Genomic DNA, 124,810 nt, shown 5'->3' on the forward strand with positions numbered 1-124,810 from the left:
AGGTTATATTTTCCAAAGATGGCTACATTGATATATATCTCATTCCCACTTTCTTCTGGAAGTAATGATGACATTAAGATGTGGGGTCTTTGTTCCTTCCCCTTGAATCTACCAGAACATGTAATTGCCAGTACCAAAGAATGTGGTAAAAATTAATGTTGTATGACTTTGAGGTTGGCTGTTAAGAAGGGGATTTTGCTTCATTCTGGTGTTCTCTATCTATCTATCTATCTATCTATCTATCTATCTATCTATCTATCTCTCCCACTATGTAAGAAGTCCAACTACCTTGAAGCTGCTATATAAGAGAAAGACAAAACCCCCCCACACACACACACAGTGGAAAGCAAAAAAAAAAAAAAAAAAAGGATAAAGGAGAGAGTTGCTCATGAAAGTAGGTTGTTTCATCCTTAAGTATTGAAGGATCCCCAATAAATATGTTCTAATCCACCCTACCCCAGCCATCTCATAACAAAACAAAACCAACAGCAGAACCCACCAGCAGAGGCATTCTTTAATACTTAATCTAGGGTATTAAGCCACTACTTTGTTAGATGGCTTGCTATTCTACAATAGACAACTCTTACACCAAGCACTAGAGTGTGCTTCCACACAAAAAAGTAATCTTACATGAGAGTTGGGCGTTAGCACATCAGGTTAAGTGCATGTGGTACAAAGCTCAAGGACCTGCATAAGGATCCCGGTTCGAGGCCCGGCTTTCCACCTGCAGGGAGTCACTTCACAGGTGGTGAAGCAGGTCTGCAGGTGTCTATCTTTCTCTCCCCCTCTCTTTCTTCCCCTCCTCTCTCCATTTCTCCCTGACCTATCCAAAAACGACAACATCAACAACAATAATAACTACAACAACAATAAAAACAAGGGCAACGAAAAGGAAATAATAAATAAATATTTTTAAAAATTAATCTTATTGGGGGAGTCGGGCTGTAGCGCAGCGGATTAAGCGCAGGTGGCGCAAAGCACAAGGACTGGCATAAGGATCCCAGTTCGAACCCCGGCTCCCCACCTGCAGGGTAGTCGCTTCACAGGCGGTGAAGCAGGTCTGCAGGTGTCTATCTTTCTCTCCTCCTCTCTGTCTTCCCCTCCTCTCTCCATTTCTCTCTGTCCTATCCAACAATGACAACAACAATAATAACTACAACAATAAAACAACAAGGGCAACAAAAGGGAGTAAATAAATAAAATAAATATTTAAAAAAAAATTAATCTTATTTGCAAGAGACCTTTGTGTTCTTTTTTTAAAAAAAATATTTTATTTATTAATGAGAAACCTAGGGGGAGAGAGAAAGAACCAGACATCACTATGGTACATGTGCTGCTGGGGATTGAACTCAGGACCTCATGCTTGAGAGTCCAAAGCTTTATCCACTGCGCCACCTCCCGGACCACAAGACCTTTGTGTTATTATCCCATGTGCAATATAAAACCAGAAACCTTGAAGATTTTACTTCTTCTTTTTTAAAGATTTGTTGTATGTATACCTCAAATGAAAAATCCACAGGCAAAAGGATGAAATAACTGCTGCTGGCAGACTCGGCTTCCCCATTCTATTACCCCGAGTGGACGGGCTCTGATTACAGCCAACCTGCTGTCCCCTTGATGGACTCTGTTTGTAACCAATCAGCTTGTGCTGTGACTAGCTTGAAATATATAAAAGCTGGGTGCTGAGGTACAATTTGGTTCAGGTCTAGTAGGAATCAGCCTGTAACCCATTAATATAAAATAAAATGTAATTCCCTGCCCTCCATGCAGCCTCAATCTCGTTCTTTGGAAGTCCTTTACATATATTACTCCACCCACCTCAGGCAATTCTCATCATCTCTCTTTCATCTTCCTCCTTTATTACTTTGGACAAATTTCAAATTTTTGCTCACTGTGGCAGAGCAATTAAATATCAAAGAGAGAAGAGAGAACTAGAGCATCACTCTGGCACTGGTGATACCCCAGATCAAACTCTGGGGCTCAGTGCCTGTAGCACAAATCCACTGCTTCTGGAGGCTATTTTTTCCCTTTTGTTGCCCTTGTTTTTTTTATCGTTGTTGTAGTTATTATTATCTTTGTTATTGATGTCATTGTTGTTGGATAGGACAGAGAGAAATGGAGAGAGGAGGGAAGACAGAGGGGGGGAAAGAAAGATAGACACCTGCAGACCTGCTTCACCAATTGTGAATCGACTCCCCTGCAGGTGGGGAACCAGGGGCTGAAACTGGGATCCTTATGCCCGTCCTTGTGCTTCACACCACATGCACTTAACCCACTGTGCCACCACCTGACTCCCAAGGGACACAGTATTTCATAATGATTCTGTCTCCCAGTTTTACAGACCAGTAGACTCCAGTAATTAATTACTCATGACAGGATCCCTTCCAGCCAGACAAGCAAGAGGGACAAGACCTCTTCTAGTCAGATGGACAGCCTCCTGACAAAGCCCTGTATGTCAACCAGATGGCTATATGAAGGGGTCCTTTCTTCTCAGCTGGCCCACTACACTTCATAAGTCCAGAATCCCAGCCTCAGAGTAAGATGGTTCACTGCCATCTTTTCAAGTTTAGTTAGCACCTAATTAAACTGCTTGCTTTATCTTAATTATTTATTTATTTATTTATTTTCACCAACTCTTGGCGCTTAGTTGACTGGTCTTCTGGTCAGAGAACAAGAGCTTTTGACTGAGTAGTAAGTGGGAAGTGAGGAACAAACCAAAAAGTGAGCAGTGAAGCAAAAGGGAAAAGGCAGAGGAGGCATTCTATTCGCACGACGGCTGATGTCTATTTCTGGACATTTTCACATGCAAGTAGAGAAGAGCCCGGTGGATAGAGGCTGAGCAGGACCTGCCCCCAGGTCTGCAAAGCATAAGAACCACTTGGCTTGATCTCCTGGAGGAGAAAAGCCTGAGCCAGGCCGGGGCTGAAGAGCAAAAGTGTCTGAGGACGTGAGGCAAGTGACAGGGCTCATGCTAAAGGTCAGAAGAAAGATGCTAGGCCCTGGCGGTCAAGCGGGAGGAGCACTAGGAAGGCCCTCTGCCTCCTTCCAGAAAAAAATAGCGGTACCGATAGTTAATATTATCATCACTTTATTTGTTAATTGGGTTAACTTTGAAAAGTCCCTTTGTTATGGTTTGCTGTACAGTACCCAGTATCTTGTACATAGCTGTGCTATTGGATGCTTCTAATCTACTTGGTCTAGGCTTTTGAGAGAGTCCGCATATCAAATATACAACCTATATATTAAAAAGATTCGGTTTGTCTTTTGAGAAACTTTGAGACATACAATTGATTTCCCCCTCTCATATTAATTAACTACTGATTTATATGTCTACATTTTGCTAGGAGTGTACATAGACACCATTCCCACCACCAAAGGGCTGTGACCCATCCCTCCCGCCCACTCCCACCCCCCACTGGCCCAGGAAGCTACATGTCTACCCCTCACCACTGGGTTTTTACTTTGGTGCCCTACTTACAATTTGATCAGGTTCTGCTTTTTAGTTTCCCTTTCAGATCTTCTTAGTCAGCTTCTGTTGATGAGTGGGATCATCCCATACTCATCTTTATCTTTCTGACTTAGTTCACTTAACATAATTCCTTCTAGCTCTGTCCAAGATGGGTCAGAGAAGGTGGGTTCATTGTTCTTGATAGCTGCATAGTATTCCATTGTGTATATATACCACAGCTTTCTCAGCCACTCATCTGTTGTTGGGCACCTGGGTTGCTTCCAGGTTTTAGCTATTATGAATTATGCTGCTATGAACATAGGAGTACACACCTCTTTTTGGTTGGGTGTTATGGAGTCCTTGGGGTATAACCTCAGGAGAGGAATTACTGGGTCATATGGAAGGTCCATGTCTAGTCTTCTGAGAGCTTTCCAGACTACTCTCCACAGAGGCTGTACCAATTTACATTCCCACCAGCAATGTAAAAGGGTTCCTCTGTCCCCACATCCTCTCCAGCATTTGTTGCTGCTGTCCTTTTTGATGTATGCCATTCTTACAGGAGTGAGGTGGTATCTTAGTGTTGTCTTAATTTGCATTTCTCTGACGATCAGTGACCTAGAGCAGTTTTTCATATGTTTGTTAGCCTTTTGGATCTCCTCTGTGGTGAATGTTTTGTTCATTTCCTATGCACATTTTTGGATGGGGTCATTTGTTTTTTTTGCGGCTAAGTTTGCTGAGCTCTTTATATATTTTGGTGATTAGTTTCTTGTCTGATGTCTGGCATGTGAAGATCTTCTCCCATTCTGTGAGGGGTCTCTCTGTTTGTTTAATAGTTTCTTTGGATGTGCAGAAGCTTTTCAATTTGATGTAGTCCCATTGGTTTGTTTCTGCTTTAGTCTTCCTTGCAATTGGATTTGATTCATCAAAGATGTCCTTGAGGTGTATGTGGGAAAGTGTTTTACCAATGTTTTCCTCTAAGTATTTGATTGTTTCTGGTCTGACATCTAGGTCTTTGATCCATTTGGAGTTGATTTTTGTTTCTGGTGAGATAAAGTGGTTCAATTTCATTCTTCTGCATGTTTCAACCCAGTTTTCCCAGCACCATTTATTGAAGAGAGCCTCCTTTTTCCGTTTAATCCTTTGTGACCCCTTTTCAAAGATTAGATGCCCATAGGTGTTGGGGTTTACTTCTGGGCTTTCAATTCTGTTCCACTGGTCTGTATGCCTATTTTTGTTCCAGTACCATGCTGTTTTGATGATGATGGCTTTATAATATTGTTTAAGGTCTGGAAGTGTGATGCCTCCATTTCTGTTTCTTTTCCTTAAGATGGTTTTGGCAATTCTAGGTGTTTTCAGGTTCCAGATAAATGATTGTAGTGTTTGTTCTATTCTCTTAAAGAAGCTTGGTGGAACTTTGATGGGTATTGCATTAAATTTGTATATGGCTCTGGGGAGAATATTCATTTTGATGATATTTATTCTTCCAATCCATGAGCATGGGATATCTTTCCATTTCTTGGTATCAGTTTCTATTTCCTTGAGTAGCGACTCATAGTTTTCAGTATACAAGTCTTTCACTTCTTTGGTCAACTTTATTCCTAGGTATTTGATTGATTTTGCTGAAACAGTAAATGGGAGTGATTTCTGGATGTCTTCTTCTTCAGATTTAGTGTTTGCATAAAGAAATGCCACTGATTTTTGTACATTGATTTTGTAGCCTGATACCTTGCTATATTGCCTAATAACTTCCAGTAATGTTCTACTGGATTCTTTAGGTCTTTCTATGTATACTATCATATCATCTGCAAATAGTGAGAGCTTGACTTCTTCCCTTAACTATCGATTGTCTTTTTGAACCCTAAGACAGCAGGAACCTCACATCTTTACTATAGAGCCCCTACTTCCCCCAGTCCTGGAACCCTTGGATAGGGCCCACTTTCCTGTATGCATCTCCCATTCCGAACCAAATAATATTGCATCCGCCGATCACAACCTAACCAAAGCAACGATTGCCACCTCAATATGCTTCACCTCAGACTGTGTCCAGAGACTTCATGTGTGGAATGACAACCCTTCAACTTCATTACTCGGGTGAGACCTTTCCTTTTATAGTACACTCTAATTTCATCTCAGGTAGTTCACTTTCTAACAAAGTCCCATAATCTAGATATACACCAGTTTCTGTGAGAGAGAGTTTATGTGCACACGTATCCATAAACTACTGCAAAATATATACCTGAAAGCAGGATTACACTAGAGTTTGCAGTGAGTACCTCCCTAACACTTCCTCTCCACTATTCCAAGCTTGGGATCCATGATTGCTCAACAAATTGTTTGGCCTCATATGTTAACTCTCTTTTCAATCACCAGGTTCCAGATGCCACCTGGATGCTGGCTAGGCTTCCCTGGATTGAAGACCCCACCAATGTGTCCTGGAGCTCAGCTTCCCCAGAGACACACCTTACTAGGGAAAGAGAGAGGCAGACTGGGAGTATGGACCGACCAGTCAACGCCCATGTTCAGCGGGGAAGCAATTACAGAAGCCAGACCTTCTACCTTCAGCAACCCTCAACGACCCTGGGTCCATGCTCCCAGAGGGCTAGAGAATGGGAAAGCTACCATGGGGGGGGGGGGGATTATGGGGATTGGGTGGTGGGAATTGTGTGGAGTTGTACCCTTTCTACCTTATGTTTTTGTTCACTAATCCTTTCTTAAATAAAAAATTAAAAAAAAAAAATAGCGGTACCATACATAGTCTTCCCCTCCTTGGTCTACCGGGAAGGCCGGGCAAGGACGCTGAATGGACGGAGGGGGCGGAGCTGGACAGGGGCGGCAGGCCTCCCTCCCCGGGTCTTCTCAGGTGACAGACCCTCCGGGTTCCCGCCCCTCCTGCTGCCTATCCAGGAGCCCTGGCCCAGAGCAGCCCGCGGCTTGGCTTTGAGAGCTCTACCGTCGGTGCGCGCACCGGCCTCGCGTCCGCAGCACCAGCCGCCCCCATGGCCGCGGCGGCCGGCCCCCGCAGCCTCCTCGCGCTCCTCCAGGTGCTCGCACTAGCGCTGGCGCAGATCGTAAGTCCCAGGTCCTGGGGTGCGGGATCTGGGGTCCGGGTCTCAGCATCCAGGAACTCACCCTCTATGGGCACTGCCCAGCCTGGGCGGGGGGGAGGGGATGTGTGGGGGGGTCTCGTGGCGTAAGTCCCCTGTGTGGGTGCACTTTGGGAGCACATCCCGGCACCGGGAGAGGAGATGGAGGAGCCGGGGAGCCAGAGGGCCCTGTACCGAGATGCTCAGCCCAGGATGGGCAGCAGGCAGGAGCTGGCGCCGGGCGCTGGCAGCCCTGTGAGCCCAGGTGGCACGGAGACAATGTGCCCATTCACGGGACGCCCCAGCTTCCCCCGCCCCTCCCCGTCTTCGGGGGCGCCGGATCCAGACTGCAGCCACGCTGACCCTCTGATGCCTCCCCTCTCACGTCCCCCGCCCCACGTCACTTTTTCGAGGGTCTCCTGGAGATTGGGGACCGAAGAGGACGCGGGAGCGGTGCGGGCAGGGCCCGGGCCCTTAGGTCTGCGGGGCACCATCCTGGCATAGGTCTGCTTGGGGAGGGTGTTTGTGGGACCCCCTGCCTGAATCGAGGATGCCTACACCCTTTACCTCTGTGAGAAGAACACACAAGGGAGAACTGAAGAGTGTTGCTCGAAAAGGGCTGCTTCAGGCAAGTTTTCACAAAAAGATTCTCATGCCTGAGGCTCTCACGCTCCAGGTTCAATCCCCAGCACCGCCACAAGCCAGAGCTGAGCAGTGCTCTGGTTAAAAATTAAATAATGAAGGGGTTTTGCTCTGAGAGAAAGGAGGAGACAGGTTTCCTCTTTCTACATCCACACACAAACTTTCCCTTTGGGTTATACCTGTACCTATCCAATGAGCCTTGAATAATGCCCTCATCTCACTCCTGAGTCCCAGAAAGCTTTGTATGGGTGGAGGTACCCTGCCTATTCACCACCTACAACCAGCCGATGGTCATATGAATGACCGTTCCTTCGTGGCCAAAGGTCTGCCAGGCTCTAGGTCACCTGTGACTTCCTTGAGCCCTCAGCATCTTCATGTATTCCCCACAAGGGCAGACCTAGGACAGACGCCACCGCTCAAACTATGTGACCATTTTTCATCTTCCTTAGCCTGTTTCCTTAGCTGTAGTTTGGGATTCAGAATAGTGTCTGCCTCATAGATACGAGCATTCAGTAAGGACATATATGCAATGGGCCACAGCATCTGACACACAATGGGTACTCAGTAAACGGGAGCTCTCCTGGAAGAGGGGGTGCACCTCTGGGATGTCCAGCTCTTGCACTGCCTGAGGACTGCACCCCTGTGTGTGTGTTTTCAGAGAGGTCCACCGGGAGAGCCTGGGCCCCCGGGGCCCCCGGGGCCGCCAGGAGTGCCTGGATCCGACGGCATCGACGTGAGTCTTTAATCAGGGAACCAGAGGGGCGGAAGGCCCGGGACAAAGGGAAACTTTGTGAGCATTGGGGGTGGGGAGTGCTGGTGATGGTGGGGTTGGGGTGTGAGCATGCAGTACCCCCTGTTGTCAGTAGGTGGCAACTGCCGCCATCTCAAGGAGCGAGATTGTTGTGCAAAAAACCTCAAACCCACCCCTTTGAGCAGAGCCCGTTATAGCTTCCCTTGGACAAGGAGCTGCTGTTGCATCCGCCCGCCACAGCTCACAGTGATTCCTTATCCCCTTCCTCTCCCCGCATTTGGGGTAGGAGGTGCCCTAACCCCTCGCCCGGCCTCCTGGCAAGTCTAGATGCCTTTTGGGAGGGAAGGGGAAGGATAATCTTAGCCACACCACTGACCAATAGGAGCCAGACTACAGTCTCTTCCCTTTGCATTTTTTCACCCCAATTAAAATGAGTTGGGTTTGCCCCCCTGCTCTCGCTAGCACGGTGTGGGTTAATACCTTCCCCTCCCCCAGGAGGCCAGCTCAGTGTTTATCCATCTGGACAGACTTCTATTCAACCTGGTGCCCCCACCCTCCAGACTTGGTGCTGGGTGTCTGCCAAGCTCTCTGCCTGTTGCAGACTCTGGAATGCCTGGAGGCCTCTCTGGGACTGACTGTGACTCCACAGACCTTGTCTGTCCTCTATCAAGGATCCTTTGTCACAGGAACAGAGTCCTTTCTCACCTTAAGAACAGATCAAACCTGCACATTTCAGAAACCCCCTCAATTCTTGCCCCAAGCCCAATCTTCCCTTGTCCTAAGCCTGGGCCAAAAAAGGAAGTCACCCTCCACCTGGCTTTCTTCCCCTTCACGTTTTTACTTATTTTTTTAAGATTTATTTTATTATTTATTAACAGGGGCAAGGGGCAGAGCACCACTCAGGCATATGTGATGCTGGGGATCTAACTCAGGACCTCATACTTGAGAATTCACTACACCACCTCCTGGGCTACACACTTTATAATTTTTCTAAAAACCTCAGTTTCCTTCCCAACCTTTGCCAAATCCAAGAGGCACCAGCTTTCCAAACTAACTTGTAGTGTATAGCCCTATTTTCAGGTCATATAACCGGCACCTTGCTAACATCAGCATGTCTCAAACCATTTCCATGTTGCTATCAGGTTCTCCAGCCTGACTGGGGTTGGTCTCAATCTGCCTGTGATTTTTTTTTTTTTCTTTTTTTGAGGAAGAGGGAACCGTTTTCTAAAACAAAAAGTGCAGCGTTGACAGGACCCAGGACAGAGGAACAGAGAGCATGGAGATGAACATGTGGGACTGACTGGCCAGTCATGTGTCCACTCAGGGCAGCAGGAGTCATAGGGTACTATCTCACCAACTTGTATCTTGCAGGGTGACAAGGGACCCCCTGGGAAGGCTGGGCCTCCAGTAAGTATTATTTCCTCTTCCATCTTTTGCCCACTCAGTTCTTGCTATCCTCTGGTTAATATTTGATCCACTTCCATTTTAAGGGACTTAAGGGAGAACCTGGCAAAGCGGGGCCAGATGGGCCAGATGGAAAGCCGGGGATAGATGTGAGTATCTGAGTGTTGGATTGAGCAGGTGTGGACTCCACTCAGTGACTTTTCCAGACTCCGCTTCTGGCATTTTCCTTGCTCTTCTATTTCAGAGCAGGGCAGCAGGATGGCCCCTTTCACCTCCATATGGCTTGTGACCTCATTGGGCCCTCAGATATCCTCAGGAGCATTGGCTTATGGAGCAATGGAGGGTACATCAGCCTGGAGTTAGTTTCACATTTCTAGCCTCAGAGCATCAAATACTCTGAGCAGAGCTGTCCCTGTGTACACCTTCCTTTCAAAGCTCCCCACCCCATCCCGGGCACAACTCACTGGAAGAGCATTATTTGGCTGAACTGGAGTCCCCATGGACCTCAAGGTTGCATGCTCCTCGACACAGCTAGGATCACTGGGACAGCCATGTACTTCGGGGATACAATTGGATCAGTCATTGAAAGATGGAAGGTGGGGCTGGGAAGTGGCAACCTGGCAGAGCAAAAGCTTACCATGCACAAGAACTTGATTTAAGCCCCAGGTCCTCCTCACCTGCAAGGGGGAAGTTTTATGAATGGTGAAGCAATGCTGTAGGTGTCTCTTTTCTTTCTCCCTATCTCCTCCCTCAATTTATCTGTCTCTATCTAAAATAAATAACAAAATAGCATTAAAAAACATTAGTTAGAAAAAGAAAGGAAGGGGGAGTCGGGCAGTAGCGCATCGGGTTAAGTGCACGTGGTGCAAAGCACAGGACCGGCATAAGAATCCCAGTTCGAGCCCTGGCTCCCCACCTGCAGGAGAGTCACTTCACAGGCGGTGAAGCAGGTCTGCAGCTGTCTATCTTGCTCTCCCCCTCTCTCTTCCCCTCCTCTCTCCATTTCTCTCTGTCCTATCCAACAACGACAACAACAATAATAACTACAACAATAAAACAACAAGGGCAAGAAAAAAGAATAAATAAATAAATATTTTTTAAAAAAAGAAAGGAAGGGAGGAAGGAAAGAAGGAAGAAAAAAGTGTGAGGAAGAAACTCCCATGAATTGTCTGTTTCCAGCTGACTTGAGTTGTCTTTAGAGTTGTGATCAGCCACTACATTCCCTGCAAACTTGTCTAGCCCCTGCAAACATTACATGGCCTTCCACTTGCATGTCAGTTCTCATAGTATCCCAGAGATGTGAGTATTTTCAAGATGAGAACATTTAGATCCAGAAAATGTTGCAGCCACGAAGAAAATGGCCCGTCTATACCTATGATTGGCTCTTCTAGACTGCTACACTGCAGGGCCATGCAGCCTCGGCTGACAAATCTCTCGGCTTTGGTTTCTCATTTTCCAAAAGAGGATACCTGAGCTATGGAGGTAGAATAATTCTTCTTCAAAAAGACTTTAGTATCTGAGGATACAACATCCCAGGTTCAATCCCTAGCACCACCATAAGCCAGAGCCTAGCAGTGCTCTAGTAAAATAAATAAATAACTTATTTTGCATGCCAACACTGCTCTTCTAATGCCCACTTCCCTGACTGCTTATTGAGGGCTATTGGGGGGTTGGAGAGATGGGCATCTGGAAAGACACTGTTGAGACCCCTGGGTTTTATGGGGTAAGGGAACAGATAGTCAGGGACCACCTGGGAGAGACCTCTGGAACTGCCCTGCTGGGGTGGAGTGGGGGAGTCAGGGAGCAGCTTTGCCTCTCACTGGTCTACCTTCTCCTTCTTCAGGGTCTAACTGGAGCCAAAGGAGAGCCTGGCCCCATGGGAACCCCTGGAGTAAAGGTAAGCGGCTTACTGGGCCTCAAATTGGGGAATTTAGAGCCAGAGTCTAAGTGGGGCTGCCATAGAGAGGAACAGGGACCAGGTGACCCGTCTCTAAGACTCCCATTACTCTTGCAGGGCCAGCCTGGGATCCCAGGTCCCCCTGGTCTGCCGGTGAGTATAACCTGGGGAGACACGACAGACCTGCAGAAGATACCTTGAACTCAAACTTTCCTTTTCTTCCAGGGCCCTGGCTTTGCTGGACCTCCTGTAAGTTTTTTGGCATGGGAAAGGTCCTTGGAACTCCCAGGGGAAGGGAGACAAGAGGGTTTATAGGAGGTGAACCATGAGGGGAGGGTCAGCATGGAAATGAACAGATATGCTGGAGAAGTCTGGTCCCAGCCAATGACTCCAGGATTCTTTAGTCCTTAAAGTCCTTGTCTGTGGAAAAATGCCCTTATTCCTGCCTGTGTGCCTGGGGTGGGCTGACTTTCTGAGGCACCCTGGCCAGTGATGGCTCTGCTCCTAGGGACCACCTGGACCCATTGGCCTCCCTGGGGAGATTGGAATCACAGGTCCCAAGGTGAGCCCAACCACCCCTCTGTGCACTCTGCCTGCTGCCCTCTACCTCTACATTGGCAACTCTGGTATCACCAGAGTTCCTGGGCCAGCTTCTGGCCACTGAAGAGCTCTTACAGGCCTTGGTAAGAACATTTCCTGCCAAGCCTCCCCTGTGGTAGATGGATCTTGTAGAAAGGCCAAGGACTGGGTGGGGCAGATGGTAGCACACCTGGTTAAGCATACAAGGTATGAAGGGCAAGAACCCAAGCAAAGATCCCAGTTCGAGCCCCCCAGCTCCCTACCTGCAGGGAGGTCGCTTCACAAGGGTGAAGCAGGTCTGCAGGTGTGTACCTTTCTCTCTTCCTCTCTACCTCCCCCTCCTCTCTCAATTTCTCTCTGTCCTATCCAATAATATATATAAAATGGTCTCAAGGAGCAGTGGATTTGTAGTGTCGGCACCGAGCCGACAATAACCTTGGAGGCAAAGAAAAAAATAAGGGTTAAGGACTGGAGATATCTCCTGCTGATCAGGCCTTGATCTCAAGATCCCAGATCTCAGGAGGTAATCTGGGAGTTGGGTGGTAGTGCTGGGGGGGTGGTTGAAGGGGTACAGGATAGTAGCAGAAACTGGAGAGGCGGGCAGGGTAACCAAGCAAGTCTGGGTAAGGGTATGATTTATACCATTTTTGTTTTCAGGGGGATCCTGGACCAGAAGGACTATCAGGGCCCCCAGGGCCCCCTGGGAAACCAGTAAGTGATGTCCTACATGACTGGGCTCAGCTGGGAAAGGAGAAGAGTCCTTGGCACAAGCATAGGGTGATGTTGGGTTCCATCTTCATACATCTCTTCTCAGGGCCGCCCCGGAACCATCCAGGGTCTAGAAGGCAGCGCAGATTTTCTGGTGAGAGGCCTGAGACAGGGTAAATAGGGTGGGGGTGGAGGAACCAGAAAAAAGAGGATGATACAGAGTCAGTCATGGAGACCAGTGGGAGATGGGAAAGGGTTGTGAGAGAGAGAGGGCCCAGTCAGGGTGGTGGGGTGGGAGCAGGGCATGGAAGCTGGCCCCAAAGGAAAACACTGCCCTTGGGTGGGCCAGTGATCACAAAACACAGTGGGATTTTCTTTCCAGTGTCCAACCAACTGTCCAGCAGGTGTGAAAGGCCCCCAGGGGCTGCAGGGAGTGAAGGTGAGTGCACTTGGGAGCCTTGGGAAGAGAAGCAGGTGATGGGGCAGAGAACTCTCACTGAATTCTCACCCTCTCTTCAGGGACATCCTGGCAAACGAGGGGTTCTTGGAGATTCCGGCCGCCAGGGGAAGCCAGTGAGTGAGGGCTAGGCACTTTGGAAAGGGGTATATACAGACTCTACAGGGGTTCTCCCTTCACCAACCCTGCTCCTTCCCTGTGGGTCTCTAGAGCCAAGATCTTGGCTGGGAGGCAGGATGCCCATGTTCTAGGTCAAGAACTTTCTTTTCTGACTAAGCCTTCATATCCCCAATCCAAATGTGGTCTCTAGGGAAACTTTCCTCCTGCTTTGACTAAGAGGGGGTTTTGTCTTTGGTTGTCAGTATATTTGTCTTTCAATCTACCAACTATCTGATCATTGACTCCTACACCCTTAGGGTCTCAAGGGAGATGTGGGTGCCTCTGGAGAGCAAGGCATCCCTGGACCACCGGTAAGAGCTCTTCCCAGGGGCCCTCCTATCTTCATCCTGAGGGACCTTAATGGATTCAGTCTCCTGCTTGAGGCACCTATAGCTGGCTGGTGCATCTTCTGGTGGGAAGGAGCCTGAGTCTACCTGTCAGAGATTGGGTGACAGAATTCAAGGCTGTCAGTGAACTTGGAGAGACTGGGGCTTTGTTGCCTGCTTCTGAGAGGGCCTCATGGTTGGGGTAAAGGTAAGTGTCAAGGAAGGCATCATGAGTGAGCCTTGTCCTTTTCCTCCCTTGACAGGGTCCCCAGGGTGTCAGGGGCTACCCAGGCACAGCAGGTCCCAAAGGAGAAATGGTATGTGGATCTGAGGGTGTCCTGCAAAAGCTGCCATGACCTGCCTTCTGGTCTCAAGTCCAGCCAGGACTGACCTGAAACCATTTCCTCTCCCCAGGGGCCTCGTGGGTACAAAGGCATGGTGGGCTCTGTTGGTGCTGCTGGTTCACCAGTAAGTCTACTCCTGCCCTCCCCAACATACACACACACACACACACACACACACACACACACACACGTCATCTAGACTAAAACTCCCACAGATGCAAAGGGGTACAACTCCCCCTGTGTAGCTCCCAGATTCCTATTTGTCTTTTTTCCCAGGGTGAAGAAGGTCCAAGGGGTCCACCAGGTCGTGCAGGGGAGAAAGGTGATGTGGTAAGTCCCTAGGCACCCCTTGTTCAGTCAGGGTACCTGGGAGACTACTAGGCTGGGCTCCATGCCACTCCATGGTCCTGTGTGCATATGCTTGTATGTTTCTGTGCATGGCTGGTACTAGGGAGAAGCAGCTGTGTCTAGAGCTCAGTCCAAGCCCCCCTGGAAGTAAAGCCTGTTGCTTCCTGTAATCAGGCTTGGGAGAGACAGGGAGGGGCTAGGGGTGTATTTGTGTAGGGGGGTGGTGGTGGTGTCAGGCTCTTGGCCACCATACCAGACAATGAAATTCCAGCAAATCAGCCATGGGGCTAATGGGATTTCATCTAGCTCCCAGTTCTCTGAACTCATTTTTCTTTTCTGCAATTATTAATTTTTTCTTTTGAGCAGTTTTGAGTTTATAGAAAAGTCGAGCAGAAAGCTAATTCTTGTTTTTAAAAACATTTTTTATTATGCACGTTTTTAAACTTATACTAAAGTAGGGAGGATGTGTTAGCACTATTCTAAGTTTACTTCATGGTTTCACTTGCCTCTTCCTTCCTTCCTTCCTTCATGTAGTAACTGCTTTGCTCTGATAGTTCCAGGACAATTCTTAACACCATATAGTTTCACTCCTGAGTACTTCTGTATGTGCCTCTTTAGAAAAGGAACTTTTCAGAGTTAGGCAGTGGCATGGCCAGTTGAGCATTCACATGACCATGTACAAGGACCCAGATTCAAGATCCCACTCTCCATCTGCAGGCGGGAGCAGTGAAGTAGTGCTGGAGGTGTTTCTCTTTCCTTCTCTATCTCCTCCACCCTCTCTCTCAATTTCTCTCTGTCCTATCAAAAAAAAAAAAAAAAAAAAAGACAGCTAGGAGTGGTGGACTTTGACTTGTCATGCAGGGTGACAAAAACACTTTTCCTCCCATTATCAGTATTACACTGAAAAAAGGATCAATTATTCCTATCACCATCAAATAACCAGTCTATATTTAGTTTTTTTAGTTATCTAAAAAAGAAAAAGTCTTTTTGCAATTCTTGTTAACTAAGTCTGTCCACATGCTGCCTTTGGTTGCATGTTTCTTCCTGTAAGTGGAGCTCAGGGCCTCAGTGGGGGTCTTAGCAAGTGCTGTTCTGTCCTCTGTGCTGCCCCTGCCCATTCCATGTCTACTTGGCATTGAACTCTTCTCCATCCAGGGCAAACATGCCACTCCCAGGCTCCTTACCTCCAGTCCCTACACAACGTGACCCAGAAGGGCCGTAGGACCCAGCAGCCATGGTCTCCACTAGTCCCCTCTCTGAACAGCCAGCAGGGCATTCAGCACCCTAAAGATGAACTCTTCTCTGTCTACTCTGCAGGGCAGCCAAGGTGTCCGAGGACCTCAGGGAATAACAGGCCCTAAGGGAGCAACCGTGAGTGGCCCAGGGCAACCTGGACAAAGGGTGGGGTCCAGTCAGCTCTCCAAGCCCCCAGAGGATAAGGCTCCTGGGGGTCTAAACTGCACTCTGTGGCAGGGGGGCTCCTGTAATCCCAGGAAATGTTCTCTTTTCTGGACCATTTTTTTTCCCAACTGTAAATAGGGTGGTGATATAAGAGAGGTCCTGGGAAGCTTGTGGCAACCTAAGACACTTGTCATCCACACAAGACCCACTCCCTAAAACCCCTCCCCAGTCCATTTCCTCTCCCCCAGTTGGCTGGGGGCATCTGTACCACCTTGCCTGCACCCTGCAACTGTCACAGAGGACAGGGCTGATGGCTTGACTGGGCATCTCCCAGTGCTAAGTCTCCCTTCCACTCTCCTCCTGAGCAGGGTCCCCCAGGCATCGATGGCAAGGACGGTACCCCTGGAACACCTGGCATGAAGGTAGGAGTGGAGGTTGCAGTGGAATTAGGGGAAAGGTCAATGCATGTCCCACTCAGGACTAGAGTCTTCTAGTCTAGAGTCTAGGAGCCTGAGTTCTTACACATATCAGGCCTCACTTTCCTGTCTGCACTCAGGTGGAAACCAGGGTCCTTCTGGCTGGAGTTCTAATTTGCACCTTTGCCTTTTTTCCCTCCCAGGGCAGTGCAGGACAGGCAGGGCGGCCAGGAGGCCCAGGTCACCAGGGTCTGGCGGTGAGTACAGAGTACAATGGGCTGTCCCACAGCTGGTTGGTTCTCCTGTTTGGTCTCAGAGTAGCCAGGCTCTCTCTCTTACCCATCTCCCCGTAGCAGAGGTTGAAATCTACACACCTAATCTTGTTCAGGCTCTGTCCCCATCCAATCCAGGCTTCCTTATTACCTCTGTAGCCTCTGGTCTGGCTTCGATATCATTTAGATGATAGCCTTCTTTCAGCCATTCTCACCCTCCACGTTAGTTAAGTGGAATCTAAAATTTTCCCCTGCTGAGGTACCTGCCATTTCCTCCCCTCCACCCATGGTCTCTGGGAAAGTCATTCTGTCCAGTCATTCAAGAGTTACTGAGTACTCAAAATGATAGGTCAACAGTTCTGCAGTATAGCTAGAGGTCTTGTCTTCACAGCTCAACTTGTTATTCAAGATGAGGTCACCATACTCTGACCCTAGACTCCCTCCCCTGTCTGTTCAGCCACTGTTTCAGCATCTTCCCTTCACTACACACTCAAAGCTTTTTTACTCCCATGACTTCAGGCTTTTGTCAGTCCCTCTGTGAGGAACGTCCATCCTTCTCTCTGTGTGTCTACTCACCATTCAGATCCACCTCCATCCCACATCTTCTGGGATACCAGTCCATGGGAGCCTTTCCCTCCCTCCCTGTAGGAGCCCTAAAGCCAGAACCTGATAAAATGTTCATGTGGTCCTGTATGTACTCACTTGTGCTCCTCCGCCCCCATGGACCACAGGTCCTCTGCATACTGCTCCTCTCCAATTAGGGCTTGGGGACCAAGCAGGTCAGCCAGTGAGGCCATGGCTAAACCTTGCGATGTTTAACTTCCTGAGGAAGGAACGGATCCAAACGGGGTGTGGGAAGTTAGACAGGAAGTAAATGGAGTCTCCAAGCCAGGGAAGAAATTGTGATCAACTTCTTTCTACAGGGTGTTCCAGGTCAACCTGGGACAAAAGGAGGCCCTGGAGATAAGGTGAGATGACTCCCAATCTGGGAGCAAAACTAGCTTCATCTGAGCAAAGAAGCCTGGGGGCAAGGGACCCGGAACCTGACTGAAAGATTGCAAGGTGCAGGTCTCACTCCAGAATCAGTGGCTAATCTTGGATGCAAGTGCCAGGCCTAAGCAACTCCCCTCCTGGCATTTACTGTGCCCCATCCTGGCTCACTGGTGGCAGGGCAGCAAGGTTCCAAATCCAAAGGAGCAAATAAATGCAGAAAGACCCATACACTGGCATTCAGACAACCTGACCAAGAGGACTCTTTCACTCTCCCCTCTCCTCGACTCACTTGGTTCTAGAGCCTCTTTAGGATTTGCTGGGCTTCCCTGATGGCTAAGGACCTGACGGGGGCCCCCAGACTGAACTGACACCTGTGTTTTCCTGCAGGGTGAGCCAGGACAGCGGGGCCTCCCCGGATTCTCTGGTCCCCCTGGAAAGGAGGTAAGGACTCTCATTTTGCTCCTCCCAGGCTTGGGGACTTTGTGCTCAGCATGCAGGGCCTAGGGGAGACCATAAGTGTTAGTTCTACCCTGGGGGTATCCCAGGGGCCAGCCAAGGCTCTGCCATTGGCCCACTGACTCAAGGAAACTTCCTTCTTTTCTTGGGGCCCATTTTCCTATGCACAACACAGTGAAGGTTGTGCCCAAGATGACAGGCAGAGAACCTAGCAAATAGTCATTCACTCATGAATTCATTCACTCATTCCCTATACACTCACCAGACACCTGTACCTGCACCTCTTCTTGATGCTGAAGTGGTCTACTACTCACATGGAACTTGCAGCTCAGTGGGAGAGACAGACATAAAATAAATGCTCACACAGAGACTAATTGAAGTTGTGTTTGTTCCTGTGAATGAAAAGTACAGAGGCCCAAGAACAGAACAGGGTGTGAGGAATGCTTCCCTCATGAAGCAAATCAGCTGAGATCCAAGGGTGGGTAGGGTTTAGCCAGGTGTGGAAGGAAGGGATCTGCCAGGTCGACTGCTTACTCCCAGTTTCTCTGTTTCCCAGGGAGAACCAGGACCTAGAGGAGAAATCGGTCCCCGAGGCATCATAGGGCAGAAGGTAAGTGCCTGGAACAGTGGTCCTGACTTGGGGGCCTTGGCATCAGCTGGTACTGCTGAACCCTGGATGTGGGTGACTCAGTGGCTGCAGCACCTACCCAGTTCTGCCCTGCTAGGGCCTCAGTTTGTGGTCTATGGAGCAAAGGGCCTCCATGCTGGTGACAGCAGGAAAGGAGAGCACCCTGCCCGCATGTGGGGCCTGGCAGGGGGAGGCCACCCTGCTAATCTGGGTGCAATCTTTTCTTTCCACTTCAGGGTGACCAGGGTGAGAGGGGGCCAGTAGGGCAGCCAGGCCCTCAAGGACGACAGGTGAGTGAAGGGCAGCTGAGACTGGAGGTGGGGGATATGTCTAGGTTCTTCATGGAATTTACTTCTCTTTCTTGCAAGGGACCCAAAGGGGAACAGGGACCTCCTGGAATTCCTGGACCCCAAGGCTTGCCAGGCATCAAGGGAGACAAGGTACCAAACTGGTCTCACAAATTGAACCTAAGAGACCTTAAGACCTTGGGGGAGGGGAGGAATAGAGCATTGATCCTCTGAAGTTGCCCAGATCTTCCTGGGAAAGTCAACCCCCCACCCCCCTACCCCAGGGCGGGGGGGGGGGGGGGCTGGGGGGTTGGGGAGGAGGAGGGGCACAGAAATGGTCCAGTGGGAGTTGCAGAGGGAGGAGTAACCAGTAACTGGAGCTGAGGACTCCGTGGGCCACACCTCCCAGTGTTTCACCCTGCCCCCCCACCTCACCCCCGATTTTTCCAGGGCTCCCCAGGAAAGACCGGCCCCCGCGGCGGAGTGGTGAGTCCTAGCACCTCCTCTTACTCTGGCGTCTTGGGTTTTGGGGTTACGACTTCAACGCAGTGCCCCACTCTCTTTTCTGTGCCCCTGCTAAACTCATTCATGGTTCTCAATTTGCAGGGCGACCCTGGAGTAGCGGGCCTCCCAGGAGAGAAAGGCGAGAAGGTGAGTAAACTCAGTAGGTGCCTGGGGGGGTGGGTTCTGGGTGTGTCCTGGTTGGGTCCCAACGACTCAAGACCAAGATTTCTTGTGCTCACAGGGCGAGTCTGGGGAACCTGGGCCCAAGGGACAGGTGAGACTTGCCCTTTTTTAGTCCCCTCATTTATTTCGGCACTTTTGTTTACCCTACCCCAGCCCCACCCCTAGCCTGCTGCCCACCACTTCGTGTTTGTGTCATTTCACTGGATTCCGCACTTTGTCCCTGCCTTTCTGTAGCCAGGAATCCGAGGAGAGCCTGGCTACCCCGGCCCCAGTGGGGATGCGGGCGCCCCAGGAGTGCAGGGCTACCCTGGGCCCCCGGGCGCTCGAGGCCTGGCTGGAGACAGAGGTGTGCCTGGACAGCCCGGGAGGCAAGGCGTGCCGGTGAGTTGGCCCCCAGGGTGTATGTGTAGTGTATTTGTGTGTGGAGGGTCTCCTAGGTGGGACATCTCAGCAGGGTGTTACTTATCCTCCCAAACTGGGGATTTCCTAGAGCCCCTCAGACTTCTCTGAAGCAGATTCCGAGGCCTCCTCAGAGTGGACCTCCTAGATGCAGCCGAAGGATTTCGGTCTGAGGCAGAGAGAGAGAGAGAGAGAGAGAGAGTGTGTGTGTGTGTGTACATACTCTGGCAGGGGGGCTTCTTTCTGAAAGGCATTCTCTGTCTGCAGGGCCGGGATCCCAGTGATCAGCACATCGAGGATGTGGTGCTGAAAATGATGCAAGGTGGGATCAGTGACAGCAATCCCTCACTGTTGGTGTCTGGACTTGGCTCCCTTTCAGGATCCTTTTCCAGACTGGCTTGTCGGACAGTCTGGAATCCTGGGTGCTCACTTCAGCTCTGCCTCCAAGAGGCTGGGGATCTTAAATCAATCCCTGCTTGTCTCTGACCTTTGAATTTGGCAAAATGCTAAAGAGCCTTGAGGAAGAGGGAGGCTAAACATTCTTAGCTACACACCCAAGGCCTGCATGGCACTTTCAGCTAGCCTGGTTTTACCGAGCTGACTCATCTTACACATACCTTCCTGTCTTCCCTCCAGAGCAACTGGCAGAGGTGGCTGTGAGTGCCAAGCGAGAGGCCCTAGGTGCAACAGGGATGATTGGCCTCCCAGGCCCTCCTGGGCCTCCTGGGTATCCAGGCAAGCAAGGACCCCATGGTCACCCTGGACCTCGGGGCATTCCTGGCATCGTGGGAGCTGTGGGTCAGATTGGTAACACGGGTCCCAAAGGTGAGTGTTGTTTTGGGTGGGTTGGGGGCATGGTGATAGAGATTTGGCCAAGGCTATCTTTAGGTCTCAGCTACACAGGATGATCATTCAGTCTCTGGTTTTATCTTTCATTTCCCCGTTCCAGAGAAATGATAAAATACAAAGACTCCCCCCCAACCCAATCCCAGCCCCATTTCTTCAGTTAAAATTCCTTTTTTTTTTTTTTCCATTTCTTTCTTTCTTTCTTTTGCCACTAGCATCATCACTGGGATTCAGTGCCTGCATGACTCCACTGCTTCTGGTGGCTTTTTTTTTTCTTTCCTCTATATAAGGAGGGTGAGAGGAGGGAACAGGGGGAGACACAGAAAGACACCACAGCACCGTTCCACCACTTGTAAAACTTCCCCTTTCTACCTTGATGCTCCCAGATACCCAAGTATGTGTACTTTTCTGGGTAAGCCATCTGCTGGCTGCCCTCAAGTCAGAATTTCTAGAAGATACTTCTAGGTTTTCTGTCTCATGATCAAATCGATCGAAATGGGTGTTCTGTTTTTCTAAAGGTAGTTAGCTTTCTTTTAAAAATATTTTATTTTTTAACTTTATTTAATGTGATAGGACAGAGAGAGAAACAGAGAGGGAAGGGAAATAGAGAGGGAGAGACACCTACAGCAATGCTTTACCACTTGTGAAGCTTTACCCCTGCAGGTGGGGGTTGGGGGCTTGAACCAAGGTCCTTGCACATGGTAATATATGCACTTAACCAGGTATGTTACCACCCAGGCCCTCCTCCCTCCCTTTTTTTTTTAAAAAAAAAAATTCTACCAGGACTATCACTGGGGCTCAATGCCTCCATGGCAAATCCACTGTTCCTGGGAATCATTTCCCCCTTTATTTTATTAAGAGAGATAGGGTGAGAGGGGAGAAGAGAGGGAGACACCTGCAGCCTGCTCCACTATTCATGAAGTTTCCTCCTTGCAGGTGAGGACTGGGGGCTCTTGCACATGTAAATTGTATGCTTTACTGGTTAAACCACTGCCCAGCCCTGGGTATACTGTTTGATAGCTTGGATTCTATTTTTTTTTAATTTGATAGGAATTGGCTGTATATACTTAGGGATGCCCCCCCCAAAAATCATCTTTCCATGTAGTGTGGAGGCAGGCAGGCTATAGGGTCTAAGGTAGGTATGGGTTCAGACTGTCACTTTCTCATTGGACAAGTTACCTGTTAATCTCTCCATGCCTTAGATGTATTATCTGTAAAATGGGAATATTAATAAAAAACAGTTTCATAGCAGTGTCTTTAGCATTAAATTTAGAGGTAATTTACATAGTTTCATTTTTGCTACTTGGCATACAATTGTTGTTAGACTTCTTTCTGTAGTGAATTTCATCAGTTCTTTTTTTAATATATTTTTTATTTTTTTACTTATTCCCTTTTGTTGCCCTTATTGTTGTAGTTATTGTTGTCATTGTTGTTGGATAGGACAGAGAGAAATGGAGAGAGGAGAGGAAGTCAGAGAGGGGGAGACAAAGATAGACACCTGCAAACCTGCTTCACGGCTTGTGAAGCAACTCCCTTGCAGGTGGGGAGCCGGGGGCTTGAACCGGGAACCTTACGCCGGCCCTTGCGCTTCATCAGTTCTTATAGTTCTGTTCTTTGTGTGAACCTTTCTCTAAGCAATTCTGCCATCTTTGCCAACTCTCCCCTATTATAAACTGGCACAAAACAGGAATAATTGTGGTGTCTGCAATAAAATTTAAGTAGCAAGCAAAATTTAAGAATTCCACTTCTTTGCAGGAAAACGTGGTGAGAAGGGTGATCAGGGAGATGTGGGACGTGGGCATCCCGGGATGCCTGGACCTCCTGGGATCCCAGGTAAGGACTGAGCTCTGCTCCTCAGCAGCTAGTGACCCACAGGCCACTGAGTCCCTTCCATGGAGGCTTCATACTCAGCCAACTCATCCACCTACACATCCACCTTCTGCACCCATTCAGAATACCCAAGGGTATCTGGAGGGGATCTTGATGGATGGATCCTGGGACCTCAAGTAGCATTTTGAGGTCTTCTGGGTGGCACCAAAATCTGCTTCATGGAGGGAAAAGGATGAGTATATACTCTCAAAACTTATCAGTAGGGAGTTGGAGTAATGGAGTGATCATCACATGAGACTCTCAGAAATTCCATGTCTCTTCTTCCTGTGGTGGTCTTGGCTTCACTTCCCCCACCTGAAAAATTGGATGTATGAAATCTAGGACTAATATGGGAGGCCTTAATGTCTTAATGTTCTTTCTTTTAACAGGACTCCCTGGCCGACCTGGCCAGGCAATCAATGGCAAAGATGGAGATCGAGGGTCCCCAGGAGCCCCAGGAGAGGCAGGACGACCAGGGGTTGCAGGTCCTGTGGGACTACCAGGCTTCTGTGAGCCTGCAGCCTGTCTTGGAGCCTCAGCCTATGCCTCAGCCCGCCTCACAGAGCCTGGATCCATCAAGGGGCCGTGAACATCAGACCAGGACTGAGTCTGGCATGCATTTGTGTATGTGTGTATTGGGGGGAGGGGGAGATAAGGTCTCTATTTGAGTAGGCGCAGATCTATACCCTGCCCCTCAGTCCAGGAAGCTAGTTTTCCTAGGACTGTAAATCTGGGACACAAGAGTACTATTAAAAAAATTCTAAAGTGGGAGAATGGGAGGAAGTGTATCAGATTGAAAAGGTGATCAACCATCAGGGCAGTATCACTGAAAAGTTCATTCTCCTGAGAGAACAGGGTGGCCCTTCCTTCCCAGAGTGCCACCTGGATGTTACCAAAAGAAATGTCTTCTTAATCTCTGGTCACCTTGTTCTTATAGCAGTAGACTGAGGTCTCTGCCAGCTCCTGATCCCATTTTCACCCCCTGGACTTCCTGAGTGTTTGGGGGGGTTCTACCATGAGGTGACCAGACTTATGCCAATCCTTCTACTTCCTCTCTGCCTCCTTCTTGGCCACGTATTTAAGCATCTGCCTCCTCTTTCTGATATTACCCTCTTATATCAGCCATAGCTCCATTGAGGCCTTTCTGTAAATAAAACTCTTTAACTTGGGTACAAACCTGGATGTGAGTTGTTGGGCAAACTTAATTGGGGGTGGGAGGTTACTGGGTCTCCATTTCCTGGGAAGGATGGCCAGGGGTTACCAGAGACAGAACCCCAACCCCCACTAGCTCACCTGTACTCCCTCTTCCCTTGCCCCAACACACACACACACACACACACACACACACACAAACACACACACCCTACCTAGTGGCATCTTAGCTCCCTTACTCCAACCCAGGGGTCTACAGAAAAGACAAAGTGGGTAGCCCTCAGCTACAGCATCTCAAGCCATCCTACAGAAGACCTCATTGCTGCTGTGGCTGTAGGAACACCCTGGAAATATAGAAAGAATGTAGGACTCAGTGAAAGAAAGAAAATGAGAATTGTGGAGGTAGCTCAAGCCTGGATCTGAGTAGTCTTAAGCACTCACACCTGGTAGGGAGACAGCCCTCCCCCCCGCTCTGTAGGCCAAGACAATATACTTGCTTTTGTGCCTAAAACTTTGGGCTTAGAGTAGTAGGTCCCAGGCTCTTTGTCCTGTTCTGAGTTTCCCTGAGACAGCCACTCCCCTGTGTGTGTGCTTCTTTTCAGTATGTACCTCATATACCCTCTGCTTCAAATGCTTTCTTCCTAATATCACTGCTACCCCAATTCACTCCATGTCTTTTTAAAAAATATTTTATGTATTTACTTATTTTAAGATTTATTTATTTACTTATGAGAAAGATAGTAGGAGAGAGAGAGAGAGAGAGAGAGAACCAGACATCACTCTGGTACATGTGCTGCTGGGGATTGAACTCAGAACCTCATGCTTGAGAGTCCCATGCTCTATCCACTGCGCCACCTCCTGGACCACCCTCATTCCATGTCTTTAGCTCAATTCCATATACCTCTAAATTATGTTTTATTATTTCTCCTTAGCACATATCACTACTCAATATATGAAATATAACATACAACATATAAGCTTCATGAAGTCAGAAACTGGCCTCATTTGCTGCTGCATTCCCTAGCACATGAAGCAGTGCTGATACACAAGAATATAGCAACTAAAGCTTACAACACACTATTGCATAACTGAAATTAGCTAAGAGGATAGAATTAAAATGTTCTCACAATAATGGTTATGGAAAAGTTTGACAAACACAATTAAAACAATGTCTGACAGGTGGGGGGAGGCTAGCATAATGGTTGTGCAAACAGACTCTCATGCCTGAGGCTCCCAGGTTCCAGGTTCAATCCTCCAATACCACCAGAAGCCAGAACTGAGCAGTGCACTGGTTAAAAAAAAAAAAATCACCAAAAATGATAAATGTCTGGCACACAACATATGATTAATAATTACCAGTTGAGTAAAGCACATGTATAGGGTACACAAAGACAATCCCACCAATCTTATTAAACCAGGAAAGATCTGGCTATGGTCTAGTATAACTGAGGTGTGATGCAAGGCTATCCAGAGCATCCATGTTATTCCCTCCACCATCAAGAGAGACTTGTCCCATGACAACTCAACTTCTATTTGCAGTTAGGGGAGAAAAAAAAAAAAGGGTATACAGGAAACCTAACCTAACGGAGTAATCCAAACAGTCCAACCTTTTTTGAAGATTCAAGATTTTCTCTAGAATAAGCCTATGAGGTTTCAGAATTCCAAACCTGGCTTTGGCAGAACTCCTAGAGTATAGATGATGGGAGTTTATTTTAAGTAATTTGCAAACCACTAATCATATACTATAAATGGTCAGTATCTGGCATATGCAACTTAACAGCAAAAGGGGCTCTTTGTTAGAGCTCTAATATTTTACTCATGGGCAGGCTGGTTGCTTGTCATTTTGTTAATTTGGGAAGAGGTAGTGACAGATGGCCCTGGTTGGGCTTAGAAAGCTGATAAAGCTCTTTGGTAAATGTTGCAAGAACTAGAGTAGTAATCAAGAGGCTGCTCTAAAAAGGGATCCTGGTAGGGGCAGAAATAGTCCCAGGATAACTGGCAGGCTTGTTTCTAATCTACATAGTAAAGTTCCCATCAGTGATAGGACATGTTGGTTACTGGGTTCCTGTAATGTTATCTGTGAGATCATTATTACCCAATTCAAGTGGGATCTAATCTAGGTCAGAGGATTTATATCCTCAACTTTTTTTTTGCATACCCCATCTGATAAATGATTCAGAAACTGGCTGTTCTCCCTAAAACCTCAGTAACTAGTTCTATCATCTAGCAGGCACTTAGGCCTAAAACCATTAAATCATTAAATCCTGCCTCCACCCCCCTCTTGCTAATTTATCTCCAACCCTGTTGAACGCTCATTTGTTAAGCAAATATTCATTCACTCCGTGAATACTGCTTTCTTTTCCTTCATTGCTGGACTCTCACAATCTGTAAGTGTGATATTTAGCAGGAACATAGTAGCTAGATGATTATATTGTTCAGGATAAAGCCACTCATCTTTCTCTCTTAGCCTCTTTTCTGACTCCTAAAATGCCCATGTTCTCATGGTTTTATCTGCCATTCTCTGTCTAGCTGATTCTTACTCCTCTTTCAGTACTTGATAGCATTGTGTTCTCATTCCATACGCCAGCCAGGCTAGGGAGTTTTTGTGTGGGGTGGAGGCACTTTGGGGTTTGTGTTTATTTATATCCTATCAATTATTGTTAATGTCACTACTTACAGTTGAGCCTTACTATTACTAGGCACTATACAGAACATTTCATTCTATTTTTACAGTAGCCCTGTGATGCATTCATTATCTGCTTTCGTCACTTTAAGAAATAAGCTTTCTCAGACTCACCTGTCTGCAGCTATACCTCATGTTTCTGTTCCCATGTATGGGACTAACAGTCTAAACTCAGCTCACTTAAATTGTAAATTGTATCTTCCAATAGATACGGAGTAAAACTCTCAAATTTAATGTCTAAAATGTAATTTCTGATCTGTGCCTGCAAAGTTCTCCTATTTCCTCCCCTTTCCCATCTTAGTTACTGGCAACTCCATCTTCTCAGTTACTTAAGCTAAATATGCTGATGTCTTTCTCTGGTATATTTTTTCTCATATCCACAGCTGACCCATCAGCAGATCCTGTTGGTTCAGCATTCACAGCATATCCAGAATCCAACCATTTCTTACCACTTCCCTACTCCTCCTCCAGTTTAGTGTCATTATTTCTTACTTCAGTGTTGAAAGCCTCCTAACTAGTATCCTATTTGTTCCTTATCACAACTGCCAGAACAATCCTGTTGGAATCTAAATCAGATCACTCCCTGGCTGGAACACTCTCATTGCTTCCAGTATACTCCAGGGAGTCCCTAGTGGCCTACAGGTTCCTGTAGAAACGTTTACATCTCTATCACAGACTTTTTCTCCCACTTCTTCCTAGGACCCCCCTCCCCATTCCAGTTACTCTGGCCCTCTGGTATTTTTCCAGCAGTCCAGCCTTACCCCCACATCAAAGCTCTTACACTTGCTATTCACTTCCAGGAATATACTTCTGCTAGACCCCTGCTTATACCACCCATGGACTTCCCTCAGGTCTTTGTTCAGTCTGTTCATAAGTGTTTTCTTATAATCATCCTTCCAAACAGCAATCCCCACTCTCTCCAACCTCCAAATACCTTAGGCTCTCTTTTTCTCCAAGACATGTATCTCCATGTAATATCTATTTTACATATTTTGTTTACTCTTGCCACATTAGAATGTAATCCAGAAGTGAGGTGAGAGATTTCCCCTATCATGTATTTCCTCATATATTCTTCTGCACCTAGAGCAGAGCTTGGGTACGGGAGTTGATGGCTGCTCACTAACAGATGGAGAAGTGAAGACTTGGTCAATTTTCTTACCCAAGGTCTACCTAGTGAGTGGGGTGTTGAGTTCTACAGTACTGGATATTACCTTTTAAATTATACCTCCCCATTTACTACCATCTTCTACAGAGCCAGAGGGGAGTCCTAACCTGAGGGCAGAAGATTTTAGCAGAGATTCAGCTTCATCCTACTTGCTGGATATATGCTGTCCTGGTTTCCCAGGTTTTTAGCCAAATTTCTTAGGAAATCCTCCTCCCTTGAAACCATCCTGGATAGTCAACCAGCGGTTTCCCTAGCCACAGCAGGGCTTTGTCAGTCTAAACAGGGTTAAACCACTTCACTATGGGTTACTTCTGCCTCCCCACAAAATTGTACTTAGCCTGATACACAAATTGCTTGATCACACCACTGTGATCTTAAATCACAAGTTTTGGGGAGTCAGGCAGTAGCAACAGCACAGCACCCATGGTGGAAAGTGCAAGAATCAGCTTAAGGATCCCGGTTTGAGGCCCAGGCTCCCCACCTGCAGGGGGTTGCTTCACAAACAGTGAAGCATGTCTGCAGGTTTCTGTCTTTCTCTTTCCCTTTCTGTCTTCCCCTCCTCTCTCCCTTTCTCTCTGTCCTATCCTACAATTACGACATCAGTAACAACAACAATAACTACAACAATGGCAACAAAAGGGGATAAATAAATATTAAAAAACAAGTTTTGGGGGAGTCGGGCTGTAGCGCAGCGGGTTAAGCGCAGGTGGCGCAAAGCACAAGGACCGGCATAAGGATCCCGGTTCGAACCCCGGCTCCCCACCTGCAGGGGAGTCGCTTCACAGGCGGTGAAGCAGGTCTGCAGGTGTCTATCTTTCTCTCCTCCTCTCTGTCTTCCCCTCCTCTCTCCATTTCTCTCTGTTCTATCCAACAATGGCAACAACAATAATAACTACAACAATAAAACAACAAGGGCAACAAAAAGGGAATAAATAAAAATAAATATTAAAAAAAAAGTTTTGGGATAAAAGTTCTCTATAGTTTTATTTGTGTAACACTAAGGACAGAACTTAAGATTCGTAAGTGGTAAATATAGGAAGCTTTCTGCTAATGATTATAAAACCACCAAAACTACATAAAGTATACACGTGTAAACATATCCAAAGGATTGATGACCAAGTGACAGAAGCTTTCTTCAGGAAAAGGAAGAACTAGAGGTGAAAGAAGTTTATAAAGGTAGAAAGCAAGCTAGAGTTATCATTGGTACTAAAGTGACTAAATTCATACCAGGAATTCTGCTGGTGTGCTAAACAGAGGCAGAATTTATTAGTAGCTCCCAGGTTTCAACGAGAAGTCAAGTTAGACAAGGGCAGTATTACATATAATAGATTCAGAAATCAACCTTGCTGAGGTTGTTAGTTTACCTGAGGTCTTGCTCTACTTGATACTACCCCCTGCATACCTGCTAATAACAGAAACAAATTACTGGTGCCACATGTACGGAAGATCAAAGAGGTAGTGGACCAGATAAGCCCAATTCAAGGCTATGAAAATAACTAAGTTCTGAATGAAACTTCTGAGGGCACATCAGCAAGAATTAGTGATGCCCTGGAGTGGAGCACGAGGGAAGCTCTGAAGAGGGCTCTGAGTGACGCATGATGGTGGTCACCTAGCATGCTGGCATCACTCAGCACCATGAACTTTACTTCCTGTTACTTGCCATATACCAGCACTCAGTTTCTCTAGGAGAATGAACATACATACTCAGGCAACAAATGACACACAAATTTTACCAAATTAAGACAAAGTACATCAATCTGCATTGGCATTTTTTTAATCTTTCACTTGTGCAGAACTGAAATTTGTATTTAAAGGCACAGAAGGAAGAAAAGGCAGTTATCACAGCCTGGATTCATAGATAAAGAATGCTGGATAAAAATCATAGAACTGTTTTCTTTAGCCTTGGGGAAATAAATAATTCAATGCTAGACTATTTTTCTTATATTTCCATTTAAAGACATCACTCAATTATCAGATGATCAAAAGACTGTCTCTATCTAGCCAGGTCCCAGGGTGCACAGTTGATCCCACTTTGAAATAAATAGCCAGGAGGTAAACATGGCCAGTGCTGGGAGCCATAGGCACAGGGTAAGTTCTCATTCAGAAAAACTGCCAGAGATCTGAAGCAGTTAAGCACACAGTTTCAATACTGGAAAAGAATCTGTCATGGCATTTGCTTTAAAAATAAAAATTATCTTCACTTATCAGATCTGTAATTTTCAAAAACAAAATCAGGCCTGATTAAATAGTATTTAAGACTATCAATGAAAATTACAAAAATAAAAAGTTCTGTCCTTTAAGTGATAGAAAACTATGTATTTTTTCCTGTAATAGCATGAGAATCATTAGCACTTAACCCATATATCTCTTAAAATGAAATTTCCTCTTTCCACATTCTGACACTTTAAAATAGCAAAACCCATTCAAGATGGAAATTTCCTCTATGTGAAAGGATGCAGTGTTTACAGGAGAGTATGACTGAGAAAAAACTGAATGTTTTGAAAGACACTATTATAATCTGCCTCTAATGGGATCATACCTATCAGGTAGATAACAGAATGCGCTTTCCTTAACAAGCAAAACTGAAACCAAAAGATACATAATTCCTAATGTCAGAGCACTATTTGAAACTCCTGATCAGTGTGTAGCCAGAGCACAGAGAAATTTGTTGGAACACAGAACATATTTCTAATGGTTTTCACTGAACTAATATCAGTCTTACAAATTACTACCTTACTTCCGTAATTAAAACACTGATTGGCCAGTTTAAACCACAGCAGTATGAAAGTAAAAACAAGTTTCAGCTGAGGAATGAGCACAATTCTTAAGGACCACTGTTTCTGCCTTACAAAGAGGACTAAGAGTTGGTGTTCCCTGTTTCTAACCATATGCCCAAAACACTTTGTATGCATATTCTATATATGTGTGTAAACAAAACAAATTCTGTATTTTTCTCAAATAATTTTACAAGTTGATGTGAATTAGTTGTTAAAGCTAGAAGTATGCCCTTTAAAAACAGTAAACCTTAAATCCCACCTATTTTCTTTAAGAAATGGATTGTTAAAATCATTTTTGAAATGAGATATTGAATGTATTTAAATCTAGACTGTTCCGTACTTAATAATTTTTCTTAAAAAAAAAAAAGTTTAAAAAACATCAAGAGCTGGAACATGCTGCCAGGACAGAAATAACCAGAAATGTCTTCAACCACAGGTCCATGAGCAACTCAGTCTTGTTTTGAGGTTTTCAAAGCTTGAAGTCTCTCTAGTAGTGGAGGATGAGAATAATGCCACATTGAAAACAGCCAGTCAGAAACAGGAAATCCCAAGTTGTCTTTGTTTAGTTTGATTAAAGCAGAATATAAGTCTTTAGACTTTCCAAGCTTCTTGGCAAACGCATCAGCTTGAAACTCAAATCTGCGGCTTAGTACTGTTAGGCAAAAAGAAAGAACCTGGAAAAGTAAATAAAAGTTTTAACCGCTGCCCATCTCTTTGTTGTCAATGAAAGTTTCATGAGCTAATAAGACTATAAAGAAAATTCAGGGGCGGGGGTAGATTAGCATAATGATTATGTAAAGAGACTCTCTGAAGTCCCAGGTTCAACCCCCTGCAGCACTACTTCTCCAGAGAGAAGGCATGGGGCAGAGTGGGAGAGAGAAACCACAGCACCTCTCCATCTTTGCATAGTGCTCCCATGTGGTAATCAAGGGCTCAATCAAGACCTCACGTGTGGCCAAGTGTGCATTCTATTAGGTAAGCTACCACCCAGCTCATTTACGTTTGAAAGGCATTTACTTCATGAGAAAGAAAGGGCACAGCACCACTCCGGCATATATGGCACTGGGTACTGGATCCAAGGCATCATATATATAATACCTGTGATTTACTACTCACTGAGTCACCTCTGTGGTTACTCACTTACTTATTTAAACTACACCATTTAAAAATAATTTTTATTTGTAAAAAGGAAACACTGGCAAAAACCATAGGATAAGAGAGGTACAACTTCACACAATTCCCACCACCAGAACTCCGTATCCCATCCCCTCCGAGAGCTTTCCTAGTCTTTATCCCTCTGGGAGTATGGATCCAGGGTCATTATGGAATGCAGAAAGTGGAAGGTCTGGCTTTTGGAATTGCTTCCCTGTAAACTATACCATTTTATTTCCTTTTTTTCACTACCCCAAAAGTTATAGATTTGAAGCAGGCAAGGGCACTAGTGAGAGATTATTCTTATAATATGCTAAAGATTATACTTTACCTCATTGTAAGGTGAAAAAATAAACTGGAAGATGATCAGTAGCCCAATTAGAGTAGGTTGACTGCTATAAAAACCAAATGCAGCAAAAAGTTCCTTTCGACCAATTAACACAGCAAACAAGAAAAAGCACAGGAAAGAATTCATCTAGAAAAATAAATACAAAATTTCTAAGTTCTTACTAAGGTGATTCCATTGTGAGATCAAAAGCACCAAAAAGGTATAAAATGGTAAAATTTTAAGAATGAAGCTAGTGTGATCGTGGAAAAGTTGCTTAGTAGTTTTACAGTGTTGTTTTTTTTTCCTAGAAAGAGCAAAACTTTCCTTCACTATATATTGTGTAGTTTTCTCAAAGGACAGACAGGCTTAAGTGAAACCACCTATGATCAAGAGTTCAACGTGATAAACAGCAGTGGGAAATTTTCTTTCTGTAAAAAGTTAAAAGAATGTTAGCTTTGCTTGCACTAGACCATAATTAGACATGAGGCATTACACCTGACCTTGGTGTAGAGGCTGCAAAGTACAAAAAACTCCCTCTGAATTCTCTCTAGGACTGCTGGAACTGTATAGAAAAGTTAGAAAGTTTCAAGAAAAATATAGACCTTTGAAAAAACATCGAAATTCTGCTCTAAAAAGAACCCCCTGATGTAAAGCTGGAGAAAAAGCAAACAAACTATATTTTTCCCTTATAAGATCAGAATCTTGAAGAGCACACATATATCTAAGTATGTTGATCCAAAATAAACCAGATGACTAAAAGAAGCTGCTGGGTCGGTGGGGTTCAGAGTGAAAGAACACACTAATAGACTCCTCCCTTCACTAAAGAGGCAGTCATTTTCTTCTTTAAACTAAGTACCTACATTGAATTTGAACTTTTATGATTATTTAATGTTTCATTCACTACTATGCAATCCTAAAACAGTTTCAAGCCTAGGAGCTCATTTTTATAGCTAGATTGTGTCTTTTAAAAAAATATATATATATATATATTTATTCCTTTTTGTTGCCCTTGTTGTTTTATTGTTGTAGTTATTATTATTGATGTTGTTGTTGTGGGATAGGACAACATAGATAGAGAGAAATGGAGAGAGGAGGGGAAGACAGAGAGGAAGAGAGAAAGACAAATACCTGCAGATCTGCTTCACCGCTTGTGAAGCAACTCCCCTGCAGGTGGGGAGCCGGGGGCTCGAACTGGGATCCTTATGCCAGTCCTTGCGCTTTGCGCCACATGCACTTAACCCGCTGCACTACCGCCCGAGTCCCTAGATTGTGTCTTAATCTCTCTACTAAGACAATAGAAATGTATATACAGGACTCACAAGTTTTTCCATTTAATTCATTATCTAAAACCAGCTGGTCTTTTAGAAAGGTGCATTTAGGCATTAAAACCCATTTAGGCCACATATACTCAGAACCAGTGAACAGACAGTGTTACTTCCCCCAAAGACTGAAAACTGTGATCATTCTGTTGATTTACAGGTACTATAACTCAGGACCATGGAAATAGGATAGTGGTTACACAAAAGGTTTTCATGCCTGAGGATCTGAGCTTCAGACTAAATCCCAAGCACCACCATAAACCAAAAAGTGGTCTGGTTAAAAAAAAAAAAAAAAAAGGGAGTCAGGCTGTAGAGCAGAGGGTTAAGCGCAGGTGGCGCAAAGCACAAGGACTTGCTTAAGGATCCCGGTTCGAGCCCCGGCTCCCCACCTGCAGGGGAGTCGCTTCACAGGCGGTGAAGCAGGTCTGCAGGTGTCTATCTTTCTCTCCTCCTCTCTGTCTTCCCCTCCTCTCTCTATTTCTCTCTGTCCTATCCAACAACGACAACAACAATAATAACTACAATAATAAAAAAACAACAAGGGCAACAAAGGGAATAAATAAATAAAATAAATATTAAAAAAAATTAATCCCCCAATAAATAAATTTAAAAAATGACTAACTCAAAGGAAGGATTGTCATAGGGATTGTTGTTTTCTTTATTATACTTCCCAACTTCTTTTCAATGGGGAAAAAAGATACACACACACACACACACACACACACACACACACACAGTGAAAGACACAGAATCTGAGAGGAAAGAAAAAGAGACACCTGGAGCACTGCTCCACCCCTTGTGAAGCTCTTTCCCTACAGGTGGGTGACCAGGGGCTCAAACACATGGTGGGTAACATGTATGTTTTAGTGGATGTGAAACCGCCTGGCTCCTATTTTATTTTAAGGAGAGAAAGCAGAAGGGGTAGGGGTACTTTTAAATGAACGGGGGGGGGGGGAGTGTATTATTTAGTGTTAGGGGGTCTCACACATCTGCTCTGCCTCTAAGCCACCTCTCTGGTCTCTTTAGCTTTGTCTTCCAACTTTACTTCAGGGGGTTCATTTTAGAGTAGAACTTTGATGTTTTTTCAAAGATAATTGGTCTATATTGTTCTTGAAACTTTCTAACTTTTCCATACAGTTCCAGCAGTCCTACAGAGAATTCTGGGGGAGCTTTTTGTACTTTGCAGCCTCTGCACCAATATTTTACTATAGTTTTCTGAGGGAGAGAGAGACAGAGAGACAACAAAGTACCACTCCACCATTCCTAGAGTTCCACTTGTCTCTGTTCTCGGTGTTCTCCTGGGCGGCATGCATAGAGATTACAATCTACCTCTCTGACCTGAGGGAGGAAAATGTTAGAAAAGCACTGCAATGTCTAACTTACCTAGGTTTCCTCTTTTTGATCTTCAAGTTTATGATAGCTGAATGGCTTGAGAAGGTGTAATGATAAAGGTGATTAAAAAAAAAAAAACCCAAAAATCTCTATGTAGCACATTCAAAGTACATTCAATAAGGAAATAATATAAGAAAAAAGACAGACACTAGTAGTAAAGAAAGAAACTGTGATGGGAAATTGGGTCGTCTGGCTACAGATTGTGTCTCAACCCCTCTACTAGATGACCTCTCCTTCCTGTCACACTTTTTTAAAAAAAATTTTTTTATATTTATTTACTTTCCCTTTTGTCGTCCTTGGTTTTTTTATTGTTGTTGTAGTTATTATTGTTGTCGCCATTGTTAGATAGGACAGAGAGAAATGGAGAGAGGAGGGGAAGACAGAGAGTGGGAGAGAAAGATAAGACACCTGAAGACCTGCTTCACTGCCTGTGAAGCGACTCCCCTGTAGGTGGGGAGCCGGGGGCTCGAACCGAGATTGTTAATGCTGGTCCTTGTGCTTTGTGCCACGTGCACTTAACCGCCCAATTCCCTGCCATACTTGTAATGGGATTCATACCATAAAAAGAGTCTCATCAAACTTACCTGGCTAATAACAATATTCTTCACTGTGTGTCCCAACTTCCAATGGCCCAATTCATGACCTAGTACAGCAAGGACCTCCTCATTTTTGCATCCTTGTTTCTTATTCTGAATAAAAGAACAAACTGAAAATTAGTAATCAAGAATCTTTTTAAAAAAATATTTTGTAAAGCCATATATATATATATATATTTTTTTTTTTTTTATCATTTACTTATTGGATAGAGACAACGAGAAATTGAGAGGGAAGAACAGAGAAGGCAAGAGACAGACAGACACCTGCAGCCCTGCTTCACCACTCAAAAAGCTTCCCCCATGCAGCTGGGGACCGAGGGCTCAAACCTGGGGCCCAAACCTGCGGACTTGTGCATTGCAACATGTGCGCTCAACCAGGTGCACCACCGCCCCCCCCCCCCTTTTTTTAACTAAAGCACTGCTCAGCTCTGGCTTCTGATGGTGCAGGAGATTGAAATTGGGACACTGGAACCTTAGACACGAGAGTCTATTTGCATAACCATTATGCTATCTATCCCCAACCCCCAGAATCTTCAGAAAGTTATTATTTTTTTTACTGCCACCAGAGTTATTGCTGGGGCTTGGTGCCAGCACCACGAATCCACCACCCCTAGTGACTATGTTTGCTTTTCTTTTCTTTTTTTTTTTTGCTTTTCTTTTTTTTATTGTATTTGACAGGTCAGAGAGAAATTGAGAGGGGAGGGGAGATAGGGAGAAAGATAGACACCAGCTGACCGGCTTCACTGCTCATGAAGCATCCCTCCCCGAAAGTGGGGAGTAAAGGCTTGACCCGTATCCCTGAGTATGGTGATGTGTGCTTAACTGCCCACCACCCATTCACTGCCCACCACTGTTCACCACCGCCCATTCCCTCACCCCCTAAAAATCTCTAGAAAGCTTATACCCTAAGTATCTTTAAGACTTTGTGAGAACTACAGTGGTTATCATTGGATGGTGATGGCAGCATAGAACTTTGGTTCTGTAAATTATTAATAAATAACTAATAAAAAATAAAATTTTAAAAGTTTATACTTTTTATCCTGTGAAAGCCATCTCCTCTCCACACCCCGGTACCAGTATCATTTTACTACAGGAATACTGATTTAGTATGAACTTTTCCTGGTATCTAGATCATGTAAATAATCAGACTTGTATTCGAAGTGGAATGTAGAACTAAATGTATCCCTAACAGACAAATAATTGTAAAATAAGTAAAAGTTCCTGGGAAACAATAAAATGTTAAATCATTTATCTAGTGGCCAGAGCTCTATACTTACAAACATGAGGTCCTGAGTTTAACCCTCTAGAATCATATATGCCAGAGAGGTGCTCTGGTTCTCCCATAAATAAATAAATCTTAAAGTATGAGGAAGAAAAACTAATTCTCAGAATTTCCAAAAAAAAAAAAAAAAAACCTAAGTTCTTAGACTTAGGAACTACATAATGTACTCCAAGCAGACCTGAGATAAGAAGTCTATACCTGCAGGACCTTAAATATAAGTGAAATCTTAAGAACAGTCAGAGAGAACCTACAATAACAATCTTAGACTAGACTTTTTCAACAGGTACAAAGGAAGCCACAACACAATAGGACAGTATCTTTGAAGTACTAAGACAAAATACTATCAGCCTTGAGTTGAAATCCAAGAATGAGTGTGAAATAAAAAATAAAAGCTAGAATTTTCCTAAGGAACTTTTAAAACACACTTCCATGAGAAGAAAAGTGACTCTGGGGCCAGGTGGTGACACACCCAGTTAAGTGTACATATTACCGTGTGCAAGGACCCGGGTGTGCAAGGACCCCACTCCCCACCTGCAGGGAGGATGCTTCGTTAGTGATGAAGAAGTCTGCAGGTGTCTTTCTTGCTCCCTCTGTCTTCCCTTCCCCTCTCAATTTCTCTCTGTTTTACAAAATAAAACAGAAAGAAAAAACAAAAAAAGGAAAAAAATGGCTGCTGGGAGCAGTGGACTCAAGTCAGCAAGACCTAGCAATAATCCTGGTGGTAATAAAATAAATAAAATCTTTAAAAAATAAATAAAATAAACAAAATGGGCAAACTGATTGTACATTTGTGTATTTTAAGTTTCTTAAAAATATTTATTTATTAATTAACAAGGGGGGTAACGCTAGGGAGAAAGAGCTTAGCACCTTATCCAGTACTCCACCTCCTGGCTGCTGCTTAAATTACTGCTTTTTGCTGTGTGGGCTTTTTTTTTTTCTTTTTTCTACCAGGGTTATTGCTGGTACTTAATGTCTGCAGGCTCTACCATTCTAGCCGACTTTTTTTCTTTCTTTTTTAAATTTATTTATTCCCTTTTGTTGCCCTTGTTGTTTTATTGTTGTAGTTATTGTCGCTGGATAGGACAGAGAGAAATGGAGAGAGGAGGGGAAGACAGAGAGGGGGAGAGAAAGAGAAACACCTACAGACCTGCTTCATCGCCTGTGAAGCGACTCCCCTGCAGGTGAGGAGCTGGGGGCTCAAACCTGGATCCTTAAGCAGGTCCTTGTGCTTTATGCCACCTGTGCTTAACCTGCTGCACTACCACCCAAATCCCCTGACTGACTTTCAAGTTTTGTGCCCATGGCTCCAAGGTCCCAGGTTCAATCCCAGTACCACCATAAGCCAGGGCTGAATAATGTTCTACTTATTTAAAAGGGAGGGGGAGAAGGACTTTATAGCCAGTGTTTATTTACTTTGAATAAAGACAGAGAAATTGAGAGGGATGGGGGAGATAGAGAGGGACAGAGATAACAGCACTGACTGACTGCCTGTGAAGGTCTTCCCCTTGCAGGTGGGGACCAGGCGCTTAAACCTGGGTCCTTGTTCACTGTCATGTGTGCTTTACCAGCTGAGCCACTGCTCAGTTCTGGTTTGTGGTAATGCTAAGGACTGACCCTGGGTCTTTTGGTGCCTCAGGCATAGAAGTCTTTTTTTAAAATAACCATTACAATACCCTTCCCCCAACCCCCCCGCCCTATTCCACATACTTGAAAGAACTGGGTGATCTTTCAAAATATTTAAACCAAAGAATGCTGTTTTCATAGCTATTAAAAGGTCAGTAATTTCACTACATTGTTTGAAATTTCTGGAGCACTATCTAACATCTAGAGTTCCTAGAATGTAATCTACTCTGAGAGAGTATACCTCTTAAGTAGGCCGACTTGCTGAACCTGCACAAGTTCCCCAATCTTGTCACCGAGTTGTCCTTTCTGGACCTGCTTTTCTATCTTTAAAATAATCTTTAAATCTCTTCCTAGCTTAAATTTTGCCTTTTTGGTCAGACCAAGACATTTTTCTTCCAGTATCCTAACTGGCAAAATAATCCTAATTATAAAATGCATCAAAGGAGTTAACACCTCTTCTCAATACTATTTAATCCTTTCACAGAATTTTAGTTCAACAACATTTCTATGACAAGCTAAGACTTGTACTGGATCATCTTTTTAAGCATCAAAAAATTGTATAACATTTTCTATATGATTTTACATATATGATTGCATTTAATCTTTCTAACACCAAATGGCTGGCATCTTACGTCCAGCATTTCTTTTTCTTTCTTTCTTTTTTTTTATTCCCTTTTGTTGCTCTAGTTGTTTTATTGTTGTAGTTATTGATGTCATTGTTGTTGGATAGGACAGAGAGAAATCAAGAGAGGAGGGGAAGACAGAGAGTGGGAGAGAAAGACACCTGCAGACCTGCTTCACTGCTTGTGAAGCGACTCCCCTGCAGGTGGGGAGCAGGGGGCTCAAACTGGGATCTTTAAGCCAGTCCTTGCGCTTCGCACCATGTGCACTTAACCCACTGCTCTACCACCCAACTCCCCCAATCCAATGTTTCTTAATTAGAAGTAATCTTGGGCGGGGGAGACTACATAATGGTTATGGAAACAGACTCTCATGCCTGAGGCTCCTAAGTCCCAGGTTCAATCCCCCAAACCACCATAATCCAGAGCTGAGCAGTGGTCTGGTGGTGTTTCTCTGTGTGTGTGTGTCTCTCTGCATCTCTCTCAAAAATAAAAATTAATAATTAATAAATTTTTTTAATAAAAAAAAAAGTAATCTTGTCTACCCCACCTCACATCACCCCCAGCCCTGAGGACATATCGCAATGTCTGGATATAGTGAAATTTCTGGGGGTTAAGGAGGAGGTTAATCCTGGCATCTATTGGGGAGAGTCCAGGGAGGCTGCTAAACTCCTATAAGGCAGAAATTACTCTCAAAGAACATAAAATATTGAACACAAAATTCCAGTAGTGGCACGGTAAGAAATCCAGCTTGCTTTACCTTTTAATAAATCAAATTTTACTCACCTTACTTGCCCAGAATTACATACGTTCAAAATCATCTCTATATGACAGCAAAGTCAACGGCACATTTCTTCACACACATAAATCTGATGAGTATTTCTAATTAAATTAATATTTTTCAATCTTTGTCCCCTCTCCTTTAGTGTTTTGGTACTTTAGATTTTGATAATTAGCATCTGCTGACATCACTTAAGACAGGATTCATGGGAGTTGGGCAGTAGCGCAGTGGGTTAAGCGCAGGTGGTGCAAAGCACAAGGACCAGCATAAGGATCCCGGTTAGAGCCCCTGACTCCCCATCTGCAGGAGCGGCTTCACAAGCAGTGAAGCAGGTCTGCAGGTGTCTATTATTCTCTCCCCCTCTCTGTCTTCCCCTCCTCTCTTGATTTCTCTCTGTCCTAACAACAAAAAATCAATAACAATAATCATAACTACATCAATAAAACAACATGGGCAACAAAAGGGAATAAATAAATTTAAAAAAAAAAAGAGGATTCATAAGCATCCTTACTCTCTCCTCTCATACTGCATCACTACAGCAAGTATATTGTACCTTTATAACGTAATTTTCTTGAAATGAAAGTTAACCTCTTTATTATTTTATTCTTACTACCAAGCAAAGTAACTTAGCACAACAAGAGAAAACAGACCAGATTACATAATGTACCCAAGAGCACATACTGGTTTGTCAGAAAAGTCAGGACACATTTTTGGATAGAAAAACACATGACTTTTCCAACAAGCCAATAGCTATGAATGCAAATCTAATTCTCTTCATGACAAAATCTATAATTACTATGTCTCAAGGAATCTAAAAATTAAATGTTCAGATCCTGTCTGACTGTGTAAATTCTTCTATTGCAAACATGCTATATTTATACATATACATATATATTTATTTTAAAGATAGCCTGTTATAAGATTTTTCCTGGGGCTAGGTGGTGGTACACCTGGTTGAGCGCTCACATTACAATGCACAAAGACCTGGGTTCAAGCCCCTGGTCCCCATCTGTAAGGAGGAAGCGTCACAAGTGGTGAAGCAGGGCTGCAGGTATTGCTCTCCCTCTCTACCTCCTCCTCAATTTCTCTCTACATATCCAATAATAAATAAAAATATTTTTAAAAAGCAAATGATAAAAAAAGATTTTTCCTATCTTATGCTTCTAATTTTAATGTGTACATTCTGTAAAAGTTTCTAAGATAGTTAGCAATAAAGGTGGGGGGGTAGTCTCTCTCAAATAAATACCAGAATCACAAAGAGGTCAGAATGCTTTTAGTCTCTGTGTTCAATCTCCCTGAATTCAATAATTTTTAAAGTAATTTTTAAAAAATATGAGTCTTTATTTATTAGATAAAGACAAAATGAAATTGAGAGGGGAGGGGAACTAGTGGGGAGAGAGACAAAGAGAGACACCTGCAGCCCTGCTTCACCACTGATGAAGCCTTCCCCCTGCTGGTGAGGACCAGGGGCTTGAACCTGAGTCCTTGCACACTGTAATGTGTGCACTGTAATGTGTGCACTTAACCAGGTGTGCCACCACCTGGCCCCTCTGAATTCAATTCTTACTACAAAGAAATCAAAGTTTTAAGAGGTGTCACAGGAACTGCTTATAAAAACTAAGCCAGTCTTTTGGGGATTAAAAAAAAAAAACTCACTTTAATTTTAGCTTTTATTTCTTCACTGTCCCCTTCTCCATCATTGTGGGATTCCATGCCAGACTCTTCCTGGATGTCTTTGTTTAGTACAGAATACTCTTCTAATAAAGTGTCAAACAAAACTATTCGCTTATTCTTGAAGAAGCCATAAAAATAGGCATTGCTGTGGGAAGAGCGTTTAGATCCTAAGGAAAAGAAAGGTAAAAGCACGGAAAACAATTTAAAAGTTTGGGGTCCTCTGGAAAGACACCTAGGAACTGAATTACTGAAAAGGTCACTAACATGCTCCAATTGTTTAATACTTGAAGAAAATGTTATCAACAAAAACTAGCAACAGTGGTGCAGTGAATTGTATACATATGCATAACCTTGAAATCTTTTAATTGTGTAAGCCAATATTAAATGAGTAATAGTCATCAAAAATTTTAAGTCAGCATCAGCCCACTGAGAGTGTTTGTTCCCCAACTGTCTTTCTTACCAGCAAATGCTTATGCTTATTGATGATTTATAGCAATAACCAAGTAAAGCCTAAATATCCAATAGTGGTGGAATGATTAAATTATGATAAAGTCATGAAATGGAATTTTAAGCAGCCAGAAAAAAATGATATTTTCAGGAAAAATTTGTCAACATATTGGGGATATAATATTTCCTATTTATAAGGTTTTACTGTTAGAAAAGCATAAATAACAAGTCTATTAAATGTCTTTAAAATATGGAGTGCTGCTTATTACTAGTTTCTAGAACTGTTTTGGTTCCCTCCTCTACATTTTACTTTTTACCAAGTCCTTTTTTTAAAATCAGTACATCTACTTCTATAATCAGAAACGAAATTAAAAACTATCTTTAAAGAGACTGGAAAAAAATACTTAAATTTTATAACAGTAACTAGCTAACAAAACTATGGTTGACTTTTATTTTGACATTTTCTCAACTTCTTAAATATTCTACAATGAACAATAAATTAAGAGTGGCTCAGTGAATAAGGCTTACTTAGAATAAGTCAATCTTATTAATAAATAAAAATCTTTTCAGGGCTGGAGGTGGTGCACCAGTTGAATGCACAAGAACCCTGGTTCAAGGCTCCAGCCCCCACCTGCAGGGGGAAAGCGTTGCAAGAAGTAAAGCAGAGCTGTCAGTGTCTCTCTCCCTCTCATCTTTCCCTTTCCTCTTGATTTCTCTATCCAGTAAATAGGTAAATATTTTAAAAGAATTAAAAATAATAATATTTATTTATTTATTTTGGTATGGGGCTAGGTGGTGGCACACGTCGTTAAGAGTACATATTGCAGTGCACATAGGTTCAAGTCCCAAGGCCCCATTTACAAGCGAAAACTTCATGAATGGTGAAACAATGTTGCAGGTGTCTAACTCTCCCTCTATTTCCTCCTTTCCTCTTAACTTCTCTAAAATAAATTAAAAAATAGAGAAAGATAGATAAATCTTAAAAAATTACACTGGTGGGAGTCGGGCAGTAGCGTAGCGGTTTAAGTGCAGGTGGCGCAAAGCCCAAGGACCGACGTAAAAGCCCAAGGACCGACGTAAAGAACCCGGTTCGAGCCCCTGGCTCCCCACTTGCACTGGAGTCTCTTTACAGGCGGTGAAGCAGGTCGGCAGGTGTCTATCTTTCTCTCCCCGTCTTTTCCTCCTCTCTCTATTTCTCTCTGTCCTATCTAACAACAACGACATCAATAACATCAATAATAACTACAACAATAAAAAACAAGGGCAACAAAAGGGAATAAATGAAAAAAATTAAAAAGAAAAAAATTACGCTGGCACATGTGACACCAAGAATCAAACTCAGAACCTCAAGCTTGAGAGTCCAATATTTTTTTAAATATTTATTTATTTTCCTTTTTGTTACCCTTGTTTTTATCACTGTTGTGGTTGTTATTATTATTGTTGTTATTGATGTTGTCGGATAGGACAAAAAGAAATGGAGAGAGGTGGGGAAGACAGAGGGGGGAGAGAAAGACACCTACAGACCTGCTTCCCTGCTGGTGAAATGACCCCCTGCAGGTGGGGAGCTGGTCATTGCGCTTTGTGCCATGTTCGCTTAACCCACTGTGCTACCGCTCGACCCCCAAAAGTCAAATATTTTATCCACTGAGCCACCTCCTGGGTTGCTCTAATTTTTAAGTGAGCTTAAAAATATTTCTTTTTGGGCGGGGGGAGACAGCATAATGGTTATGCAAACAGACTCTCAAGCCTGAGGCTCCTAAGTCCCAGGTTCAATCCCCCGCACCACCATAAGCCTGAGCTGAGCAGTGCTCTGGTGTTTCTCTCTCTCTCTCTCTCTGCATCTCTCTCAAAAATAAAATTAATAAAAAAAAAAAAATTTCTTTTTAAATTTTTATTTTATTTTTTACGTCAGGGTTATTGCTGAGGCTTGGTACAATGAGTCTACCACTCCTGTTGACCATTTTTCCTTTTTTTTTTTTTTTTTTGTAAGAGAGAAATTGAGATGGGAGGAGAGAGGAAGAGATACACCTACAGCACTGCTTAACCACTTATGAAGCTTCTCGCCACGTAGGTGGGGTGGTGGGGACTTGAACCAGGCCCTTGTGTTAATGTGTTAACCTAAATATACACCAGTTTCTGTGAGAGAGAGCTTATGTGCACACGTATCCATAAACTACTGCAAAATATATACCTGAAAGCAGAAGTACACTAGAGTTTGCAGTGAGTACCTCCCTAACACTTCCTCTCCACTATTCCAAGCTTGGGATCCATGATTGCTCAACAAATTGTTTGGCTTCGTATGTTAACTCTCTTTTCAATCACCAGGTTCCAGATGCCACCAGGATGCTGGCTAGGCTTCCCTGGATTGAAGACCCCACCAATATGTCCTGGAGCTCAGCTTCCCCAGAGACACACCCTACTAGGGAAAGAGAGAGGCAGACTGGGAGTATGGACCGACCAGTCAACGCCCATGTTCAGCGGGGAAGCAATTACAGAAGCCAGACCTTCTACCTTCTGCAACCCTCAACGACCCTGGGTCCATGCTCCCAGAGGGCTAGAGAATGGGAAAGCTATCATGGGAGGGGGTGGGTTGTGGGGATTGGATGGTGGGAATTGTGTGGAGTTGTACCCCTCCTACCTTATGTTTTTGTTCATTAATCCTTTCTTAAATAAAAAATTAAAAAAGAAAAAGAAATAAAAAGAGAGAAATTGAGATGGGAGGAGAGAGGAAGAGATACACCTACAGCACTGCTTAACCACTTATGAAGCTTCTCGCCACGTAGGTGGGGTGGTGGGGACTTGACCAGGCCCTTGTGTTAATGTGCATGCTTAATTAAATGCACCACCACCCAGCCCCTAAAGATATTTCTTAAAAGAAACCTGCAGGTCACGTGGCATGAAGCGCAACCAACAGCATAAAGATCCTTATTCCAGCCCCCCCTCCCCCACTGGCAGGGGAGTCACTTCACAAGCAGTGAAGCAGGTCGGCAGGTATCTATGTTTCTCTCCCCTTCTGTCTTCCCCTCCTCTCTTCATCTCTCTCTGTTCTAACAATGACGACATCAATAACAACATAATAACTACAACAACAAAAAACAAGGGCAACAAAAGGGAAAATAAATAAATAAAAATAAAATGAAACCTGCAGGTGTGATTTTGCTTATTTATTTTGGTTTTTAATTTTGTTTCCAGGACTTTACTGAGGCTTCACACCTTTCCTCTGCTCCCAGAAGACTTTTTCTTTTTCTTTTTTTTCCTTCTCCCTTTACTTTAGATAGAGAGCAAGAGACAGAGAGGGAGACAGAGGAGAGGTACTATAGCACTGCTCCACCATCTGTGACACTTCCCTTGTGCAAGGTGCTCCCATGTGGTGGCTGGGGCTCAAACCTGGCTCACCTTACAAAGCAAAGTGTGTGTTCTTCTAGATTGGCTATCTCCCAGTACCAGACATGAAAATTAATTAGGCGGCTCCCCACCTGCAGGGGAGTCGCCTGTGCTTCACAGGCGGTGAAGCAGGTCTGCAGGTGTCTATCTTTCTCTCCTCCTCTCTGTCTTCCCCTCCTCTCTCCATTTCTCTCTGTCCTATCCAACAACAACAATAATAACTACAACAATAAAACAACAAGGGCAACAAAAGGGAATAAATAAATAAAATAAATATTTAAAAAAAACTCAAAAAAAAAAGAAAAGAAAATTAATTAGGAAAGTAGGCAGATCATATGCACATAACCAAAATTGGGCTGAGGAGATAGCTCAGTCCGTTAAAGTGTAGAATTTGCATATCTGATACCCTCAAGACTACAAGTTCAATACCCACTACCACCTTAGACCAGAGCTGAAAAGTGCTCTGGTCAATTTGATCCTCTTTCATTCTCTCTCTCTCATAAATAAATAAATAAAAATAAAGTTTTATGTGGGCCGGGAGATGGCACAGTGGATAAAGCATTGGACTCTCAAGCAGAAGGTTATGAGTTCAATCCCTGGCAGCACACGTACTAGAGTGATGTCTGATTCTTTCTCTTCTCCTACATTTCTAATAAATAAATAATCTTTAAATAAACAAAAATCTTTCTTACAAAGTGAAATTACTGTCTCAACATAGTCTAATGATGCAAATATCTCAAAGTAGGGCTAAAAAATACCTAAGCCAAAATCATGAGAGGGTTCTAGCTAAAAGTAAATACTAAAAACGCCTACTAAGTCAGAATCTCGGAGTAGAATCCAGGAGTCTGTCTTCTAGCAAACTCTACAAGAAATTTTCATTTTCTCTTAACTTCAAGAGTTCCTGTCCATGGACAGAATATTCACCACAGGAGAGATCCAAAAGGCCAAGAAACACATGAAAAAAATTCTTCAAGTCTTTGATTGTCAAAGAAATGCAAATACGAGATACCACTTTACTCCTGTGAGAATGTCATTTACCAAGGTAGCAGCAACAAATGCTGGAGAGGTTGTGTGGTCAAAGGAACCCTTCTGCACTGCTGGTGGGAATGTCAATTGGTCCAACCTCTGTGGAGAACAGCTGGAGAACTCTCAGAAGGCTAGAAATGGACCTACCCTATGACCCTCTCCTGGGGATATACCCTAAGGAACCCAACACACCCATCCAAAAAGATCTGTGTACACATGTTCTTGGCAGCACAATTTGTACTAGCCAGATGAGTGGCTGAGCAGATGAGTGGCTGAGCAAGTTGTGGTATATATACACAATGGAATACTACTCAGCTGTAAAAAATGGTGACTTCACTGTTTTCAGCCGATCTTGGATGGACCTTGAAAAATTCATGTTATCATACTCAATGGTGAAAAACTGGAAGCATTTCCACTCAGATCAGGTACTAGACAGGGCTGCCCACTATCACCATTACTATTCAACATAGTGTTGGAAGTTCTTGCCATAGCCATCAGGCAGGAGCAAGGAATTAAAGGCATACAGATTGGAAGAGAAGAAGTCAAACTCTCCTTATTTGCAGATGACATGATAGTATACATGGAAAAACCTAAGGAATCCAGCAAGAAGCTTTTGGAAATCATCAGGCAATACAGTAAGGTGTCAGGCTATAAAATTAACATTCAAAAGTCAGTGGCATTCCTCTATGCAAACACTAACTTAGAAGAAGTTGAAATCCAGAAATCAATTCCTTTTACTATAGCAACAAAAACAATAAAATATCTAGGAGTAAACCTAACCAAGGAAGTGAAAGACTTGTATACTGAAAATTATGAGTCACTACTCAAAGAAATTGAAAAAGACACAAAGAAGTGGAAAGATATTCCATGTTCATGGGTTGGAAGAATTAACATTATCAAAATGAATATATTACCCAGAGCCATCTACAAATTTAATGCTATCCCCATCAAGATCCCAAGAACATTTTTTAGGAGAATAAAAAAAATGCTACAAATGTTTATCTAGAACCAGAAAAGACCTAGAATTGCCAAAACAATCTTAAGAAAAAAGAACAGAACTGGAGGTATCACACTCCCAGATCTCAAACTGTATTATAGTGCCATTGTCATCAAAACTGCTTGGTACTGGAACATGAACAGACACACTGACCAGTGGAATAGAACTGAGAGCCCAGAAATAAGGCCCCACACCTATGGACATCTAATCTTTGGCAAAGGGGCTCAGACTATTACATGGGGAAAGCAGAGTCTCTTCAACAAATGGTGTTGGAAACAATGGGTTGAAACATGCAGAAGAATGAAACTGAATCACTGTATTTCACCAAATACAAAAGTAAATTCCAAGTGGATCAAGGACTTGGATGTTAGACCACAAACTATCAAATACTTAGAAGAAAATATTGGCAGAACTCTTTTCCGCATAAATTTTAAGGACATTTTCAATGAAACGAATCCAATTACAAAGAAGACTAAGGCAAGTATAAACCTATGGGACTACATCAAATTAAAAAGCTTCTTCACAGCAAAAGAAAACACTACCCAAACCAAGAGACCCCTCACAGAATGGGAGAAGATCTTTACATTTCATACATCAGATAAGAGTTTAATAACCTACATATATAAAGAGCTTGCCCGACTCAACAACAAGACAACAAATAACCCCATCCAAAAATGGGGGGAGGACTTGGACAAAATATTCACCACAGAAGAGATCCAAAAGGCTGAGAAACACATGAAAAAATGCTCCAAGTCTCTGACTGTCAGAGAAATGCAAATAAAGACAACAATGAGATATCACTTCACTTCTGTGAGATTGTCATATATCAGAAAAGGTAACAGTAGCAAATACTGGAGAGGGTGTGGGGTCAAAGGAACCCTCCTGCATTACTGGTGGGAATGTCAATTGGTCCAACCTCTGTGGAGAACAGTCTGGAGAACTCTCAGAAGGCTAGAAATGGACCTACCCTATGATCCTGCAATTCCTCTCCTGGGGATATATCCTAAGGAACTCAACACATCCATCCAAAAAGATCTGTGTACACATATATTCTTGGCAGCACAATTTGTAATAGCCAAAACCTGGAAGCAACCCAGGTGTCCAACAACAGATGAGTGGCTGAGCAAGTTGTGGTCTATATACACAATGGAATACTACTCAGCTGAAAAAATGGTGACTTCACCGTTTTCAGCCAATCTTGGATGGACCTTGAAAAAATCATGTTGAGTGAAATAAGTCAGAAACAGAAGGATGAATATGGGATGATCTCACTCTCGGGCAGAAGTTGATAAACAAGATCAGAAAAGAAAACACAAGTAGAACCTGAAATGGAATTGGCATATTGCACCCAAGTAAAAGACTCTGGGGTGGGTGGATGGGGAGAATACAGGTCCATGAAGGATGATAAATGACATAGTGGGGGTTGTATTGTTAAATGGGAAACTGGGGAATGTTATGCATGTACAAACTATTGTACTTATTGTTGAATGTAAAACATTAATTCCCCAATAAAGAAATAAATTTTAAAAAAAGAAAAATTCATGTTAAGTGAAATAAGTCAGAAACAGAAGGATGAGTATGGGATGATCTCACTCTCAGGCAGAAGTTGAAAAACAAGATCAGAAAAGAAAATACAAGTAGAACCTGAACTGGAATTGGCGTATTGCACCAAAGTAAAAGACTCGGGGGGGGGGGGGGGGGGGATACATGCCCAAAAAGGATGACACAGGACCTAGTGGGAAATGTTATGCATGTATAAACTATTGTATTTACTATCAAATGTAAAACATTAATTCCCCAATAAAGAATTTAAAAAAAAAAAAAGAGTCCCTGTCTAGACAGCTGAGGTTTTTGAATCACTGTGCCTGGTGCACAGTGTATTTTTAATAATGCTTATTTATCGAATGGATTAAAGATAGATATTCAGATAGAGTATCTGAATATTCTGAAAACCAAATTGTTCTATGCAAATAAGGCAGTGACCATCTGTGCCTAGATTTCTTTCTTTATGATGCCTTACCTTAATTTACCCTCTTGGTAGCACTGGATAGAGCTGACCCTCCCTCTTTTAAACACTTTTCTTCTCTTGGCTAAAACTTTCTCCTGGTTTTCCTCTTACCACAGTATTCTCTCCTCAGCTTTCACTGTTGGCTTTTCTTCCCCTTGCTGACTTTGACCTTTGTCCTATTCTATTCTCTATGTGCCTTCATCCATGGCATCAAGCCATGCCAGATACTTCTCTATGTGCCAGATACTTCCAAATCAATGTTTCTAGTCCTAACCACTTCCTAGAAATCCAGTTTCATATTTCCACCCACCTATTTGACATTTCTACATCTCTACATGCCTATAGTGTGTAACTGTTGTTTGTTTTCTTATATGTGCTATTTGCCTGCTTGGTTTGGAGATTCCTTTCTAGTCTAGTGCATTTCACACCATGTAAATCTTGTAAGATTTAAAATAAAATCTCAGAGGGGATGGGAGTAGATAGCATAATGGTTATACAAAGAGACTCTCATACCTGAGGCTCTGAAGGTCCAGGTTCAATCCTCTGTACCACTATAAACCAGAGCTGAGCAGCACTCTGGTTAAAAAAAAAAAAAAAAAAAAAAAAAGTTTTTTTTTCTAAAGTCCCAGAGGCCTTGAACTATATTCTTGTAAATGACTATACTAAAAAAATTTTTGAGAGTCTATGGGATATGTACTCTATGGAATACTACTCTCCAATTAAAAAAGATGATACTGGAAGTTGGCCGGTAGCACAGTGGGTTAAGCGCACGTGGTACAAAGCACAAGGACCTGCAGCAGGATCCCGGTTCGAGTCCCCGGCTCCCCACCTGCAGGGGAGTCATTTCACAGGCGGCAAAGCAGGTTTGCAGGTGTCTACCAATATTCTCTCTCTCTCTCTCTGTCTTCCCCTCCTCTCTCCATTTCTCTCTGTCCTATCTAACAACGATGACATCAATAACAACAACAATAACTACTACAACAATAAGAAACAAGGGCAACAAAAGGGGGAAATAAATATATAAAAAAAGAAGCTACTGTATCCTTTGGGACAAAAGGAATAGAACTGTAAGTGATCATGCTTAGGGAAACAAATGAAGAGGTGGAAGACAACTACTGGATGGTTTCATTTATATGCGGAATCTAGAGAACTGAAACACATGAACTTGAAAACAACAACAAACTAAGACTTTCTGAAACTATGGTAGTTATTGTTGGGGGAGGGGATGCACAGAACTTTGGTAGTGGGGACAATATGGAACTGAACTATCTGCTCTTATAATCTTATGAACCACTGTTAAATCAGTGATAATAATTAAATCTTAAAAGTCTGATATTTGCTACCCTAGCATTCCTGGCATCTAGTCCTATGTCCTAGCACAGTCAACTGGATTTACCCAATGGCGATGCTGATTACTTAGCTAATTGTTCAAAGAAGTAGGGTGGGGCAGGTGCTAGTGGCAGAGATGTTATGGGCAGACATTACTGAGTACCATTATGGCAAGCAACAGTAGCATCCTCACAAGACTGGTTCTGCAGTCTGATCCTGAATTCTTACTCTCTTATCAAACAGTCCACTTTCCAAGGATTAGGAGGTGACACAGTGGATAAAGTGTTGGACTCTTAAGCAAGAGGTCCTGAGTTCAATCCCTAACGACATATATGTCAGAGTGAAGATCAAGTTCCTTCCTCTTACCTTTCTCATTAATAAATAAATGAGTCTTAAAAAAACAAAAAAAAGTAGCCCCTAGCCAGAAGGTGACACAGTGGATAAAGCACGGGAACCTCAAGCATAAAGTACGTCCTTTGGCATCATATATGGCAGAATAATACTTTAAATAATTTTTCCCTCTCCCATCAATAAACAATCAATCTTGAGAAAAAGAGTCTGTATGTCCACTTCTAAACTTGATAAATTTAACTTTTCTGGTAGTCCAGTAAATTATTATTTTTCCTACTTAAACCAGTCACATTTGGTATCTACTCTTGCTTGCTAGATTCTGTCTAGTGCATTTAATATATTTCACAAAATGAAACAGACTCAACACAAGCTACTTCCCTGCAAACCTACTCCTTCTCAGTTGTTCCCCCCCCCCCACTTCAGTAAACTATCATTTACTCAACTGCTCAGGCCATAAATCTAAATCATTATCATAGAGTTCTCCCTCTCTCCCTTATTCTCTTTAAAAAATTTTATTTATTCATTATTGGATAGAGACAGAAAGAAATTGACAAGGGAGGAGATATAGACAGGGAAAGAGACAGAGAGATACTTGCAGCCCTCCTTGACCACTTATGAAGCTTCCTCCCTGCAGAGAGGGACTAGGGGCTTGAACTGGAGTCCTTACGCACTAAGTGACCACTTAACCAGATGCACCACCACCTGGCCCCTCTCCTATTCTTCATATATAATCTATTAGGAAATCTTTTTTTAAAACTTTTTATTTATTTATTTTCCCTTTTGTTGCCCTTGTTGTCTTTTTATTGTTGTTGTAGTTATTATTGTTGTTATTGATATCGTCATTGTTAGATAGCACAGAGAGAAATGGAGAGAGGAGGGGAAGACAGAGAGGGAGAGAGAAAGATAGACACCTGCAGACCTGCTTCACCGCTTGTGAAGCGACTCCCGAGCCTGGGGCTCGAATCGGGATCCTTACGCTGGTCCTCGTGCTTTGCGCCACATGCGCTTAACCTGCTGTGCTACCGCCCAACTCCCTCTATTAGGAAATCTTATCAGCTCTACCACTAATTCACAGCCCCAAGACTCCATCAGTTTCTACTGTCCTAGTTTAAGGTACCATTATCTCTCACCAGAATTACTGCAACAACTTCCTAACTGTTCTTCCTACTTTTACTCTTGCCTCTCCCCTGCAACTTAGTGTCCATAAAGTAAGCCAAGAGACCTAAAAACAAAAACAAGCCTGACCATGTCATTGTCCTGCCTAGTACTTCAGCAACTTTTCTCCCTTGAATTTAAAAATGAAACTCAAACTTCTTATCCTAATTTACATAATCTCACTCTTGCCTGTATCTCAGATTTCATGTCCCGAATACTCTCCTGCTATGCTGCAGTCACACATGATGTTTTTTTCTCTCTTGAAGATACAAAGCTCTGAGAAGCATTTCTCTGATCTCAGCATGGATGGCTTCTTCCTCCAGTTCTCAGTTTAAGTTTATTTGCTCAGAGAGGTCTCTCCTAACGATCCCATGTGAATTATCTATTAATTTTCGACACAGTATTTATTCTCTGATATTCTTTCAAGAGGAAGATTAGTTTCTCACTACCATATCAATTTCCAAATTTCCAATGCACGTTGCTCTTACTATAAAAATAAAGGAGCATCATTTATACAAACTATTTTTGAGGACTATTACATTTTTTTTTTTAAGATATAGACAGAGAGTGAAAGAGACTACAGCACCAAGGCTTCCTTTAATGCAATGGGGGCAGGGCTGGAACCTGGGTTACATATAACAAAGCAGTGTACTATCCAAGTGAGCTATTCTGCCAACCTTATTCTTTTTTCAATGATTAATTTATTTCACAAGTGACAAGATACATTGAGAGGAAGAGGGAAAGAAGTCAGGGCAGCACTATAGCATGTGTGGTGCTAAGGATCTACTTAGGACCTCATAGGTACTAAGAGGTACTCTGTGTCACCTCTTGGGCTGCAAGACTATCACTATTCTTAAAAACAAGAAAAGCATATGTTACAGATTAGTAATCTTTTTGGCAAAGGTAAATTGCCCAAAGTCAAAAGGGAATTTGTGATAGAGCTAGAATCTAGCCCCAAAATTTGTTGATGACAGTGTCCAACTTCTGAAATTCATTTCCCAATAGAATGTTTGAAGTGTGCTTCTAGTTTCCCTGAACAGTTTCAGAAGCCACTAAGTAACTAAGATGTTTATAATCCTCTAATTGCTGCTTATTCATTCTTTCTGGTTTCAACTATCTCTGTTCTTGACAACACTGTCCTTTCCAGTTTATACTCCCTATATGATACAGCTCTTTTTTTTTTTTTAGTTAAGAGAAAGTGTGAACAAACTACCTTACAAGTCAAATCTAGCCTGCCAATTATTACTTTTCTGATCCATAGTCTGCTGCTTTATCCACTGCACCACTGGCTCACAATGTCACTTACTACTTTTTTTAAAATATTTATTTATTTTCCCTTTTTGTTGCCCTTGTTTTTCATTGTTGTTGTTAGATTATTGCTATCATCGTTGTTAGAACAAAGAGAAATGGAGAGAGGAGGGGAAGACAGAGAGGGGGAGAGAAAGACAGACACCTGCAGACCTGCTTTACCGCCTGTGAAGGGATCCCCCCCTGCAGGTGGGGAGGAGGGGGGCTGGAACCGGGATCCTTATGCCAGTCCTTGCGCTTTGCGCCACGTGCGCTTAACCTGCTGCGCTACTGCCCAACTCCCTATTACTTTTTTTAAAAGATTTTATTTATTTATTTATTTATGAGAAAAACAGGAGGCGAGAAAGAATCAGACATCACTCTGGCACACATGCTGCCGGGGATTGAATTTGGGACCTCATGCTTGACAGTCCAGTGCTTTATCCACTGCACCACCTCCCAGACCACCATTTATTACTTTTCATAGAACACAGTCATGGCCATTTGCTTCACAAGTGGTGAAATTATAAAAAAAGAAAAGAAAACCTACAATAGCAGAGTTGAACAGAGTAAATGCAACAGAGACCTGCAAAATCTCAAATATTTTGAGCCTCCTGCTCCACACCTGCAGGGGAAGTTGCTTCACAGGCAGTGAAGCAGGTCTGCAGGTATCTATCTTTCTCTCTCCCTCTCTGTCTTCCCCTCTTCTCTCCATTTCTCTCTGTCCTATCCAACAACAACAACATCAATAATAACCACAACAATAAAACAAGGGCAACAAAAGGGAATATTTTTTTAATTAAAAAAAGAAAGAAAGAAACTTTACTAAAGGGGTAAAGTCGATTTGTACAAGACCCCACACTTGGTGTCAAATATGTGCTTGTAGCAGTCTCACTCACTTACAGTGGTTCTTTAATTTATAAATTAAGGTTACACACTACAATCTTTCTCTACAACCTTGTAGGCTTCCTTGAAACTTTAGTAGCCTTATACTGACTAGTAGCTTAATCTTCAAAAGCAGCCATTAAGAAAAGCTAGTTGGGGAGTCCGGCGGTAGCTCAGAGGGTTAAGCGCACTTGGCGCAAAGCGCAAGGACCGGCATAAGGATCTCGGTTTGATCCCCTAGCTCCCCACCTGCAGGGGAGTTGCTTCACAAGCGGTGAAGCAGGTCTGCAGGTGTCTTTCTCTCGCCCTCTCTGTCTTCCTCTCCTCTCTCCATTTCTCTCTGTCCTATCCAACAATGACATCAATAACAACAACAACAATAACTACAACAACAATAAAAAACAAGGGCAACAAAAGGGAATAAATAAGTAAATATAAAAAAAAGTTAAAAAAAAAAAAGCTAGTTGTACTAGTTGTACTAGTACTAGTTGAAGTACCCAGAGGTACTACAGTTTTTGATAATCTGATAATGAAAGCAGAGTCATCAGAACACAGGATGTTGTTGTTGAAGACAAAAACAGTAACTTGTGAGCAGGAGTAGATAGTATAATGGTTATGCAGTGAGACTCTCATGCCTGAAGCTTCAAAGTCCCAGGTTCAATCCCCTGTACGACCATAAGTCAGAGTTGAACAGTGCTCTGGGCTTAAAAAAAAAAAAAAAAAGGGTTTTGGTTTATGAACTAAACTAGAACTAAATGAAATCTGACTATAATAGACTCCAACTCAGTTATGAAAGCCAGGCATGGCAGGGCCAGATGGTGGCACACCTGGTTAAGCACTTGCATTACAGTGTGCAAGGTGCAAGGACCCAGGTTCAAGTCCCTGGTTCCCACCTGCAGGAAAGCTTCACCAGTGAAGAAGCAAGGCTGCAGGTGTCTTTGTTCTCTTGATTTGGTTATCTCTACCCAATAAATAAGTAAAGATAATAAAAATTAAAAAAAAAACAAACAACTTAAGCAGGTAAAAGAAATAAATAAAATAGTCTAACAGACATGATATAACAGGGAGTGATAAAGGCCTTTGCAAAAAGAAAAGACACTGTTCTTCTAGCGTTTGCCAAAAGACACTATAAGATCAACCAAATCAAAGACACTGTTAGAGCAATCAAATCTAGCTGCAAACAAGAGCAGGATTTGATTCCAGATCACCAGCTTCTATCTCTTCTGTATCACTTTTATAAAAAGTCAAAATGTAGGGGAGTTGGGCAGTAGTGCAGTGGGTTAAGCCCACGTGGCGCAAAGCACAAGGACCAGCGTAAGGATCCTGGTTCAAGCCCCTGGCTCCCCACCTGCAGGGGAGTTGCTTCACAAGCAGTGAAGCAGGTCTGCAGGTGTCTATCTTTCTCTCCCCCTGTCTCCCCCTCCCATTTCTCTCTGTCCTATCCAACTACAACGACATCAATAACAACAATAATAACTACAACGATAAAACAACAAAGGCAACAAAAGGGAAAATAAATAAATATTTTAAAAAATTATTTAAAAAAAAAAGTCAAAATGTAACAGGCTGGAATGTAGAGCAGTGAATAAAGGGTTGGACTCTCACACATGCAGAACTGAGTTCAACTCTCAGCATCATATGTGCCACTGTCATGTTGTGATTCTCTCTCCTCCACAAATATCTTTAAAAAAACAAATTAAATAAACAAAACAAAACCCACTGTGTGCTCACTTAGGCAGCACATATACTAAAAGTGGAGTGATACAGAGAACATTATAGCATGGCCCCTGTGCAAGAATGACATGCCAATTCATGAAAAGTTCCTATTTTAAAACATTCTGATGTTTAGGGTAAACGACAAAGGAAGAGTATAACACTAGCGCAAGGACAGGAGGTGCCACGGAGAAAGGAACTCATGAAAGTCAGCTCTCAGGTTTGAGCTTGTCTCCAGCTCTTCGCACATTATTAAGAGGACTGTCAGTACTAAAGCTTCCCAGACCATACTCAGGAGGCAGAAGGCAGACTTGATGCCATTGTAGTTAGTTGAAGCATAGAGTGAAGCATAGAGTTTTCATAAATTTCTGCTCATCCCCAAAGAATAAAAAAATGAAATTCTTCCTGAAAAAAAAAAATTAAAATTAAATAAATAAATAAACAGTGGCCTGGTAGGTGGCACAGTGGGTGAAATGTTAAACTCTCAAACAGGAAAGCCCAAGTTTGATCCCTGGCATAGTGATGCTCTGACTCTCTCATTAATAAATTTAAAAAATATATAATTAACAAACAAACAAACAAAAAAATTCATACTGGAGCTGGGGCTCAATGATATAAAGCACAAGATTTGTATGCTTAAAATCCCAAGTATATGTCAAAGTAATGCACTCATTTTCTTTCTGAAGTTAATAAACAAAGATATTAAAAGATTTTAAAGCCAGAAAGTTAAATAAAAATATATATAGACATATGGTTCATTCCTTCATTAAAATTTGAAGAATAAAGAAAATTTTTTTGAAGAATAAACTGGGGAGATAGCATAATGGTTATGAAAAAGATATGCCAATGGGTTTGAATTCCCAGGTTAAATGCCTAGGACTACCATAAGCTAGAACTAAACAGTGTCCTGGTAAAAAAAAAAAAAAAAAAAATCTGAAGAATAAAAGTATTTAAATAAAACCACTTAACTAAACTTTTTTTAATCCCAAACAGTCTTACCTTCAACAACATATACTTTAGTCAAAGGAAAGTCAATACTCTTTGCCATTATTTCAATTTCTTGTTTAAGCTTGCCCTCAGGTAGAGGAGTGAATTTGTCAAATAAAGGGGCAATATAGTCAGCATAGATTGTGACAAGCACCTGAAAAATAAGTATCAGAACAACATATGACTATGTTCTTAAAGAAAAATTATTCATTATTCAGATTCAATTATACTCAAAAAACTATACAATCCCAGCCTTGATAAGAAAAACCTTATTTCATTTGTTCAGGTATGTTCAGGTTGAACATACCTGAAATTTATAACATACCTGAAAATTTATAACATCAGATAGTAGGAGCTCAATAACTGCTTGGTGAATTAAGTCAAATTGATTACTCTCTAGACGGCAAGAATTGAAAAGTCAAATGGTCCATTCAAAATTATCACGAAGATTCCCAACACTGCACAAGCCCATTGTCTTTCTGGCTAGGGAAGTAACTGGGAGAGGATCAGATCTGCATGCCTGAGATTCCTGGTTTGATCCCAGATGCCTCATGTATCAGAGCAATCCTTTGGCTTATCTCTCATTCTCTTTGTCTCCCTCATGTAATAAATAAAACAAAACTTAAAAAAAAAAAATTGTCTGCCTTCAAGAGTAATCATAACAGATCTGAAGTCTGCTAAAAAAAAAAAAAGAATAAAAAAAAAAAAGAATTAATAGAGTTTATGGTCCTTTGGTTAGCCTGACAAAATTTGTTACCTGCAGTTCTCAAAATGTAAACTTCGGTTCAAACAGTACTTCCTAGAGTATCCTGAAAGCATTTTTCCACTCTTTCCTCTCATTCAATATGCCAGAAAACAGGTATTTATTTGTAAATAAAACTAGCACCAATTTTCCAATCTTGATCCCAGCAATGGAAAGTAAAGCAATGAGCATTAAAATAATAAAACTGAAGGAAAACCTTGCCATCAATGGAGTTGAAAGAGCTGACAGGTATTTTCTGGGTCCGTGAATAGACCATTTTGATTATGTTGTAGTATGTGTGTTTATGCCGTTTAGAACATGAGAAAGAGGGAATGAAAATGTGGTGGGGGGGGAATAAGGAGGAAACGAGAGGAGGAAGTTAGAAAGGGACAAGGAAAAGAAGTGTGGGAAAAACTAGCGAAGGAAAGCAGAAAACTAGATCTTTTTATTCTTTCTTTTTCGTATGCTTCTTATAGCTAATCTCCACAACAGTCATAATTGGTAGACACTAAAGATTAGTCATTAATTGGTAGACACTAAAGATAAGTCATTAACTTATCTAACCACCCACTCCAGTGGCAACTCACAAATATACAGCCCAAAATTGTCTGACAATTAGTAAGCATAGCTAATAGGTAGCATCTAGCATCTGTAAGTCTATGTCTATATAAGAAGAAACAAATATCTAGTCAACTTCCCTTAATTCTATATCCATAAGTAGAAACCAGTGAAGAATTTATATGAGCACTATTTATATTTCACTAGTATATTAACAACTGTTTACATACTGATGAAAATTAAGTTACAGTTATCTCATCAAGGGACTTTTACAAAAAAAATAAAAATAGATACTACTCACCAGAGATACAACTAATGTGAACAGCCAGGCATAAATAAAAAAATAATCACCACCAATTTTAATAATGTAAAGTAGAAGTGAAGACACAGGCAATAAAATACACTGAGTCACAATAAATTTCTTGATTGCATCTTTCATGAAGAACCCCAAAGTCTGAAAAAAGAAGACATCATTATAAAACACCGAAAAAATGCTTTTAAAACAATAAATGAAAATGAAAGACAGATTATTCAAGCAATAATTAAAAAAAAAAAAGTAAAGTAACTGAGGGGCTGCCCGGGTGGTGGTGCACCTGGCTGCATGCACATGTCACAATGTCCAAGGACTTGGGTATGAGCACCCAGTCCCCCACCTGCAGGGGGAAAGCTTTGCAAGTGGTGAAGTAGTGTTAGAGGTGTCTGTCTCTCTCCCTCTCTCTTTATTTAAAATATTTTATTAGTGAGTAAGATAGGCGGAGAGAGAGAAAGAACCAGACATCATTCTGGTACATGTGCTGCCGGGGATTGAACTCAAGACCTTAATGCTTGAGACTCCAATATTCTATCCACTGCACCACCTCCCGGACCACTGTCTCCCTCTCTATCATCCCCTTCCCTCTCAATTTCCGGCTGTCTCTATCCAAAAAACAAAGATAACTTTAAAAAATAAAGTAATTGAGAAGGCTATTTCACTATAAATTACTAAACTTGAATAGTCTAATCTGAAAATCATTGTACTATGTACAGTCTGTTTAATAGGAATTACTATAAAGAATTATTTTATCTTAAGAATTCAAAATTTTCACAAATGTTCAGATGGTTTAAACATTACACACAATCCATGTGTGTCCTGTACCAGTCAAAATTGATAATTTTCACTGAATTGACATTCAAAGGGCAGTTTAAAACTGTTTAAATCAGATTATCTAAGATTAAGCCAATAGCCTTATAAACTAGTGTTATTTGTAACTGACAAACATCTTGGGTTGGTGTACTGAGTTGAAGTGGGAGTGTATGGTGGGAGATAGCATACTGGTTATATAAAAAAACTTTCAACTCTGAAGCTCCAAAGCCCCAGGTTCAACCCCGCTACTAAAGATACAAACTGGTCAACTGAAATGGTAGCATTTATTCTTGTTATGGTCCTTTTACAAAGCCTGCTGAATTTCAGATTCATCAGTAATGGCTTTAAAGTTTTGAACAGTGAGGGGCCAGGCAGTGGTGGCGTACCTGGTTAAGTGCACACATTATAGTGCACAAAGTCCTAGGTTCAAGCCCCTCGTCCCTACCTGCAAGAGGAAAGCTTCATGAGTGGTAAAGCAGGGCCGCAGATGTCTCTCTGTCTCTTTCCCTCTCTATATCCCCTCCCCTCTCAATTTCTCTGTCTCTATCCAGTAATAAATAAGTAATATTAAAAAGTTTTTAAGAATTTAATAATTGTTTAGAAGAGTTCTTTTCAAGTAGCTAGCAGGTTAGGCACACATGGCGCAAAGAGCAAGGACTTAGTATAAGGATCCCAGTTCCATCCCTGGCTCCCCACCTGCAGGGGGGTCGCTTCATAAGTGGTGAATCGGGTCTGCAGGTGTCTTTCTCTCCCCGTCTTCCCCATCTTTCTCTATCATATCCAACAACAACAGCTATAATAATAACAACAACAACGATAAACAACAAGGGCAACAAAAGGGAAAAAATGGCCTCCAGGAGCAGTGGATTCATAGCACAGACACCGAGCCCCAGCAATAACCCTGGAGACAAAAAAAAAAAAAAAAAAAAGAGTTCTTTTTTCTTTTCCTCCCAAGACCCATCCATGTAACACTATAAGCCAGAGTAGAACAGTGCTCTATTATTTTAGTACTGACATTCTCAAGCTATAAGACAAGAAAGAATGCCTTAAGATATTGATGTCTAAATAAAAAATTTTAAATTAACAGGCAGTGAGACTATTTTGTATGACTCTAAATAGTTTAAGACTATGAGTAGGTATCTTACATTTTATAATTTAAAGTAAAATCATTATTAGCCAAAATACTCGTGTTTATGTCAAGACTTTAAACCATGATCTTTACCATTTTTGCATTTTTTACCACTTTTTCCTCTATTAATACTTTAAAATAACACATTATGTTTCAATTATTACCAGCAGAGGACAAAAGCAAAACAGATCTTGTTGTCTGGAAGGTGGCACTGTGGAGAAACTATTGGACTCTCAAGCAGGTCCTGAGTTCAATCCCTGGCAGCACATGTACCAGGAGTGATGTCTGGTTCTTTCTCTCCTATCTTTCTCATTAATAAATAAATAAAATCTTAAAAAAAAAAAAGAAAGAAAGAAAGAAAGAAAAGAAAAAAGCAGATTTTCATATTTCAAAGACAACATTTGCATTCTTTTTTTATACCTGTTGGTTGAAACCATGCTTTTCTTCTATCACAAAAGTGTTATAAAGACTCCATGGCAAACCGGTCAATGCACTAAAAAGCGTAGCCAACAGCAGAAACACCAAAGACTGAGTGATCTAAACACAAAGGAGAAAAAGTCATTTTTACATATTATAACGTAATATATCTTCAAATGAATTCTTAGTGAACAAAGAAACAAGTACTTGTTGAATATATCACAAGCAAAGTGCTGGGTTTAATGGATACTACAAGCTCGGAAAGTTTATCTTTTATTTGCAAGAGAGGGCAATAAACAAATCCTCTTTTATTACAGAGGTGAAGGACAAAAATGACCTGATGTCACATAGACAAAATGGCTGATAGCACTACAAAATGAAAGAAAAGCCTATGTGCTGGCAAATTAAAGCTGGTGACACTGGGAATGCCACCGTGAAGAAAGAAAAATTAGTGAAACAGCACATGAGACGAAAGGAGGATGCGGTCTAAACGCTCTGCAAATGCATGAAGAAAGGTATCAGCACCATATAAATGAAAGATGACAAGCTAACAAGCCTGACTGGGATGGGTAGAAAATTTACAATGGAGCTCCAAAACAGCTGGGTCATGCAATTGGGGTAGGTTGTGCTAATATTTTCACAAAACACAGAAAGAAAACAATTATTTCCCTTAGTAAAATGATTATTTAAAAAAGAAAAGTACTAATTGAGAATTACTAAAAATTTTAAGTGCTTTTATGGATGGCAAATGTTAATACAATCTTGTTGTTGTTGTTATTATTATTATTATTACTTTAGTGGTTCAAGAGATAATGTGGTAGCAGACTGCAAGATGTGCAAGCATGAGCCCTTGAGCTCTATCCCCAACACCACGCACATCAGAGTGAAGCTCTGCTTTTCTCTCTCGTTAATAAATAAAAAATTTAAAAGAAGGAAAATTAATTAGGACACATTGGGTAGAGCATGTGTGTTCACATGTGAGACCATGGGTTTGAGGCCCAGAAGCACAGAGAAGGTCTATGGATAGTAGAGCAATGCTGCAATGTCTCTCCTTTCAAAAATAAAGAATTTAAAAAAGTGAGCAAGGGGCCTGGTGGTGGAGCATTCAGCTGAGTGCACACATTACTAAACACAAAGACCCAACTCAAGCTCCTGGTCCCCAACTACAGGGAGCAAGGCAGAAAGCTTCACAAGGTGAAGTGGTACTGCAGGTATCTCTTTCTCTTTCTCTTTGTCTCATCTTGCCATCACCGTTTCTGTCTCAATCCAATAAATGAATAAGTAAATATAAAAAGGGGTGGGATAGCATGATAGATATGCAAAAATAACTTTAAAAAAAATTCATGCTTAACGCTTTAAAATTTCTAGGTTCAATCCCCTGAATCAATACAAGCCAGAGTTTAACATTACTCAGGGAAGGGGGGGGTGAGACCAGGAAATAGTTGATCAGGTAGGGTACATATTTTGTCAGGTATGAAATTCAGCTTCAAACACATGGGAGTGTCATGGCACCAGGGGAGCTCTGGTGTCCTGTTTCTCTCTGTCTTTGTCTGTCTCTTTCAATGAAAATATTGGTTAAGGAGCAGTGAAATTGTGCATAAGGCTCCATAGACATGCACAGTAATTATCTTATTTGCCTTTAAATAGATATTTAATAACCAAAAATTAAGAATTTCCGGGATGGGGGTAGATAGTATAATTGTTATGCAAGGAGACTCTCATGCCTGAGGCTCTGAAGTCCCAGGTTCAATCCTCTGGACCACCTTAAGTCAGAGTTGATCAGAGCTCTGGTAAAAGAGAAAAAAAAAGGTCCTAGTTTCTCTTTTTCCTAGAACAACAACAACAATAATAACCACAACAAGGCTACAACAACAAGGGCAACAAAAGGGGGGGAAAATGGCCTCCAGGAGCAGTGGATTCATGGTAGAGGCACCAAGCCCCTGGAGGCAAAAAAAAAAAAAAAAAAAGGAAAAGATGATCACCAGCAGTGATGGATTGATTCATCATGCAAGAACCAAGCCCCTGGATAATCCCGGTGGCAATTAAAAAAGAAAAGAAAAGAAAAATACGTTGAGAGAGAGAGACAGAGAGAAAAATAAAGAGAGATAGCACATGAGGTGTCAGGACTGACTGAGATTTCAGACATGCAAGCTTGGAACTCTAACCATTTCCCTACCTCCCGGGATCAAAGTTGTAGTTTTTTTTAATTAAAGATTTACTTATATATAAACGAGAAACAGAGAATCAGAGTATCATCTGTGTTGCCAGAGATCAAACTCAGGACACCTCATGCTTATAGGTCTAACACTTTATCTACTAAGCTATCTCCTGGATCACTGTTTTTTTTTATTTGTATTTTTTTATATATTAGTTTTTAACCTGAAAAAAATCATGAGACTGTTTTTCTAGCCCTCAATAATGTCTTGCTCTTTTTTTAAAAAACTTTTAAAAAATATTTCCTTTTGTTGCTTTTGTTTTATTGTTGTAGTTATTATTGTTGTTGTTATTGATGTCATCGTTATTGGATAGGACAGACAGAAATGGAGAGAGGAGGGGAAGATAAAGAGGAGGAGAGAAACACCTTGAAGACCTGCTTCACCACTTGTGAAGTGACTCTCCTGCAGGTAGGGAGCCAGGGGTTCGAACCGGGATCCTAACACCAGTCCTTGCGCTTTTGCCACCTGCGCTTCAACCTGCTGCACTACCGCCCAACTCCCTATCTTCCTCTTTTAATGTTTCCCCTTTAATCTGCCATGACCAGCCAAAATAGACAAAATCTTCAGAAACTTCATTGTTTTTTGTTTTTTTAAGTTTTCTTTTTTCTTTTTTTAAAATCTTTATTGGCTAGAGACAGCTAGAAATCAAGAGGGAAGGGGATAATAGAGAGGGAGAGACACCTTCAATACTGCTTCACCACTCGCAAAGCTTTCCCCTTACAGGTGGGGACCAGGGGCTCAAACCTGGGTCCTTGCACATTGCAACACATGCACTCGACCAGGTTTATTGGTGTTTTAAAAACACTTTTCTCTCGGTAAAGGTTTGTTATTTTTCAGGCTGAGGAGACAACATAATGGTTATGCAAAGATTCTCATGCCTGAGGCTCTGAAGTCTCCCGGTTCAATCACCAGAACCACTGTAAGCCAGAGCCGAAAAGTGCTCTGGTCTCTTTCTCTGTATCTCTCTCATTAAAATAAAATAAATTTTAAAAAAGATTTCTATTTTTCATGTTATTTATTTATGATAGAGACAGAGAAGCAGAGAGGTTGAGAGAGTGAGAGAGATCACAACACTAAATCTTTCTTTAATGCACTGGGGGTCAGGCTTGAACCTGAGTTAAGCACATGGCAAAGCAGGGCACTATCCCAAGTTTATTTTTATTATCTCCAGGGTTAGCCATTGCTCCTGGTGGCCATTTCCCCCATTTTCTTTCTCTTTCTCTCCTCTTTTCTTTCAATAGAGATAAGAAAAATTGAGAGGGAAGGGGAAGATCAAGACACGTGCAGCACTGCCTCACCTCTTGTGAAGCTTTCCCTGCCTGCAGCGGAGCCTGGGGTTTGAACCCAGGTCTTTGCACATTGTAATGTGTGCACTTTTATCTGGTATGCTACCTTCCTTTGGCCTTACTTTTTATGTATTTAATGAGCTTTGAATTTCTGCCTTTGCCTTTTTCTGTTGTTGTACTTAATTTTTTTAGTGTACTTTTAATATTGAATGTATGTGACTATCCCATCCTGCCAGTTTGTAATTTATCTTTTAAAAATGCTAACACCAGCCTCCCCTACAGAAGAGACTTAAATGTAAATCTACCAAAGTTTATCTTCTTGATTTCAACCTTTGGTATTGTGCTTTAAAAAATGTAGGCTGGGGCCGGGTGGTGGCGCACCTGGTTGAGTGCACATGTTACAATGTGCAAGGCCCCAGGTTCAAGGCCCCAGACCCTACCTGCAGGAGGAAAGCTTCAGAAGTGGTGAAGCAGTGCTGCAGGTGTCTCTCTTTCTCTCTATCCCACCCTTCTCTCTACATTTCCGGCTGTCTCTAACCAATAAATAAAGATAATAAAAAAAACTTTTTTTTTTTTAAAAGTAGGTTATAGGGAAAGATGATTAAAGGGCTCTGAAACCCAATTCCATCAGGCCTCTAAGAGAGAAAAGAAAAAAAGGGAAGACATTTGGACAGGTGTAGGTATGACTTAAGGAAGAGAAGACAGAACCACAGAAAAAATGAGCATAAACATAGAGTTATAGAATTAATAGTCAACCCTGATCTGTGACCTTGGAGAGCCACTGCAGTTTCTAATGGAATGGGAATACAGAACTCTGGTAGTAAGAACAGTGTAGAACTGTAACCCTGTCATTTTGTGATTTTGTAAATCACTAATAAAAAAATGTTGTTGTTGGATAGGACAGAGAGAAATCAAGAGAGGAGGGGAAGACAGAGAGGGGGAGAGAAAGACAGACACCTGCAGAACTGCTTCACCGCCTATGAAGGGATGCCCCTGCAGTTGGGGAGCTGGGGGCTCGAACCGGGATCCTTATGCCAGTCCCTGCTTCATACCACGTGTGCTTAACCTGCTGCACTATTGCCCAACTCCCTCATCTAAGTATCTTTCTCGTAGGATATAAGAACTTAATTTTATTCGTTGTCCTAAAAAAAAAAAAAAAAAGATAAAGAGTTTCTCTAATATACAGTTTTATTTTCTGTCTTTAATAATTACCCACATTCAACCACAATTCAAAAATGTTACACTGAGGAGCAGTGGTGCAGCGGGTTAAGCGCTCATGGGGGAAAGTGCACTGATGGGCATGAGGATCCCAGTTTGAGCCCCACCTGCAGAGGGTTCACTTCACAGGTGGTGAAGCAGGTCTGCAGGTGTCTATCTTTTTCTCCCCTTCTATATCTTCTCCTCCTCCTCTCTCCATTTCTCTCTGTCCTATCTAACAACAACAGCAATAACAATAATAATAATAACAACGATGATAACAAGGGCAACAAAAGGGAAAAAAAATGAATAAAGTAAATACAGTGTAAAAAAAATGTTACACTGAATAAGGTATTTGAGAGTCCACATTTATATACATTCTATTATAATATATTGATATAATTTTTCTACTTATATTATTTATTGTTATTTTTGTTACTCAGTGCTAGAAATTAAAAATCAGGGCTTCATGTGTAAGGAGCCACCTCCCAGCCCATTTATCTCTTATAATACCTAATTTTTAATATAATTTTATTAGTGATTTAATAGTTACAAGATTAGGGAGTCGGGCAGTAACACAGCGAGTTAAGCACAGGTGGCGCAAAGTGCAAGGACCAGCGTAATGATCCCGGTTCGAGCCCCTGCCTCCCCACATGCAGGGGAGTCGCCTGACAAGCAGTGAAGCATGTCTGCAGGTGTCTATCTTTCTCTCCCCCTCTCTGTCTTCCCCTTCCTCTCTCCATTTCTCTCTGTCCTATCCAACAATGACGACATCAATAACAACAATAATAACTACAACAATAAAACAACAAGGGCAACAAAAGGGAATAAATAAATATAAAAAAACAAAAAAACAGTTACAAGATTACAGGGGTAAGGCTCCATCCTGCACCCACCACCAAAGTTCTGTAACCAGCCTGTACCCTATCATAGTAACAGTAGTTCTCAAAGAGTCTGACAGTTTGGCTACTGTTTTTCTTTTCTTTTTTACAAGTTCACGTTTCAATTATCTATAACAAGTGAAACCACTTGTTTTTTACCATCTTAATTTATAATGCCTAATTTATAAAATAAACTGTTACCAATTAAACTATCAGAGGTATGTATGTACGTATGTAAAAGAAAGAAAAAACAAACAAACACAGTGTTCAGTACTATGCCTGACCCATTGGAGGGCAATGTCTTAAAATGTATTCCCCTTGCATAAGGAAGGACTACTATAAAAAATTAATAAAATAAATACAAATAAAATAAATTTAAAAATCTGAGGCAGGCAAGAAAGCATTATGGTTACTTAAAAAGACTTTCTTTAATTTTTTTTAAATCTAGTATTCTTTATCTTGTAATGGGTGGTTTTTAAAAATTATTTATTTATTTCCTTTTGTTGCCCTTGTTGTTTTATTGTTGTAGTTACTATTGTTGTTGTTGGATAGGACAGAGAGAAATGAGAGAGGAGGGGAAGACAGAGAGGAGGAGAGAAAGATAGACACCTACAGACCTGCTTCACCACTTATGAAGCGACTCCCCTGCAGGTGGCGAGCCGGGGGCTCAAACCGGGATCCTTACACCAGTCCTTGGGCTTTGCGCCACATGCGCTTAACCCGCTGCGCTACCGTCCGACTCCCTAATTTTTTTTTTTAAAAAGACTTTCATGTCTGAAGTCTCAGAGCACCAAGTTTAATTCCCCACACTATCATAAGCCAAAGCTGCTCTGGTAAAAAATAATAATAATAATACTGAATGATCTCACTCATAGATAGGCTCTAAGAAACAAAGCAAAGGATAACACAAGATGAATCCTCAAGGGACTACAGTCTATCATAGCAGATCTGGGGACTCAGGGGGTAGAAAGGGGTGGGTTGGAAGGATTACTAAGGGGAGGTTGGGGACCTAAGTCCCTAAGGTGGAATAAGATAATGGTTTGGTTGAGAGTGAAATGTATTGACACTTATCTTGGAAACGTGTAAATTTACCCTAGTGACAACTAAAATCCTATAAATCAGCATTTTCTCAATAGAGCAATAAGTGGAATTGAAAAAAAAAATCTATGTAAACTGATGGGTAGAGATCTTTAAAACACTGTTAAATGCAAGGCAGGGGTAGAGAGCACAATGTTTATGCAAACAGGCTCTCATGACTGAGGCTCCAAAGTTCCAGGTTCAATCCCCTGCACCACCATAAGCCAGAGCTGAATAATGCTCTGGTTAAAAATAATAATAATAATAATAATAATAATGAAAAAAAGAAATAATAATGCCATATATGTGGCATTAACAAACAATTTTAATTTATGTTACATTATTACCTCATAAAATATGTCTTATAAGGTAGGGAACAGTTTATACATACTATGTACATAGACTGTGTACCTGCTCTGTGACTGTATAAGTGAAGACAGTGGTAAAAAACCTTTACAAAGACAACAGAAGCCAGCAAGATTGTTCACCTGGGAAGGTGCCTATTTATCATGGGCATAACCCAGGTATGAGTACCCTGTAGTATGCCAACCATCTTTCTATATAAAAAAGTGAAAAAGCTCAGAGTTGTAAAGCCCCAGCTGTAACAGGTAAGAAAAAAGACAGTAAAATTATAGTGATGTGGGAGTTGGGCAGTAGCACAGTGGGTTAAGCAGGCTGGCACAAAGCCGCGTAAAGATCCTGCAGGGGAGTTGCTTCACAGTGGTGAAGCAGGTCTGCAAGTAGCTATCTTTCTCTTTTGTCTTCTCTCTCCAATTCTCTCTGTCTTATCCAACAATGACAGCATCAATAACAATAATAACTACAACAGTAAAACAATAAGGGCAACAAAAGGGAATAAATATTTTTTTAAAACTCTTCAAAAATTATAGTGATGTACTTTATTATAGATTGATGGAGAAATGCTGTTTTAGATGAACTGGTCAGAAAGGGTCCCTAAGAAAGTGGCATTTAAGATAAGCGGTGAATATGAAGTCAGTCATGATGTTACAAGAAATTAATATATCAATTAATAATTTCTGAAACAATGTAGAAATATAAGTAAGGCAACATCTGACAAACGGCAGGTCAGGATCAGAAGTCTGTGAGGACAGATATCACTGGAAGAAGAGATCTAAAAGAATTTGGTTGGTTCAGAAACGAATCCACAGAAAAACAGTATATATTTATTTTAAGGTGACTTAAAGCCCAAGATACGTATACATGCAAGAAAGACATCATTTCAAATAAGCAATCAGGAAGGTGAAAGCAGACCTGGAAATTTCCAAGGAAAAATCAGAACGATGCAGCATTCAGTATAGTGAGAAGTAACAGGCTTAAGGCTTTTCCTAGCAACTAGAGATCCTAGAGGAGTGGGTGGGTAGTCAACTTATATGGCTCAGTAGAGAGAGATGCAAGAGATACAATCTGTCTTTGTTTGAAACACCTGCTAAGTTTGTGTGGCACATAAGTACCCATGTAGGTTCAACAAAACTCATGCTTCCCCCTACACTGCTTAGAGTTGTTCCTGAGAGGCAGCTACCTAATCAAAGACTACATTTTCCAGTTCCTGTGCATCTGAGATACAAATGAGTGGTTCACTAACAAAACATGAACGCAAAGACGTGTCACTTTAAAGTCAAGAAAAGAAGAGTCTGCTTTCTCAATCTTTCATTCTATTTTCCTGTCAGATATAAAGAACTCAGGGGGCACTTAGGGGATGGAAGAGCCATGAAAAAAAAAAACAAAAAAAAAGAAACGGGTGATCCAGGAGGTGGCACAGTGGCTAAAGCATTGGATTCTCAAGCACGACCAGTGTAAGGATCCCAGTTCGAGCCCCTGGCTCCCCACCTGCAGGGGAGTTGCTTCACAGGCGGTGAAGCAGGTCTGCAGGTGTCTGTCTTTCTCTCCCCCTCTGTCTTCCCCTCCTCTCCCCATTTCTCTCTGTCCTATCCAACAACAACGGCATCAATAACAACAATAAAACAACAAGGGCAATAAAAAGGAATAAATAAATATTAAAAAAAGAATATCACCTACTAATCAAAAACATTCACATTAGGCTATGATGTGTTGAGAAATAAACTTGTGATAAGCTACAGAAAGTTTGAGTTTACTATAGTGATTAGCATTTCCCTAGGACTGTACAGTGACAAGGGTTGTAATGAAAGAAAAACAAGCCTAATGACTGGAGAAGACAAAATGTAAACTTTAGTACAGAGTTGACCATCAAAACAAAAAAATCAGTGACACATATTTATTTACCTCATATTCTGATCCAAAGCCACCATAGCCACAGAACCGTCCAGAAAGTCTCCAGAGATAAGGGATTCCCCCAAAGAGAAGAATAAGCTATAAAACAAAGCATATTTTGGTCACAATTGAGCAGTTCTAGAAACTCTCATAAGAAATCAAGTGTTGGGGAATCGGGTGGTAGCACAGAGAGTTAAGCACACATGGTGCGAAGTGCAAGGACTGGCGTCAGGAACCCGGTTCTAGCCTCTGACTCCCCACCTGCAGGGGAGTCGCTTCACAGGCGGCGAAGCAGGTTGCAGGTGTCTATCTTTCTCTCCCCCCTCTCCCTTTCTCTCTGTCCTATGCAACAACGACGACAATAATAATAACTACAAGGGCAACAAAAGGGTGATAAATAAATGTTAAAAAAAAAAAAAAGAAGGGGAGTCGGGCTGTAGCACAGCGAGTTAAGCGCAGGTGGCGCAAAGCACAAGGACCGGCATAAGGGTCCCGGTTCGAACCCCGGCTCCCCACCTGCAGGGGAGTCGCTTCACAGGCGGTGAAACAGGTCTGCAGGTGTCAATCTTTCTCTCCTCCTCTCTGTCTTCCCCTTCTCTCTCCATTTCTCTCTGTCCTATCCAACAACGACAACAATAAAACAATAAGGGCAACAAAAGGGAATAAATAAATAAAATTAAATTAAAAAAAAAAAGAAATCAAGTGTTAAATTTTCAAGCATGAGGTCCTGAGTTTGATCACAGAGGTATTCTCCCCCCCAAAAAAAATAAGTACTGTTAAAAATTAAAATAATTACTTACAGTGCCTTCAATCTCTGAATAGAGTCCTGACCAGAAGCTGAAAGTACTTTTATCCAGCTGATACAGTCGAGATTTTTCAAATGTTTCTGAATCCATGATCTGTCCTAACTCCATTGGTACATGAGTTGTTGTTTTATATATTCTTCTCTGAAATATTTTGAAAGCAGCACTTTAATGAAACAGTCAAGCCAACTCATTGTTACAATAATCATTTATGATCAAACAAAAATATTTATGACAAGTTGTAATATTAACTTCTGACTTAAGCTTACACAAACTTGCAACTCATCAAGTATATACTGACAACTAAAGTAACTGATACAGGAAAGTAAAAGCAAAGCAAGAGAATGAGATGCCAGCTGACAGGGGCCAGGCAGCGATACAGCTGATGAAATGCACTCATTACAGTGTGCAAGGACCAAGGCTCAAGCACCTGCAGGGTGGAAGCTTCACAAATGGTGAAGTAGGGCTGCAGGTGTCTGTCTCTCTTCTTCTCTCCTCTCAATTTCTCTCTCTGTCTCTATCCAATAATGAAATAAATACAAATATCTAAAAAGGAAAAAAAGAGAGATGCTAATTCACTGTGGAGTCAAAACAAAAATCGTTATAACACTTCAATTTGTAAACAAAACTGAACATCACAAAGTATACTACTCATTCTAGGTATGACACATCCTGTAAAATGGAGAAAACTAGAAAGGAAAAGAAACCGCCTATGTTAACCATGAACGTCAAAAGACACCATGGGTCAAAAAAACATGTATTGTGCGAGGTCATTAAAACTGGACCCTAAGGGTGGGGGTAGAGAGCATAATGGTTATACAAAGAGACTCTCATGTCTGAGGCTCCAAAGTCACAGGTTCAATCATTTGCACCACCGTAAGCCAGAGCTGAGCAGTGCTGTGGAAAAATAAGTTAAAAAAATTAAAAATTTAAAAAACTTGGACCCAGAAGCCAAGTTAAGAGCAATTTGAAGAGTGACAGATACAAACATAACATCTCCTCAAGAAAGATAAGCTTGAGGGCCAGGTGGTGGTGCACCTGGTTAAGCACTCACATTACAGTGTGCAAGGACTCAGCTTCAAGCCCTTGGTCCCCACCTGCACAGGGAAAGCTTCATGAGTGGTAAAGCAGTGCTGCAGGTGTCTCTCTGTCTCTCTCCCTCTCTATCTCCCCCTTCTCAATTTCTAGCTGTCTGTATCCAATAAATAAATAAAGATAATAAAAAATTTAAAAAGAAAGATAAACTTAAAGGTTGGCATAGGGAGTCGGGCGGTAGAGTAGCGGGTTAAGCGCAGGTGGCGCAAAGCAAGGATCAGTGTAAGGATCCTGGTTCGAACTCCTGGCTCCCTACCTGCAGGGGAGTCGCTTCACAGACATTGAAGCAGGTCTGCAGGTGTCTTATCTTTTTCTCCCCCCTCTTCCCCGCCTCTCTCCATTTCTCTTTGTCCTATCCAACAACAATGACATCAATAATAACTACAACAATAAAACAAGGGCAACAAAAGGGAATAAATAAATAAATATTAAAAAAAAAAAAAAGGTTGGCATAATAGCTCACTTGGATAGTCTGCTACTTTGCCATGCATGCAGCTCAGGTTCAAGCCAGGTCTCCACCACACTGGAGGAAGTGCTGTGGTATCTTGCCCTCTCTGTCTCTAACTGAAAAAGTCAGCCCAGGCAGATAACAAAACAATAACATGGTAGAGAGACAGAGAAGGGAAAGCTTAGGCCAACAAAAGAGCTCACTTAAGAGGGTGTCCGCTTTGCCAAGCACATGACCTAGGTTTTAGTTCCAGGTGTTGCTAATGCAATAGAGGAAGCCTGAGTTCCGTAGTGCCTCTCCTTCTCTAGTTCTATCTGAAGTCAGTCCACAGCAGTGAAGTCCAAGTAATAACAAACAAACAAACAAGGGGCTAAGGGGTGGTCTACCCAACAATGTGCACATAGTAACATGTACAAAGACCCAGGTTCAAGCCCCTGATTCCCACATGCAGGGGAGGAAAGCTTCACACAAGAGTGGTAGAGTAGTACAACAGTTATCTCCCCTTCTCTCTCTGCCTCTATAAAAACAAAACAAACAAACAAAAAAAGCCACCAGGAGGGCAACTGAGCCCCAGTGATAAAAATGAAAAAGACAAAAGCAAAAATGAAAGAAACTTTCTCATTAACCAAATCCTAACTGTATTTCAGATGGTGGGACATAACACAATGGATAGATAACAGACAGCAGCTTCTACAATGGTTTCACAATAAATGGTTTCTCTATATGTTACTGCCCACCTTATCAACCCCTCATTAGAAAGCGTTACAATAAAGCATAACTAGAGAAGATACTCTAGAACATTAAAACAAAAAAACAAAAATAATGGCACTATAGGAAAGTAGCTATTGTATGTAGATTTAAAGTAAGCAAGCTTAATGATCAACACCTTGCCTCAAATTTATACATTCATACTGTATTTAGTTTATACAATGAATTTTTGTTTCTGCCTACAAGATTCAGTAATAACAAAGTGATCCAAAGTATATTAGAGAATCTAGTGCTATGCAACTTAGCACTTTTTAAATATTATGACTAAAGAAAGAGATCAAGACATAATCCACAAAACAGAAAATGTGATGTATTGTATGGATGTCAATAAAAGAATGATCTGTTCTTGTTCTACAGAAAATGGGAAACCCTTTGTGGTCCAAAATAGGGTCTCAAACATTTTGTAGTTTTCATTTCAATAGCTAGGAGGCTTGGATCTATTAGTTAGTACAATGTTTAGTGTAGCAGAGTAAATGATGCACGCTGTCAACGGGTGAATAGCTCTGCTAGTAAATGATTTATTTTTCTTCAATGAAGCTGCATAAACAAAAGAGCCATAGCCCCACATTAACAACTATAGAAATTAATTTTTTTCAGCTTAAAGATGTAGGCAGAGTGTAAACCTGGAGAAGAAAATTGCAGCAAAAAAGGAAGCGTTTAAGAAAAAGTTTTCCAATAATTAAAAAGAGCAGTTTTCATAATCATCATGGTTGATATAATTCAGTAACAACATAGAAGAGTGGGCTGAGAAGATAGCATAATAATTAATGCAAAAAAACTTTCATGCCTGAGGCTCCAAATTCCCAGGCTCAACCATAAGACACCCAGCACCTGTTGAATGCAAAACATTAATTCCCCAATAAAGAAATAAATTTTAAAAAAAAAGAAAGAAAGAAAAAGACACCCAGCACCATCATAAGACAGCTGAGAAGTGCTCTGGTGGAGGAGGAAAAAAAAGTGTAAGACTGTAGGTAAAGCAAACCAACAACAAGGCTGCAAAAAGCCTCCTTACCTCATTTTCCCGAAAGTTCAGATCTCTAGCGAAGCTGTTTTATCTACAGGGAGTCATTAAGTAATTTCCGCTTTCTCACTTACTGTTTCAGCTTTTCCAAATAAAAATAATAAAGACGTGGTCCGGGAGGTGGCGCAATGGATAAAGCGCTTGACTCTCAAGTGTGAGGTCCTGAGTTCAAGCCCCGGCAGCACATGTATCAGAGTGATGTCTGGTTCTTTCTCTCTCTCCTATCTTTCTCATCAATAAATAAATAAAATCTTTTAAAAAATATATAATAAAAGACACTTTTAATAGAACATATATATTTTTGGGCAAAAGTCAGTACTTACACATTTTGGAAGGGGAAAAAAGAATTCAGATGCTTAAAAGGGCAGCGAAATCTTTTCAGGAAATGTGAAACATGGCATGATTACACAAGCGTTGAGGAAACTGATGATTTGAAAATTTTAGCATCTTAAGGCAAAAAAAAAAAAAAAAGTTAAATCCAAGAGGCCGGGTGGTGGCGCACCTGCACGTGTTGTTACAATGCGCAAGGCCCCGGGTTCGAGCCCCTGAAGCAAGGCTGCAGGTGTCTCTCTGTCTATCTCCCCCCTTCCCTTTCTGGCTGGCTCTATCCAGTAAATACATAAAGACAACAGTAAAAGATAAGTTAAAACACACACACACACACACACACACACACAAACTTGGATCCAAGGATCCCAAGGGAATTGAGGGGCAGGTCCCAGAGCTCAACCCGGGCAGGGCGACAGTCCCGCTTTCACTTTCCAAGGCCCCAACCGCCCGGGGCCCCCGCGACACCAGATGCGCCTCAAAGCCGAGCCGGGGCTGGGGGCGGGGCGGGGCGGGGCCGGCGCTGAAGCGGCACAGTCACCGGGCACCCGGAACCGAGGCCGAGGCCGGCCGTGCGAGGAGTCTGGCGGCTCACCTGCCGCTGCGCCAGGTAGGTCTCCCACAGATACACGGTCCAGGAGAAAAGCAGCACGGCCCCGAAGATTCGCTTTTCAGCCGGCATATCCCACACCGCATCCAGCGACGCCCACGTCCCCATGGCCGCCCAGCTCTGCCAGATCCTTCAGCGTGCACCGGTGCCACACTGACACCAGTCCCCTCAGGGCGTCCCTGCAGTGTCACAGCGATATCCGTCCCTTCCGAGCTCCCTTGTATAGACACCTGCCCCCATTCCACCTCCTCTGCGCAACCGGCAGTGTTACTCAAACACTCTTCCCCATGTCGCCAACCCACACTAGGGCGGCCGAATTGCTGCCGGGAAAGGACCGATCCCGCCGTCCTCACTTCCGGTTCATCGAGGACCAGGTTCCGGCCTCCGGCCATCCCAGTTCAGGCGTAGGCATCATCTCCTTGAGCCGCGTTGCGCCAGTATTCTTCCCCTTCCCTAACATGGTGGGTGTTCGCTGATGGTTCCGGCTACCCGCCGGCTCTCCCGCATCGCGTTCTAACGGACGGGGCTTTCTAGCCTCTGGAGTCGATTATCCATTTCTTGTCCCTGGGGAACTTGCCCTGGCTAGTCTGCAACCCGGGCTGTACTTCCCCTAAAGAGAACAGCCGCGGCTGAGCGGGAACTGAGTGTAGTCCCATTCCAGCCTAAGGTGGCTGGGAAGAAGTAGGTCAGAACTAATGTTGTTCATCCTTAGGATACGTTAAGTCTAACGGGGTGATTAAGAGCGAGGAAAAGGAAAGAAAAGGCGAGAAAAAGCATTCTAATTCCGGCGACGGGCGTTGTGAATCCAGGCACTTTAGAGGGGGGGCGGTTATGATGAGAATGTCCACTGACCCCGCCTCTTCCTTCCCAAGCGAAGCCTGAGGCCGCATTTTGCCCGATAACTGCGCTGGAGCAAAGCAAGGCTGACAGAGACTTGGACACCTTCTAGGAAAGAACCTTTTTACCTAGAGATAAACTCATATGTAAGCCCAGTGGCATGTCTGTCTTGGAGTTCAGAGGCGAAGTGTAATCACATTATTGGACTTGAAATTTTTCTGATAAAGTAAGTGATTGGGTTAATTGGTTTCACAAAAGACTTTTTTTTTTCAGAGTTGTGAGCACTAAACTCAGTTTAATCTATAGCAGCAACTAAAATAGATGAGAATTTTAGTAATTTTTGTAATGTGTTGGAATTAATAACTTGAATATCTCAGCGCTTCCTCAAACGCCAGTAAGAGTAATCAGTATAGTTTTTTAAGATTTATTTATTTATTAATAAGAAAGAGATAGGAACAGAGCACCACTGTAGTATATGCGATGGGTAGTCTCATACCTGAAAATCCATTATTTTATCCAATGAGCCATCTTCCCAGACCAAGGGTTTTCTCCTTGGCTTCACCACTGTTAACTGACTTTTTATTTTTATTCATTTAATTTGATAGGACAGAGAGAAATTAAGAGGAGAGGAGGATAGAGAGGGAGGGAGAGAGAGAGACCTGTAGACCTGCTACACCGTTTGTGAAGCTTTCCCCCTGTAGATGGGGAAGGGAGGGGGGGTCGAACCCAGGTCCTTGCACTTGGTAATGTGCGTGCTCAGCCAGGTGTGCCACTGCCTGGCCCCAGCTGAATTTTTCAATCATAGGTGCTACTCACTGGGCCACCTCCCAGGCCACAAGGCTGACTTTCAGTTAGAATAAGGCAGAGAGAAAGGGGAAGAAACCACAGCATGATTAAGCTTCCTTCAGTGCAATGGGGACATGATCTACCTTGGGTGGCACACACTGCAAAGTATGGCACTACTGGAGTAAGTTATGTTGCTGGCCCAATAAAGAGTTATTTATTGGGGCCGGTCAGTGAAGCACCAGGTTGAGCACACAGGTTACCAGGTACAAGGATTTGGTTTCAAGCCCATGGTCCCTACCTGCCAGGGGCCCCTGCCTGCAATGGTGAAACAATGCTACAGATGTCTCTTCTCTGCCCGTCTACCTCCCCCTTTTTTTTTTAATTTTTTTATATTTATTTTGTTGCCCTTTTTATTGTTGTTGTAGTTATTATTGTTGTGGTTATTGATGTTGTTGTTAGGACAGAAATGGAGAGAGGAGGGAAGACAGAGGGGGAGAGAAAGATAGACATCTGCAGACCTGCTTCACTGCTTGTGAAGAGACTCCCCTGCAGGTTGGAAGCCGGGGCTGGAACCGGGATCCTTACACTGGTCCTTGTGCTTTGTGCCATTGTGCTACAGCCTGACTCCCTCCCCCTTTCTTCTTAAACCCTGTCTGTCCTATGAAAGAAAGAAAGAAAGGCAGGCAGGCAACCAACCAGGAGCGGTGGGATTCGTAGTGTAGGCACCAAGCCCCAGGTGGCAATAATAAAAAATTAATTAAGTCTTCTTGGGAAGATAGTATAATATTTATGCAAAAAACTTTCATCCCTGTGGCACCAAAGTTCCTAGGTTCAACCTCCAGCACCATCAGAAGCCAGAATTTAAGCTTTAGTTTAAAAAATTTAATTGATTGGCTGACTGACTAAAAATATTTATTTACTTACTTATATGAGGAGGGGACAGAGAGAATCAGAGCGTCACTTTGGGATATGTAATGCTGAGGATCAACTTGGGACCTCATGTTTGAGAGTTCAGTGCTTTATCCACTGTGCCACTGATCACCAGGCCAGTAATCAATACTGTTTAAAGTAAATTGAGAAAATTAAGAACTCTGACAGGATAATAAATTCTTGTGCAGATCTGATGATTTCCGTTTCTTTACTTTATACAAAATTAGTGGTGGACATAGTTGAACTGTCAGCTGATGAAGGAACACTATTTGATTTTTGGCACGTATGCAACAAAGAAACCAAAGAATTGATTGATGTTCCTGTAACAAAGCAACCTGCATTCTTATCTATGTGAGTAAAGTTTTTGGGTACTGTACCTATAAAACAAAAAGGAAAATAGAAACAGTCCCATTAGGGGGCCGGGCGATAGTGCAGTGGCTTAAGTGCACATGGTGCAAAGCACAAGGACCAGTGTAAGGATCTGGGTTCGAATCCCCGGCTCCCCACTTGCAGGAGGGTCGTTTCACAAGCAGTGAAGCAGGTCTGCAGGTGTCTTTCTCTTCCTATCTTGACTTCTCTTTGATTTCCTACCCAACAACAACAATAATAACAATAAACAAGGGCATCAAAAGGGGGAAAAATAGCGTCCAGGAGTAGTGCAGGCACCGAGCCCCAGTGTAGCAGTAAATAATAGTCAAATGCAGGGAGTCAGGCGGTAGAGCAGTGGGTTCAGCGCAGGTGGCACAAAGCACAAGGACCGGTATAAGGATCCCAGTTCGAGCCCCCAGCTCCGCACCTGCAGGGGAGTTGCTTCACAAGTGGTGAAGCAGGTCTGTAGGTATCTATCTTTCTCTCCCCCTCTCTGTCTTCCCCTCCTCTCTCCATTTCTCTCTGTCCTATCCAACAATGACAATAACAATAATAATAATAACTATAACTATAAAACAACAAGGGCAACAAAAGGGAATAAATAAATATTTTTTAAAATAATAGTCAAATGTATGAATTTCTATTATTGGGGGAACCCCACCATTTCAGTGAGATGCATTTATATGTTATCAAACTATGTAATGGTGTCATTTATACAGCTGATATTTATTAGAGATAATTATAATGATTACTCAGTTTAGAATAACTAATACATACAACTATATGCAATTACAGGAAATTTTATATAATTGTATATATCCTTTTTATTGCTAAGAAGTACTCAATAAAAGGTTCTTCAAATGTAAGTACTACACTTGGATAGCATTTTATGGTGGACTAGAAAATATTTAAGTTAGAGATGATGAAAGAACAGTGTAGAATTACCAAATGTAAAGAGCTTATGCCTATAATTTTCAGTGAATGATGGTATTATTCAGTTGTTATGCAGATTCTGTTGGATACATTACAGAAAGTGATTTGACTTTATTTTACATTGTCATCGCAATTTATAACTTGCCAGTTTTAACATCCATTGAAGCTATTTAAATTTTAAAAAACTATTTACTTGATAGGATGGAGAAATTGAGAGGGGAAAAGGATAGAGAGGGAGAGACAGAGAGACAACAGCAGCACTGCTTTAACATTTGTGAAGCTTTTCCTCCTGTGGGTAGGGACCTGGTAACACATGCACTTAACCAGGTGCACCACTGCCTAGTCCCACAACTATTTAAATATATGATGAAAACTTTTAGATAGTAACTTAAGATACACAAAGGGATAAGCTCCTAGGGCCTTCTAAGGCTCTATGGTCCCAGGTTCACACTCCAGCACCATCATTAACCAGAGCTGAGCAGTGCTATGGTAAAAAACTGAACTAAAATTAACTACACAAAATTAACTTATACTGTCTTGAGGTCTGGGGAGACAGCATAATGACTATGCAAAAGACCTTTATATCTGAGGCTCTGAATTCCCAGGTTCAATCCCCAGCTCCATCAGAAACCAGAACTATGCAGTACTCTAGCTGACCTTGGAGTATCTTTCTACATATCTGTTTTTCTCACTTCTTCCCTGCCTTCCTTCTTCCTTTCTTCCTTCTTTCCCTCCTTCCCTCCTTCCTGTCTTCCTGTCTTTCTTTCTCCCATCCTGTATCTCACTAAAATAAATACATAAAAATACAATAAATGATCTTGGGCTAGGGAGTCAGCTTAGTGATTATGCAAAAGACTTCCATGCCTGAGGCTCTGAGGTCTCCAGCACCAACATAAACCAGAGCTGAACAGTGCTCTGGTCTTTCTGTCTTTCCAATAAAATGAAATGAAATGACATAAAATAATATAAAATTATCTTGCTATTGCCTGTTCCATATTCTTGTCTTTACCTGTAGGTCCACCCAGCCTGCAGTAGTTAGTCTAGAGTTCACATAAACCCCTGCCACACAACTTTTATTGCTAAAATCTCAGATCAAGAACTATTGGGGGCAGGCGGTGGAGGGTAGATAGCATAATAGTTATGCAAACAGACTCATGCCTGAGGCTCCAAAGTCCCAGGTTCAGTCCCCCTCACTACCATAAGCCAGAGCTGAACAGTTAAAAAAAAAAAAGAAAAAAAGAAAAGCAAAAACTATTCAGGGTCGGGTGGGGTGGTGATGGAGTGTACCTGGTAAGTACACATTACAGTGTGTGAGAACCCAGGTTTAAGTCCCCACTCCCTACTGGTCAGGATGTTTCACGAGCTGTGAAGCAGTGCTGCAGGTATCTCTCTCTTTTTTAATCTTATTAATAACTTTAATATTGATTTACAAAATTATGACAGGGATGTATTTCCACACTGTTCCCTCCATTGGAAGCTACAGTAGTTCTCCCAAGGTTAACTATTAACAGATATAGGTTAACTATTATTTCTACTTCTATTTCTATTTTTTATATAATTTTAATTTGTTATTGGATAGAGAAATTGGAGGGAAATTGATAAGGGAGTGGGAGATAGAAAGGGAAAAAGAGAGACACCTGTATCCCTGCTTTACCACTTGTGAAGCTTTCTTCCTTCAGGTGGGGGGGACCAGGGGGTTGAACCCAGGTCTTTATGCACTGTAATGGGTGCGCTTAACCAGGTACACCGCCAGCTGGCCCTTGACTATTATACCCATAACTAACTAACTAACTATATATATATGATTTTATTTATTTATTAATGAGAAAGATAGGAGGAGAGAAAGAACCAGATATCACTCTGGTACATATGCTGCCAGGGATTGAACTCGGGACCTCATGCTTGAGAATCCAGTGCTTTATCCATTGCACCACCTTCCAGACCACTATCTATATATATTTGTAGACATTTGTCCTTTTTTTTTTTCTTTTCTTATAGTCCTACCTTTTCTTCCTTTCTAAGTCACACCTACACCTATTACTGTTTCAGAATGTCCTTCCTTTTTTTCTTCTCTCTCTTGAGTCCTGGTGGAGTTCAGAGCCCTCTGGTCATCCCCTATCATCTTGTTCCCACTGGGAGTATGAACCAAAAAAAAAAAACAAAAAACTGGAGAGTGCAGAAGGTAGGAGTTCTGGCTTCAGTAATTGTTTCTCCACTTGATTTGTGGCCGTTGACGGGTTGATCCATACCCCCAGGCTGTTTCTGTCTTTCCTTAATGGGGTCTACCCAAGGTGTAAAAGTCAGGACTAGAATTTGTTCGTTCATTCAACACTGAGTGCCTGCTTAGTGCTAAACACTGTCCAAGCTGCCGAGGACATAACAGTGAACTAAACAAAGCCCCCGCCTCTCCTACAGCTACATTCTATAGAAGGCTTAATAAAAAAGCAGATAAGTGGGAGTTAGGCAGTAGGTTAAGCGCACGTGGCGTGAAGCGCTAGGACTGGCATAAGCCGGGGTTCCAGCCCCCGGCTCCCCACCTGCAGGGGAGTCTCTTCACAGGTGGTGAAGCAGGTCTGCAGGTGTCTTATCTTTCTCTCCCCCTCTGACTTCCCCTCCTCTCTCCATTTCTCTCTGTCCTATTTAACAACGACGGCATCAACAACAACAAAAAAAACCAAGGGCAACAAAAGGCAAAATCTAAAAAAAGTCTTTTAAAAAAGGAGATAAGTAACAATAAAAGTGGAGGGAATTATAAGTGCTATAAAATGCAGATAAGATACAATATAGAATGTTAGTATGATGGACACTACTTTATTATTATATTTTAAAAGGTTTATGTTAATTAGGAAGTGAGAGAAAATGAGAACCAGAGCATCACTCTGGTACATGTGATGCCAGGGATCAAATTCGGGACCTCAAACTTGAGGTCCAATACTATTAACTATTGTGTCACCTCCCAAGCCATGATGGACACTACTTTATGTGAAAAGGTTAAGGAATTACTCTCAGACTAGCTGACATTAGAGCACAGGCCCAAAGGAAATAAAAGAAATCCGCAGCTGGGCGGTGGCAGCAGGTTAAGCGCACGTAGCGGAATGCGCACGGACGGGCATAAGGATCCCAGTTCGAGCCCCTAGCTTCCCACCTGCAGAGGAGTCGCTTCACAGGCGGTGAAGCAGGTCTGCAGGTGTCTGTCTTTCTCTCCCCCTCTGTTTTCCCTTCCTCTCTCCATTTCTCTCAGTCCTATCCAACAACAACGATAAACAATAAGGGCAATACAAGAGAAAAAAAATTAAAAAAAAAAAAAGAAATCATGAGGAAAGTGCTATGCTCACTGCTGACCAGTGTGAACAAAACCCCTGAGATTTTCCAATTCTTAAGTAAGAGGGTGTAGAAATACGCAGCATTCAGATCATGACACTGTACATAATCTTTTATCCAACACTATTACTCAACTGTGAAAGAATAAACCATCAGAAGGATTTGAACAGAGGAGGAACATGATCTCTTCGACCAGTGTATAGATAAGGAATTTAAGGGGCCAGGAGGTGGTACACTTGATTAAGCACTCATTACAGTATACAAGCACCTAGGTTCAAGCCCCTGGTCCCCACCTGCAAGGGGAAAGCTTCATAAGTAGTGAAGCAGGGCTGCAGGTGTCTGTCTGTCTCTCTCTCTCCTCCCTCTTCCCACTCAATTTCTATCTCTATACAAAAAAAAAAAAATTACTGAGTGATCCAGGAGGTGGAGCAGAGGATAAAACAAGCATGAGGTCCTCAGTTCAATCTCTGGCAGCACATGTACCAGAGTGATATCTGGTTCTTTCTCTCTGTCCTCCTACCTCATTAATAAATAAATAAATAAATCTTAAAAAAAAAACACGGGAGTCAGGCGGTAGTAGCGGGTTAAGCGCACATGGTGTAAAGCTCAAGTACCGGGTAAGGAAGCCGGTTGGAGTCCCGGCTCCCTACCCGCAGGGGAGTCGCTTCACAGGCGGTGAAGCAGATCTGTAGGTGTCTTTCTCTCCCCCTGACTTCCCCATCTCTCTCCATTTCTCTCTCTCCTATCTAACAATGACGACATCAATAACAACAATAACTACAACAATGAAAAACAAGGGCAACAAAAGGGAAAATAAATAAATAACAGAAATTCAATGAGGACACAGATAGAAGCAAAGAGTCCAGTTAGAAGAACTCGGGCATGGGCTTTAGTTCCTGACTTCCTGAAGATCCATCCATTACCATCATGAAAGTCAGAGTAACTAGGTCAGGAAGTTTATGACCAACTTCTAACTTTAGCAGAAATGAGTCATCCCTGCCCTTCACTCTAGAAATACAATAATAGTACCTAAAAGAAAATTGGGGAAAACTAGGTAAAATGTCCAAGACCACACTAGATGTCATCTTTGTATTTGGTTTCTGAACCCATTTTGCTGATGGTGAAACAACCAGCATGGACATGATTTATTTTTCCTCAGATCATGCAAAGAAAAATTAACCCAAACTTAGACTTGAAAGACATGACTAGCTGAAATGAAAAAAAAAAAAAAAAAGTGGGGGGGGAACTGGGGAGGTACAGAATGGTCATGCAAATGACTTTCATGCCTGAGGCTCTGAGCTCCAAGGTTCAATCCCCAGTACCACTATAAGCCAGAGCTGAGCAGTGTTCTGGTTAAAAAAGAAAGCAAAAAAATAAAATAAAATAAAATAGAGGACCTAGTGGGGGTTATATTGTTATGTGGAAAACTGAGAAATGTTATATGCATGTATAAACTATTGTATATACTGTCTAATGTAAAACGATTAAATCCCCCAATAAAAAGGAAAAAATAAATTTTAAAAAACCCAGGAACTGCAAAGCACAATTTTGGTGCTGAAAAAATAGCAAGTTGGGGGGCAGGCAGTGGTACACCAGATTAAGCTCACATAGTAGAAAATGCAAGGATCAAAGTTCGAGACCCTGGCTCCCCACCTGCAGGGGGTCGCTTCACAAGCAGGTCTGCAGGTGTCTTTCTCTCTCCCTATTTCCCCCTCCCCTCTCAATTTTTCTCTGTCCTATTAAAAAAAAAATGGCTGCCAGGAGCAGTGGACTTTTGTTCGTTTTTATTTCTTTATTGGGGGATTAATGTTTCATGGTTGACAGTAAGTAGAGTAGTTTGTACATACATAACATATTTCATTTTTTCACACAACAATACAACCTCCACTAGGTTCTCTGTCATACTGTTCCAGGACCTGAATGGCTCCCTCCCACCTACCCACCCCAGAGTCTTTTACTTTGGTGCAATACACCAACCTCAGTGGAAGTTCTACTTAGTGTTTTCCCCTCTGATCTTGTTTGTCAACTTCTGCCTGTGAATTAAATCATCTCATGTTTATTCTTCTGTTTCTGACTTATTTCACTTAACATGATTTCTTCAAGCTTCATCCAAGATGGGCTGAAAACAGTGAAATCACCATTTTTACTCTGAAAATGTACAATAGTTCGAGTTTATCTTTCTCTTCATTTAGAGAAGCACTAGATTTGTAATGCAGGCACAGAGCCCCAACAATTACTCTAGAGGCAAAAATATCAATTTGGAGATTGGAAAATTACAGTAATGATTTTGCAGTGACTTTTTATCTGTGGTAGTTGTGCATATTCTTTTTCTAAAATTTTTATTATCTTGGGCAGGGGTAGATAGCATAATGGTTATGCAAAGAGACTCTCATGCCTGAGGCTCCAAAGTCCCAGGTTCAATCCCCTGTACCACCATAAGCCAGAGCTGAGCAGTGCTCTGGTAAAAAATAAATAAATAAAATAAAAATTTTATTATTTTTATTTATTGAATAGAGACAGCCAGAAATTGAGAGGGAAGAGGGAGATAGAGACAGAGAGACACCTGCAGTACTGCTTCACCACTCACAAAACTTTCCCCCTATAGGTGTGGGCCGGGTGCTTGAACCCAGGTCCTTGAGCATTGTCACTTGACATATGTACTTAACCATTTGTGCCACCACCTGGTCCCTTTGTGCACATTTTTCACAAGCAGATTAATAAATTAAAACCTCTGATGTAAAGAAAAAAGAGAGTCTGGGGAGGGGGAGATAGCAAAGTGGTTATACTTTTGTGCCTGAGGCTCCAAGGACCAGGTTCAATTTGTGGCACCACCATAAGCCAGAGCTGAGCAGTGCTTTGGACAAGCAGTAGATGAAGAAGGAAACTGGGGAATATACAGAAAAATAATGTTGATAGAGGGAATGATGTGTGTAGAATCTGAAAAGGAACCTCAAAACAGACTGCTTTCAAGGTTTCTCTGAAGGAGAGGTGCCAGCGCTCACATGGAGTGAGTCCAAGGTGGAGAGGGGTAAGCCTCCGACCCTCCCTCACCAGTTCTAGTGACTGCATGAGTTAGAAAGAGGTATTGGGAGATATTTTGGTACGAACATCCGTTTATTTGGAGGTGGATACAGATTTTTATACTGAGTTAAACAAAGAACATTTATCACATATGTCAGAAATTACAGGTTTCTTAAAGGTCAGCTTGCCCATGGTAGTAGGGGGTATGATAAAAATTGATATGATAAAATTGGTATGATAAAAATTGATGAGATACATAAAGATCAAAACAGTTTCCATGATGCAGGTAAGTTAATTATCCAAAGGTATTTGAGAAAAGCATAGGGGTTAAACCAGTAAGTTGAGGTAGAGAAGAAGAAAAAACAAAGCTTGATGTAAATCACAGATATCAAAGGACACAAGGAAATAGAATATGGGGTCTCACTGCTGGGTACTGGCAGGGGTGTTTGATAGAGTGTGTTCTCCTATATGATCAAAAGGTGAAGTTATAGTGAATGTGTGAACCTTGAATGACTATAGTGAACTTTGAGTGAACCCTCAAGCAGGCAGCCATTTGGCCTGCTAGCAGGAGAATGAACTAAGTATGAGAGGCAGTAGGTGACTAATAAGAAGAAACTTGAGTCTGGGAGACTTTTCCTCTTGGCTCATCTCTATAAGGAGAGAGGCTAACAAGTGGGGTATCTTTCCAGACCTCCATCCAAGGATGGGAGAGCTCCCCTAAGCTCTACCAAGCTTTCACATAGTCCCACAGAGAGGGACTTGACTCAGGTTAGGTGGGGTAAATGAACTACCATACACCACTGTCCCCTCCTCTAGCAAAGAGAACCCTTACTATCCAAACTAGGTCTCTCTTCTGGGCATAAGTGTTCTAGTCTGAACCATGATTAAATCCCAGGAGGAATAAATACCTGGTATCAATCTTATATAATTATTGTGTGAATCAGACATCCTTTCTGGGGAGCTGAAAGCCACGAATGAGGTGACCCCATCAGTTTCTTTCTTTCTTTTTTTTTTTAGATTTTATTTATTGATTGATGAGAAAGATAGGAGGGGGGGTCGGGCGGTGGCGCAGTGGGTTAAGCGCATGTGGTGCAAAGCGCAGGGACTGGCGTAAGGATCCCAGTTCAAGCCCCCGGCTCCCCACCTGCAGGGGAGTCGCTTCACAGGCGGTGAAGCAGGTCTGCAGGTGTCTATCTTTCTCTCCCCTTCTCTGTCTTCCCCTCCTCTCTCCATTTCTCTCTGTCCTATCCAACAACGAATTGCGTCAACAAGGGCAATAATAATAACCACAACGAAGCTATAACAAGGGCAACAAAAGGGGAAAAAAAAAATGGCCTCCAGGAGCGGTGGATTCATGGTGCAGGCACCGAGCCCAGCAATAACCCTGGAGGAGGAAAAAAAAAAAAAAAAGAAAGATAGGAGGACAGAGAGAAAGAACCAGACATCACTCTGGTACATGTGCTGCTGGGGCTTGAACTCAGGACCTCACGCTTGAGAGTCAAGCGCTTTATCCACTGCGCCACCTCCCGGACCACAACCCCATCAGTTTCTACCACACTGTTTTCTCTTGCTAATTCTATTCTGTCTCCAACATAAACCATCAAATCTATGCTATTCTGCTATTTAAAAACCTGTAATATTGGGTCAGGTGGTGGTGCACTGGGTTGAATGCACATGTTGCCAGTCTCAAGGCCCCGGGTTCGAGCCTTTGCTCCCCACCTGCAGGGAGGAAGCTTCACAAGTGGTGAAGCAGGTTTGCAGGTGTCTTTCCCTCTCCCTCTATCCTTCCTTCAATTTCTTTTTCTTTCTTTCCTTCCAGGGTTTTATCACTTGGGCTCAGTGCCAGCACTACAAATACACTGCTCTTGGCAGCCATTTTTTAAATATTTATTTACTTATTTAGTACCAGATAGAGACAGAGAGAAATTGGGAAGGGAGATAGAAATAGAGAGGGAAAGAGACAGAGAGATACCTGTAGCACCACTTCACTCATGAAGCTTTCCCCTTGCAGGTGGGGACCAGGGACTTGAACCTGGGTCCTTGAGTACTGCAATGTGTGTAGTTAACCGGTGTGCTACCACCTGACCCCTGGTGGCCATTGCTCCATTTTATTGGATAGGACAGAGAGAAATTGAGGAGAAAGAGGAGAAAGAGAGCAAGAGAGAAAGATGGACACCTACAAAACTGCTTCACTGTTTGTGAAGCGTCCCCCTTGCAAGTGGGGAGCCAGGGCCTCAAATCCAGATTCTTGAGTGTGTCTTTGCTCTTAGTACTATGTGCACTTAACTGGGCATGCCACTGCCCCCTGCCTCTCTCAGTTTCTCTGTCCTATCAAAGAAAATAGAAAGAAAAAAAAGTAGCCACGGAGCAGTGTACTTTTTTAAAATAAATAAATAAATGTATTTATTTATTTGTTTGTTATTGGATAGAGACAGAGAGAAATTGAGAGAGAGAGAAGGGGGAGATAGGAAGAGAGACAGAGAGACACCTGCAGACCTGCTTTACCGCCTGTGATGTGAGCAGTGTATTTATAGTGGTAACACTGAGCCCCAGCAATAACCTAAGTGGCAAATTAAATACATAAATAAAATAAAACCTATAGTTTTATCAAATTAAAATAAAAGTGGGTCCCTGAGGTAACTAACCTGAACAGTGTGCCCATTTCCTCATGCTTGCAACCCAGGTTTGAACATAGCCCTCACTGTCCATCTTTCTCTCTTGCTCTCTTTCTCCTCCTTCTCCTCAATTCTTCTCTGTCCTATCCAATAAAATGGAGCAATGGCCACCAGGGGTCACTTTTAAGAAAGTTGTGGTATCACCCCTGGCTCCCCATATGTCCGAGTGGTTCTCTCTTGTTTAAATGAATATATGTTGGTGTGGGTGGATGGTGGGTGCATCTGGTAAAGTGCACATTACTGTGCACAGGAACCCAGGTTAAAGCCCCCAGTCCCTACCTGCAGGGGAGAAGCTTCTACCTGCAGTGGGTGAAGCAGTGCTGTAGGTGTCTCTTTCTCTCCCTTTCCCCATCTCCCTCTATTTCTGTCTCTGTCATAATTCAAGTAAATAATTCAAAACTAAATACATCTTTTTTTAAAAAAAAAAACCCTACCATGGTTCATTTCCAGTAAGATGGTATGCTCTTAATTACCTAACATCATTCTACTTTTCTAGACCTTTCTTCTGACATTTTCCTTTGACATACCCCTCTGTCATAACAATGAGATAATGACTTAACTAAGTAGGAAGAAACTGAAATTTAGTTCACAAAAGGAGGCACTAACTTTACAAGATCACATGACACTCCTTTAGTAGCATACTTAACAAATTCCTTCTCACCTACACTGTTAGATAATACACGTTATTAACTCCCATCTGTTCTGTTCCACACTTCATGAATTAAAGCTGACTTGAGGATGAGGCTAGCTTATTTGCCTGAAGCTAAAATTCTTCATTGTAGCTCTGGAATAAGCCAGTTTTGTTGCAGCCACCCTATAACTTTCTTTGTTACCCAAGAAAAACATGCTTTTATTTTTTTAAAGAAAGTTTATTTATTTATTCCCTTTTGTTGCCCTTGTTGTTTTATTGTTGTAGTTATTGTTGTTGTCATTGATGTCGTCGTTGTTGGATAGGACAGAGAGAAATGGAGAGAGGAGGGGAAGACAGGGGGAGAGAAAGATAGACACCTGTAGACCTGCTTCACCGCTTGTGAAGTGACCCCCTGCAGGTGGGGAGCCAGGGGCTCGAACCCGTATCCTTAAGCTGGTCCTTGCTCTTTGTGCCACGTGTGCTTAACCCGCTGAGCTACCGCCTGACTCCCGCTCTTATTTTTTTTTACAAAAATATATATTTTTTTACTCCAGGGTTATTGCTGGGGCTCAGTGCCTGCACTACGAATCCACTGCTCCTGGAGGCTATTTTTCCCTTTTTGTTGCCCTTGTTGTTTATCATTGCTGTTGTTATTATTGTTGTTATTGCTGTCATTGTTGCTGGATAGGACAGAGAGAAATTGAGAGAGGAAAGGAAGACAGAGAGGGGGAGAGAAAGACAGACACCTGCAGACCTGCTTCATCACTTGTGAAGCAACCCCCCTGCAAGTGAGCAGCCGGGGACTGGAACTGGAATCCTTGAACCAGTCCTTGCACTTTGTACCATGTGCACTTAACCCACTGCCCTACTGCCCGTCCTCCCCCCAAATATTATTTCTTTACTATACGTACTATAGGCAAAATTACTTAAAAGTAATTTTTTTTTTCCACAAAGCACCACTTTGTAATACCAAGTATCCAACTTGGGACCTCATGCTGGACTTGAGGTCAAGTGTTCCAACCCCATTGTGTCACCACCTCCTGGATCACAAACCACTGTTTCATATGGCTCTGTGATGACTCACCAGCAAGAATATATTTTGTTTTATTGTCTACTTATACAATCCTTTATATGACACCTCAATGTCACTTTCCTCACAAAGCCTTTCATTACCCCACCCTGTATTCATACACCTGTTTTTGCACTGAGTACACTATACAAAGAAGTCTCATCTTACACAGGGGCTGAATCTTAATGCCTGTTCATTATACAAAGAGTATTATCGAAATTATTCTGTAAATCCCTTAGGAAGATGCCACTTGGGAAACTTCTATATTGTGTCCTTTTGAGCAGCATAGTCAGTTTTTCCTCAGTATGGCAATAAATCATATTCTTTATTTGCACAAAAATGAAGTATTTTTAGGTGCTAGATAGATACAAAGTGTGTTGTGGCAGAAAATGCATATACTAGAAAGTTTGTGGAATCTGAGATCCACTGAGGTTACTGCCATCTCCCCAGTGGCCATCTGTCTTGTCAGGTTAAACACTAATTGAATGGAATGGCAGATAGTTGTTTTCTTCTCTTTATCTCTTCCTGCTAAGCTGGGATTCACATAAGGAAAACTCACCTAAATTTAACATGACCCCCGCTATAATATAATTCCTTGTTCTGAAATAACCTTTCCAAGCAGCCAAACTGACTGCTCTTAATTCACTCAGAACATATTTTCAGGGATTATAATTAACCCAGAGTAAGGACCAGTAAAGTTTGGATAAAAATAAAGTATCTAGGGGTCGAGCAGTAGCGCATTGGGTTAAGCGCATGTGCAGCAAAGTGTGAGGACCAGCCTCTGGCTCCCCACCTGCTGGGGAGTTGCTTCACAGGCAGTGAAGCAGGTCTGCAGGTGTCTATCTTTCCCCCCTCTGTCTTCCCCCTCCTCTCTCCATTTCTCTCTGTCCTATCCAACAATGACTACATCAATAACAATAATAATAACTACAACAACAATAAAACAAGGGCAACAAAAGGAGGAATAAAGCAAAATTTATATATATATATATATATATATATATATATATAGTCTCTTGAGGCCAGTTGGTGGTACACCTGGTTAAGCATATACACTACAGTGCACAAGGATCTGGGTTCAAGCCCCTGGTCCCCACGCAGGGGGGAAAGCTTCATGAGTGGTGAAATAGGGCTATAGGTGTCTCTATCTTTCTCCCTCTCTACTTCCCCCTTGCCCTCTTAATTTCTCTGTGTCTCTATCCAGTAATAACTAAAATTTAAAAAAATACTTTTATGTCCAATCCTTGCTCATCTCTGAGTAATTAAATGCAGGGGAATTCCTGGGTCACATTTACTTTTAAACAAAAGATCAGTGTAAGGACCAGTCTAATTCTATAGAACAGTCCAAACATTGCCTTAAAAGTACTTTTTTTTTTTCTGCTGCTTTTATTATATCTGATCCAATCTCTTCAGCATGGAGTTCAAGGCCTTATCCCCTGACCACATTCATCTGTTAAATTCCAGTTGACTGTCCTTATCTACATGGTTGCTTCGGGTCTCAAGGCTGTCAAGCAGACATCACATTCTCAGAGACATTTTATTCATAGTGCCTGGACCTCATGTATAAGTAATTTCACTATCCCAGCCTGCCCCCACCCATCCCACTTTTTCTGGTTTAACCAGGGCCTCTTGTGCAATTGCATTTCTCTGGGACACTTTTTCATTCAAATAGAAAACAGAGAGGGAGACACACTGCAATACCAAAACTTTCTCCTTTGCCATAGCACATCCCATCTGGTGCCACGCTCTTTTCATTCTTTATATTTCAGGGAGAGAGAGAGAGAGAGAGAGAGAAAGGTAGAGACACCAGACTTTTGCCCAGTGCCATGTTCTTTCTCAGCGATGGTCACTGACTTGTAATAAAATAGTTTCAAACAAGTTTCTAATCTGAGAAAGCAGTCTTACACCCAGAGTTTTTTGATCTCTTATTCATCTCTGAGTGTTTACTATGTCCCTGATACCTTGTAAGGGAATTTGTACAGAATAAGTAACACAAGTGTAGCTGGGAGCATGGGTTTGGTTGTGCCATGGCACTCCCATATTTATTGGGACTCAAAGCCAAGCCACATATACAGCAAGGAACACACCCTTCTGGGTGAGTTATTTTCCAACCCTTAGACACCTTTTTGTTGCTCATCTTTGGGTTTTTACTATTCTGAAATGACTTTTTCAGACAGACAGAGAGGGAGACCAAAGCTTCCTCCATTGTCTTAGTACCTCCATGTAGTGTATCTGGGGCTCTTATCTGGCAAAGCAGGTGTTTTCTCTCTGTCCACAACCACACCAACTCACATTTTTCTTTTCTTTTTTTCCCTCCAGGGTTATTACTGGGCGCAGTGCCTGCACTATGAATTCACTGCTCCTGTGGCCATTTTTTTTTTTTTCTTTCAATTCTTTTGGATAGGACAGAGAGAAATTGAGAAGGGAAGGGAAGATAGAGTGGAAGAGAGAAAGACACCTGCAGACCTGCTTTACTACTTGTGAAGCAACCTTCCTGCAAGTGGGGAGCCAGGAGCTTGAATGGGGTTCTTGCACTTTATACTATACGCATAACCCAGTGTGCCACCGCCCAGACACGCATTTTCCTTCTAATTTATTTATTTTAATTAATTAATTAATTATTTGAGAGAGAGAGAGAGAGATCATAGCACTGAAGCTTTTGTCATTCCTATGGGGGCCAGATTTGAACCTGAGTTGCACACATGGCAAAACAGCACAGTATTCAAGTGAGATGTTTTGCTGGCCTCCAACCTGGCATTTTAAACAAGCTGTATTCTCTACATTAGCCTAACACACACACACACACACACACACACACACACACACACACGGAATCTACCTTCTACAGAGGGAGAGAAAGAGAGAAAGGGAAAGGCTGAACCCTATTAAATAGTCACTCCATAAAGGATAATTTCAATATAGTTCTCTATTTTTATTGATACACCACCACACACATGAGGGAAACAGCACTTTTATGAAAAAGACTGGAGTCGATTACATTTCAGATGTGGAAGTAAACCCTGAGGTGTGCAAGGGACTTTGGCAGTCGGAGCAGCTACAGTAGGGCTCAGAGGAGCAGTCCCTCTTCACGTTAGGTTTTTGAGAAATGATCATTCCCTCCAGGTCCTTCACTTTGTTTTCCACGGTCTGAAGTTTTTTCAGAATTTTCTCTTGCAGACCCAAGGACAGGAAGATATTGTCTTGACCTGGGAGAACACTCCCTTCTGGGCTGGTCATCAAAGACTGAAAAAAATCTGAGCCCTTCTTGTAAAGTTTGTAGAGTGTGATTATAAACAACAATATTTTCTAAAATAAAACAACAGAAGTTTAATGTTATTTGTTTATTCATGTGACGTGCCACAGTTCACTATAGATGAAAAACCAAACAAAACCTGTTAATAGCAATGATCTTTCTTTCCTATGCCACTCATTCTGCTCAACGAAACATCTTTATGTCTGTTTAATCTTTTGACCTTTACCACAAAATAAAGGAGTGGCAGGCAGGTCAGGGATTATTATTTATATTTAGTTAGTAAAGATTATAATAGATAGCAATTTCTGGGAATTTGCCATATGCTGAATGCTTTGCTAGGAGTTTCCTTACTTACACATGACCTATTTATATATAAAAAGCAGAATTCATATATACACATAGATTCCTATCAGTTTGGACCCTATCATTGTATTGTCTTAGATCATATGCTTGGTAATGGTAGAGTCAGGACTGGAATCCAGGAATTTCTACTTCTGTCTATGCTCTCATAACACAGTTGTCTGAAATGCTGAACTCTCCCCTATCAAGGGGGAAAAATTAGTGTATTAGGAAAATGTCAGACCAGGATAAGGAGTTCATATTATATAATAAATTTACTCTTTACCAGCGCATACCTCAGCTTTGGATTATGGGGTGCTAGTGATTGAAGCTGGGAGCACTGGTGCCTCAGACATGAAAGACTTCTTGCATAAATCTCCCCAGCCCAAAATCACATATATTTTTATTGTAACTAGCAAAGTTTATTGAATGCTTATGTGCTAGGTTTTAAAGTCAATATCTCCTTAAGCAGCAACCCTGACGGAGATACTGTGAGCAATCTATCTTTACACATAAGTGAACTAGAGTTGAGAGGCTAAGCGATTGCCTTCAGGTCACACAAGTGGAGGAAACAAGATTAAACCTCTGGCTTTCTGATTGCAAAGCCTACATTGTTATTAACTAATCCCTTTGTTGTCCTCTCTCTTTTTATTGGGAGAAGTATCTGAAAAGCTGTGAATTAATCTGAGTAGGTTAAATTGTACTTAAAAATATTTATTTAGTTATGAATTAGTAAGAGAGAACCCGAGTATCACTTTGGTACATATGATGCTGGGGATTGAATTTAAGACCTCTCTTCTCTAGGGTCCAACATTTTATCCACTGTGCCATTTCCAGGGTCACTGAGATGAATTCTAACCATGTGAGAAGAATCCATAGTTTGTTTGGCTTTACCTTACATTCTTCTATTAGTCCATTAAAATGTGTACATATGAATATGTTTACACACGTCCCTGTTGGAAATTTAGTTTATTTGGATTATTTAAACAAGATTTTGGAAAATAACTGAATTGGGAATCCTCAAAGTTGGGTTCAGATCTCAACTTTGCCAGTTTTTATAAACTATATCAATTTGGGTAGGTGGTAAACAACTTCCTCACCTAATCCTTGCCTTGGCTCTCAGGCAGGAATTTGAGAGATTAAACAGGTGGGAAGTGTCTAACCTGTGAGCCATGTCTATGGCCAGCAAAATCATTTGGTCTGTCCCTGCCATGGCAACTACAGCTTTCTTCAAAGCAACATGAAGTGCTAATTTTTAAGTTGATGATTTTATATGTCCATGAATGAAGTTATAAATATCTAAATGGCCCTTGACAGAGAAAAGGTTCCATACTACTTAGTTAAGAGGTGGTGCAGTGGCCAGAGTGTTGAACTTTAAAGCATGGGGTCTTGAATTTGATCACTGGCATTGCATGTGCCAGAATGATGCTCTGGTTCTCTCTCTCTCCCTCTCTCTCATCTTAATAAATCTCTTTTTGAAAAAAATGGAGTACATGTGACCATGACTCTCAGCAGTAGTGACATATGAAATAAATGAATGCCTCCTCTCAGTGTTCACCAGGTAAGCCAATCATTCATTCAGAAAGTTCTCTTTAAAGAACAGGGAGTTAGCAACCATTAGTAGTGCAATAGACTTTCATGCCTGAGGCACCTGAGGTCCCACTAAATTCCCAACAGCACCATAAACCAGAACTGAGCGGTACTCTGGTGTAAAAATGTATGAATGGGGGTCAGGTGGTGGTGCACCTGGTTGAGCACAAGGACCCAGGTTCAAGCCCCCAGTCCCCACCTGTAGGGGGAAAACTTTGTGAGTGGTGAAGCAGGTCTGCAGGTCTCTCTTTCTCCCTCTATATTTCCCCCTACTCTCTTGGCTTCTGGCTGTCTCCATCCAACAAATAAAGATAAAAAAAACAACAAAAAGAAATTAAATTTAAAAACTTTATAAAAAATGAATGAATGATGTTTTGTAAAAGTGAAGTTATCTTCAAATCTTTTTTCTTTAAATTTCCACTGAACCTTATGTACTTTGGCTTCCTGGTTTGTCACAGGATAGTAATTTCTATGTAATTCATAGAACCTTGATTCTCAAAGAATTTTGACTATATTGTAAGTATGGCTGCTGTACTGGTGATTAAAAAGAAGTATGGGGAGTTGGGCGGTAGCGCAGTGGGTTAAGCGCACATGGCGCGAAGTGCAAGGACCAACATAAGTATCAGGGTTCGAGCCCCTGGCTCCCCACCTGCAGGGGAGTTGCTTCACAAGTGGTGAAGCAGGTCTGTAGGTGTCTTTCTCTTCCCCTCTCTGTCTTCCCCTCCTCTCTCCATTTCTCTCTGTCCTATCCAACAACGATGACAACAGCAGCAGCAGCAATAATAACTATAACAATGAAAAAAAAAAAAAAAACAAGGGCAACAAAAGGGAAAATAAATAATAAATAAATAAATAAAAGAAGCATGTAAAATACTAGGTTTTCCTCACAATCTCAGTCAATTATACTATTACTCCAAGGAAGGACCCCTGTATATTTATGGAGTTCTATTTTGTCAAAATAAGGACACAGAGAGCATTGTTGTTATTAATGAATGTACATGCCTCCTTATTAGTTATACAACAATAGTACAGTAACAACAGAACAACCAAACCCATGCTCCCTGCTATACTTGTGTTACTTATTCTATACAAATTCCCTTACAAGGTATCAGGGACATAGTAAACACTCAGAGATGAATAAGTGATCAAAAAACTCTGGGTGTAAGACTGCTTTCCCAGATTAGAAACTTGTTTGAACTATTTTATTACAAGTCAGTGACCATCACTGAGAAAGAACATGTTAGTGCTCCTAACTGATGGAAGTTTTAAGGATAACCTAGTTTCAACTAACTTCAAGAGATAGGGGTTTACCATTACTCATTTGTATGGTTAAGACTGGGTAACAGCAATATGAAAAGAATAAACCAAATTTCAATGTATAGCTACTTAAATTTATCTGAAATAAAAGAGTATAACCTGTAATGATCGAATACTTCGTTTCCATAAAGCATATAATCCTATTACCAACAAAGTCAAAAAGAAAATTCCTAGGATAACTTGCACAGTCGGAGCAATATTTTCTAATATCCCCAAATTTGTTTGCTGAGGTTCACTAGTCTCTCCCAGTAAAGATGATTGTAGCCAGTTCCATACTGTGCCCAGAGAAAGATAATCTACGATGTAGTCCAAGAAAGAAGGTGAAGATGAAAATGTTGGCATTTTAGTAAGACATCAGCTCCAGGAACTACATGTGCAGAGGCTTCAGGAACTTGGATATGAGTGGTCTAGGATCCCAGGTGTTCCGGAATCATTGTGAGCTGTATTCTATGATGTCACTTTCCAAAGGTTGGCTTCCAACTTATTCAATGGATATATATATTTAATTTATTCAAAATCAACCAGATGAGTTGTCCGGGAGGTGGTACAGTGGACAGAGTATTGGATTTTCAACCATGGAGTTCCAAATTCAATCCCTGGTAGCACATGTACCAGAGTGATGTCTAGTTCTTTCTTCCTGTCTTTCTCATGAATAAATAAATAAATAAATTCTTTTAAAAAATCAACTAGATGATGGTCTGGGTTTTCTTTTTAATACTTATTCATTAATGGGAGGGAGGGAGAGAGAAAGAGATGTAGAGGACACACCAGACTCCAGAGCATCACCTGGCAAATGTGATTCCAGGGCTCAAACTGAGGACCTCATGCTGGATAGTTCAGTGTTTCATCCTTTGTGGCACCTCCTGGGCTGCTGGTCTGAGTTTTCATATTGCTTTTTCTGATCATTGTCACATCCTAATTCTAGCACAGTACTGTCCAATAAAACTTTTTGTATTGAACGAAATGTTCTAACTACTACTCACTTGAAATGTGCATAGTGTGACTGAGGAACTGAATTTTACATTTATTCAATTTGAATTAATTGAAGGATCCACAAATGCCTAGTGGCTACCTTCCCAGGACGTGTGGATATACAGCATTCCCACCGGGGCCAGGCAGTGGAGCATCCGGTAAGAGCTCACACGTTACCACGTGCAAAGACCTGGATCCAAGCCCCCAGTCCCCACCTGCAAGAGGGAAGCTTCATTAATGTTAAAGCAGTGCTGCTTCGATATTCTTGTTTTCTCCCTCTCTACCTCCACCATTAAATAAATAAATAAATAAATAGGCTTGTAGGAGTGATGGAGTCATTCAGACACTGAACCCCATCGAGAAAGAGAAAATGGGTGGGGGTAGATAGCACAAAGGCTATGCAAAGAGATTCTCATGCCCAAGGCTCCAAAGTCCCAGGTTCATTCCCTCAACCACCTTAAACTAGAGATGAGCAGTGGTCTGGTAAGAAAGAAAGAAAGGAAGGAAGGAAGGAAGGGAGAAAGAAAGAAAGAAAAAAAGAAAGAAAGAAATAGGAGAGAAGAGAAAAGAAAAAGAAAAGAGGAAAAGGAAAAGGGAGAGAGAGGAAATTAGCATAATGGTTATGCTAACAGAGTCTACTCCCCGAGGCTCCAAGGTCTCTGGTTAAATTCCCCATAAACCACTGTAAGCCATTGCTGAGCAGTGCTCTGAGAAAAAAAAAAAAAAAAAAATTTTTTTCAACAACCCATGAAAGGAACATCAATTATTTTGACATGTTGAATGAGAAAACTTGAGACGAAGTAGAATTTGGGGAGGTAGGATTTAAAGAAGACTTTCCTAAAGAATGAATAATTTACTTGGTAAATGTGGGCGGAAATATTACTTGGTAACTATTTCTGCATCATTTTGTAGAAATTCCTTTCTTCCTGGGAGTTGGGCTGTAGTGCAGTGGGTTAAGCATAGGTGGTGCGAAGCACAAGGACCGGCTTAAAGATCCTGGTTCGAGCCGCTCCTTACCTGCAGGAAGTCGCTTCACAGGCAGTGAAGCAGTTCTGCAGGTGTTATCTTTCTCTCCCCCTCTCTGTCTTCCCCTCCTCTCTCCACTTCTCCCTGTCCTATCCAACAATGACAACATCAATAACAACAATAACTACAACAACAATAAAAACAATAAGGGCAACAAAAGGGAAAATAAATAAATATAAAAAAATTTAAAAAAGAAATTCCTTTCTTCCTTTTACACACAAATCTCTATTTCATGAGAGGCAGTGTGCAATGCCAAGGGTTGAACCTGAATCTTCATACATCAAAGTTATGATTGCTAGCCACTGAATCACCTTGGTAGCCTACTCCCTTCTTTACAAATGTCACTATTGTTTAGAAACTGTGGGCTTCAGAAAGATATTTTTATTGACAGAACGGTAGTATGGAAGATCCAGTGAATGAATAACATTTTCACTTGCAGGGGAAAAAGTATGGCAAATAGCTCAAGGTGTCAGTGACACATTCAGAAAATTAAATCTAAAATACTTTAGGAAATACAGTGATTATGTCAGGGTAAAAGCACTTACTGATTTTTGAGAGACTGCTATTGATGTTAAACATGATCTGCCAGTGACTGAGCATAACCAGAATACTTTCTATCATAGAGTGAAACTTACCCAGAGGGCTGGAGAAATAGCACACTTGGATAGAGTGGGGACAACCTAGGTTTGGGCAAGATGTCAACCATATTGAAGGAAGCTTCAGTGTTGTGATCTCTTTCATTTTTTTTTTTCTGCCTTCTCTGTCTCTACCTAAAAACAAAACAAGACCAACCTAAAAAACAAACAAACAAAACATGTTCAGATAAGACTTGGAATTTGACTGTATGACAAGTTAAACATAGGTCAGAAAGCAAGAATAGTAATCAGAAACTTTTTGAAGATAGGGTTGTGACAACATTTTATGTGTTATTGATTAAATACAGAGAGAAATTGCAAAGGGAATAGGAGATAGACAGAAACCTGCAGAACTGCTTTACTACTTGTGAAGCTTTCCCCCTGCAGGTATGAACCAGGGACTTAAAGCTGGGCCCTTGTGCACTATAATGTGAGTGCTTAACCAGGTGTGCCACCACATGGCCCCTGAATCATTATCCATGACACTCCTATACTGGTTTAGATGTCTTTTACATGGAAACTTATGCTTTAATTTCTTTTTCCCCTAAAGATTTATTTATTTATTAATGAGAGGGAGGGAGGGAGGGAGAGAGAGAGAGAGAGAGAACAGAAGACCATTCTGGCATGTGCAGTCCTGCAGGGTCTAACTCAGAACCTCATGCTCCCAAGTTAAATGCTACAGAGAGAAATTGAAAGGGGAGGAGATAGAGCGGGGTTGGGGGGGAAGATAGGGAGACACCTGCAGCCCTACTTCACCACTTGTGAAGCTTCCCCCCTGCAGGTGGGGACCAAGGGCTTGAACCTGCATCCCTGTACACTGTAATGTGTGTGCTTAGCCAGGTGCACCACTACCTGGCCCCATTTTGTATTTATTTTAAAAGATTTATCTATTTACTATGGGAAAGATCACTAATCTGGCATGTGCAATGCTAGGGACTGAACTCAGGACCTCATGCCTACAAGTACAATACTTTAGGTACTGCATCACTTCCCAGGCTGTTGATTATTTTTTTAAAGATTTCTTTTTTAATTAGAAGTAAAAGACATCCCATTGCATGTGATGTTAGGGGTAGAACCCTGTACTTTACAGATGCATGGTATGTATTTTACATGCTGAGCCTCATCTCTAGCACTGGACTCAGTTTTTTTCCCCTCAGAGCTGGGGCCCTGCACATACATCACTTCTTCCAGCACTTTTTCATTTACAATGAGCTGATGGAATAGCTCATGTAGATAGTGTGCTGCTTTGTAATACTCATGACCCAGGTCTGAACCCAGCCCCCACCGCATTGAAGGAAACTTCAGTGCTGTGGTCTCTCTCACTCTCTCAACCACACTGCCACTCTATCCAAAAAAAAAAAAAAGAGAGAGAGAGGGAGGGACAGACACCACATCCCAAGCTGCTGCTGAGACACTCCAGACAGTACCAGAGTTACAACCAGGGCTAGGAACACAAGGAAACCCATATGCCCCAGTCAGTGAGCTCTCTGACCCTACGCTCTGCTCTTCACTGACACTGTTTCTTGGGCAAGTTACTCAGCCTGAGGCTCAATATCTTTTTTAAAAAAATTATTTATTTATTTATTTTCCCTTTTGTTGCCTTTGTTGTTGTTATTATTGATGTCATCATTGTCGGGTAGGACAGAGAGAAATGGAGAGAGGAGGGGAAGACAGAGAGGGGGAGAGAAAAATAGACACCTGCAGACCTGCTTCACCACCTGTGAAGCAACTCCCCTGCAGGTGGGGAGCCAAGGGCTCAAACTGGGATCCTTATCCCGGTCCCTGTGCTTTGCACCACGTGTGACTAACCTGCTGCGCTGCCGCCCGACTCCCAAGGCTCAATATCTTTACTTATAAAGTGACAGTAACGTCTACCTGGTAGAGCTAGAATGAGAAAGTATTAATATGTGTAAAAGAACTATGCTGCACACTGATGAGTAAGGGAAATTATTTGTAGTGGTGACACTTATGACTACATACAAAGTACTTTGACCTCAACATTGTACCTGAAAGAGAATCTACTCGCCAAAATCCATTTATCGTTTTGACTCCTTGTAGATACTTTCACACCTCCATGATGATGAATCATCACTATCTATGGAAGTCAAGAGATCTAAGTTCACATTTAAACAGTACCACTTATCTACTTACTTAGCTACCCATCCAGTTATTACTGTCATTTCCACTCAGTGATCTTCTACATCACATCCTGTTGAACTTAAAAATCTTTTGGGCCAACAAGATAGTTCAATTGGATAATGAACTTGCTTTGTCACAAGCACAACCCAGGTTCAAGCCTCACCCCTACTGTACTGAAGAAAGTTTCAGTGCTGTGATACTTATCTCCACCTCCCTCTCCCTTTCTCTGAAAATGTCAGCCTAGAGTAGTGAAGCCCCAGTGACAAAATAATAAGCAAGCAAAACCCTCTTTTTTTTTTTTTTTTGCCTCCAGGGTTAGCACTGAGGCTAGGTGCCTGTACTACAAATCCACTGCTCCAAGCGGCCATCTTTTTCCATTGTTACTGTTGCTGCTGTTGTTGGATAGGACAGAGAGGAACTGGGAGAGAGGAATCCAGAAAGGGGGAGAGGAAAAACACCTATAGGCTTGCTTCACTGTTTGTGAAGCGATCCCTCTGCAGGTGGGGAGCTGGGGGCTTGAACCGGGACCCTTGCTCTGGTCCTAGCGCTCTGCACTATGTGCATTAACCCAGTGTGTTACCCCCCAGACCTCAAGCAAAAACTTTTGAGAAGTTAGGGTGTTGACCTAGTGGATAAAAAACATGGGGGTCTTGGGAATCGGTCGGTAGCGCAGCGGGTTAAGCGCACATGGCGCATAGCGCCAGGACTGGCTTAAGGATCCCGGTTTGAGCCCCTGGCTCCCCACCTGCAGTGGAGTTGCTTCACAGGCTGAGAAGCAGGTCTGCAGGTGTCTTTCTCTTCCCCACTCTGTCTTCCTCTCCTCTCTCCATTTCTCTCCTATCCAATAACGACGACATCAATAACAACAACAATAAAACAAGGGCAACAAAAGGGAATAAATATTTTTTTTTAAATGGCTCTCTCAAATACAAGGTCCTAAGTTAGATCCCCAGCGTCACACTGGTTCTCTTTCATTAATAAATGTCTGATTGTTAAACAAAACAAAACCTTTAAAGGGGCTATGTGGTGGTGCAACTGGTAGAGTTCACATTTTATTTTGCACAAGGCCCTGGTTTTGAGCTCCAGTTCCCACCTGTTAGGAGGTAGCTTCACAAGCAGTGGAACAGTGCTCAGATGTCTCCTCTTCTCTCTCTCCTTTCAGTCTCTCATATTGTATCACTAGGAACCCAGGGGACATGTGGTGGCAAACTTGGTTAAGCGCACACATGAGCAGGGTCCTGGGTTGGAGCCCCGCTCCCTACCTGAAGGGGGGAAATCCTTTACAAGTAGTAAAGTAGGTCTGTAGGCATCTCTCTTTCTCTCTCCCCGTCTTCTCCTCCCCCCTCAGTATCTCTCTGTCCTATCCAATTAAAACAGAAAAAAAAATGGACAAATGACCACTGGAGTAGTGGATTTGTAGTTGAGGTACCAAGCCCCAGAAATAATCCTGGTGGCAGAAAAAAAGGAAAAAAAAATTAAAAGAAAAAATAAATTTTAAAGAGCAGCAAGTACTCTTAAAAGACATTTTATTTATTTATTATTGGGTAAAGACAGAGAAATTGAGAGGGTAGAAGGAGATAAAGAGGGAAAGAGACAGACACCTACAGACCTGCTTCACCTGCAGGTGGGGATCATGGACTTGAGCCTGCATTCTTGCACACTGTAATGTGTGCGCTTAACCATGTGTGCCACCGCCTGACCCTGAAAAATAAATTTTTTTCTTAAATTAAAAAAAATATTTATTCCCTTTTGTCACCCTTGTTGCTTTATTGTAGTTATTATTGTTGTTATTGATGATGTCGTTGCTGGATAGGATATAGACAAATAGAAGAGGGGGAGACAGAGAGGGAGAGAAAAATAGACACCTGCAAATGGGGAGCCGGAGGCCAGAACTGGGATCCTTATGCTGGTCCTTGCGCTTTCCACCACATGCACTTAACCTGCTGCACTACTGCCTGACTCCCTGAAAAATAAAATTTAAAAATATTTTGTAAGAGACAATTTGGTAGTCTAGGAATTGGCTCGGGAGATAAAACATGAGACTCTCAAGCATGTGTTTCTGAGTTCTTTCTCAGGCACAGTATGCCAGAGTTATTCTCCTATTCTCTCCTCCTTCTCACTAATAAATAAATCTTTTAAAAAAAATTAAGAAAAGGGGGTTCGGGAGGTCGCACACTGGGAACTTGGACCACTCTCAAAAGTCCTGCACTCTATTCTGAAGAAGTCACCTCCTAGGGGCAGGGCGGTGGCACACGAGTTAATTGCACATAGTATGAAGCACAAGGACCAGCGCAAGAAGCCCAGTTGGAGCCCCTGGCTCCCCACCTGCAGCTGGGTTGTTTCTCCAGATTCAAAGGAGGTCTCGAAACTTTACATCAGGCTCAACCTGACGCTGTTGACTGGCTATGGAAGAAGGGCAAATGCTAGAAGAACAACAAGCAGTGAAGCAGCTCTGCAGTCTCCAGGTGTCTTTCTCTCTCCCTTTCTATCTTCCCTCCCCTCTTTTCTCTCTGTCCTATCAAAAAAAAAAAAAAAAAATTGAAAAAAATGGCCACAGGAGCAGTGGATTCATAGTGCAGGCACTGAACCCCAGCAATAACCCTGGAGGCAAAAAAAAAAAAAGTCACCTGCCTGGCCACAGGACAGGTAAGAGAGAAATGGCTGAGAGTGTGTGAGAGACTAGAGCACCAGCTCGAACATATGGCAGTGCTGGGGACTGAACCTGGAGTTTCTGGGGCTTCAGACATAATCTACCAATGAGCTACCTCCCCAGCTCATAGCATAAAACTTCCTGATTTGTGCACTATAGCTTGTGACTTATAGATACCTACTTTCAAGACCTTCGATGAGTTCTTCATTGACTTTCAAACAAAATCCAAAATCTTTACAGGGTTACAGGTATGAAAATAACTTGTTCTTGTTTATCTATCCAACATTCATTCTCTCCTGTTCCTTTCACATTTATTCTCTCAATTCAACTTGATTAGACTTCTCAATGTCACTAAATCACCAGCCAAGTGCATCATAAAGCTTTTCCATGTTAACTGGATAATCTTTTCTCTTTATCTGGCTAATTCCTGTTGATTCTTCAGATTTCAGTTTAAACACTGATTCTTGGGGCTGGGTAGTGGCACATCTGGTTGAGTGCACATGTAACAATGTGCAAGGACCGGGTGCAAGCCCCCAATCCTATCTGCAGGGGGAATCTGTCTATCTCCTTTAAAAAAAAAAAAAAAAAAAGATTGTATTTATTTCTGAGAAAGGAGAAGAGAGAAAGAACCAGACATCACTCTGGCACATGTGCTGCCGGGGATCGAACTCGGGACCTCATGCTTGAGAATCCAAAGCTTTATCACTGTGCTACCTCCCGGACCACCTATCTCCCTTTCTGTCTCCCCTTTCCCCTCAATTTCTGGCTATCTCTATCCAATTAAAAAAAAAAAAAGTTAAGTGGTCTGGGAGGTGGTGCAATGGATAAAGCACTGGACTCTCAAACGTGAGGTCCTGAGTTCAAGCCCCAGCAGCACATGTACCAGAGTGATGCCTGGTTCTTTCTCTCTCTCCTCCTATCTTTCTCATCAATCAATAAATAAAATATTTAAAAAAGGTAAAATTAAAAAAGTTATTAAAACATTGCTATTTTTAAAATTATTAATTTATTTGATAGACAGCCAGAAATAGAGATGGAAGGGGGAGATAGAGAGGGGAAGAGACAGAGACACACCTGTAGTACTGTTTCACCACTTGCAAAGCTTTCCTTCTGCAGATGGGGACCAGGGGTTCGAACCTGGGTCCTTGTGCATTGTAACGTGCAACTCTACCAGGTACGGCCCCCTAAAACATTGCTTTTTCCCCCCCTTGTTATAGAGCTTCATTTAAACTTGGTATAGTGCTTTTGCTTAATTCTGTCTTCCTTACTAGACTCTAATATTCATAGCAGAGCAAATTTATCACATCATGTTAATATTTTTTTTTCTTCCCTTCTCCCTCCCTCAGAGTAGAGACTCCCACTCAAGGGACTCAATCACAAGCCTCTAGCTTCACATCCAGCGACTTAACCACTCACCCACAGCCGTCAGCCATGCCAGGAGAAGGTTTCTGGTAACCTTAACTTCTATCCATAATCATGGAAACCTGCAAGGACCCACTTCGTGCTTCCAATCACACCTTTCAGATGATTTCCCTTCTCCATCTCACTCTTGCCTTCTTTCTTCCCTTTCCACGCAATATCTTGACAAAGACCAAACCACCCCTATGTACCCCATCATTTTCCCTTTTCCTTAGTAATGCTTTTGCTATTTTTGCTTTTTTAAAGTTCCACATAAATTCCTGAATAAGCTGTTCAATTTCCTCGAATTATGTCATTGGGAATTCAGTAGGAATTCTACTGATTTTATAGATTGCAGACAGCTGCTGAGAAGTGACTTCAAGAACTAAGGAGGGGACTGGTAGGGAGTTGGAAGAACTGGGTAGTATTGGGGCATATTTATCCTGGGTTCCTTGGTTTACTGAAATACTTCTATAAATCCACCAGCCACACCTAAAATAGAGACTGTGTACCCAACACAAGAATTTCAAGGTTAACTGGAAAAAGTCTTTGGTGATTTGTTATATGAGATTTGCATTATTTCTATAGGCAAGAGGTGGTTTTTTTTTTTTTTTTTTTTGCCTCCAGGGTCATTGCTGGGGCTCGGTGCCTGCACCACGAATCCACTGCTCCTGGAGGCCATTTTTTCCCTTTTGTTACCATGGTTGTTTTACCATTGTTGTGGTTATTATTATTGTTGTTATTGATGTCATTGTTGTTGGATAGGACAGAGAAATGGAGAGAGGAGGGGAAGAAAAAGGGGGAAAGGAAAATAGAAACCTGCAGACCTGCTTCACCGCTTGTGAAATTACTCCACTGCAGGTGGGGAGCCGGGGGCTCGAACTGGGATCCTTACGCTGGTACTTGTGCCACGTGTGCTTAACCCACTGCCCTACCGCCCGACCCCCGCAAGAGGGTTTTTTTAAATTTATTTATTTATTCCCTTTTGTTGCCCTTGTTGTTTTATTGTTGTAGTTATTATTGTTGTCATTGTTGTTGGATAGGACAGAGAGAAATGGAGAGGAGAGGAGGAAGACAGAGAGAGGGAGAGAAAGACACCTGCAGTCCTGTTTCACCGCTTGTGAAGCGACACCCCTGCAGGTGGGGAGCCAGGGCTTGAACCAGGATCCTTATGCGGGTCCTTGTGTTTAGTGCCACCTGCGCTTAACCCGCTGCACTACAGCCCGACTCCCAAGAGGTTTTTTTTATAGACTGCCTCGGTCAACGATTAAGGAGTCCCTGGTGGTGGGTGCCAACTATTTAAAACAAAATGGAATGTTTAAAACAAAATGTGTTTAAAACAAAATGGAATGTTTTTAAAACAAAATGGAATGTTTTTAAAACATTTATTTTTGGCATTAGCAGGGCATTATGCAAGCACAATTTCATCAAACCATACCAACTTCTTCATATGTAGATATCAGAGAAATATTGGAAAAGTATTGGAAAATAAGAAAACACAAAGCAAAACTTGGACTGGGTTTTGGTGTATTGCACCAAAGTAAAAGACTCTCGAGTTGGACTGGAGGGTTCAGGTACTAGAACATAATGGCACCCCCCTGACAGGATTCAAACACAGACCTCTGGCCTCACATCCAACTCTTCAACCACTCACCCAAACCCTTTAGCTGTGCTGAGAGGAGGTTCCTAGTAACCTTAGCTCCTATTGATAATAAAGAAAACCTGCAACCACCCACGTCCCATAACACCTTTCAGGTGTTTGCGCTTAACTGCCGGGATAGCCTGAGGGTGCTTCTTCCCAAGCTAGTGCTCTCTGGGTTGGAGAGAACTCAACTGGAGCCGATCTAGGCTGCTGCGTGGGAGAGGGATCAGGAACTCATGCCGCACTAACTTCGCAGGAGATACACTCTGGAACTCTCGGAGCCGGAAAGCAATTTCCAAGTGTCTTTAATCAGAAGAGCAGCTGTTTTTATACTCTCCAAGTAGGATGGAAACAGGATGTGACATAGAGAGGGTGGAGCAAAAAGTGACTGGTGGAAGATCAGGGTGTGACAAGGAGAGGATCAGGGTGGGTGTGACAAGGAGAGGGGGTGGAGCAGGTGAGAATTCTACCACTAAACCACCAATGCGCTGGAGGGAGTGTGTTGCTTTATGTAAATGTAAAAGTGATTTATGTAAATAGGCCAAAGCTTTGAATGGGATCAAATCAATCCCTATATAGGCATATGGTTAAGCAGAAGCCAGGGGGAGCTGGCAGACTACCCAACACTTAACCATCTCACTCTTGCTCTTTTCTCCCTTTCTATGATTTATCTCCACAAGGACCAAACCATATCTACATACTCCACTTTCACTTGACCTGAGTGCCCACAGGATAGAACAAGATAGGCAGAAATCCCCCATCCCAGGAGTCGGGCGGTGGCGCAGCAGGTTAAGCGCATGTGGCGCAAAACGCAAGGACCAGCATAAGGACCCTGGTTCTAGCCCCCGGCTCCCCACCTGCAGGGGAGTCGCTTCACAAGAGGTGAAACAGATCTACAGGTGTCTGTCTTTCTTTCCCCCTCTCTGTCTTTCCCTCCTCTCTCCATTTCTCTCTATCCTATCCAACAACATCAATAACCACAACGTTAAACAAGGGCAACAAAAGGGAAAGTAAATGTTAAAAAAAAAAATTAAATTCCCCATTCCCCTTCACCTACGAAGCATGGATGCACGTGTGTGTGTGTGTGTGTGTGTGTGTGTGTGTGTGTGTGTGTGTGTGTGTGTATGGAGAGAGCGAGATCTCAACTAAAAGACAGCTATTGTCCTTATGGCAGCCTCTGTTATAATTGCCAAACAAGGAAAATGCAGGACTTAAGGTTGACTTAGTGGCCTTTGGGGAAGAGTTGTGAGCCACCCAGAGAAGGAACCAAGGAATCGTCTTTGAAAGGGGTGAAGAAAGCATGGAGGAGTCCTGGTGTCTGACACAAAAGTTATCTGGGAGCACACACACAGCCTCTCACAAATGCCTGTGAGGGGTGGGGGTGGGGCAGTGGGGGGTGGTAGCCTCTCTGTTGTGCACTTGGCAAAGCAGAACACAGGCCTGAGCTGAAAGTACTTTATCTAATACTCAAGGCAGAGTTTCAAAAATATTGAATGGTTCGGCATAATAGCTCACCTGGATAGCGGGCCTGCTTTGCTGTGAGTACTGTGTGGTACCTTGCTTCTGGAACTTTTCTATAATTCAGAATCATATGAAGATATTACTGTAATGAGATTTTAAGACTAGATTTAATTTTACATTTTTTCATCTGTATTTATTTACTTATTGGATAGAGACAGCCAGAAATCGAGAGGGAAAGGAGAGACAGAGAGGGAGAGACAGATACCTACAGACCTGCTTCACCATTTGTGAAGGTGAAAATTAGGGGCTCACCTTCACCAGTGAGGGCTGGGGGCTCATACCGGAGTCCCTACACATTGTAACATGTGCACTCAACCAGGTGCCCCACCAACCAGCCCCAATATATTTGTTAACTTTGTCTTCCTTTATATATATTTTTAAATTTTTAAATTATCCTTATTGTTTAGAGACAGAAATCAAGAGGCTAGGGGGAGACAGAGGAAAGAGACATCTGCAGCCCTGCTTCACCAATCACAAAGCTTTCTCCCTGCAGGTGGGGACTGGGGGTTCAAGCTTGGGTCTCTGTACTCAACCAGGTTTGGCACCACCTGGCCCCCATTTTTTTTCCCTCCAGGGTTATTGCTGGGCTCGGTGCCTGTACCATGAATCCACCGCTCCCGGAGGCCATTTTTTCCCCTTTTTGTTGCCCTAGTTGTTATAGCCTTGTTGCGGTTATTATTGCCATTGTTGACGTTGCTTTGTTGTTGGATAGGACAGAGAGAAATGGAGAGAGGAGGGGAAGACAGAGAGAGAGGGGAGAGAAAGATAGACACCTGCAGACCTGCTTCACCGCCAGTGAAGCGACTCCCCTGCAGGTGGGGAGCCAGGGGCTCAAACCGGGATCCTTACGCCGGTCCCTGCACTTTGCGCCACGTGTGCTTAACCCACTGCGCCACCGCCCGACCCCCCTGGCCCCCATTTAAAAAAAATATTTATTTTAATATTTATGTCCTATTTGTTGCCCTTGTTTTATTGTTGTAGTTATTATTGTTGTTGTTGTTGGATAGAGACACAGAAATTGAGAGAGAAGGGGGAGGTAGAGAGGAAGAGAGACAGAGAGACACCTGCAGATCTGCTTCACTGCCTATGAAGCGACTCCCCTGCAGGTAGGGAGCCAGGGGATTGAACCAGGATCCTAACCAATCCCTGCGCTTTGCGCCAAGTGCACTTAACCCACTGCACTACCGCCCAACTCCCCCCGGTTTTTTTAACCACTGTTCTGCTCTGGTTTATGGTGGTGCAGTGGATTGAACCTGTGACTTTGGGGCCTCAGGCATGAGAATCTCTACTTAACCATTGTGCTATCTACCCCTACCCTGATTTTTTTTTTTTTTAATTTCCACTAGGGTTACCGCTGAGACTCGGTGCCTACATGACAAACCCACCGGTCCTGGAGAGGGAGATAGACACCTGCAATTCTGATGTACCATTCATCAAGCCCATCCCCCCGCTGAAGGTGGGAATAGGGGGCCTGAACCTGGTTCTTTGCACATGTGCTCTACACAGTGCCCCACCAACTACTAACCCCCACCTCCCTCATCCAGCATTTCTAGAAACCTCTAGGTAATGCCAATTTTACCAGTCCACTCTCACACCTTAGGAATGCTTAAGCTGTAGTCTGAGATGGTGCAATGCATAAAGCACTGGACTCAAGCATGAGGTTCTGAGTTCAATTCCCACCAGCATATGTACCAGAGTAATGTCTGGTTATTTCTCTCTATCTCATTAATAAAATCTTAAAAATTAAAAAAGAATGCTTGAGCATAGAACTCAAGCATCAGGCCTTGAGTTTAGTCCCTGGCATGTGCCAGAGTGATGGTTTAGCTCACTATCTCTCCTCTTTCCCTGCTTCCATAAGTGATTATTTAAAAAGAAAAAAAAAGGTGCTATTTGGGTACTTATAAACTCCATGGTATCAAATTTACTTTGGTATTTTAATCTCCTAAAATATTTGGAACTGAGTTTAAATACAGAGATAGCTCATTAGGAACAGCACATGGTGTGGTCTCTCTCCTTTATCTGAATGAAAAAATTGACCCAAGAGCTGTGGAACTTCAGTGTGCACACATGGGGTCACAGGTCTGAAAAATAAAACTGTATGTAATTAACTATTTGGTTAGTGATTGACTACACTCCTGTGACTGAGCCTTGGCAATGCAGTTCAGAAGCAGGCAACCTAGGACCGAGGACAGACTGGGGATGGGATCTCTATGAATAATCAAGAACTCATCTCTGGGAGCCAGGAGTTAGCTCACCTAGTATAACACTTTATTAAGTGCCAATACCTGGGTTCAAGTCCCTAGCCAGCACATTGGAGCATCATGCAAAGGGAAAGCTTCATAAGTGGCGGAGCAATGCTATTGTTTCTTTATTTGTGATTTACAAACTATGAAAGTATAATTCTACAACACACTTGCCATCACAGTTCTGTGGCCCCGCCCCCTGTAATAGTAATCACCAGTTCTGCCAAGGTCACAGATATGGATTGACTATTTTTCATGTCTCAGTTCTCTATATTCCAGTCCCATCCATTTAGTTCAAAAGGCGACATTTGTCTTTATTTTTTAACTGCTTAGTAAGTATTCCATTGAGTATATGTCTCATGAATTTTTTCTATAGTTTTAAGACTCAAATTAGTGACTTTTATTCCACTATTCCAAGTCTCCCCCACCCCAACTGTAAGTATCCTTTATAGGCACCACCTCCTCCATCCTTTATTTTAATCAGGAAAATTAAAAGGCACCAGAGAGGAAGTCGGCGGTAGCACAGTGGGTTAAGCGCATGTGGCACAAAGCACAAGGACCAGCCTAAGGATCCTGGTTCGAGCCCCCGGCTCCCCACCTGCAGAGGAGTCACTTCACAGGCGGTGAAGCAGGTCTGCAGGTCCCCCTCTCTGTCTTCCCCTCCTCTCTCCATTTCTCTCTGTCCTATCCATCAACAATGACATCAATAAAAAGGGAATAAATAGACTTCCGGAGGTGGGGCTACGAGCAGCAACAGATCTGTTTCTCTCCTCTCCTCTCCCGGATCAACTAGGAATACCAAAGGAGACCACCTGGGACCGCAAGACAGGACTAGAACAACTACAGGAACCCACCAAATCACTGGTGAGTGCAAACACGTGTGGCTATTCTCATATCTGACACGATAGACTTTAAAATAGATAAGATTAAAAAAGATAGGAATGGACACTACTTAATGCAAAGAGAATCAGTCAATCAAGAGGACTTAACAATTATTAACATCTATGCACCCAATGAGAAGCCATCTAAATAGATCAAACATCTACTGAAAAAGCTACAGCAATATATTAACAGTAACACAATCATAGTAGGGGACTTCAACACCCCACTCTCTCAACTGGATAGATCATCCAGGCAGAAAATCAATAAAGACATAAGGGAGCTGGGGATTCGACTTCCGGAGGCGGAGCTACGAGCAGCAGATCGCTTTCTCTCCTCTCCTCTCCTCTCCCGGATCAACTAGGAATACCAAAGGAGACCACCCGGACCGAAAACAAGACAGGACTATAATGACCACAGGAACCCAGTAAATCACCCGTGAGTACAAACACGCGTGGCTGGTGATAGAGAGGAGGGGCCTAAGGAGAGATTAAGTGACTGCTAACAGTTCGACAGTTTGTCAGTGGAGACACCACCTCCAGTCTGCTCCACCAACAAGGGGACAGCTGAAGGGAGGAAAGGACTCCCCAGAGACTCACCAAGTACAACTCTGAGTCTCCATTGCTACTACCCTCAGAATCTGGAGCAGCAACAGGGAGGGACACCAGGGCACAGAGATCTAACCGGGGAAACTCAGGAGAAGACCTATACCTCGGTGGCATAGCTGAAGGGCTGTAAAAGTCTCTTTGCATAACCACTGGATTATCTCTGCCACACCCTGCTTTATCTCTTGGTCAGGAGTCATTGATTAAGCCAAGAAGCCTATTGATAGTTTAAAAGCCCTCAGGCTACCATAGCCTACAGGGGAAAAAAAAAAAGGCTTTTACACCACTGAACTCCAACTCAGGGATTGAAAAAACTGTTAACTTATATAAAATGGTTAAAACAACAAGAAAAAATAATGGAGACTCGAACCAAGACAAGAGTCCAGCTAAAAGTCCTCCAGAGGGCGAAGCACAAAACAACGAGTTCAACATCCAAACATTAGCTAAGGAAATAATAACAGGAGTGAGTAAAGAATTTGAAAAAATTGTAATCAGAACTGCAGGAACAACAAATGAGAACATGGAAGAAAATTCTAATAATCTCATGGTTATTAGAGAGCTGAAAGCTGAAATTGCTGAGCTAAGAAGGCAACTAGCTGAACAAGCTAAAACAGTATCAGAGCAGGGCAACAAAATAGATGAACTCCAGAAAGCAGTAGAGGGCAGAGAGAATAGAATCAATGAGGCTGAAGACAGAATTAGCAAGATTGAGGATGAATTAGAGACAACTAAAGAAGAAGTAAGAGATCTCAAAAAGAGATTAAGAGATGCTGAAAACAACAACAGAGTCCTATGGGATGACTTCAAAAGAAACAATATACACATTATTGGCTTACCAGAGGAAGAAAGAGAAGGGGAGGAAGAAAGCGTTCTCCAGGCCATAATAGCTGAAAATTTCTCTAGTCTAGACAACACCAAAGACATAAAGATTCAAGAAGCCCAGAGGGTCCCAAACAGAATTAACCCAGACCTAAAGACACCAAGACATGTCATACTTAGATTGGAAAGGAATAAGGATAAAGAAAGGATCCTCAAGGCTGCAAGAGAAAAACAAAGAGTCACCTACAAAGGAAAACCCATAAGATTAGCAGCAGACTTCTCCATACAAACACTACAGGCCAGAAGAGAATGGCAAGATATCTATCGAGTGCTCAATGAGAAAGGCTTTCAGCCAAGAATACTATATCCTGCTAGATTGTCATTCAGACTAGATGGAAGCATCAAAACCTTCTCAGACAAGCAACAGTTGAAGGAAGCAACCATCACCAAGCCTGCCTTGAAAGAAGTTCTGAAAGGTTTCCTATAAAGAACCAGACCACCACAAATAGAACATATATCAAAACACTCTAAAACTCTACAAGAATGGCGTTAAAATATCTTCAATCTTTGATATCAATAAATGTGAATGGCCTGAATTCACCTATTAAAAGACACAGAGTAGGAAGATGGATCAGAAAACACAACCCAACAATATGTTGTCTACAGGAAACTCACCTAACGCAACAAGACAAACACAGACTTAAAGTGAAAGGATGGAAAACTATCATTCAAGCCAATGGCCCACAAAAAAGGGCAGGAACAGCTATTCTCATATCTGACATGATAGACTTTAAAATAGATAAGATTAAAAAAGATAGGAATGGACACTACTTAATGCTCAGAGGATCAGTCAATCAAGAGGACTTAACAATTATTAATATCTATGCACCCAATGAGAAGCCATCTAAATACATCAAACTTCTACTGAAAGAGCTACAGCAATATATTAACAGTAACACAATCATAGTAGGGGACTTCAACACCCCACTATCTCAACTTGACAGATCATCCAGGAAGAAAATCAGTAAAGACATAAGGGAGCTAAATGAAGAGATAGATAAACTAGAACTATTGGACATTTTCAGAGTCATTCATCCCAAGAAACTGGAATACACATTTTACTCAAATCCACATGGATCATTCTCAAGGATAGACCATATGTTAGGCCACAAAGACAGCATCAGCCTATTCAAGAGCACTGAAATCATACAAAGCATCTTCTCAGACCACAGTGGAATTAAACTAACACTTAACAATCAACAAAAGATTAGTAACAGTGCCAAAATGTGGAAGCTCAACAGTACACTTCTTAACAACTTCTGGGTCAAAGAGGAAATCAAGGAAGAAATCAAAATGTTTCGAGAGTTCAATGAAAATGAAGACACAAGCTATCAAAATATTTGGGACACAGCTAAAGCAGTCCTAAGAGGGAAGTTCATAGCTATACAAGCACACATTAGGAAACAAGAAAAGGCACAAATAAACCCTAAAGCAACCAGAAGGACAGAAATTACTAAAGTTAGGGCAGAAATCAATAACATTGAGAATAGGAAAACCATACAAAAGATCAATGAAAGTAAATGTTGGTTCCTCGAAAGAGTAAACAAAATCGACAAACCTTTAGCCAGACTCACAAAACAAAAAAGGGAGAAGACCCAAATAAATCGGATAGTAAATGAAAGAGGAGATATCACAACAGACACTGCAGAAATTCAACATATCATGCGAGGCTTCTATGAACAACTATATGCCACCAAGTTAGAGAATCTGGAAGAAATGAATGATTTCCTAGATACCTACCAACTCCCAAAACTAAGTAAAGAGGAAGTGGATAATATGAACAGGCCCATCACAGCTAATGAAATTGAAACAGTTATCAAAAATCTCCCCAAAAATAAAAGTCCTGGACCAGATGGTTTTACAAATGAATTCTAAAAACTTTCAAAGAAGAACTAATACCTCTACTTTTAAAAGTCTTCCAGAAGATTGAAGACACTGGAATACTCCCTGCCAGCTTCTATGAAGCCAACATCACCCTGATACCAAAAGCAGACAGGGACACAACCAAAAAAGAAAACTACAGACCAATATCTCTGATGAACATAGATGCGAAAATATTGAACAAAATTCTAGCCAACCGGATACAGCAGTATATCAAAAAGATTGTTCATCATGACCAAGTGGGGTTTATCCCAGGCATGCAAGGTTGGTTTAATATACGTAAATCAATCAATGTGATCCACCACATCAACAAAAGCAAGACCAAAAACCACATGGTCATATCAATAGATGCAGAGAAAGCCTTTGACAAAATACAACATCCCTTTATGATCAAAACACTACAAAAAATAGGAATAGATGGAAAATTCCTGAAGATAGTGGAGTCTATATATAGCAAACCTACAGCCAACATCATACTCAATGGTGAAAAACTGGAAGCATTTCCCCTCAGATCAGGTACTAGACAGGGCTGCCCACTATCACCATTACTATTCAACATAGTGTTGGAAGTTCTTGCCATAGCAATCAGGCAGGAGCAAGGAATTAAAGGAATACAGATTGGAAGAGAAGAAGTCAAACTCTCCTTATTTGCAGATGACATGATAGTATACATGGAAAAACCTAAGGAATCTAGCAAGAAGCTTTTGGAAATCATCAGGCAATACAGTAATGTGTCAGGCTATAAAATTAACATTCAAAAGTCAGTGGCATTCCTCTATGCAAACACTAAGTTAGAAGAAATTGAAATCCAGAAATCAGTTCCTTTTTCTATAGCAACAAAAACAATAAAATATCTAGGAATAAACCTAACCAAAGAAGTGAAAGACTTGTATACTGAAAATTATGAGTCACTACTCAAAGAAATTGAAAAAGACACAAAGAAGTGGAAAGATATTCCATGCTCATGGGTTGAAAGAATTAACATCATCAAAATGAATATATTACCCAGAGCCATCTACAAATTTAATGCTATCCCCATCAAGATCCCAAGCACATTTTTTAGGAGAATAAAAAAAATGCTACAAATGTTTATCTAGAACCAGAAAAGACCTAGAATTGCCAAAACAATCTTGAGAAAAAAAAACAGAACCGGAGGCATCACACTGCCAGATCTCAAACTATATTATAGGGCCATTGTCATCAAAACTGCTTGGTACTGGAACATGAACAGACACACTGACCAGTGGAATAGAATTGAGAGCCCAGAAATGAGGCCCCACACCTATGGACATCTAATCTTTGACAATGGGGCCCAGACTATTACATGGGGAAAGCAGAATCTCTTCAACAAATGGTGTTGGAAACAATGGGTTGAAACATGCAGAAGAATGAAGCTGAATCACTGTATTTCACCAAATACAAAAGTAAATTCCAAGTGGATCAAGGACTTGGATGTTAGACCAGAAACTATCAGATACTTAGAGGAAAATATTGGAAGAACTTTTTTCCGCATAAATTTTAAAGACATTTTCAATTAAACGAATCCAATTACAAGGAAGACTAAGGCAAGTATAAACCTATGGGACTACATCAAATTAAAAAGCTTCTTCACAGCAAAAGAAACCACTACCCAAATCAAGAGATCCCTCACAGAATGGGAGAAGATCTTTACATGCCATACATCAGATAAGAGTTTAATAACCAACATATATAAAGAGCTTACCAGACTCAACAACAAGACAACAAATAACCCCATCCAAAAATGGGGGGAGGAATTGGACAGAATATTCACCACAGAAGAGATCCAAAAGGCTGAGAAACACATGAAAAAATGCTCCAAGTCTCTGATTGTCAGAGAATTGCAAATCAAGACAACAATGAGATATCACTTCACTCCTGTGAGAATGTCACACATCAGAAAAGGTAACAGCAGCAAATGCTGGAGAGGATGTGGGGTCAAAGGAACCCTCCTACACTGCTGGTGGGAATGTCAATTGGTCCAACCTCTGTGGAGAACAGTCTGGAGAACTCTCAGAAGGCTAGAAATGGACCTACCCTATGACCCTGCAATTCCCCTCCTGGGGATATATCCTAAGGAACCCAACACATCCATCCAAAAAGATCTGTGTACACATATGTTCTTGGCAGCACAATTTGTAATAGCCAAAACCTGGAAGCAACCCAGGTGTCCAACAACAGATGAGTGGCTGAGCAAGTTGTGGTATATATACACAATGGAATACTACTCAGCTGTAAAAAATGGTGACTTCACCGTTTTCAGCCGATCTTGGATGGACCTTGAAAAAATCATGTTGAGTGAAATAAGTCAGAAACAGAAGGATGAATATGGGATGATCTCACTCTCAGGCCGAAGTTGAAAAACAAGATTAGAAAAGAAAACACAAGTCGAACCTGAAATGGAATTGGAGTATTACACCAAAGTAAAAGACTCTGGGGTGGGTGGGTGGGTGGGGAGAATACAGGTCCATGAAAAATGATGAATGAAATAGTGGGGGTTGTATTGCTAAATGGGAATCTGGGGAATGTTATGCATGTAAAAAAAAAAAAAGAAGTAGAAACGCAAAGCAGAAATTGACTGAGTTTGGAGTATGGCACCAAAGTAAGAAAGCAGAAGTATACTAGAGTTTGCAGTGAGTACCTCCCTAATACTTCCTCTCCACTTTTCCAAGCTTTGGGTCCATGATTGCTCAACAATTTGTTTGGCTTTGTATGTTAACTCTCTTTTCAGTCACCAGGTTCCAGGTGTCATCAGGATGCCGGCCAGACTTCCCTGGATTGAAGACACCACCAATGTGTCCTGGAGCTCAGCTTCCCCAGAGACCCATCCTACTAGGGAAAGAAAGAGGCAGACTGGGAGTATGGACCGACCAGTCAACGCCCATGTTCAGCGAGGAAGCAATTACAGAAGCCAGACCTTCTACCTTCTGCACCCCTCAATGACCCTGGGTCCATGCTCTCAGAGGGATAGAGAATGGGAAAGCTATCGGGGGAGGGGGTGGGATATGGAGATTGGGCGGTGGGAATTGTGTGGAGTTGTACCCCTCCTACCCTATGGTTTTGTTAATTAATCCTTTCTTAAAAAAAAAAAAGAAAGAAAGAAAGAAAGAAAGAAAAACTTAAAAAAAAGACATAAGGGAGCTAAATGAAGAGATAGATAAACTAGAACTATTGGACATTTTCAGAGTCATTCATCCCAAGAAACTGGAATACACATTTTACTCAAATCCACATGGGTCATTCTCAAGAATAGATCATATGTTAGGCCACAAAGACAGCATCAGCCAATTCAAGAGCATTGAAATCATCCCAAGCATCTTCCCAGACCACAGTGGAACTAAACTAACACTTAACAAACAACAAAAGATTAGTAATAGTCCCAAATTGTGGAAGCTCAACAGTACACTTCTTAATAACCTCTGGGTCAAAGAGGAAATCAAGGAAGAAATCAAAATGTTTCGAGACTTCAATGAAAATGAAGACACAAGCTATCAAAATATTTGGGACACAGCTAAGACAGTACTGAGAGGGAAGTTCATAGCCATACAAACATACATTAGGAAACAAGAAAAAGCACAAATAAACAGCCTGATTGCACATCTTAAAGACCTAGAAGTAGAAGAACAAAGGAACCCTAAAGCAACCAGAAGGACAGAAATCACTAAAGTTAGGGCAGAAATAAATAACATTGAGAATAAGAAAACAAGACAAAAAGTAAATGTTGGTTCTTCGAAAGAGTGAACAAAATCGACAAACCTTTAGCCAGACTCACAAAACAAAAAAGGGAAAAGACCCAAATAAATCGGATAGTAAATGAAAGAGGAAATATCACAACAGACACTGCAGAAATTCAACATATCATGCGAGGCTTCTAAGAACAACTATATGCAACCAAGCTAGAGAACCTGGAAGAAATGGATGATCTCCTAGACCTACCAACTTCCAAAACTAAGTAAAGAGGAAGTGGATAACATGAACAGGCCCATCACAGCTAATGAAACAGTTATAAAAATTATCTCCAAAAATAAAAGTCCTGGACCAGATGGTTTTACAAATGAATTCTACAAAACCTTCAAAGAACTAAAACCTCTACTTTTGGGCTTTCTTTTTTTTAACTTTATTTTTTATTAGATAGAGACAGAGATAAATTGAGGGGAAGGGGTGATAGAGATGGAGAGAGACAGAGAGGCACCTGCAGCCTTGCTTCACCATTCGTGGAGCTTTCCCTCTGCAGGTGGAGACCAGGGGCTTGAACCCAGTTCCTTGCGCACTGTAGTGTGTGCGCTTAACTAGGTGCGCCACCACCTGGCCCCCTAGAACTAATACCTATACTTTTAAAAGTCTTCCAGAAGATTGAAGACACTGGAATATTCCCTGCCAGCTTCTATGAAGCCAACATCACCCTGATACCAAAAGCAGACAGGGACACAACCAAAAAAGAAAACTACAGACCAATATCTCTGATGAACATAGATGCGAAAATATTGAACAAAATTCTAGCCAACCGGATACAGCAGTATATCAAAAAGATTGTTCATCATGACCAAGTGGGGTTTATCCCAGGCATGCAAGGTTGGTGTAATATACGTAAATCAATCAATGTGATCCACCACATCAACAAAAGCAAGACCAAAACCACATGGTCCTATCAATAGATGCAGAGAAAACCTTTGACAAAATACAACATCCCTTTATGATCAAAACACTACAAAAAATGGGAATAGATGGAAAATTCCTCAAGATAGTGGAGTCTATGTATAGCACACCTACAGCCAGCATCATACTCAATGGTGAAAAACTGGAAGCATTTCCACTCAGATCAGGTACTAGACAGGGCTGCCCACTATCACCATTACTATTCAACTTAGTGTTGGAAGTTCTTGCCATAGCATTCAGGCAGGAGCAAGGAATTAAAGGGATACAGATTGGAAGAGAAGAAGTCAAACTCTCCCTATTTGCAGATGACATGATAGTATACACAGCAAAACCTAAGGAATCCAGCAAGAAACTTTTGGAAATCATCAGGCAATACAGTAAGGTGTCAGGTTACAAAATTAACATTCAAAAGTTAGTGGCATTCCTCTATGCAAACACTAAGCTAGAAGAAATTGAAATCCAGAAATCAACTCCTTTTACTATAGCAACTAAAACAATAAAATATCTAGGAGTAAACCTAACCAAAGAAGTGAAAGATTTGTATACTGAAAATTGTGAGTCACTACTCAAGGAAATTGAAAAAGACACAAAGAAGTGGAAAGATATTCCATGTTCATGGGCTGGTAGAATTAACATCATCAAAATGAATATACTACCCAGAGCCATCTACAAATTTAATGCTATCCCCATCAAGATCCCAAGCACATTTTTAGGAGAATAGAAAAAATGCTACAAATGTTTATCTGGAAACAGAAAAGACCTAGAATTGCCAAAACAATCTTGAGAAAAGAGAACAGAACTGGAGGCATCACACTCCCAGATCTCAAATTGTATTATAGGGCCATTGTCATCAAAACTGCTTGGTACATGAATAGACACACTGACCAGTGGAATAGATGAGAGCCCAGAAGTGAGCCCCCACACCTATGGACATCTAATCTTTGACAAAGGGGCTCAGACTATTAAATGGGGAAAGCAGAGTCTCTTCAACAAATGGTGTTGGAAACAATGGGTTGAAACATGCAGAAGAATGAAACTGAACCACTGTATTTCACCAAATACAAAAGTAAATTCCAAGTGGATCAAGGACTTGGATGTTATACCAAAAACTATCAAATACTTAGAAGAAAATATTGGCAGAACTCTTTTCTGCATATATTTCAAAGGCATCTTCAATGAAACGAATCCAATTACAAGGAAGACTAAAGCAAGTATAAACCTATGGGACTATATCAAATTAAAAAGCTTCACACCGGGAGTCGGGCTGTAGCGCAGCGGGTTAATCGCAGGTGGCGCTAAGCACAAGGACCCGCATAAGGATCCTGGTTCAAGCCCTGGCTCCCCACCTGCAGGGGTGTTGCTTCACAAGCGGTGAAGCAGGTCTGCAGGTGTCTTTCTCTCCTCCTCTCTGTCTTCCCCTCCTCTCTCCATTTCTCTCTGTCCTATCCAACAACAATGACAACAATAATAACTACAATAATAAAAACAACAAGGGCAACAAAAGGGAATAAATAATAAATATAAAAATATATATAAAAAAATAAAAATAAATAAAAAGCTTCACACCAAACAAAACCACTACCCAAACCAAGAGACCCCTCACAGAATGGGAGATCTTTACATGCCATACATCAGACAAGAGTTTAACAACCAACATATATAAAGAGCTTGCCAAACTCAACAAGACAACAAATAACCCCAGCCAAAAATGGGGGGAGGACATGGACAGAATATTCACCAGAGAAGAGATCCAAAAGGCTGAGAAACACATGAAAAAATGCTCCAAGTCTCTGACTGTCAGAGAAATGCAAATAAAGACAACAATGAAATACCACTTCACTCCTGTGAGAATGTCATACATCAGAAAAGGTAACAGCAGCAAATGCTGGGGAGGGTGTGGGGTCAAAGGAACCCTCCTGCACTGCTGGTGGGAATGTCAATTGGTCCAACCTCTGTGGAGAACAGTCTGGAGAACTCTCAGAAGGCTAGAAATGGACCTACCCTATGATCCTGCAATTCCTCTCCTGGGGATATATCCTAAGGAACCCAACACACCCATCCAAAGAGATCTGTGTACACATATGTTCTTGGCAGCACAATTTGTAATAGCCAAAACCTGGAAGCAACCCAGGTGTCCAACAACAGATGAGTGGCTGAGCAAGTTGTGGTATATATACACAATGGAATACTACTCAGCTGTAAAAAATGGTGACTTCACCGTTTTTAGCCGATCTTGGATGGACCTTGAAAAAATCATGTTGAGTGAAATAAGTCAGAAACAGAAGGATGAATATGGGATGATCTCACTCTCAGGCAGAAGTTGATAAACAAGATCAGAAAAGAAAACACAAGTAGAACCTGAAATGGAATTGGCACCCAAGTAAAAGACTCTGGGGTGGGTGCGTGGGGGAGAATACAGGTCCAAGAAGGATTCAGAGGACCTAGTGGGGGCTGTATTGTTATATGGGAAACTGGGGAATGTTATGCATGTACAAACTATTGTACTTACTGTTGAATGTAAAACATTAATTCCCCAATTAAAAAGAAAATCAGAGTCAAAAAACAAAAAAAAGGGAAAAAATAAATGTTAAGAAAAAATCTCTTAAGGGAGTCAGGCTGTAGCGCAGCGGGTTAAGCGCAGGTGGCGCAAAGCACAAGGACCGGCATAAGGATCTGGTTCAAACCCCGGCTCCCCACCTGTAGGGGAGTCGCTTCACAAGTGGTGAAGCAGGTCTGCAGGTGTCTATCTTTCTCTCCTCCTCTCTGTCTTCCCCTCCTCTCTCCATTTCTCTCTGTCCTATCCAACAATAATTACAACAATAAAACAACAAGGGCAACAAAAGGGAATAAATAAATAAAATAAATACTTAAAAAAAAAATCTCTTAAAAAAAAAAAAAAGGCACCAGAGAAACCCATGGACCATTTGGGCAAAGATGGCTGATCCCGTGTGAAACCTAATGCCTACTTCCATTCACTTCTAAGGTTCCACCTTCACCTCCTTTCTAGTGCTATGGTTTCTTTTCTCTATCTGGAGAGAGAGAGAGAGAGACCAGAAGGGTGAAAATCTACTCTGTGGGTAGGGTAACCTCCAACCACTCCCACCCTCTCACCCTTTGTGAGAATGAGGAAACACCAAATCAAAAGAATTCTCAGGGCTTGGTGGTGGCACACCTAGTTAAGTGCACACAGTAAGCACAGTGTGCAAGGACCCAAGTATAATCCCATTCCCCACCTGCAGGGGGAAGCTTCATGAGTCATGAAACAAAATTGCAGGTCTCTTTCCCTTGATCTTCCCCATCTCTCTCAATTTGTTTCTATCCAATAATACATAAATATATTAAAAATTCCCAGTTAAAGGTAACAATGGAACTGTTTATGACTCTAAACTTTTGTTTGAATCCTTTTTATTTTTAAAATATTATTTATTCCCTTTTGTTGCCCTTGTTTTAATGTTGTATTTATGACTGATGTCATTGTTGGATAGGACAGAGAGAAATGGAGAGGAGGGGAAGACAATGATAGACATCTGCAGACCTGCTTCACCGCTTGTGAAGTGACTCCCCTGCAGGTGGGGAGCTGGGGGCTCGAACCGGGATCCTTACGCTGGTCCTTGCGCTTTGCGCCACGTGCGCTTAACCCACTGCGCTACTGCCTGACCCCCACAACTCTCAACTTCCATCATTTTGGGATAATTTGTAAAGCTAATGCTTTCAGGTCTATGCCTGGGCTGCAACAAATCCCAAAGAGACATCACAAAAAAAAAAAAAAAAAAAATAGCCTTGAAATCTAGGAAACAAGCCTTTGATCTGTATTACCCTATAATCATACATGCTGATTATAACACAAAACACTGTCTTCAATAAAGATCAAACAAAACAAGCCACTCCACCTGGAATAAAATCTTAGGAGCAATCATTTAAGACTTGTAGCTGAAGCAAACTTTTAATTAGTTTTTTATTACTATTAATTAGGTTCTTAACCTTAAGAGTGTAGTACCACTATAGGTTTACTTGATCCTTCTAGGGACCAGGAATCAGGAGTAATTGAATGGATATAGTCAAGTTTTGAACAGCTGGGCAGTCTTTAGTCATGGCCTAAAATCTACTCATGTGAGGGTTTAAAAAATGATCACTAAAGAGGGATTTTTAAATTTGTATTTATATATATTTTCTAATGATTTAAACGATTATAATAGGGGTATGATTCCACAGTTCCCACCAACAGCAATCCCCATATGCTCCATAGGAAACTGCAGTAGTTCTCAGGCCGGGCAGTGGTGCACCGTTAAGTGCACATAGTACTATGTGCAAGGACCCGCATATGGACTGGGGTTCAAGCCCTGGCTCCCCATCTGCAGTAGGGATCTTCATAAATGGTGAAGCAGGTCTGCAGGTGGATCTAAAGGGGATCTTAACTGCCTCACTTTTTGCCTGCAGGGTTATCGCTGGGGCTTTGTGCCTGCACTACGATTCCACTGCTCTAAGAGGCCATTTTCCCCATTTTGTATTGGATAGGACAAAGAGAAATTGAGGGGAGCTAGGCTATAGACAGACCTACCTGCCTGATTATGAAGTGACCACCCTGCAGGTAGCAAGCTGGGAGCTTGAATCAGGATGCTTGTGTGGGCCCTTCAAGTTTCATCTATGTGTGCTTAACCCAGTGCCCTACCGCCTGGCCCCCTGCCTCTTTTTAAGTGAGGAAACTGAAGCCCACAGAGGAAATAAATCAGGTTAAGATACTGTAAAAACAATAGTAGTCTAACCCTTAAAATGGCTGGTGTTACTGTTAACTTTCAGCTTGTTATTATTTGAAATTACTGTTACCCACTGATCTGGGTAAAGTGTATTGGGCATGGAGGAAATGTTAGAGGGCTCAGAGTAAAACTCCTGGAGAGACGGCAAAATAAGGAAACAAAACTTAAGGGTCACAGAAAAGGTCTTATAATACAAAGAACAATCAAAAGAGCTGGTTATTGAGTACTTGAGGCACTTCTAATGAACGTGAAAACTTCAAAAGAAAATTGCTGTATTTATATGACCATTAAAAGATTAAAAATATCTTTAGACAGGTGTCAGAGTCCCCTGAACTCAACACATCCAGACTAAACTCCTTTAGGTTCTCCATCTTCTTTCCCCAAATCCATTTCTTTCTTTACCCCGCATCATTTGACTATAGCATTACTGAATCTTAGTTTCCACAAAACATTTTCAATCTAATAGCCAGTAGTCCTTTCTAAATTCCTGTTTCATATATTTTTATTTTTTATTTATTGGATACAGACAGAAATTAAAGAGGGAAAGGGAAGACAGGGAGAGGAAGAGACACATGTAGCACTGTTTCATTGCTTGTGAAGCTTGTCCCCCTGCAGGTGGGTACTGTGGGCTTAAAACAAGTCCCATTATAATGTGTGCTCAACCAAGTGCCCCGCCACCCAACCCCTAGTTTCATATTTTCTTCTGTTTGCCAAATTGCCAATAGACTCTCAAAAGTTTGCCTCAACTACTTCATTATCAAGTCTAAGTTCATTAATAATATTCATTTTATGATCAATTATAAACTTGATTCTAACTAACTTTTTTCTTCAGTGGCCTCGGAGGTGGTGCAGTGGATATGGGTTGGTCTCTCTAGCAAGAGGTCCTGAGTTCGATCCTGAGCATTATATTTGCCAGAGTAATGCTTTTTCTCATTTACAAATCAATCTAAAAAAAAAAAAATCTTCAAAGCTGCTCAGCTGCCTATAGACTCACATCCATACTCCATATTAGTTCCTGCCAGTGGTCCTCTGCAATAATCTCATTTATTCCAATGCTCATCTTTTTACTGCCAATCTATCATATTTATGTTTCCTTCAAAAAAAGACTTCATACCTCTGAATCTGTTAAGCCCTTCATGTTCTGCTTAGCATACCCTCTACCTTCTAGTCTTACCCAGGCAAAACTCTGGGCATTCTCTTCTGGAAGCTATCTTGGCTTCCAGAACTAGTCAATCAATTTCAGGATTTTCTTCCACACCACAAAAAATAAATAATTTAAAACAATAAAAAATAAATGGAAAAAAGCTTCATGATTTTGTTCCTGATGACTAAATCAGGAACAAAAAAATACTGGAGTAAAATATAAGTGCACACTCCAGA

The 124,810-nt window shown here is 42.1% G+C and overlaps 3 protein-coding genes, 1 long non-coding RNA gene and 1 other non-coding gene across 5 annotated transcripts; 2 read left to right on the plus strand and 3 right to left on the minus strand.

Moving 5' to 3' along the window:
- The first annotated feature begins 6,168 nt into the window (after positions 1 to 6,168).
- Positions 6,169 to 23,576, plus strand: COL9A2 (collagen type IX alpha 2 chain). The gene is made up of 32 exons (XM_007536088.3): positions 6,169 to 6,516; positions 7,832 to 7,906; positions 9,296 to 9,331; positions 9,415 to 9,477; positions 11,172 to 11,225; positions 11,343 to 11,378; positions 11,451 to 11,474; positions 11,734 to 11,787; positions 12,462 to 12,515; positions 12,619 to 12,666; positions 12,895 to 12,951; positions 13,032 to 13,085; positions 13,386 to 13,439; positions 13,718 to 13,771; positions 13,869 to 13,922; positions 14,075 to 14,128; positions 15,464 to 15,517; positions 15,916 to 15,969; positions 16,167 to 16,220; positions 17,159 to 17,203; positions 17,616 to 17,669; positions 18,241 to 18,294; positions 18,549 to 18,602; positions 18,681 to 18,752; positions 19,050 to 19,085; positions 19,206 to 19,250; positions 19,345 to 19,377; positions 19,521 to 19,667; positions 19,953 to 20,007; positions 20,322 to 20,510; positions 22,287 to 22,364; positions 22,790 to 23,576. The coding sequence occupies exons 1-32, from the start codon at positions 6,445 to 6,447 to the stop codon at positions 22,987 to 22,989; spliced, it is 2,067 nt and encodes a 688-aa protein (XP_007536150.1). The 5' UTR covers positions 6,169 to 6,444; the 3' UTR covers positions 22,990 to 23,576.
- On the minus strand, positions 12,423 to 19,994 carry LOC132542894 (uncharacterized). The gene is made up of 2 exons (XR_009553862.1): positions 19,909 to 19,994; positions 12,423 to 12,675 (listed from the first exon to the last, which is right to left on the minus strand). It is a non-coding gene; the product is annotated as an uncharacterized LOC132542894 (long non-coding RNA).
- Positions 23,577 to 29,158: 5,582 nt separating the features above from the next.
- Positions 29,159 to 74,799, minus strand: ZMPSTE24 (zinc metallopeptidase STE24). The gene is made up of 10 exons (XM_007536087.2): positions 74,447 to 74,799; positions 70,190 to 70,336; positions 69,402 to 69,488; positions 60,486 to 60,602; positions 58,115 to 58,267; positions 56,526 to 56,667; positions 40,927 to 41,111; positions 34,953 to 35,057; positions 31,661 to 31,804; positions 29,159 to 30,851 (listed from the first exon to the last, which is right to left on the minus strand). Exons 1-10 carry the CDS (start codon positions 74,567 to 74,569, stop codon positions 30,627 to 30,629), a joined length of 1,428 nt encoding a protein of 475 aa, XP_007536149.1. The 5' UTR covers positions 74,570 to 74,799; the 3' UTR covers positions 29,159 to 30,626.
- Positions 55,537 to 55,645, plus strand: LOC132532506 (U6 spliceosomal RNA). The gene has a single exon (XR_009544460.1). It is a non-coding gene; the product is annotated as a U6 spliceosomal RNA (small nuclear RNA).
- A 17,142-nt stretch (positions 74,800 to 91,941) lies between the features above and the next one.
- TMCO2 (transmembrane and coiled-coil domains 2) lies at positions 91,942 to 95,947 on the minus strand. The gene is made up of 2 exons (XM_007536086.2): positions 95,632 to 95,947; positions 91,942 to 92,339 (listed from the first exon to the last, which is right to left on the minus strand). Exons 1-2 carry the CDS (start codon positions 95,872 to 95,874, stop codon positions 92,028 to 92,030), a joined length of 555 nt encoding a protein of 184 aa, XP_007536148.1. The 5' UTR covers positions 95,875 to 95,947; the 3' UTR covers positions 91,942 to 92,027.
- Positions 95,948 to 124,810: the final 28,863 nt, after the last annotated feature.

The sequence above is a fragment of the Erinaceus europaeus genome, chromosome 13 (assembly GCF_950295315.1).
Source record: "Erinaceus europaeus chromosome 13, mEriEur2.1, whole genome shotgun sequence".
In the NCBI taxonomy this organism is placed as follows: domain Eukaryota; kingdom Metazoa; phylum Chordata; class Mammalia; order Eulipotyphla; family Erinaceidae; genus Erinaceus; species Erinaceus europaeus.

Bases quoted from the DNA above. Each gene is read 5' to 3' on its own strand.
- ZMPSTE24 (XM_007536087.2), bottom strand. From the start codon at position 74,569: ATGGGGACGTGGGCGTCGCTGGATGCGGTGTGGGATATGCCGGCTGAA. The intron at 70,337-74,446 runs GTGAGCCGCCAG...AAAATATTTCAG, and splicing joins CCTACCTGGCGCAGCGGCAG to AGAAGAATATATAAAACAAC. The intron at 41,112-56,525 runs GTAAGACTGTTT...TCTTTTCCTTAG, and splicing joins TAAAGTATATGTTGTTGAAG to GATCTAAACGCTCTTCCCAC.
- COL9A2 (XM_007536088.3), top strand. From the start codon at position 6,445: ATGGCCGCGGCGGCCGGCCCCCGCAGCCTCCTCGCGCTCCTCCAGGTG. The intron at 11,379-11,450 runs GTGAGTATAACC...CTTTTCTTCCAG, and splicing joins CAGGTCCCCCTGGTCTGCCG to GGCCCTGGCTTTGCTGGACC. The intron at 22,365-22,789 runs GTAAGGACTGAG...TTCTTTTAACAG, and splicing joins TGGACCTCCTGGGATCCCAG to GACTCCCTGGCCGACCTGGC.
- TMCO2 (XM_007536086.2), bottom strand. From the start codon at position 95,874: ATGCCAACATTTTCATCTTCACCTTCTTTCTTGGACTACATCGTAGAT. The intron at 92,340-95,631 runs GTTATACTCTTT...GTTTTATTTTAG, and splicing joins GAAGTATTCGATCATTACAG to AAAATATTGTTGTTTATAAT.